Consider the following 144179-nt stretch of genomic DNA (forward strand, 5'->3'; position numbering starts at 1 on the left):
AGCTTCTCTCCTGCTGCGTCTTCCTCTTCATCAGGTGGGTTTCGAAGGATACACTAGACCCGTAACTGAAAGCAAGAGGAATTTGTGGGCTGCATTTTACATTGGAGGAGGCTTTGAACTGAGACGCACTTCATCATTTCATCATTGTGACGTAATTGACCTTTCATAAAACCTCGGGTCACAATCATGAGACTGTGTTATCAATATGGTAATGATTGGTCAATGCACAAAATTGCTTATGCACAAAAATGTAAAGAATATTTTTGTATTGTATCAGAATTTTGATTCTGATGAACTATAATGTGATGAACTATAATGTTCATCAGAATCAAAATTCTATCCTATGAAATTAAATCAAACTTTAATTGTTAGCCTTCAATTTCAACTTTCTTCCTTTAAATTCTGACAAGACAGAAGTTGTTGTTTTTGGACCAGAACCTCTTAAATAAAAAAACTGCTCAGTTAATCACTTGATCTGGATGGCATTAAATTGGCGTCCAACATAAAGTGAAGAATATCTGAGTTACTTTTGACCAGGATTTGCAATTTAAATGTTATATTAAACAAGTTTCTAGGACTTTCATTTTTCATCTCTGGAATATTGCCAAGATTAGAAAAATCTTGTCCAGAAGTGACATTGAAAAACAAGTCACTTCTGTTTTTCAGTCACTTTCAGAAGTGAACTTCAAAGCTGGACTACTGTAATTCTTTACTATCATGAGGTCCACAGAATAAAGCTATAGGCCTCCAGATGATCCAAAATGCTGCTGCAAGAATTCTGATGAAAATTCAAAATAGAAAACATACATTTCCTATTTTAACTTCTCAAATTTAAATATTCTATGATGATTTTGAAGCAGAAAAAACCTGAGCTTTAATCGTGGAAGTCACAAATTTAGCTCTCTTTATTTTGTTCTTAGAAACTTATCCCCTAAATTTAACTCAGTTTTGATGAAAATTTATCATGAAACAGGATATTTGATATCCTGTTTCATGTAGAAGATGTTCACAGTTATGGTTTAATGCTATTCTGGAGCCTCTGATAAACAGTATAAAAATTCTGGAAATCTCATTACTGGGTAACAATAGCCATTAAACAGATGGAGAAGGAGCTTCTCAAATAATTTTCCCTTATCGGTGAAGATGTCAGTGATGGCCTGCAGATGATTTTGTCATAAGTTATTTATTCAACTACATATACGCATTAGAGTTGATAATATTGACTATAGAGCTGGATTTGTTTGTAGTGCAATGCAAGATGAAATGCCAGGGTTTTGCATTTAATAAGTAACATACCTGTAGTTGACACTAATTTTGCTTTGAATAAACAACTTTTTGCTGATACTTTTGATGATCATTTTCATTTTTCAGAGTTGCTCAAAGTGATGAAAGGCATCTTGTTCAAATTCCTGCACTTCAATTTAATGAGCTATTTGATATTAATATTGATATATATTTGTGGAGTTAAATAACTGATTGTGCATTGACCCATCATTCACACTGTTGGAACCCCAGCTTCAAAATAGAATAAAATAAATATTTAAAATTGATTTGCTTGTAGTAATTATTGGTCATCATAAGTATAACAAGAATCAGGAAGTTACTTTTTTTCAAATCCAACACTTGATTGTGCTAAACTAACACTAATGAAGTAGTTATTTTTTGTTTTCCATTATCTCAGTGCTAATTTTACTTCTCTGGCAGAGAGTTAAATATTTTACTATTTTGAAAGTGTTGGTTTACCTCTGAGGAGTGTGTGAAACTACATAAATCCTGAAACGTGTTAAAAACAACTGGAAGTAGAGATAAAGACTGGACTTTATGCCGTGAAGCTTTCCTGAGTGGCTTTCTACTCCAGCTTGCAAGGATAAAATTTAAAACAAAGCAGAAGAACTATTTATTTAGCATTGGGGGAATCACACCGATTATGCCAGTTTTGTTTCGAACTGGATTGTTTTTCGGATCCAGTTCTAATCTCCTGAAACCGGCCACTTCTCCGTTCCGCGCATGCTCTGTTCGCTCCCTGCCTGTATAGAGGGCAGTGGAAATAAAGAGAGAGTTAACGGGGATCCAAGAAGTGGCATGTTACAGCACCGCAGTTTTTTCCTGGCTCTTCTTCTTCACGATGTTCTTTGGGATTTTAATAAGATGCGTGTGTGTTTCCCGATAAGCATCTTTCTCCTCGCCGTCAACTTATACTGTCAGCTGCTGCGAGCTCAGGGTGAGTCTGCCCCTGATTTCGATCTGAAACTTCCCGAACTTCATCCACTGGTTCTGTTTAGTCTTTTCTGGGTCTGCTTAGAGAAACATGACTGCTTCACTGCTTCGGACTGGTTTGTTAGTCCAGTGGTAGCTATATTTACTTTCCTAAAGCCAACCAAAACTCCGTTTGTGACCTTACCGTTTAATGCCGCTATGGGCCTTGGTGAGCTGTGCAGTTATAGTTGGAATTTACTGTAAATCTTTTTTGATTTAAGTTTGAGGTTAAAGACGCTGAAGTTGGCATCTGATTCACAGCTTCGGATTCTGCGCTTCCGTATTTATCTATCTTTAAAGAATATTTGGACTCTTGTCTCTCGTGGATTAATACACGTTATGATCTGGGGATCTAAAATTAGGGTGATATTAACGGAGACTTCCGTCTGCTTTTCAGGAGGTCATCATAAAAGTTGTATTGTAATAAGCCAAACTTGAACAGAAATATTCTCCAGCACAGATATTCTTAAATATACATATTACTTTGTAGAGCCTTTATTCAGTTTGTGATTCAACAAAAATCTTAATTTACATATAGAGTATTTGCTTGACTTTATCTAAAACACATTCTAACTCCTGATGATCTTTGAAAAAAAGCTTTCCTTCAAAAACTCTAAAAAACACAAAAACCTTTATTCTCATTTTGAAAGGTTTGTCTAATTTAAGCATTAACATGCGTCAAAATTATAAATGTAGCCCTTTTGTGTTTTCACAAATAGAATGAAGGCTGGAGGAATCACAAACGGTGTCTTAAAGAGCTTGTAATCAGTGGATAATTCACCAAAGATTTTAATGTTCTCAGTATTACTGCGTTTTCCAGAGCTGATTAAATGTTAAGATTTGTGGAAAACGGTGAAATAGCTCTTTAAGTGACGTAGGGTTACGTTCCACTGCGTACGCACCGCCCACCACATTGTCTGGTACTTAGACTGGATAATTGGCAAAACAACTTTCGGGAAAAGCGTGTAACCGTGTTTGTAACTTTTTATAGTTTGTAACTAGGAGTGAAAGTAAAGGGGCCTCTCTGCTCTCTTTCAGCGCTACTGACAGTGTTTTTGTAGAGCTCAGACCGTTATTAGGTCAGCATTCCGCTCCAGAGAAGCAACACTGAATTTGAAGGGATAAAGGAGCAAACAATTCCAATAGAAGTCTGTGTTGCAGTGTGTGAATGCTTGGAGGTTAGATTAGATGCGGAGTCTCAGTATAAGCAGTCCGGAAACGCGATTAAATTGAAAAATGGGCATTAAGTTACCATCCGACCCGCAGCATTAGTAAAGGGCCATTCCGTAACTTCTTAAAGAACCACAACTGCATTTGAGCGTTTCTGAATCAAAATCTAAATAAAATTCTCAGCAATTTTTCTAGTGCATTTTATGTAAAAACAATACATTTAATCTGTAGAAATCTAAGAGTTGTTCAGTCATACCAAGAAACACATCTCAGAGGCAGTCATAAGTTAAACCTAAGAACAGATAAAAAAAAAAAGGCTTATGTCCAGAATTAAAGTTGTAGATTGAAATATTTGACACACAATCTTTGACAAATGATATGTCTGTTAGAGATTGTAAAAGATGTCAGTCAATTGACTTGCAACAATCTTTTATTTTGATAAAAATGGTCATGTTTATTGTTACTGTAGAATAACTGTCATCACTAAAACAGTGACAGAGAATATTTTGTCTTGAAATTAACAAACATTAAGTTTGCATTCTTTTCAAACACTGAAGTTAAATCCTGAAATTAAAATATTATTCATAACATTCTCATGGAATCTTTATGTTATTGAGCATGTGCTCACTACATATGGGCCACGAGATATTTAATACTATAATAATCCTATTTGTAAAAAGTTTCTCTATGTGAATGTTCAGTAGCAGGTGTGAGCAGATCTGGAGGAGATGGGAGCCCTGAGACCCACCGCAAGGACAGCAGAAAGCTTTAAAAATGTAATCAGATTGCAGCTAACCTTTTAAAACATTGGTATTACTTGATACTGGTCATTTTCTTACTTGGAAGCACACTTTCACTATTTGGCTGTTTGTAAATTATTTCTCCTAATTTTCAGACAGCTTGTTGAACCAAGCACTGAACCCCTGGTGTGGTTTGGGTAAGTTTCTTTCAAATGATCAGCAGAAATTCTCAGAAGCTCAACATATTGTAGGAAAAAGAACGCTGGTTTTTCAAAATTTTATTTTATTTTTTTTTAAGGAAAAGAACTGGAGCCCAGAAATTAAGTGAAATCTAGGTTTTGAAGTCAGAAAGCAAAGAGAATAGCTTTTCTGTGTGCTAATGAATTCATTAGGCATGCTATCTAAGTAAACCAAACAGATGTGCCTACCAAGAGGGCAGTAAAACAACAGCTGATGATTTGGTTTTCACTTGTTTGTTGGCAGAGTCAGCCTGGAGTTGCTCGGTTGTTCTCTATTGTTGGATTTTTGAGCCATTTTTGTTTGTCCAGGCGTCTCTTCAGGAGACGTCCAGCTGCTGACAGCTTCCTTTGTGTTCCACCGCCTCTCTCACTGACGTTCTATCCAGCGGGCCTGTGCAGTGTTAAAAACTGCTCTAACACTGGTCGGGCGGTCTTTGAAGTTCAGTGCACATGGGCGCAGGATGTGGATTTGCTCTGATTAAGTATCACTTTGTTCAGCCTGTGTTTTTTTCTCCCTCACACATCTGTCCCAGACATGAAAGAAGCAAAACTCTTAGATCTTCATTTGTGCTGCATATTGTCTCTAAGAGCCTTTTTATTACTCATAAAGAAGCAAAAAAATATATTTTCTCTAGATTATTAAACATCCTCCATAAGAAAATATGAGCACTTTTTTTCTTTAGAAAGTGGAAGCACATTATCCCATTTTCCCTCCATTTTATGCTGAAATTCCACACATTTAGCCTATGGAGGACTTGTGTAGAGCGTTTTGTTTTTAGTTTCTTTCATGGCGCAGTCGGCTTCTTGAGGCTAGCAGGGAGAGAATGCATCTGGAACCTATTTGGCTGTGCAGAGCAGAAGGGGATGAGGAGGGAGAGAGCAGCAGCTCTTAGCTCTCCATGTCCACTGTGAGCAGACGGGCCCAGAGTCCCACAAACCTAATTATAGTGTGGTGAGCACACGATTAAAGTGTGGAATACACAGCTGAGGGTTTGGGCTACAGCTGGGTGGAGCAAATCTTGAACTCACTAGCAGTCAAATTCCAAAATTTTGTTTTCTTAAATATTTCACAATAACAGCGTAATATTTTGATCTTCACATTGTCTTTCACAAGTAGAACCAAAAATATGATGTATCTAAATTTCATATGAGTAGAAGTAATTTGTTTCATCCTGAAAGGCTGACTTTCATTGTACCGTTGGCACTTTGACCGATGGGCTGTTACTTAGAGATCAGCCACATTCAATCAGAAGTCTCCTCATAGCACAGCCTCACATTAGGAAGGAAACATTTCCAAGGGAACTGGAACGCAGCACTTGGTTAAAAGTTTAGTTATCATCTATGACTGTCTCAAGATATTTGTAAGCTTGACCTCTCTAAATGCTTGACCTTTGATTAAAGTGACTTTGTGCCTCCTAAAATCGATTGTCTCTTTTGTTTAGTTTGAGGAAAGAGTCCTCGCTCCATTGAACAAAATCATCAGTAACGTGCACATGCTACTTTTATTTCCCTTAAGCAGGCCGACAATAACATAATCACCTGCTTACCTTAATGATAAATCAGCGATCACACACATCATCCCATAAAGAGGCTGTTCTGCACCCACTGTCAGGCTTCCTGATCCTATGAACAACTTTTCTGCACAGGTTCATTAACACCTTCAGATCAGGATAACTGGAAGGGTTTTCCAAAAGGCTTTCATTTCAGTGCTGACCACTGCTGAGTGACTGAAACTGAGAGGGAAGTTTTAGGCCAACACTGTTCTGACAAGAGGAGCCTCTTGGGCAGTGATATTTTGCAGTCAGTGTTCCTGTTTTCTCCTGTGTGTCCCTGTCTCCAGCCATTGAGAAAAAAACAACCATGATTTTCATAAGACATCTCACCAAAAACAATAAGCTTCAAATGTCACGTCTCTCTGTTTTAACACAAGCCTCAACAGCTGGAAGCACTGATAAACCCAACACACAAGCCTCAACACAATCTGGACATCACTGTATATGTCCATGATACACATTGTAAGGATACACTGTCCATTATTGTTTGAAGTGAAATGAAGCATTGTTTCCTACAGCCAATTTTAGACTCAAACACTTTAGTTCAAAGTTCCAGGTTGCCATAAATTACACAAAATTAATATTATGACAAACTTTAGTCTCAAAGACACATCTAAACTGTTCTTCCAGTAAATATTCTAAGACTTTGTTACCTTAAATGTAAAATAAATAGAATTGGCGTAAAACTCTGTTGGCTTATTGTTACTGACTGACTCAACATGAATGAATCGATGCATGTGCTGTTACACGTAGGCCTGTCACGATAACAAATTTGGCTGTGCGATTAATTGTCTCAAAAATTATTGCGATAAACGATAATATTGTTTGAAGACCTTTTTACACTGATTTAATGGAAATGACGTAATAATGCATGCGATTTCCTGCCAAAGATAGATACACTTTATTTTCAAAAGAACACTTAACACGAGAACTGATAAACAAACTAAACAAAACAACCAAAAACAAAAATAAAATGGATTCTCAGTCTCCATCCATCCATCCATCCATCCATCCATCCATCCATCTTCTTCTGCTTATCCGGGGTCGGGTCGCGGGGGTAGCAGCTTCAGAAGGGAGGCCCAGACTTCCCTCTTCCCGGCCACTTCTTCCAGCTCTTCCGGAGGAATCCCGAGGCGTTCGCAGGCCAGCCGAGAGACATAGTCCCTCCAGCGTGTCCTGGGTCTTCCCCGGGGCCTCCTCCCGGTGGGACGTGCCCGGAACACCTCACCAGGGAGGCGTCCAGGAGGCATCCTAACCAGATGCCCGAGCCACCTCAACTGACTCCTCTCAATGTGAAGGAGCAGCGGCTCTACACTGAGTCCCTCCCGGATGACTGAGCTTCTCACCCTATCTCTAAGGGAGAGCCGAGCCACCCTATGGAGGAAACCCATTTCGGCCACTTTTATCCGCGATCTCGTTCTTTCGGTCATGACCCAAAGCTCATGACCATAGATGAGGGTGGGAACATAGATCGACCGGTAAATCGAGAGCTTCGCTTTTGGGCTCAGCTCTCTCTTCACCACGACAGACCGGTACAGCGCCCGCTTGACGGCAGACGCTGCGCCAATCCGCCTGTCGATCTCCCGCTCCCTTCTTCCCCCATTCGTGAACAAGATCCCGAGATACTTGAACTCCTCCACTTGGGGCAGGACACCCCCCCTGACCCAGAGAAGGCACTCTACCCTTTTCCAGCTCAAGACCATGGCCTCGGATTTGGAGGCACTGATCCTCATCCCGGCCGCTTCACACTCGGCTGTGAACCGCTCCAGTGAGAGCTGCAGATCACGACCCGATGAAGCCAAAAGGACCACATCATCTGCAAAAAGCAGAGATGAGATCCCAAGGCCACCAAATCGGATCCCCTCAACACCTTGGCTGCGCCTAGAAATTCTGTCCATGAAAGTGATGAACAGAATCGGTGACAAAGGGCAGCCCTGGTGGAGTCCAACTCTCACCGGAAACGAGCCCGACTTACTGCCAGCAATGCGGACCAGACTCTGACACCGGTCATACAGGGACCTGACAGCCCGTATCAAAGGGCCCTGTACCCCATACTCCCGGAGAACCCCCCACAGGGCTCCCTCGGGGTCGAACGCCTTCTCCAAGTCCACAAAACACATGTAGACTGGTTGGGTGAACTCCCATGCACCCTCCAGGACCCTGCCGAGGGTGTAGAGCTGGTCCAGTGTTCCACGACCAGGACGAAAACCACACTGTTTTTCCTGAATCTGAGGTTTGACTATCCGACGGACCCTCCTCTCCAGGACCCCTGAATAGACCTTGCCAGGGAGACTTAAGAGTGTGACCCCCCTATAATTGGAGCACACCCTCCGGTCCCCCTTTTTGAACAGTGGAACCACCACCCCAGTCTGCCAATCCAGGGGAACAGCCCCCGATGTCCATGCGATATTGCAGAGTCGCGTCAGCCAACACAACCCTACAACATCCAGAGCCTTAAGTAACTCCTGGCGGATCTCATCCACCCCCGGAGCCTTGCCACCGAGGAGCTTTTTAACCACCTCGGCGACCTCATCCCCAGAGATTGGAGAGCCCAACCCAGAGTTCCCAGGCTCAGCTTTCTCAATGGAAGGCATGTTGGTGGGATTGAGGAGGTCTTCGAAGTATTCTGCCCACCGGCCCACAATGTCCCGAGTAGAGGTCAGCAGCACACCATCCCCACTATAAACAGTGTTGGTGCCATACTGCTTCCCCCCCCTGAGACGCTGGATGGTGGACCAGAATCGCCTTGAAGCCGTACGGAAGTCTTTCTCCATGGCCTCTCCAAACTCCTCCCACGCCCGAGTTTTTGCCTCAGCAACCACCCGAGCCACATGCCGCTTCGCCTGCCGGTACCCATCAGCTGCTTCCCGAGTCCCACAGGCCAAAAAGGCCCAATAGGACTCCTTCTTCAGCCTGACGGAAACCCTCACCGAAGGTGTCCACCAACGGGTTTGAGGGTTGCAGCCGCGACAGGCACCGACAACCTTGCGGCCACAGCTCCGATCGGCCGCCTCAACAATGGAGGCACGGAACACGGTCCACTCAGACTCCATGTCCCCCACCTCCCCCGGGACGTGTTCGAAGTTTTGTCGGAGATGGGAGTTAAAGCCCCGTCTCACAGGGGATTCCGCCAGACGTTCCCAGCAGACCCTCACAACACATTTGGGCCTGCTAGGTCTAACCGGCTTTTTCCCCCACCACTGGAGCCAACTCACCACCAGGTAGTGGTCAGTGGACATATCCGCACCTCTCTTCACCCGAGTGTCCAAGTCATACGGCCGCAGTTCCGATGAAATGATGACAAAGTCGATCATCGAACTGCGGCCTAGGGTGTCCTGGTGCCAAGTGCACATATGGACACTCTTATGCTTGAACATTGTGTTCGTTATGGACAATCCATGACAAGCACAGACGTCCAACAACAGAACACCGCTTGAGTTCAGATCGGGGGGGCCGTTCCTCCCATCCACGCCCCTCCATGTCTCACTGTCATTGCCCACGTGAGCGTTGAAGTCCCCCAGCAGAACAAGGGAGTCCCCAGTAGGAGCACTCTCCCGTACCCCCTCTAAGGACTCCAAGAAGGGTGGGTAATCTGAACTGTCATTCAGCCCGTAAGCACAAACAACAGTCAGGACCCCCACCCGCCTCCCACCCGTAGGCAGAGGGAGGCTACCCTCTCGTTCACCGGGGTAAACCCCAACGTACAAGCGCCGAGATGGTTTAGCAACAAGTATGCCCACTCCTGCCCGACGCCTCTCACCTTGGGCAACTCCAGAGTGGAAGTATGTATAGCCCCTCTCAAGGAGACTGGTTCCAGAACCAGAGCCATGCGTCGAGGTGAGACTGACTATTTCTAGCCGGAACCTCTTGACCTCACACACTAGCTCTGGCTCCTTCCCCACTAGAGAGGTGACATTCCACGTCCCAAGAGCCAGCTTCAGCCAAGGATCGGACCGCCAGGGTCCCCTCCCTCGGCCGCCACCCATCACACAATGCACCCGACCCCTTTGGCCCCTCTCACGAGTGGTGGGCCCATGGGAGGGGGGGCCCATGTTTCCTCTTCAGGCTAAGCCCGGCCGGGCTCCATGGGAAAAAGCCCAGCCACCAGGCGCTCGCCATCGTGCCCCCCCCTCCAGGGCTGGCTCCAGAGTGGGGCCCCGGTGACCCGCGTCCGGGTGAGGGAACACAAAGTCCAACGTTATTTCTCATCTTTGGGGTCTTCGGGCTGCGCTTTGTCTGGTCCCTCACCTAGGACCTGTCTGCCTTGGGTGACCCTACCAGGGGATTCTCAGTCTCCATTTACAAAAAATATACTTGAATAAAAACTAAACAACATAAAGCCAAAGTGGAAATAAATACTGCATTCAACCAAAAGAGTGCAGATTATGAAGTCTGCATACTATGAAGTCTCTATAAGATCTTTGCGCTTGTATACTTTGCTTGGTCCTTCTCAAACATGCTGGTTATTATTACAAACATTTCTACTTTGGCCTCATCTGTTCTAGAAAGCTTCCACTCTGATCCAGCTCTGCACATCTACGGTGTGCAGCTGTTCTGTAAGAACCTCTCTCTGTAAGAACAGAGAGAGGTTTGCTTCTGGCAGTGCTTTCAAACAAGTCAGATTTCATTAGACTTCTTGTTGTGACAAGAGCTTTAATATTAAACATGCAAAAGTGAGGTTTGTGGGGGGGGGGTTGTTAGTTGTTGGAGCATTTCCAGAGAATGAACAGTTTGCTGGGATGTGCATTAATGGGAAAAATGACCACTTAAAATCTTTCCACCATGAATAATCATTCTCTCTGCAGAATTGAGAACTTCATTTTTTTGCTAATGGTAACATAACCCTTCCTGAATTGATAGAAAGTAGCTTCTCAATCACATCTGCAAAACAGCAAACTGCCAAAAATCCTCAGTGATAATCAGTTAACTTATCTAATAAGCTACACTAAGCTGCTTTCTGTCTTAAATTCTGTGGAAGCAGTCTTCCTGTAGAGTGTTCCTTACAAACCTTCTCCATCTTCTCTGTTTTTCAGTTCAGATTTGATTATTTATATAGTTCAGGTTCAAAACAATTGTTTACTCGTTTACATTTGTCATTTACATTACAAGACAAAGAAATCCAACTAGAATCTAATCTATTATTAGATTCAGTTCAATCTAATAATATAGGCACTCAGCAGATTCAAATTCAGCTGCATAAATTCCAGTCTGATCATAGTTTTATGGCACTTCACTTAATTTCGGTTTGTTATGTCAATTAGTAAATTTTGTGGCTGATTGTATTGAGTTGTTAACTTACTGAATATACATGATGTGAAGCTGGGAGAGGAAACCTCCAGCTGAACCTGACTCAGAATGAGAGGCTTTCTGCCATGACAACATCTAAAAAACCTCAGCAGTACTGGTCCAGGAGTTCCCAGAGAATAGTTAATAGAAGCAGTAGCTCTTTTAGCAGCTTCATCTAGAACAGAAATACAACTTAGTCCCTTAATGCCTAACACTTTTTGAGAAATATAATCAAAAATGACATTTCCAGAATGAAGTGAAAATATCTACAAGATTTATTTGGATTGTTTTGATGTCAAAATAAAGGTAAGACTGTAGAATATACTCTAGAAGGATTAAATACCTACTGTCATGTTACTTAATGAGATGAAACAGCACACAGCAGAAAATTAAGAAATAATTTCCACCCAAAAAAGTAGCTTGTGATGTGAATGTCCCTTTAAAAGCATGCAGTTGCTATCCAAAACATCTAGCAAGCAACAGTTACAGGATCTGGCAACCTACTGTAGTAAGATTCATGCAAAAAAAAGTGAAGAGATAAGCATATAGTTTTAGTTGAAGAAGTCTATGGACCACCCTGAGCATCCTCACTGTGAAAACAGTTAAAATTTACAATTGGTTAGAACACATTGCAACTTTATTTACATATTTACATTACCATGCCACTCCCTCAAGCAGGTCTTTTAAGTGAGGCGCAGAGGGACCCGACACTTCCTGAAGTAACTGGTTATCTGATATCAGCTTCCTGGCAACTCCTGGTCACTTCATGTGTCCATCCACTTGAGAAATAGCAGGTTGAAGTGGCCCTGGCAGCCAGTCACCATCTCTGTGTACATGGGCCTCTCATAGTCTGCTGCGTTTGTCTTTCTCCCATTATCCTCATCTTCCTCAGGGTTGCTGAAGTATGGTGGCTACGACATGGCTTCAAAACAAACCTATGTTATCAAACTGGGGAAGGGATATTACACACACTCACAAGACTAGTGAAAATTATGATGCATTGCTGTTGTCAATGAGAGAACGAACTGCATGTGGACTAAAAAAGAGCTGGAACAGCGAGAGTGGTAACTATGAAGTTGTGGTATTAGAAGTGGGCCAGCTGGCCTGGCTGGCATGCTGTAGCTTATTGTCTTCTTCCTCTTTGTTGTTTTTTGTACTACAGAATATGGATAGATGTGTGTGGGGCTTTTTCTTTTCTTTTGGTCAGCATGTCTTCAGATCTAATAAGGCCTGGGTGAGGTACGGATGAAGGCGGCCCTGCTTGGGATGTAGTAAAGCACAGGTCTTCAGCCCTGGACCCACCATCCTGCATGTTCTACTTGTTCCCCCTCCAGCCCAGCTGATTCAAATTCTACCATTGCATCCTGCATGCCTCCAATGGCTGCAGAAGCCTGTTAATCACCCAGTCATTTAAACCAGATATCCAGCAGCAGGAAAAAAACATGCAGGATAGCGGGTCCAGAGGACCAGGGTTAGAGACCCTAACCCTGGCATTATCAGCCCAGCTAGCATGCAGTGTGTCCTGATCTTCCTCTAGGTCTCACCTGAGTGGGAGGTTCCTGAACAACCTCACCAGGGAGGTTCAGGAAGCGTCCCAGCTAGACGCTCAGCCACCTCAACAGGCTCCTCTTCATGTGGGGCAGCAGAGCTCCAACACTTTAGTTTTTTATGTTATTATTTGGTAATAAGGTTGCATTAGTGAAATATCTCAGTTTCAGTTCAGTCCTCAAAAATAAGAATTTATCACATGACAGCCAAAATTTCCCAGTAGGACATAACAGCAAAAACTGAAAAAAATAACCAAAAACTTTAAAAACTTCATAGAAAGATGTGTTTCATTGTTTGCTGTTTGTGTTACTAAATATAAAACATCCTGTCAGTTCATGCTGATCGGGTCTGTTGGGCAGGAATCCCAGTCACATCTGATTATGAGCTCAACCCAATTCCTCTAACTACTGTGCTCTTTTCAAGGACCAGACCTAGCAGTGTCTGAAGGAAACTGCCTATAAAACCTGAATTTCTTACATGACATTTTACAAAGCTGATCTTTATACCAAATGTCACTTGATCAGTACCCAGGAAATGAACTCTGACCTCTTTGCATTAAACTCTACCCCCAGTGTTTGCAGTTGTTGAGAAGAATGCCAGGGTCTGGTAACAGCCTCTGTGCTCTTTGTACATATCACAGTTTTTATTTAATCAACATGTCATTCCTTACCTCTCTCTTAACATCAGCACTGCAGACTAAGGGTAATCTGAGTGTAATTTCTAAGGTAGACTAAGAGCTAAAGATTGATCTGCTCACATGCAATCTATACTGTTGCAGAAAAATGGCTTTGTATCTCAGTGGGTTAATCAGATATTGTTTATAAAACCTTGATGAGCTCATGCTCTTTTTAAAGTAAGTCTATAGAAGTGGTAGCCTGGTAATAACTAGGTATGCTGGATGCTGTGGTGGCGCCACGTAACGAGGCCTTAGTCCTGGATGTGGCTGTCACAGATTTGAGTCCCGGCCTGGTGACCTTTGTCGCATGTCTTTTCTCTCTCTCATTACCCACTTTCATCTCTGACCACTTTAAAATAAAGGCCACTAGAGCCAAAAAAACCTTTAAAAAAACAACTAGGGATCAACTTTTTTCACCTTCGAAACTGATACAGATATCTGAGAGGGGTTTTCAGCCCGAAGTAAGTCAAGATGTAAATAATCCATTTATTTTAAGGTGTTACAGATTTTATTTGAAGATATGCAGCGCGGGGCGCACTACCTCGTCACCAACTTTTGGCACTCAGCCACAGGCTCAGGCCAGGCCAGTGACACACTGTGTTATGCAACTCACCCCAAGAAACTGGAAAATATTCCTCCAGACATAAATTCCCGCAACCATAGAAGTAATCTTGGCATTGTTTTCTTTCCAACGACACCTTTATGGTGGATGATGTTGTCATCACTGAAGTATCTTTTTTTGTAACTCCCGTTACCAGTGTGGATTGAGTGATGTGTTGGAGATGTTTTTGAGCCATGTGCTTACTTCAAACTCGCAACTTATTGTCCAAGACCAAAATAAAGCATGTGAAAAGTCGATAAAGCCCAGTATAATAATCAGCTCTAGGTTTTCCCTTGAAATGGCTCAGCTAGACCGGCATTAGCCGATTTACTGTAGCTGGTGTTGGTTTTGAAATAAAGTAAAATTTAACATTTTATGACATTTAAATTAATTTCAAACTCTGATTATGACTAGTATAAGTGCACAATAGGCTGCATATCTCACATGATTTAACATAAATAATAATAATAAAAACTTAATTATGAAGGTGTGGGGCTTTCATTTTGTGTGGTGGTGTGCCACCAGCAATAACACTTGCTCAGAGCACAAAGCATTAAATTAGATTGAATGGATCGGCCCTTATGGATCAGGCACATCTTCACCAGTAGCTGATCTAGAATTTTTTTTCAATATCGGGACGGATACAGACATTAATATCCGATCAGAATATCTTTAGTAAAAAAACAGTCCCTCATCATCCATCTCTGGACGATGCTTTGCTTCATTCAGAGATTCTGGGCTCTCTGCTGTTGAGAAACAGTTGCTTCCTGGAGGTGTGGCCTGTGTTGAGGTTTCAAATTTTACACAATGGCTAACGTTTGTCATTGACCTTTAACACTTTATTTTGTCAGCATTGGTAAATGTTATAAAAATACATAAACCCAGTAAAAATAACATCTATTTTAATGGGCTACATCATCAACAAATAGGTGTATGGACAATAGCAAATATTCTTTACCATGTCTTTTATGCTTTTGTAATCAAAAGTATATTCCTCAATAAGAAAATCTAATTTAAGAAAAATGTTAGTAAAATTAGGAAGTTTCCTTCAGGGTATATGATGTTACCTGTTATTGCAGGCCTATGACCAATGAGTTGTCTATGCTCCATCTGTGTGTATCTATGGATGTATGCATAAACCGCAGGTGTGTGTGTGAAATAAGTCGTGGATGTTTACATTGTGGTCAGTGAATGATGATCTAGTCCAGCAATATGTAATGGTAAAAGCAGAATCAGCCAGAACCCAAAACGCAGCCACAACAAGAGGATGGTTAACCAAAAAGTTTTATTACTAAAGTGAATGGTGTAGAAGGGTGTGGTCACACTAGTGGGTCAGGGACGAGGAATCCACAGGGGTCAGGAGTCCAGCCGGGGAAGGGGAGGGTGAAAGGACAAGGGGAGATCTGTGTGGGTGTCGGGGGACAAACAGACGACGGGGACAAAATCCACCAACCAGAAGCTGAGTCTTGAAACGGTCCGGGGTCATGCACGGGAGGGTCTCAGGCAAGGAAAATCCAGAATCCAGAAGGCAGGAGGCAGGGTCAGAGACAGGCAGGGTTCAGCAACAGGACTTTCAACGGCAGAAGGATTAGGCAAAACTCTGTGGTCAAAAACAGGCAGGATCAGAAACCAGAAATCTCTTAGGAACATGGGACAACAAGGCTTGAAAGCTGTGACAGTGGCAACAGACGATCTCGCACTGAGCTGGTGACGAGCAGCTGTTTAAGTAGGGCCCAGCTCAGTGCAGGTGAGGGCAATGAGCAATCAGCACAGCCAAGGCAGAGCTGAAGGGCTGGAATCATGACACATTAAACTGTTTCACCAGCATTGACACTGACTTTGACATCTTAAAACGGTACCTATAAAGTATTTGTAACTATCTTAAAATACTATTTTTTTCCACCTTAGCAGAGGGCAAAGCTTAGTTATGGGGCAAAGTTTTGAGCTCAAGTTAACCATGAATTCCTCATTAGAACATAATGTCCTCCAGTCAAATGTGATGCCATCTTTGCAGAAACTTTGCAGAAAATAGGGTCATTACTAGGGCAATAATCCCAAACACTGGCAAATCTATAACTTAAAGGCTGGAATAGAGAATAAAGGTTTTTCAATGGTCAAGTCAAAGTCTACAGCTCATTTTGATGTATATTCTAGGTTGGACATTGAGGAAGCTGTGCAGAGATAAATGTTTTCAAACCTCAAGAAACTAAAGCAGTATTGTAAAGAAAAGTGGGTCCTTGAGGTAAGACTACCGCAGTTCTGTTCTGTTGGACCTCAGTGTTGTTCATGGCATTTTACTGAAATGACTGGAGAGTTGGGTCAGACTCTCTGGTTCAGTAATCAGTTGGCTTGAATCTTACATAAAAAACAGGGATTTCTTTGTTTCAATAGGAAACTTCTCATCAGAGTGGACAGAAGTCCCATGTGGAGTACCCCAAAGGTCAATCCTAGGACCCCTCTAATCCAAAATCTATTTGCACCCACTAGCTCAGGTTATAACAGGAAATAAGATTAACTATGCAGATGATACACAGCGCTACATTATAATGTCATCAGGTGACTCTGAAACCATCCAAACAAAATGAAGTTATTATCTTTGGACTTAAGGAGGAACTATCTAGAGTCAATGCACAGCTTCAGTTATTAGAGCTAGAAACTAGCGATCAGGCCTAAAACCTGGGTGTAGTGATGAACTCTGACCTGAACCTTCATAGCCACAGTTACAAAGTCAGCCTTCTATCGCCTGAAGAACATCTCCATGAATAGAGGACTAATGTCTCAGCAAGATCTAGAGAAACTAGCGTTTATCTTTAGTCGCATTGATTACTGCAACATTGTATTCACAGCTCTGCCTAAAAAATCAATCCTCCAGCTGCAGCTGATCCAGAATGCTGCTGCTGGAGTTCCGACTACAACCAGGAAGATAAAACACATCACCCCAGATTTAAAGTCCTTCCACTGAGAGAATAGACTTTAAAATACTGTTATTAGTTTATACATCGCTGAACAGCTTAGCACCACAATACATTAAAAACCTGTTGTCGTATCAACCTTCCAGACCTCTCGGGTCTTCTGGTTCTGGGGATGCAGAGCAGATGTGGACGAGCAGCATTCAGCTTCTATGCGCCACAAATCTGGAACAAATTTCCAGAAAACTGCAAGACAGCTGAAACACTGAGTTCCTTTAAATATAGACTAAGACCCAACTGTTTAGAGTTGCTTTTGAAGCATAATCAATGAAACATTAATCAACAATCTGATGTGTAACGATGGCAGAACATGTAATGTTTTAATTGTTGACTGTGTGTTCTATGACTTTGTATTTTTGTGTTTTTATGATGTGAAGCACTTTGAAATGCTTTGTTGCTAAAAGGTTCTATACAAATAAAATTTTATTGACTGGCTATAAAAGTGATAAAGACGTAATTCCTTCAGGTTATTACATTTTGTAAAGTGGTTCTACAAAATGTTACATAAATGTGACACTTGGGATTTAAGATATAGTCTTTGAATGGAATAAAGGACAGTCTTCTTGACACTCTTGTGCTTTTGACAATGTTCTTCAAGATTGGGGTCCAATACGTAAAAGGACTTTCATTTAAAATGACATACTTACTAGTATGACTGCGTGTCTATACCAAAGCAATAACATAAAGGCTCTTGCCATACTGTCTGTCCTTTCAGCCACTCGTCGTGTAGCAGTTTGGCTGAAAAGAGTGTGTTTGTTCCAAGCCAAAATGGGGCCATCCCTCATTAGCAGCAAGTTGGGTTCAAAGAATGAGTGGATAGGCTGCTTTGTCCCTTCTCCTCGATCAGAAAGGTTCAAGAAACTCCTGAGTTGATTAGTCAAACACTTCCAACTTTCGCTCTCAAAACCCATCTCCCAAGCATAGACTTTAATGCACTGACCAAATCGTTCTATGGTTTTCATCGGCCTGTCAAGTGGACTTTATTTTTTTATGTCTCATAATAGCTGCCAGCAGTGATCAGCTTGTTGCTGCTGTCTGGTGGGACCGGGGCTACGGGACAGCTATCCATATAAGGATGGGAATACAGGAAGTTTTCACATTCACCTTTTTGTGTCCATGACAACACCTTCAAAGAAAAAGCAGTAGTAGTAGTAGCCTTACCCTTCTGTCTTCAGCCAAGGCATGTTTGTAACAACAGGTCTTTTTGTGTATACTCAGTTTGATGCTTGTATAGAGAATCTCTGATGGCTGCTGCGTCGGCCAGTTTCAATTTCTGACTTTTGAATTTTGGGTATTGTAGCTTCAGAATCATGACATGATATGAGTTTTCAATAACAAGAACATTATAGAAAAATTAAATATTTTCTGTAGACATCCACTAATACGTCACCTGAAATGGCAGATTTACAGCTGTTCATTTGATGTGAAAGTAAATCCCCCATATCTTAGCAATGTAACAACACTTTCCTGTGGATGCTTTTACTGAATGAAGAAAAACTTTTAATTAAGCATTTTCAGTAAAGCAATGTGTTTAAGAGGACATAAAACGTTATAGAAAAAATCTATAAATGTATGCATTTCACTGAGTCTGTGAGTAAGTGACAGAGTTAAATGTCTGTGTATCACAGAAAACCTGAACAGAATACAGAATATTGTTTCTCTTTTATTATTTTGGGCTTTCTCCCCTTGTCATGAGACATGCTGGATTTGGAAATGTTGGTAGTCTTTTAGAAGTCTTAAATTTAGGTGAAATTTTCTAAGGAATGTATTTGGAGACCATTGTTTAGGGAATGCTAGGAGCACTAACCACTGATTGGTAATTTAAGTTGCTAATGGCAGTTGGGTTGTCAGAATAGGGGGTCGTGTTAACGGACTACTTCCTGTCTTTGACCATTTTTTAAAAAACAATTGTGACTGAAAAATTTTAAAGCTATTTGTCATTCTGGTGGATTACAATACAAACACCTGGCTACTTGGTGCAGAAGCGCAGATATTTTCATCTTTACACACAGAGAACAGTTCAGAGGTAACTAAATCAATCAGTACCATCTAATTTAAGTATTACGACTGATCTGAACCAATGCATCTCGTGGAGAAACTTATCTGTATTCATCTGCTTGATGTATGATGGCATGATATGGATTCTCCCCTTCTGGGGCAGGGGAGGGTCCAGGGGTGAATTTGTTTGGACACTACTGCATCAAGGCTGAATTCATTGTAATGATAAGCCTGGGCTGACAGGGCAAGGGGAGAAGATTGAGTATGATTTGGGGGCGGGGTTGAACTTGCTGGGTCAGGCTTGGAACCCGTTGATAACTGCTTGCTGTTCTATTATCTTATTGGATTTTTGTCTGTTGACAATAAATATATATTTTTGAAGAGTAATTTGATGTTGTGGGATTATTCTTGAAGGTATGTCTTTTATAGTTTTGGAACTTTGAGTTTCAATCTTTAATGAAGCTATTTAATGGGCTCCATTCATCCTATCCGCTTTATCCAGGGTCGGGTTGTGGGGGTAGCAGCTTCAGCTTTAATGGGCTTATAGAGGAAATCGGAGCAGGGTTCTAATAATATGTTAGATTCAATCTTTAAGGTGGGCCATTGACACATTCCACATAATACCTTGTTGATATTACTGGTTGAACACAGAAAAACCTTCACAAAGGTTAAATATGATCTAATGCAGAACAATACTGTGACCAATATTATTACTTTTAATAACAGCATTTAACATGCTGAACACAACTCTATTCCTGCAAAGGAATAAGAAAGAGAGAGAAATATGCTTAAATGTCACCCAATGAAATATATAATTTTTAAATATCTGAAAGTCTAGACAAAATAAATCTTGCGAGCAAACCAGGGTACCATTGCAGGACTTTCTACCAGAGGCCAGTTAAACATATTCTATCTTTAACATATATTTAACATTTCAGAGATAATTGCCTTCACCAATTCTAGTATTCTAATGGTGACATTTCTGCTTACTTTGTGTGTGTTTCCCTACAGATCCCTCCTGCTGCCAATATGCTGCTGAGTTATCACCCTGTAAAGAAGCTTGTGACCAGGTATGAACAGGCCTTCATGCACACAGAACAGTGTTTCTTATTTCCGGTCCTCAGGACCACTGCCCCGCATGCTTTAAGAGTTTCCCTTCTAACAGGCTTCTCCAGTACTTAATGGCATGCAGAGAGGTTATGCAATTATTTGAATCAGGTGTTTTGGAACAGAGACACACCCAAGACATGCAGGGCAGTGGTCCCTGAGGACCAGAACTGAGAAACACTGATATCAGCATGGGTATGTACACCCTGGCCCACTACTTAGTTCATTGGCCCATCACATTACCACCAGCATGTACTGTATTTTAATGGCATTTTATAAAACAGACTGGGATAAAATGCCATTTTAAAATGCCATTTTTAAAACACTGCACTGCAAAGTTGCAATTCTATAACTTTGCAGTGTAGAACTGCAAAGTTAAAGGTAAATGATACATACTTTTTGCAATCTCTGTGCTAAAATTAAAAATCAAGTCCTAAAATACAGCCTAGTGAATGTAGTAGCCAAAGCATGTTGAGTTTAATAAGACTATGGAGAGATCAAGTCAGAGACGAGGTTGTGAAGAACGTTTTGAGCAAGATTAACTTGCTCAAAACTTTAGAAGCTTGAACATCTTACAGAACACTGTTCATCCCATCATCTGGAAGATGGATGAAGCTAAATACAGGACAATTCTAGAAGATGTTGGCGGGACAAAATTTTTGAGACTACGTAAAAAGTTAACCTTCTGATTGGACAATGCTAGATTGGTTTAGTTGGAAGCATTTTCCTACCAAAGTCAAATCAAAGCCAACACAGGAGTATGTGACTTAGAGGGGGAGTAGAGACACTTTATACATAAGTACTCACACGGAACTACTTTTAAGATGTAAAAATTGATGTTCACAGACCCTCCTAATCCAATCTGACTGAAGCTGAGCTATTGTACAATGAGACTAGTCCATTGCCTTTCAATCAATCAATTTTATTTATAAAGTACTCTTCATACTAAAAGCTGCTCAAAGTGCTTTTCTTTCATATCTGTTGTAGCAAGAAGGAAGAGTGAATGGTGCTAAAGTCAACAGAGAAACAGGAAAAAATAAGATATTAAAGCACTATAATAAATGGGTGAAATATCTTAAATAATACCTTACATCATCATGACAGAGTGATCAGGGTTTATTTTGGGGTGTTTTTATTAATTATGATGCAAAATAGTTTAACAATTCTTTTAATACACTGCTATTAGAACTAAAAACTATTATAACTGTTTTAGGAAATCACTCAAATAAGCAATGGTTACTAGATAATCAAAATTGCACTCATGTTTTGAACAATTTTTAAATTCAAATTCTTTTTTCCTTATGATGGTGACTTGTTTTTATTGTTATTATAAATGTTTACTGTAAATTACACTGCTTTTACTCACACATCAAAATCTGTCATAAACCATAGGTCAGGTATGTAGTTATGCTACCTGAGGACTACAAATTAAATGTAACCCCTGTAGAATACTGGAGATAACCTCTGGCTAAATCTGGCATGTGCTGAAGACTGAAGCTGATTTGTTTATGGATTAACAATCATTCCAGGGTGTCAGGTTAGGACAGATGATATATATGTTTAGGTGAGTTAGTGAAATGAGAGAATGTCCGAGTCCAGAATTGAGCTTTACTTGACCTTAATTAAATCTTGAGATGCCTCCATACACACAAATAAGGTCATGTGTGGAGCTATGGGTGTGTGGTTTTCTGTAAGATAAACAAATACAAATTATAAGTACTTCCCTGTAAATACTTTCACAAATAAAACCAAAATGTCCGCAAATGAAATAAACGCACTTAAAGATTATTATAAACTAGCAACTGATTAATATTTGACTATGAGAATGTAAATAATATTTACACATAAATAATAATCAACCCTGCTAATAATAGCAGCACACAATAACATGCAAGGGAAATAAGGCATTTCAACTGGAAATGGTAACTGCGAATAACAGCTGTATCTAATCATAGACATGAATACGTAGACGCCTCATTGAGCGCTGAGTCCTACATTACGTTGCCGCCATCTTGTATGTTGCAGTAGTCACATAGTGGTAGTAGTAGTCTTGGAACTTTAAATGTACATTAAATTATGGAACCATGTAAATATGTACTTTAATAAAACACTGTAAAAGTGTGTGTCTGTTCATCAGTGTCAATATAAAAACTATTTATCAGAATCATTTCTATCAAATAAAAACATTGTGCTCTTTATTCAGAAATTCCCCAAAACAATTAAATAATCACAGCAAAAGTTAAAAACTGTGTCTTTAGTGCTTTCTTTGATTATCAAATATATTAGTGTGTGTGTGTGGGGGGTGGGGGGGGGGGGGGGGGGGGGGGGGGTGAGTGAGAGAGAGAATGTGTCAATGACAGGTATTAACTTAAAATACTTTGTACAACGGCACTTTGTGAAGTTTGGTCCATTTACTTGTATTAGCTTACTGGCACATAAGCCACATTCAATATGTAGAAAAATGTTCTACTGATTAAGTTATTGATTAAACCATGAGTCTAAAACTAGCCTAAATTGAGGCCTACCAATACAATCATGATCTGTCCAATATTTAAACATGCGCTAAAGTTAAAGCTAGCATTAAAACTAGCATAATTAAATTAAATCACAATTAAACTAATATTTCCAACAATGGCTTAATGCTAAATGGCTAGCTTTTAGCTCTCCACAATATGAATAAACTATACCAAAGGCATTGGATTTAGGCATTTATGAAACCGAACTAAACCACCAAGAGTATTACTTACATTCAATGGACACACACAGTAGAAATAGGTAATAAACGAAGTCTGCGTTGATATCCACACTATTCAATGGACCTTACCAAGCTCCGCCACAACCGACCTAGAAAATCCCACATGGCCGCAACTCTCACAAACAGAGCCTCGCGGCGCGTTGTTTTTATGTAAACATGGCGTCTTCCACTTCGACTGATTCTCTGCAGTGTATTTCTTACTCGATTAGTGCATCATTTCTACCGGATTTTCACAATATATCAGATACTACAATGGACAGAGGAACTTTCTTGGATGAGATCAAGGTGTTTGAGCCACGCGATGCCTCCAACATTGTGCACGTCACAGCAAAATGCTTTCGCTTGATGAGGAAAACGGCAGATCCACACACCCTCTACATCTGTGGACAAGATCACTGATCCCTATTGTTCTTGCAAGCCTGGGTAAGTCGGGTATTCATCGTTTTGTAGGTTACTTTTGAAATCAGTGGGTGATTCCTGTGGTTTGTTGGCAAATGTTTGAGTGTGCCTAGGCCTGATACACTGTACTTGGTGCTAGAGTGGCTAACACGAGTAACAGTTTAGTCCAAAGCCTTTTCTGCCAAAATAAAATCTTTAGTGTATGTCAGATACAGTACACATTGCATATTGATCTGTTTAGCTAACGTAAGACTGTGTAGCAGACAGGCTTCAAAGTGTAGAAGTTGTATCAGTACTGCCGTTATGCTGTACTTAGCTAACGGGAAGCATGTGTTTGTGAGACAGCCACACACGTGGTAGCCACGCTATCACGTAGAATGGGCATCAGCCAATGAAATGCGGCCCCTGTGGTAAGGTCCATACTCAGATCTATGAACAAAATATGATTGAGGAGCCACCCCGTGGTGTAAATAAAATACTACATATAAAACACTTTGATAAAGGAAACCCAAACTAGAGGGCTGAAGAAAAATAAATTAACAGTCTTTTGTACATGGCATATTTACATGATGCTAACTAAGATTTATGAAAAATAAATACATATAAATCTCACCTATTTAGAGTTGCTTTTGAAAACTAGGAAATAAAACATTGACCAACATATTTGATATGCATGAGTTTGGTGATGGCACTCATCAAAATGTAATGTTTGTTCAATAGTTGACTGTATCTTGTTCTCTTTTTAACTTTGTAGTTTTGTGGTTTTGTTATTTAAAGACCATTGAACTGCCTTCCTGCTGAAGTGTTCCTTACAAATAAACTTGATTGATAAATATACGTTCAGTGTTAATAATTAGTATTTGTTGTGCTCCCTTTATGGGTAGTGTTAGTTCTTTAAATGGTAGAGCCACCACAAGCATACAGTAAAGGTTGAGAGGAGAGATTTCAGGTCCAAACTTTCTTTAATAGAGCTGAGAGTGGTCTACAAGAAATACAGAAGACAAAAAAAATGAAAGCTATTATTTTTACTCGCTATAAACAGTTATTTCTAATTTGTCCAGCAGATGGCAGCAAGAGACCACAAATAAACCACAAAACATATTATCATAATCTTAACTCTTTAAATTGACATATACAGTATATATTTAAGTTGCACAGATATACAAATCCTGCTAAAATACTGACATTAAATACGAAGTTATGACTTCTTCTTATCATCAGTCTCTGGAATGGCTGGGAGACGCACAAGTCGTGCCATTGGTCTGATGTAACTGTTCGAACAGTTCCATCTGGTCCTGGTAGAAGTTTTACCACCGTTCCAACAGGCCATAGTGCTCTGGGTAGTTGTTTGTCAAGTATCATTACCACTGTTCCGAGTTGAAGGTTTTCTGTCTTAGTTGACCATTTCTGACGCAAGGTGGGTAAGTAACTTCTTATAAAATTATGCCAAAACTGTTCTGCAATCATCTGACTGCGCTTCCAATGTTTCCTAGCAGTGTTAACAGATCTGATTCAGGATAGATTACCTGTGGTAATGAAGCATCTCGCCGCCCCATCAGTAGGTAATTTGGAGTTACGGGATCCAAGTCTGCAATATCTGACAACACATAACCCAGTGTAGTACCCCCTCAACCTCAATGAGCAATGTTCTTAGAACTTCTTTGGTGACAGTCTGAGCTCCAAGGGATACTCTTAGTGCTGACTTGATTGATCGTACTTCATGCTCCCAAACTCCCCCGAAATGGGGCTCACCAGGTGAGTTGAAGCTGAACCTTATCTGTTGTTTGGAGAGGTGGTCTTGAATTGTAGGACACATCTTCTGAAAGGCTTCATTTTGCTCTCGCTCACATCCTTTGAAATTTGTCCCACAATCAGAGAGTAATTCTGATGGTTTTCCTCGCCTTGATACAAAACGCCTGAGAGCCATTAGAATGAATCAGAGATCATGTTTGTGAGGACATCAATGTTAACTGCTCATGTTGTGAGACACTTAAAAAGAATACCCCATCTCTTTTTGTTTCTCCTGCCAATGTTCACAAGGAATGGGCACTGGTGTTGCATGCCATTTTTGACAGAGTGGACATCTCGTTGAAGCCGTTTGACTGCTTCCCTTCCTTTACTGACCCAGTAGTGTCTGCGTAGTTCCGAAAACACACTTTCCTGCCCTGGGTGATGGAGCTTATCATCAAACTGTTTAATGATAAGTTTAGTGACAGGATGGGTGCCATCTAACAAAATGGGATGCTTTTCTTCTGTGACCAGGTAGTCACTATGTTGGAGACGTCTACCAACTCTGATTAGTTTAATCTCTGTCTCATACTCTGGAGCCAGTTTAACAAGTCTGCTTGAGGGTGGCACAGTTCGTCCTGCTTGCAGCAGCTGATAATCATCTGGATAACAGTCCAGTTGAGTCTGCTGTAAAATTGTCAACTCTGCATCCTTGTAGTCATCCACTGAGAGGTGATGTTGGGAAGGAGCCGCCCCGTGAGCAGATATTGCAGTGTGTTCAATGAGTTCTTGAAAGGAACATACTTTGTCTGCCAAAGATATGGAATTTGCAATCTGCATTGTGGCTCCACAGAAGGCTACGACCTTTAGTTCACACTCATCCACATCCCTCAATTTAAGAGGACTAGGCCAGCGGTCTGGTGAAAGCAAGAGGAAAGCTGGGCCCTGACTCCACCTGTTCGAGTTGATAAGGGACTCCAGAGATTTTCCTCGAGTGATGTCATCAACCGGGTTATTTAGTGATTCTACATATTGCCAGGTCATAGAACCGGTGAGTTCTTGGATCTCAGCCTCTGTGGTTTCGACGAAAACTTTAAATCTATATGAGTCTGATTGGATCTATTTTAGTACAGTTGTGGAGTCACACCAAAGTACGACTTGTTGTACTGATATGGTCAACTCAGTGATTAGTAGTTTTGCCAATTGTGCACCAGTCAGAGCAGCACACAGTTCCATTCTTGGAATTCTCTGTTGACATTTGGGAGCCACTCTGGATCTTGCCATCACAAAAGCTGTGATGGCAAGCTTTCTCTGTACGAAGGTATGCGACAGAGCCGTAAGCTTGTTCAGATGCATCGCAAAATATGTGGAGAGCCTTGTTGCAGTTCTGCATATCTGTTTCAGAGCTATTGTAGTACCGTGGGATGGTTAGTCGGTGGAGGTGTTCCAGCTCTCCTTCCCATTTGTACCATGCCTTAAGGAGGTCTTCAGGCAAATGAGGGTCATCCCACTCTCTACGCTTGTCCCATAAGTGCCAAACATTAATCTTCGCTCTTGTGGTAAAAGGTGTAATGAAACCAAGTGGATCATACTGTTTTGCCAGAACTTTGTAAATGTAGCGCATTGTTTGCTTTTTCTTTGGCACTGAACTATATCTGTAACCCAGCTCATCTTTCTCACAATCCCAGCGTAGGCCGAGTGCCGTTTCTTGCTGTTCTAGATTGTTCTGGGCCAACCATTGCTCGTTGTTGCCACTTCTGGCTTCATCTGGAAGATGAGCTAACACTTCAGGGACACTTCTTGCCCGTTGTCTGAGTTCAAACCCTCCAGAGAGAAGTAGTGACTGAAGCCTGTCAACTAACCCCTTTGCCTTTTCCTTAGAACTCAGACTATACAAGCAGTTGTCAATGTAGAAGTTGTTCTCCACAACTCTCCTTACTTCTTCATCAGGTGTTGTATTCTCCTTTGTATGTAATCTCCAATACATGCATGGAGAATACATTGCCTGTATTCTCAATGCAATTACTCCGAATCCATACTTCTCTCTGATCCTTAGTGAGGTTACTGAAGTTTGTGCATTGATTCAGAAGATGTTGGTTGTTATTGCAATATGGGCAGTATAACTTAGATTTCTGACTGGCTGGGGATGACTCTGTGGAAATAGAACATGTCTGTGGAGGGACAGCAGCTGTGGTCCTAGGTCCTGTGCTGAGTAAAACAGTAGAGGATTTGGGTGTCATTGAAACTTACTTGTATTCATTTACACGCTCCCAGTCTCTTGAAGAAACAGCTTTGAATGGTCTCTAACGACTACTTCATAAACTTTCTGCTCATCTAACACTAAACATGTGCTCTTACTACAACAACGGCTATTGGCAGCTTGAAATTACAATGAACCAATCACAGCAAACATTACTCAGATGGCTTCCTGAGCTCTTAAAGTGATACACACACAGTTATATTAGTCAATTTTCAACACTATTAATAAAACATATTTCTAAATGTATTGCGTCAAATTGCCACTGGTTGGCAATCTGATCGCAAATGCATAATGCAATGGACAAAGCTTGTACCTTTTAAAAGTAATTTCAGAGAGTCTCTTTTTGAGGCCTGAAGGAGTTGCTGAGTAGGTGAAGTAGGGGCTCAATCTGGGTCGGATGTGTCACAAGTCTGCAGGTATGACTACAATTCCTTTTTACAGCAATCAGTTCAATACACTGCTCACTGACTGACAGTGCCAAAGTTTGATTATTTTTAGAAACATTTGAAAATCTCCTTATTGCTAATAAATTGATGGGTTGTGAGATTAGCCAACCTCACTTATCGATGGTCGATGTTTGGAAGCAAAGTTTGCTCACCTTCAAGAGATGTACTCAGTTAGGTCCAACCATTATGGATCTCTTACGTTCGATCATTGAAGTGGAAATCTGCTTTCATACAGTCAAGATGGTGATAGAACAGCCAGATGAAGACTGTGTGACATTACTCTGAGTCTTTTCTGAAATAAAAGAATATGTCTAGTTTTGGCTTTGATTGGCTGTGAGTGTGCGATCCTACCATATTCACGTCTACAGCAGTGAGGAACAGACCTTAATGGAAATGCTCCAAACTGGGGTGGCACCCAACTGGTAAGAGTAAAGTTGACAATGGAGAAGCAGCTTAAGATAGTCAATCCTGTCATCTCCTCACTCAGAGTGGCTCAGCAGCTGACTGAATCACTCTTAAGCTAATGTTTAGGCCAGGATAGGAGCACTCTTGAGAGGACTCTGAGAATCTTTGACAATACGGACCCTGGTGTTTTACTCTGCTGGTTACAACCACAATCATAGTTTTAGCCAAGTTTCCCTTTTTCCCCAGTTTTCAGAAAAGATAAATCACATGGAAAGTTTTCTTAGACAGTTTTATATTATTCAAACAGACATGGTATGTAGACATTCTTGGATTTGATAGGTTTTTAAATTTTTTTTTTTTTTTTACTTTTATCCCACAGCTTGCGACCATCAAAAGTGAGTCACGCCTAAAGCATCTCCTCCAGAGGTTACCCAATTACTGTCCTGAGTCTCTGGTAAGAAAGTTTTCTTTTTATGGATGCCTCTAACATTGGAAAAACATTTCTGTTTTGACCAACATTTTGAGCCACAGTAGTTCTCAATGCTCAAGAGACTGTTGAATCCTCTTGTAATTATTCCCAGTAAACCTAAGTAATAGGACATTTTAAGTTATTTATATTTGCTAAGTATTGATTCTGTTTGACGGTGAAAATGCAAGGAAAAGACACAGTAAATGTTAGTCTTTGGAAAATACTTTCCAGAAGAAAGACCTGGAATGTCTCATAGAGGATAGCACAATTAGTTTTACTGAGAAAAATTACTGTCCACACACCTAAAGGATTTCAGCTTTGACTCATTCAAGATGGAATGTATTCATCTGCATTCACTGGCCCCTGTGTCATTTTAATTCATGTATTGTTTGTTAAATCATGGGTTTTCTGATTCATCATGATGGAAATTTCTCTTCAGCGGCCAGCAGACACTGACAGAGTGTTGATCATGACATGATTGTTTCACACACTGCACTGCTCTAAAGCTTGCTGTGTGGAGGGATAGTTCAGTCCCTCCACATAGCAAGAGCAGACAGACAAACTTGTGTTTAGTATGATTAGTCTTGTTTTTCTACTCTGTTTAAATTTATGGAATTGAAAAATGGGGAAAAAATTGACAGCTTCTTACTTTGAGTTTTCTCTGCAACAGAATATTGTTTTCAAGAGAAACTATTTGAATCGAAAGATCATTAGGTTTAGTCTGTCAACCTCCACCCCATCCAAAATTGCTCTTCAAAACACGACAATTATGTTCATGTTACTGAGATGCAAAGACTGGATTTAAGATTTTAGCTGGAAAAAAGCCTCTTCCATTTTAAACAAAAATTCTAAAATTCACATTTCTGATTAAAAATAGGACAGATTTCCAATTAAAATGTGCTAGTACGGCCGTGTTGTGGGCATTTATGCTAAATTTTGTGCATTGTAATTTCTACCAATTTACTTTTTTTCTTTGGGCAGTTAGAATATATTTAATTAGTTTAGAACCAAAATTTGTAATTAATTTTTATATTTGGAATTGCTTAGATTATGTTGGTAATTGTTAGACCCTCCCATTAATTTGAGTAATTAAGAACACACCGGGTGCTTGGTGGAGGTCTATTATTTCAATCTGGAGAGACTCAGATGGAAAAAACAGCGATTAAAAAGGTTTATTGACATGCATGAATTTAAAGTTCTTTGGCGCTCGGGACATTGAGCTGTGAATTGCAATAAGCTCGGATGAGCATTCCCAATGTAGGTTAGGAATGTCATCCCCCGGGACCCGACACTGGTGGTGGAGGTCGGTAAAGGATGAGAGCCTGAAGAGTGGAGGTGGAGAAGGGGTGGAGGAGGGTTGAGCGCAGCTGGAAAGCAGAAGATGCCATGGATGGAGGTCCTTATCAACTGGGCCTTGGTCGGTGATTGGACGTGACGTGGCTTGGTCAGCATTGATAGGTCAGCGGCGATGAGCGGGATGCGCCGATTGGATGATGCAGGTGGGGCTAAAGAGTCTTCCAGTTTGAATTTGCGCCTAGGCTTCATTTCAATCTGGAGAGACTCAGACGGAAAAAACAGCTATTAAAAAGGTTTATTGACATGCATGAATTTAAAGTTCTTTGGCGCTCGGGCCCCGGCTGAGGACATCGAGCTGTGAATTGCAATAAGCTCGGATGAGCATTCCCGATGTAGGTTAGGAATGTCATCCCCCGAAAAGGAGGCTGAGGCCGGGGCAGAGGCTGGGGAATTAGTATCAGGGTCAGAGAGTAATGTGGCGAAGCTATGCTAACTCAGGGCTTACAGACTAGGACTTAAAGAGATTGTAGTAGGTGATGTTACTGTGATAGGGGTAAATTATGAAGCTGATGGATAACGGTCAGCTGGGGATGCCGCTAGGTGTGTATTGGCGAGATGCTGGTAGATGAAAGACACTGGGATGGTGCGAGGCATGAAATGACGGGATGTGGGTAGATGAAGGCCACTTGGGACGCGGTGAGGCATGAAATGGTTTGGTGCTGGTAGATGAAGGCCAGCTGGGGAAGTGATGCGGTGTTAAATAGTGGCATGCTGGTAGATGAAGGCCAGCTGGGGGCACCGCTGTGCGTAAAATCAATGCTGGTAGATGAAGGCCAGCTGGGGATGCTGCTATGCATGAAATGACTGGATGCTGGTGGATGAAGGCCAGCTGGGGATACTGCTATGCATGAAATGACTGGATGCTGGTAGATGAAAGCCAGCTGGGGAAGCGGCGCGGCGTTAAATAGCGGCATGCTGGTAGATGAAGGCCAGCTGGGGAAGCGGCGCGGCGTTAAAAAGCGGCATGCTGGTAGATGAAGGCCAGCAGGGGACGCCGGATGCATGATATGGCGGGTTGCTGGTAGATGAAGGCCAGCTGGGGGCGCCGCTGTGCGTAAAATCAATGCTGGTAGATGAAGGCCAGCTGGGGATGCTGCTATGCACGAAATGACTGGATGCTGGTAGATGAAGGCCAGCTGGGGACGCCGCTATGCATGAAATGACTGGATGCTGGTGGATGTGGGCCAGTTTGGGGGCGCCGCTATGAATGAAATGGCAGGATGCTGGTAGATGAAGGCCAGCTTAGGGGCGCCGCTTTGAGTGAAATGGCGAAATGCTGGTAGATGAAGGCCGACTGGTAATGTGGTGATGCTATGAAATAGTATGCCTATTAGAAATAATATCCCCCAAAAATGAAAGCTGAGGCTGGGGCCGAAGCTGGGAGTTAGAGACTGGGAAAGTGAGAAAAGGCCGGGAAGCTACGCCAGCTAGGGGCTTACGGGCTGGGACTTTACGGAGTCTATACAGGGTGACATTACTGATGGTAGGGGAAAATGATATGAAGCCAGTGGATGAAGGTCAGCTGGAGACATAGTTGGGCGTGGAATGGCCGGATGCTTGTAGAGTAGACCGGCTGAAATGATGTTTTAGCTGTAGGAAAGAGGCCAGCTGCATGTTACTGAGATAGCAAGAATAGGATGGGAGAGGGAATAGATTAGAACATGAGAAGATAGCTGCCTGCTACTGGAGGTGAGATGCTAGAACTAGGATTAGATCCGCAGGGTGACGTTAGAGGATGCAAGTGAGATATGGGGACATTCTGGAATGAAACTTAAAATAGGGGAATGAAGGACAACGGGGAAAGATGAGCATAACATTTGCTGGATGAGTGTATGCACTTTGCATGAGGTTGACCAACCACCACCAGTCAATTGCGCAGTGCTCATCAGGCACTGAGGGAAGCTATGAAGACGGAGACAAGATACGTAAAATTATATGAAGAGAATGCTGAAGATGACTATGAAGCTGTTGGCGTAAGGTCGAGAGAATACCTTGAATACTGGTTAAACGTGATCTAAAGAGTTGAATGATGTCGTATATAAATTATAGCCTCAAGGTTGCGAAAATGCAGGGGCTTGGAACGATGGATGAGCATGAAGATGAAACTAAGACTGGAAATGAGGATGAGAAACTGAGGAACTATAGGGAATAAAATTACGTTGCGAGACGTGGATGAGGGTTTGAAATAAATTATTTTGTCTAGTAGCTGGACTGGACTGAACAAAGGCTGGGAGAGACAGCTTATCAGCGAGAGTGTTAGAATGGCAGGATGCTGGTAGATGAAGGCCAGCTGGGGAAGCGAGAGTGTTCGAATGGCGGGATGTTAGTAGATGAAGGCCAGATCTGCAATGAGCAGAGGTGATTAGATTGATTAGTGGCAATTAAATTGATTAATGGCAAATGATGGCAAGGAAAATGGTGGAAATTCGGCTTTGTGGGTCAAACATGATAGCTTATGGCGGAGAGCGGTGATGTGGGGACTCTTGCAGAAATGACCCCTCAGGAAACAGGTTACAGAAGTGGAACGCGTTTCGTAGAATGCTGAGGACTTGAGCTGCTGAAATGGAGGTTGGAGCTGAACCGGCTGCGTGGAGATTCCCCCTCAAAAGGGCCATACACGACAGGCTGGATAGAATGGGAAAATTAGAGAGGAGGTGCCATTCTATACTCCCAGCGATAAGGAGGTGCTGGCTTCACCCCCATGGGGGTTGAGAATATGGGCGATAGTGAACTTTTTTTTTTTTTTCTTAAACAAATGATATGTAAAGCTTTTGCACTTGTGAAACGTACCATGCGAACTGACTTGACTTGGACCTAAGCAATGATGTTGGAGGTTCTGTTCCTCCGGGTGGGGCCGTGGCTTCAGAACAGCTTGCGAGTGCTGGTAGTTCATTGCTAACGGACAGCAAGGATGGCTTGTAGGTGCCTTATGATGATTGGCTAGGAAGAGGGACTGGAACGAATGCGCGAGAGTGAAACCTGGGAAAGCTAGAGGATAGGCTGGATTTCTAGACTTAGAAATGACAGGATGGCCTGGGAATAGCATGCGAATTCGGACAATTTTTTGGTGAGAGATGAAGCTTAGAAGCGCCAGCAGGGACATGAGCTTGAAATGTCGGCATACGAGGCAGTTTACTGTTGGCAGGCCACGGTTAAGCAAGTTATCAGGGGGCATGGACTTATTTTGGGGGGCAAAATGAATCTACGTAGCTGAACGTAGGTAACAGCTCGGGAGCCGTGGGCTACTTGTTAACGGGCTTAAGATGCTGTAATATTAGCTGAGCATCATTTAGCTGTCATTACCTGCATCTGACAGCATTACTCAACTCTGTCGGTTACTTTGGGGGAAAACTTAGAGTTCTGCGTTTCTGGTATGATTATAATGCACATACGCAGCTCTGCACAGCAGCAGCTCACTTACAGGCCTGTAGATTTTAAATGGTGATGGAAGTTGTGGTCACTTCATGTATAGTGTCAAAGAATTGATAAAGACTTTGTGAAAGTGTCATCTGGAATTTCTATTAGGCAATGTTTTACAGACAATGTACAGCAAAAGGTGGACATTGTAAACTGTTAAGTGGACTGACATCACCAGTCCAGTTTTCAGCAGCCTGAACTAGAGGGTCACTCTGGTGTTAATGCTTGGAGCATGTGGTGCAGCACATTGTTGTAAGCAACCAGGAAAACCCGGAGTGGAGTTTTAGCCCTATATGAATTTTCGCATCAATCAAGTGGAATAGTTTATTTTCCAAAGCAATAGAAACAACATTGGGGGAAGTAATATTTATTGCAAATGTAGAGGAATCCATCCATTTTCTTCCGCTTTATCCTGGGTCGGGTCGCGGGGGTAGCAGCTTCAGAAGGGAGGCCAGACTTCCCTCTCCCCAGCCACTTGTTCCAGCTCTTCCGGGGGTTTCCCAAGGCGTTCCCAGGGCAGCAGAGAGACATAGTCCCTCCAGTGTGGGACTATGACCCTCCGGCTTCCCCAGGCCTCCTCCCGGTGGGATGTGCCTGGAACACCTCACCAGGGAGGCATCCAGGAGGCATCCTGACCAGATGCCAGAGCCACCTCAACTGGCTCCTCTCGATGTGAAGGAGCAGCGGTTCTACTCTGAGTCGCTCGCAGATGACTGAGCTTCTCACCCTATCTCTAAGGGAGAGCCCAAACACCCTACGGGGAAAACCAATTTCGGCCGCTTGTATCCTCGAACTCGTGCTGTCGGTCATGACCCAAAGCTTATGACCATAGATGAGGGTGGGAACGTAAATCGACCGGTAACTCGAGAGCTTTGCTTTTTGACTCAGCTCTCTCTTCACCACGACAGACCGGTACAGCGCCCACTTCACAGCAGACGCTGCGCCAATCTGCCTGTCGATCTCCTGCTCCCTTCTTCCCTCATTCGTGAACAAGATCCTGAGATATTTGAACTCCTCTACTTGAGGCAGGACACCCCCGCCGACCCGGAGAAGGCACTCTACCCTTTTCCGGCTCAAGACCATGGTCTCGGATGGTCTTGAGACCATCCGAGACACAGAGGCACTGATGACTGATAGTCATCAGTGCCTCTGTGTCATCCCGGCCGCTTCACACTCGGCTGCGATCCACTCCAGCGAGAGCTGCAGATCATGACCTGATGAAGCCAATAGGACAATATCATCCGCAAAAAGCAGAGATGTGATCCTAAGGCCACCAAAACGGATCCCCTCAACACCTTGGCTGCGCCTAGAAATTCTGTCCATGAAAGTGATGAACAGAATCGGTGACAAAGGGCAGCCCTGGTGGAGTCTAACTCTCACTGGAAACGAGCCCGACTTACTGCCGGCAATGCAGACCAGGCTCTGACACCGGTCATACAGGGACCTGACAGCCCTGATCAAAAGGCCCGGTACCCCATACTCCCGGAGAACTCCCCACAGGGCTCCCCGAGGGACACAGACAAACGCCTTCTCCAAGTCCACAAAACACATGTAGATCGGTTGGGCGAACTCCCATGTACCCTTCAGGACCCTACTGAGGGTGTAGAGCTGGTCCAGTGTTCCACAACTAGGACGAAAACCACGCTGCTCCGCACCTCTCTTCACCCGAGTGTCCAAGACATACGGCCGCAGATCCGATGAAACGATGACAAAGTTGATCATTGAACTGCGGCCTAGGGTGTCCTGGTGCCAAGTGCACATATGGACACCCTTATGCCTGAATATGGTGTTCGTTATGAACAATCCGTAACGAGCACAGAAGTCCAGCAACAGAACACCACTCAAGTTCAGATCGGGGGGGCCGTTCCTCCCAACCACGCCCCTCCAGGTATCATTGTCATTGCCCATGTGAGCGTTGAAGTACCCCAGCAGAACAAGGGAGTCCCCAGGAGGGGCATTGTCCAGCACCCCCTCTAAGGACTCCAAGAAGGGTGGGTAATCTGAACTGTTGTTTGGCCCGTAAGCACAAACAACAGTCAGGACCCGTCCCCCCACCCATAGGCGGAGGGAGGCTACCCTCTCATTCACCAGGGTAAACCCCAAAGTACAGGGGCCGAGAAGGGGAGCAACAAGTATGCCCACTCCTGCTCGACGCCTTTCACCGTGGGCAACTCCAGAGTGGAAGTATGTCCAGCCCCTCTCAAGGAGACTGGTTCCAGAACCAGAGCCATGCGTCGAGGTGAGGCCGACTATTTCTAGCCGGAACCTCTCAACCGCACACACTAGCTCCGGCTCCTTCCCCACCAGAGAGGTGACATTCCACGTCCGAAGAGCTAGCTTCTGCAACCTAGGATTGGACATACAGGGTCCCCTCCCTCGGCCGCCACCCATCACACACTGCACCCAATCCCATGGGCCCACCACCCTCTCACGGGTGGTGGGCCCATGGGAGAGGGGATCCATGTTTCCTTTTCGGGCTGAGCCCGGCCGGGCTCCATGGGAAAAAGCCCTGCCACCAGGCGCTCGCCATCGTGTCCCCCCTCCAGGCCTGGCTCCAGAGTGGGGCCCCAGTGACCCGCGTCCGGGTGAAGGAACACCAAATCCAAAGTTGCCATTCGTCATCGGGGTCTTCGGGCTGTGCTTTGTCTGGTCCCTCACCTAGGACCTGTCTACCTTGGATGACCCTACCAGGGGCATGAAGCCCCAGACAGCATAGCTCCTAGGATCATTGGGGCACTCAAACCCCTCCACCACCATAAGGTGGCAGCCCAAGGAGAGGTAGGGGAATCCAAACTAATATTTTTCAAATGTTGCACATACTGATTGCAACACGTATGGATTAAGGATATTTTTGTTCCAAGCTCCAAATGTCAGAATCTTTTCTTTGCAGCTTAGAATCGACGGCAGTGCATTGACTTCATCCAGGACTGCTCACCTACAGCCACAGATCAATTAGCAAGAGCAATTAGAAAGAAAGAAAAACTAACATTCACTTTGTTTCTACAGAATGAGCTATGGATGTGCATCAATTCTACACTCCCAGGTAAGGCAAGACTGCTTACAGACACTGACAGGAATAACAAAAAGATTAGTTATAATTGTGTGAGATTGCTAATGATGTGTTTCATAAAGCATTTTGTCCCAAATGTATGTTTATTAAGAGAATTATAAATCAGGTAAAAACAGACCTAAATATGAATTGGTTCCTGAAGGGAACTGCACAGGTAGTCAAACCTCCAAGTTGGCACCTCAAAACATCCATTGTCAGAATGTGTGCTGGGTCTCCCAGCACTGTCTAAAGAGTTATTGGGTGAATTCAACACACATGCAGACAAAGAAATAACCCATTCTACAGTTCTTTTCCAGCTCTCCTGTCCATCTGCTGGCCTGTAGAGCACAACCAGAGTCCTACCTAATAACTAATCTCAACTGGGATTGCCATCAAATCCCAGAGTTAGTATATCCATTGATACCATGTGATTTTAAGAAATGATAGCAGGTTTGTCCTCAGTACATGTAAAAGGTCTGAAAGGGTCTGGAGAAGCCACTACCTGTAACAGACGTCTACAGATTAGAATGCATTGTAACTGGGTTTTACCTCACTGACCACAATGTCCGGCCAGACAGTTCATGGAGAATGAAAATCTAGAGCTGGCTTCTGTCCGCCATGCTTACTAAACACAACAAGGCACCTCTGAGCCAGGATGTTTCAGATCATCCAGCACCACCTACTCACACTGCAGTCATGTATTGGACAGACATGCACAATCTGTTAGGTTCCCTTTTTTCATCACCAGTCTGTTTGATTAGTCTTATGTACTTTTCCCCCTCATCTGTCGACACCTTGGCTGAAATCGAGATTTAGGAAATCAGTACGCTACTATATACAGTAGAATGCACCCAGAGTCTGCACGGCTCACAGACTACACACACCTGAGTATGTGTAGTCTGTAGTATGAGTGGGAGCTACACAATGTGTTTTAAAAATACTAGAATCTGTTTCTTATTGGCTTTGATAAGGTGATATACCTTATATAACCAGGACAACCAAAAAACCTGTGGTAGAATCAACAGGCTTTAAGTCAGGATTAGGTTTCCCTCATCAGCCAAGACATGGGAGTCTGACAGCATAAGCAGTGTGATTAATAGATTCCCTGATTGATACAGCTTCATCAAAGCCGAGCACCAGCAAACCTCACTGACCCCAAAAGGATGAGCATGCTGGATAAAGAATGAATGGATGGATAAAGATGTTTTGATCTTTGTCAAAATACCATTTGAACGTTGCAATTACCATCCCAACCATGTTTGTTTTGATACTTATTTACCATCTGTAAAACTTTGACTTTATGAATCATTACATGTAGGTAACCTCAGTCTGCTTGCATTACACTGAATTGTAGCTGGTAGGGCTGTATCCAGGCCCAAGAATCGCTGAGCAAAAAAACAGGCTAGATATCAAAAGCCTGAATTTTTCTGCCCCCTCATGGGGGGGGGTAAATCATCCACAGTCCTAATGGCCTCCAGATTGGAAAGCCTTTATTCTTTCCTTCTGTACCTGTGGAACACTTGGCCTCCAGGCAGTCTCAGGAATGTGCAAAAGCTTTCCTCATTCTGAGATTTGATCGATTCTCTTACACTGCACAGGAACAGCAGTTTCTGTTCAGACTCCTCAATGTGCCAGCTTCACTTAATGACATCCCTCACATCTCCACCACAGCTCTCACAAAAATCTCTTTCATAATTTGGCTTTCATTAAAAAAACAAAAAGCAGAACAGATACAAAACTTATTAATAACTCTTATTGATAAATGGCTTCAGTCTTTGTTGAAGAATTTTGCATAGTTGGTTGATGCAATGCTGACTGATTTGCTTCCAGGTGTTTCCAAGAAGTCCGATGGTTGGGTTGGGCTTGGTTGTTGTGAGCTGGCCATCGCAGGAGAGTGTCGTAGAGAATGCAAACAGGTCAGATCCTTAGGGTGAAAGTGTTTCTCATCATATGATGTGTTTTTCTGTTGACTTTATTTAACCGTCTCTTTGACTCTAAATGTAATTCAGCATAAAATTGTCTAAAGAGATTCATTTGTGTTCTTCTTCTAGGCCTCATCTAAAAATGACATAACAAAAGTATGCAAAAAGGTCACCGAGGTAAAGACAAGCCTTCTGCAACCCACACATTTCCAGACTCTTATTCAGATCTCTGAAAGAGACAAGCATCAGTGTAGTTGGTTGAAATCTATCAGTAAGAATCTGAGGAAAAATCTTTTTTACTTAATGAGAGTAGATATAGAAGAAGCAGATAAAAGTTACCCAAATCAATCTTTGAAAAGTTATTACTTCCTGTTTAAATTATTAATTAACTATGATTGAGCACATATTTTTAGGAATCATTATCACTTATTGCATACACTTTCCTATTAACAAGTACAGGAAAACATATAAACCAACACATCATAACCCAATCTTCCTGAAATCCAGGGACATTTCAGGAACAGCTGACATTGACATAAGAGTCTGAATGGGACATTGGAAAACCAACGAAGAAGAAGACTCAGAACAGTGGCAAACCTTCCCAAAAGTATCTGGTGTATTAATGTTACTCTAAAAAATACACGGACTCATCCATTAGGGCGTAAAAGAACCCTAAACAACATTCAAAGTACTTAAAATCTTGATTGGGATCAAGGTTATATTATTCAACATGGTAAATGTGATTAAGAAGAAAAATCCATCAGAGATTTACAAACTTAAAACCGTTGACCAAAGAAAACACAAAGACACAAAGATGTTACCAGAAACATCTTTTTCTAGGCTACACCTTAAAACATTGAGACTAATATTAACTGAAACAGCATTCATTTTCATCTCTATTGCAAACTTCCATTGCTTTATACAGCTGCAGTGTAAGATGTTTTTGTTTTTTGATTTAGTCAAAGTGCTGTAAAGAACAGATCCCTGAGTTATACTTGTCAAATACAAATCATTCAGATCCTACAAGTCTTTAGAAACCAGCTTACTCCTAGGAGCAGAACAAAGTTGTGGCAAAATTATTTTCTATTTTCTCCAGCAACAACTCCTGAACAAATTTCACAGAAGCTTAAGAGGTGCACAAACATTTGGTTCCTTAGAATCAGGACTGAAAACATTATTGATGTTTCAGCTATTGATCAAAGTCTTTTGTACTTTTTCAACATTACATTAACATATTTGTTTAAAAAAATAAAAACCTTCATCGTTCAAATTTGGTGCATTGACTGATCCGATTAGATTTTTGACTTTTCCACCAGCTGGACACCAGTCAGAATCAGTCAAACTTTAAATTGACTGACTCGTCTCAGCTGACAACTTCTTAGTGCATATGTGAATGATTATTTTTTGAGTTATCTGAATGTCAGCGGCAATTATCTTGCTATGTTTTTCCCTTCTCTCTTTTTAGAACTCTCTCTACAGCTGCATCACCAAAAATGAAAGTAAGTTTGTAGTCTCATGCACTAAATAATGACCAAATAAAGAGTGAAAAACACGAATTCTAAGAACATAATCTTTTCCTAACACACACACACCCCAGTAGAACATTTGTTAAGTTGATGGGTTTATCTGTATTCCTGTTTCTAGTATTCTGGGACCTGGTTCTTAAATCACCAGAGAATACTTCACAGTCTATGATAGAATGATGAAGTTGGGATTACAGAAAATGCTTTTATCCATTATCTCAGACAATCCCTTGGGTTTATCTTTCAGTGGGCTCGGCATGTTGTGGTTTTGTGGGCCGTCACACCAACTGCAGGGACTTCTGCGATGCCATATTCAGGACGGACTCGACGCCAACAGAATCCCAGATCAAGACCGTCAAAGACTTCTGCAAGAGTCACAGCCCTAAGCTCGTCGAATGCGTTAACAACTTCACCGAGTCCTACCCTGCTCGCAGCCCCATTGACAGTATGTCTGTCTTCATCCAACAGACCTGAAGAGCTGGATAGCTTCATATTCTCTCATCATAGAACCAAGTTCAGTGTTACCTGTTGTGTCGCTTAAAGTGTAATATAGTAAAATAATTATCCGCTCGTCACCGCCATTGACGCTTTGCCTGAACGCCTGTTTTGGACCTGCAGTGAATTATGGGATATGGTGGGCCATGAAGGATACACCGGACCCATCCTTCAAATCTGGGGAAACGAAGGACGCATTTGAAAGCTGCATTTGGATGAGTCTTCAAACAGACAGGCCTCGTTGCCGCATTATGATTTAAGCAGCCTACAAATTCAGCCTTCGAATGATGCAGCCCCTGAATTCGGACAAGGCTATTGTGTGATCATGACTCCTCTGTTTCTCACACAGAGTCACACTGAGTGGAGATGGCAAAAAGGCTTTACAGCTATATCTTAAATTCTGTTCTTGTAACCGTTTTTTAAAATAAAACTGAAATTGACAGCAAAAACTGCAAATGGAAATTCAGCCACAAACTCCTGATGTAGTGCATATCTGTCATGTGTATGCAGCCATGTCAGTCACGCAGATACTGCAGCACCACTGAGTCTCTGCCATGATCTCCTCCAGGTTTGTACTGCTGCGACCGCGCTGAAGCCCCAAACTGCCAGACGGCCTGCCGCCATCTCCTCCGCACCATGAATACAGACCAAGAGATCATGGAGGGCCTTATTAAGGAGTGTGGCACCCAGCCCCTCCCTCAGGATCCAATGTGGCAGTGTTTCCTGAGCAGAGCTCACCCTCCTTCCCCACCCGAGGAGGAGACCCCCCATCCAGCCAAGATGGACTGTGCCAAACTGCACTGCTGCTCAAAGGCAAACACATCGGTCTGCAGGTGAGGTGCCATGGAAACCAGAACACCATGCTTTCTGCTGGCTGGTTGTAACAGACTCTGTGCTCTGCTATGACAGGGAAAAGTGCCACCAGATCAGCACCCACTGGGGCAGCCAGACATGGCAAGACTTTGATCAGCTGTGTGAGTACAACCCAATGGAGATGGAGCTCATCAACTGCCTGGCAGATGTCAGAGAGCCATGCCAGCTGGGCTGCAAGGACCTGACTTACTGCACCAACTTCAACAGCAGGTCATACACCTTCCCACTGCCAAGCTCACGAAACCTTACACAGCTGATGCATTACCATGGCATCACACCTTACACACATCAATATTGCACAGAAAGATTTCTTTGTTCTTTTGGATCAGTCTCATTATCTCAGTACTGGCTGTTTTGTTTGTTTTAGTTAATATTTATGTTTATAAAAAGTAGGAATAGAGGTGATGTTATTTCTTCTTTTTTTCCATTTTCAATGTTTTCTTTCTAGTTGTTCTGCTAAACAAACACACATTTTAAAATAATGTATTTGAGAAATTACAAGGCAGGAACAAATTGCCAGAGCAGAAACAAAAAAAGACGATCAAAAAACCACAAATTTCTGATAATCATTATTCAAATATTTTTCTAATGTGCTAGCTGAAGTGGTGAAGAAACTCTAATCCCTTTAAATAGTACTTTCAGAGGTTTGCCTTTGATTTCAGCTTGTTTCCACACTGATCACACAGTACATGTGTGTAAAACAGCGCCTCCCTCAGCACAATCTGTGTACTGCATGACGCACAGTCCAGCATGCTCTGTTTCTCCAAGCTAACGGCTAATATTGTGTCAGGCCACATGTAAACATACACACGCACGCACCCACCCCCCCCACACACACACCCCCACCCCCGCACGCACGCACATCTTAATAGACTGAAGTACAAACAGTAGACTTAGAGACTTAGATTTATTTTTATTGTCATATCAATAAAGAAACATAAGTAAAATTGGCAATGAAATGTCCTCGCTTTTGGCCACACACAAAAACACAAGTGTGCCTATAATTAAATAATATACAAATAATAATTACTATTTTCAAACAGTCTCAGACAGTCTTCATGATGGGATTGTTGAGCAATCTGATAGACAGTGCGAAACAACTATTTCTGAGCCTGGCTGTTCCTCAGCGGATGCTACAGACTCTCCTGCCAGACGGCAACCAGATGAACAGACCATGGAGAGGATGGGTGGAATCAGAGAGGATCTGGTTTGCTCTGGCTACGCAGCGACTGTGTGCAATGTTCTGGATAGGGAGGAGTGGAGTTCCAATGAAACTTTCCGCTGTCTTCACCTGTCTTCGCAGAGATTTCCAGTCTGAGGCCTTGTGGCTTCCAGACCAGATGGAGATACTGCTGGTCAGCAGACTCTCAATGGTTCCTCTGTAGAAGGTGGAGAGGATGGGAGGGGGGAGCGAAGCTCTTCTCATTCATCTCAGAAAGTGCAGGTGCTGCTGTGTCGTTGATGAGGAGTGGTGTGTGGTTGGGTCGAGACCTGAAGTCGACAATGATCTCTTTTGTCTTGTCGACATTCAGGAGCAGATGTTCTACCTCTTTTCTGTAATTCATTTCATTGTTGTCCTGAATGAGTCCTATAATTGTTGTGTCATCTGCATATTTTAAGATGTGGTTGGTGTTAAACCTGGGACGACAGTCATGGGTCATCAGGGTAAACAGCAGGGGACTCAGGATACAGCTCTGTGGGGAGCCAGTGTTTAAAGAAATTACAATGGAGGAGTTATTACCCACACAGACAAGACTAAGTTCTGTCCGTGAGGAAGCCTAGCAGCCAGTTGCACAGTGGAGTATTGAAGCCCAGGAGGACCAGTTTGTATACCAAATCCTGGGGGATGATCGTATTGAATGCTGAGTTGAAGTCCAAAAACAGCATCCGTATGTGGGTGTTTCTTTTCTCTAGGTGTACCAGGCTCAGATGAAGAGCAGTGGAGATGGCATCCTCAGTCGAGCGATTAGGTTTGTATGCAAACTGGAAAGGGTCAAATGATGGAGGCAATATAGAGCTTATATCACCCTTAATCACTCTCTCGAAGCACTTCATGATGATAGATGTTAATGTAACGGGTCGAAAGTCATTAAGACATGCGATAGTTGGTTTCTTGGGCACTGGAATAATAATAGCTGACTTAAAACATGAGGGGACAATGGCCTGATACAGTGATGTATTGAAGAGGTCTGTGAGCACATGGGCTAGCTGGTCTGCACACTCTTTGATCAATAATGAGACTGAGAGGAAAGGAGACAGAAAAAGAGCAAGGCAGTACATACTGACTCAGGGACCAGAGAGTACTAACATCCTGATTTGTTTATCATGCAAGTCACTCGTTACGGCACTGTGTATACAGATCACAGTACACTTCTGAAGAGGATGAATCTTTATTTTATTATTCTGAGTCACAAAATGTGGAAGTTCCATCCAAGTGGCATGCTTCCACTGGCCTAACCTGAACTGAGAAATGAACAAATCAGTCAGTGAAGTGATTCACTTTAGTTCATTCATTGAAGTGAACAAATTATACATACATGAACGACACACTAGACCCAGAAGTCATATCGTGTGCATAAGGAAGAAGTCGGATTCAAGTGGTGTGTCTTGGCCTTTTGGGACTTCAAGGTGTTCATGTGGCCGGAAAATAAGCTAAAATCATCACATCTGACACTTGGGACAAGATGTTTGTTTTTCCAAATATAGAGCTATGCTTTATGGTCACACATTAACTTGGTCCCAGTTGTCCAAATGTCATTTATCCAGAAGTTTCATGTTTTAGATGCAGTTTTGCAGTTCTGCCATATTTTTTCTTAAAACTTTTAAAATAAATTTAACAGACATTGTCACTTACTCTAAAAAGGTGTGTTTGTGGGTGGGTGTGTGTATCTATAGGCCCACAGAGCTGTTCCGTAGCTGTAACATGCAGTCAGACCAAGGTGCCATGAACGACATCAAGCTGTGGTCCAATGGGACGATCAAGATGCCCTTCATGAACATCCCAGTCCTGGACATCAGGAAGTGTCTGCCAGACATGTGGAAGGCAGTGGCCTGCTCTTTGCAGATCAAACCCTGCCACAGCAAATCCAGGGGGAGCGTCATATGCAAGTAGGTCTACTGGTCACTACAATATCAAAATCCAGGAGAAAATCTCAAATGTCATTTATCTTGGAGCAGTTGTTACAAAGTTGTTACAAGACTTTGTAAAAACTAGTTAAAACTGGTGACTATTTAACAGGGATAAAACATGAAAAATGACCCAGAATCTTGATTAACTTGAAGAGGCAATATTGTTCCTATAGCAGAGGAGCAAAAGAGCAACTGGAACAAACTTTTAACTTATCTTCCCTTAGTCTTAATAGGGAATGTGAGATTTCTGGCAAATAAAAGGCATAGGACATATGGAGAATCCATGATTCTTTCATGGTAAGTTTAAGACCTGGCTGCACAGACAAAGTGGCTGCAGGACTAGAAGGACACAGAGAGGCAGAAACACTATGGCTGAAATCTCACAGCTGTCAGGTATTAACTTCCACTGTGCTGCAATATCATGAGGGCTTCTGCCCTCTGCACCAAACAAAAATACCTCAGTATTTTTCTCCATTTGTGCTTACTTGATTTCAGTCTTTCTAGTGCACAATAAATAAGTTTTGCTTTGAAAATGAATTGCTATCATTGACAGGGGAGTGTTTTACAAACGTAAAACATTATTTTAAGATGGAATCCTTTATCAATTCAGCTCAATTAAGTCTACTTATATAGCATTGTTTCACAACAGGTCGTCTCAGAAAGGTTTAACCACATCTACATTCTTAGCTATGAAACGTTACATTTAGTCAAAATTCAAATTAGTTCTAAAGCTTTTCTGACTAAGGCTCCGTTTGCACAGAGCTGGTTTTCAGTGATACTGAACATTTACATTTATGTCTCCAGGAGAGGTGCACAATAAATCAGATTGGTGATCGGTTGATACTTAAACGTGAAGCCGATCTTATCCACCAATCTTATTTTCCTAAATATCAATCACTGATGTCTATTGCTCTGCTGTCAGAGAGGTTTGACTGACAGACATGCCCACCAGGTCATGTCTGCACTGTTACCAACTCAGCCTTTCTTAATATATTTAGGTACATTTCAGACAAAAAAGTCAGTATCAGCCAAAATCATAATTGGCAGATCAGGCTTTTTAAAGATCATGATTGGCAATTGGACAGAAAACTGCAACGGGTGCACCCCTAGTCTTCAGCGATCAGAGACTGTGACACATGCAGCAAAATTTCTTTTAAGTGATGTTTGATATACTTAGCATTTTTATAACAGCTCAAGGTGACATAGTTGGTTGTATAAAATGGCACCATGTGCTTGGAAAATACATAATACTCCCACTTAAACAATTTGAATGTAATCTTGTATTTTCTTTTGACTTTCCTTCTGCTCTCAGGTCAGACTGTGTGGACATTCTGACCAAGTGTGGGGATAAGAAACGCTTTCATGAAGGACAAACCCCAGAGAGGCTCTGTGAGGTGCTGTCTCCCATCGATGACCCTGAGCGCTGCATCCCCCTCCACAGATATCTCAGTAAGTTGCTGTTTATGATATTTTATCTTCCATTGTTTGGAATGAGCTATTCTTTGCTCTAGTTTTATTAAAGGAGCCTCCTTCAGTCAGGAACATTCTGACAAGCGTTAGCCACTTTGCCAATCTTTGCTTTCCAGCCAGTTACTGAGAAAGTACCAGCAAAATTTGATTCAATAAATTAATTGAAAATTTAATTGTCAGACTGACTGCAATTGTTCTTTAAGAAAAAATGTTATTTGGTATTTTTTCTGTGGTGTGATAGTGGCACAGCACAGTCTGTCAGTCGTCACTATAATAAAATCCTGTCATGGAAATAAAGAAGATCCCATCAGTCCAAATATGGTCATGAGTAAACTAAGCACCACCTTTAAAGACAGTAAGTTAAATCATCTACTTTCTGCATAAAACTATTTTATAAAATTAAATTAGACCATTTTTATTTTTTAAACAACCTCTTGGAATTAGGTAGTACAGTCAAAAGATGTACACCAATATCCACACATAAACCTTATTTTATGTCTCTGTTTTAGTCTCTTGTCACGTCTTGAAAGTTCAGTGTATGTTGATGTTTAGTAGTTTCTTTGAATAATTAGACATAACCGTTTTGAGTTATTAATTTTTTTGCATTGATGAAATACTGGTTAAATACATGAGTAACTACACCAGCATCATGATCTATATTTAGTTGTGTTGTTTTGGTTATTGCTGTTAATTTCTGTAAGTTCTGCCTGATCTCTTGTTAATGTTTCCTTTGAATTGTTAATAGCATAAATAAAAAAGATTGCTTTTGACTTTCTGAGTTCTTTTATGACTTTATTTCTTAATGTAATGCATAAACATCTGTCATGTTCCTTTCTACTCTTAATTATCATTTTAGGGCATAATTATCTTTATCAAAATGCAGATAAAAAATTCCTTTTAATGTTTTAATTGTTCACAAAAAAAAGCATGACGAAATTTAAAAACAGCAACTCTTGAAGAAGCATAGAACTGTGTTATAGATAGACAGACAGACAGACAGATATGCTTTTATATGCTGGATGAAATCTGTCAACACAAATTGACTCAGGTCTTCAATCCCTCCAGAACCAAGTTCACTGAGCAAAACCATAGTGGAGGAGATCATCCATCCATGCAACCCTAATCCATGTCAAAGCAACCACTTATGCCAGGTTAACAGAAAGGGCTGTCTTGATGAAATCAACTGCCAACCATATCTCTGTGTGCCAGGTAGGGGGCGCTGCTGTTGCAGTGTTTGCTAGCTGTTAGGTGTTCTACCTTGGTGTCTGAGATCTTGGTGTGTTTCAGGTTGTAAAATGGGAGAGGCTTCTGAATTTCTGGTGCAGCAGGACGCTCTCATCCAAGTTCCAACTCATGATGGAGCTCCCAGTTGCTACGAGATGTGCAGCTGTGGCACCAGTGGGCGTCTGGAGAACTGCGTGGAGATACCCTGTGTGGAAACAGACAAGGGCTGCGTTGTAGAGGGGCAACGAAAGAGTAAGTCTTATGTCTTCTAAAAGACATAAGAGGTATAAGACTTATGGTTTTAAATATAAGTTCTATTCAGTCAGCAGTAAATAGAACACTGAATAAAAACTAGATTCTGGGTATCCAGCTCCAGTCCTCCAGGGCCGATGTCCCTCCAGGTGTAGATGTGTCTGCTCCAACACAGCTAATTCAAAAGGCCCAACTTCCTCCTCAGCAGGTCAAGGTTCTGCAGAGGATCTGCTAACAACAACATGCAGGACACAGACTAGAGGAATGGTTTTGTTTATGAGTACATGTACATCGGTTATGTACATAACGTTAGTTATGAGACGTTATGTACTCATAACAATTAGCATTTGGCATTTTCTCTTTGCTAAATGCTAGAATAATGGGAGATGGATGGATAACCCCCTGGTAGCAAGATAGTTCATGACAAAGCAGGAGAGACCTCCTCCCACCTGACCACCCCCAGCCCCCAAGGCACCAGACAGCTGCCTTATCTGGAACTCAGGAGGACCAGAGGACAGTCCACCAACCTGAACCAGCAGCAGCAGTCCGTGACCCACCCCCACTGCAGTTCTGGCAGCTGCAGTACCCCCATTCCAGACCCAGTGTAGGACAACACCAAATGTGAAAATATTATTTTATTAAAATGTTTTGTTTTCTGTTTTGTCAGAAGGTTGTTTTTCTTATTCTTTTCATTTTTACTTAGTTTAGTTAAATGTTACTACATTAGAGTTTCTTGACAAAAGTATTTTAACTGGAAGTTGAACAATTTTATGACTTAATTTGTACATTTTGGAGAGACGTCGTGTTTATGGTGTACATGTTTCCATCAAAGCTTTTTTATTTAGATAGGCTTCTAATTCTCCAATGCGTGATGGAAATTTTGTGATGGAATATCAGCTTGCTTTTAGCCAGCTGATATGTCTTCTTTTTTGTGAAGCACTTTGGTGACCATTATAGATGATGTGTAAAGGGCTACAGCAATAAATTGTTGATTGATTGAATTATTATGGCACTGTGTAAATTCCCACTCTTATCTATTTTTCTATAACACCATACATCACAAGTCAGGTATTCATAAACAATAATTGACTGAGAGCTATTTCACTATACCATGATAGTCAGATGGTGCCACAACTTGGTTATTGTGATTATAATGACTACCTTTGTTAATAATCGAATTTGCCACTTAATAGTTATCCAAAGCTATTACTGAACAACACCTAGGCTAGAACTTCAAGACTGATGCTGATTAGTGCCAATATATGGATCCTACTAGTGCAGTATTGAATTAAGTTTCATCATGCAGCCATAGCTGCTGAAAAACATTTATTCTGTGTAACTCTGTAGTATGACTTTGAGCCTCTTGTCATTTGGTAACATTACTGTAATGACTCTGTCTCCAGTACGGTACCCTGGTTTTATATGCAAAGTCAGAGGACCAAAATCTTTAAACTATCTTTTTGTGAAATAATGAAGCTTTCAATAAGTTGTTCCTTTGTCTTTTGTTGCTTACTCCACCTTCAGACCACGGGACGAGCTTTAGGACTGATTGCAACACGTGTTCCTGCTTTGCTGGAGAAACAATCTGCTCTACCAGGAAATGTCCCACAGAAAGTGTCCATTGGACTTCTACTGGTTGGCGTCTTTTATGATTTCACTTGGGTTGGGGAATATTCGACGAGGTTGTCAAATAGATAAACTGTCACTTGGCCATATTTCATTGGCTCACGTGTTTATGTGTCCTGATCTGTGAGTTTTAACTCTCTCTCTCCCTCTTTGTCTCTCAGATCTTCCCTGTAACTGCCCATATCGTTTCATCCCAGTGTGTGCCTCCAACGGGCGGACCTATCCCAGTGGATGTGTGGCTCGTTGTATGGGATTCAAAGACCACCAATATGTCTTTGGCCCCTGCCATTCCATTAAACCTTGCTCTGACATAACCTGCCAGAGGAACCAGAGGTGGGTTCAGTAAACGACCAGAACGGATGCTTAAACTCCTTAACACACAGGAAAGCACTTCTATTTTCAAACCTTTTCTGTCCCTCAGCCCTCCCTGGACAGACATCCTGGTTGTTATTTCAGGTGGCTTGATTTTGTCTAAGCAGACCAACTGACCCCATTTCATTCACAAATCTTCTGATGTCCCCGGTCTCCTCTCTTTAGCCTCCTCACCCTAAAAACAAATGCTCTACGGCTTTCAAAGCTTCCTTGCCTCTACAGATTTGTGGATCTCAGATACCACAGATGAAAAAGGCCAAAAAATTTGATTATGTTAGAATGAGACCACCCACTTATTTTTCCCTGGAGTCATTTGAGGGTTTATTTCATGTAAGCTGAAGTGCCATAAATTCTAGATAAAACCATGTATTGTATAAATAATCACAGGTCCTTTAACAGATTATTGTCACCACAACACAATATAACACCACCCATTCATGAACTTGGGTACATTTCTTCCACTTAACAAGGACAAATGGTGTGTGATTTTCCTGTCCCTGGTACCACTGCAGCTAATTTAATGGTGAGGCCTCAGTACTCTAGAGCCAGGTCCAGAGTTCTGGGTCTACCTGGATGCCTCTCTCTAGTGACAAGTGGCTTGAGAACCTCCAGCCAGTAGTGATAGCCAAATTGAAAAGTCATCAGAAATTCATTAAAAAAATTCAAGTTCTCATTGCCTTGAGGTTTTTGTATAACCGCGTCATTGCTGGCTTCCCAGCAATGGCTTCCCAGCAATGGGTGGGAAGCAATCCCAGCCCATTGCTTCACCCAAAGGTTCATTACTCGGTGGTTCATTAATTTCTCACTAGTGACATCCATCCATCCATCCATCTTCTTCCGCTTATCCGGGGCCGGGTCGCGGGGGTAACAGCTTCAGAAGGGAGGCCCAGACTTCCCTCTCCCCGGCCACTTCTTCCATCTCTTCTGGGGGAATCCCGAGGCGTTCCCAGGCCAGCCGAGAGACATAGCCCCTCCACCGTATCCTGGGTCTTCCCCGGGGCCTCCTCCCGGTGGGACGTACCCGGAACACCTCACCAGGGAGGCGTCCAGGAGGCATCCTGACCAGATGCCCGAGCTACCTCAACTGGCTCCTCTCGATGTGAAGGAGCAGCGGCTCTACTCTGAGTCCCTACCGGATGACTGAGCTTCTCACCCTATCTCTAAGGGAGAGCCCAGCCACCCTACGGAGAAGACCCATTTCGGCCGCTTGTATCCGCGATCTCGTTCTTTCGGTCATGACCCAAAGCTCATGACCATAGATGAGGGTGGGAACGTAGATCGACCGGTAAATCGAGAGCTTCGCTTTTTGGCTCAGCTCTCTCCTCACCACGACGGACCGGTACAGCGCCCGCTTGACGGCAGACACTGCGCCATTCCGCCTGTCGATCTCCCACTCCCTTCTTCCCCCATTCGTGAACAAGATCCTGAGATACTTGAACTCCTCCACTTGGGGCAGGACACCCCGCCTGACCCGTAGAAGGCACTCTACCCTTTTCTGGCTCAAGACCATGGCCTTGGATTTGGAGGCACTGATCCTCATCCCGGCCGCTTCACACTCGGCTGCTAACCGCTCCAGCGAGAATTTATAGAATAGAATAGAAGTACTTTATTCATCCCAGCAGGGAAATTACTTCGCAGTTACAGCATAGAGACAAGACACAATAACACTGAGTAGTAGTTGTAGATAAAATAAAAATTAAAAATAAGATATAAAATGCTATAAATTGTAAAAATATAAAATGCTGTTAATATAAAAAGCAACTTAAGAGCAGTCCTTGCAAGATTAAAAAAATGCAGATATGTATATGTAAATATATGTACAGCAAGTGTGCCACAGTGCAGTTGTGCAAAATTGGACTGATTAGTGCAGAACAATGATTTAGCTTTTATTGTACAGTGAGATGGCATGTGGCAGGAAGGATTTCCTGTATCTGTCCCTACGACAGCGGAGCTGGAGCAGTCTATGTGAGAAGGTGCTCTGCTGTCTGTCCACTATGTGGTGGAGAGGGTGCTGTTTATTGTCCATAATAGACAGAACCTTCTTCAGTGTCCTCCTCTCCACCACAGTTTCCAGGGACTCCAGCCTTAGTCCCAGTACAGAGCCAGCTTTCCTGATGATTTTGTCTAGTCTATTAGAGTCGCTGGCTCTGATGCTGCTTCCCCAACACACAGCAGCAAAGAAGATGGCACCGGCAACAACACTGTGATAAAAGGTCTCCAACATCTTGCTGCACACATTGAAGGATCTCAGCTTCCTTAAAAAATAGAGTCTGCTCATCCCCTTCTTGCACACAGCGTCAGTGTTAGATGCCCAGTCCAGTCTGTTGCCGATTACAACTCCCAGGTATTTGTAATCCTCCACCTCCTCCACCACTTCCCCTTTGATCTTCAGTGGCCGTGAAGGTGTCTTCTTCCTTCTGAAGTCAATCACCATCTCTCTGGTCTTACTAATGTTGAGCCTCAGGTGATTCTGCTCAGACCACTCCACAAATCTGTCCACCAGTGTCCTGTACTCTCCCTCCCCTCCATCCCCTATACACCCGACAACCGCTTAGTCATCAGAAAACTTCTGTAGGTGACATGACTCAGAGTTGTACTGGAAATCAGTGGTGTACAAGGTGAAGAGAAAGGGAGAAAGCACAGTTCCCTGTGGAGCTCCTACGTCACTGACCACCACACCAGACAGGACACTGCCCAGACGGAAAAACTGTGGCCTGCCTGTCAAGTAGTCAGTAACCCAGGAGATCACTGAGTCGTTGACACCCATCCTCCGCAGCTTCTCACCCAGTAGCAGAGGCTGGATGGTGTTGAAGGCACTGGAGAAATCAAAGAATGTGATTCTCACAGTGTCTCCTCCACCATCCAGGTGCGAAAGTGCTCGTTGCAGCAGGAAGATGACGGCATCGTCAACTCCTAAGTGGGGCTGGTAGGCAAATTGCAGGGGGTCTAAAAACATCCTCACCCGAGGCCTCAGCTGGGCCAGGACCAGTCTCTCCATGACCTTCATCACATGAGATGTGAGAGCAACTGGTCTGTAGTCCTCTGGATCGGATGGCCTTGACTTCTTGGGAACAGGAACCACATGTGATGTCTTCCACCGCAGCGGGACTCTCTCCAGCCTCAAGCTCAGGTTGTACATGTGTGCCAGTACGGTGCACAGCTGGCTGGAGCAGGTCTTCAGGATCCGTGGTGTAATGCCATCAGGTCCTGCAGCCTTCCCCTGGTGTAATTGCTCCAACTGTCTCTTAACCTGGCCTGTAGTCACCGTTAGCTGGGCGCGTAAACAATGCCGCTACTCCGTTCGGCGAGGTTCTCCGTAACAAAGAGTAGAAAAAGTAGCAGAAGAACGCGGAGAACAGCGACAAAACCACATCCAGCCATTGTGGAAATCTTTACTGATGGTCTATGGATTCTTTAAGCACGGATCCTTAATCGGTTACAGCAAATATACACAGATTAACACACACGACGGGAGCTGCGTCTGCAAGCAGCCAGCTGTGCCGGTGCCAAAAAAAACCTCAGATGATCAGATCACGACCTGATGAAGCCAAAAAGGACCACATCGTCTGCAAAAAGCAGACCCCAATGATGAACGGCATCATTGGACTTCGTGTTCCCTCACCCAGACCTGGGTCACCGGGGCCCCACTCTGGAGCCAGGCCTGGAGGGGGGGCACAATGGCGAGTGCCTGGTGGCCGGGCTTTTACCCATGGAGCCCGGCCGGGCTCAGCCCGAAGAGGAAACATGGGTCCCCCCTCCCATGGGCCCACCACCCGTGAGAGGGGCCAAAGGGATCGGGTGCATTGTGTGATGGGTGACCCCCGAGGGAGGGGACCCTGGCGGTCTGATCCAGATGCAGAAGCTGGCTCTTGGGACGTGGAATGTCACCTCTCTAGTGGGGAAGGAGCCGGAGCTAGTGTGTGAGGTCGAGAGGTTCCAGCTAGAAATAGTCAGTCTCACCTCGACGCATGGCTCTGGTTCTGGAACCAGTCTCCTTGAGAGGGGCTATACATACTTCCACTCTGGAGTTGCCCAAGGTGAGAGGCATCGGGCAGGAGTGGGCATACTTGTTGCTCCCCTTCTCAGCGCTTGTACGTTGGGGTTTACCCCGGTGAACGAGAGGGTAGCCTACCTCCGCCTACGGGTGGGGGGACGGGTCCTGACTGTTGTTTGTGCTTACGGGCCGAACGACAATTCAGATTACCCACCCTTCTTGGAGTCCTTAGAGGGAGTACTGGAGAGTGCTCCTACTGGGGACTCCCTTGTTCTGCTGGGGGACTTCAACGCTCACGTGGGCAATGACAGTGAGACATGGAGGGGCGTGGTTGGGAGGAACGGCCCCCCCGATCTGAACTCAAGTGGTGTTCTGTTGTTGGATGTCTGTGCTCGTCATGGACTGTCCATAACGAACACAATGTTCAAGCATAAGAGTGTCCATATGTGCACTTGGCACCAGGACACCCTAGGCCGCAGTTCAATGATCGACTTTGTCATCGTTTCATCGGATCTGCGGCCATACGTCTTGGACACTCGGGTGAAGAGAAGTGCGGAGCTGTCCACTGACCACTACCTGGTGGTGAGTTGGCTCCGGTGGTGTGGGAGGAAGCCGGTCAGACCTAGCAGGCCCAAACGTGTTGTGAGGGTCTGCTGGGAACGTCTGGCGGAATCCCCTGTGAGACGGGGCTTTAACTCCCATCTCCGGCAAAACTTCGAACACGTCCCAGGGGAGGTGGGGAACATGGAGTCTGAGTGGACCGTGTTCCGTGCCTCCATTGTTGAGGCGGCTGATCGGAGCTGTGGCCGCAAGGTTGTCGGTGCCTGTCGCGGCTGCAACCCTCAAACCCGTTGGTGGACACCTTCGGTGAGGGTTTCCGTCAGGCTGAAGAAGGAGTCCTATCGGGCCTTTTTGGCCTGTGGGACTCTGGAAGCAGCTGATGGGTACCAGCAGGCGAAGCAGCATGTGGCTCGGGTGGTTGCTGAGGCAAAAACTCGGGCGTGGGATGAGTTTGGAGAGGCCGAGGTCGCCGAGGTGGTTAAAAAGCCCCTCGGTGGCAAGGCCCCGGGGGTGGATGAGATCCGCGCGGAGTTCCTTAAGGCTCTGGATGTTGTAGGGTTGTGTTGGCTGACGCAACTCTGCAATATCGCATGGACATCGGGGGCTGTTCCCCTGGATTGGCAGACTGGGGTGGTGGTCCACTGTTCAAAAAGGGGGACCGGAGGTTGTTCTCCAATTATAGGGGGGTCACACTCTTAAGTCTCCCTGGCAAAGTCTATTCAGGGGTCCTGGAGAGGAGGGTCCGTCGGATAGTCGAACCTCGGATTCAGGAAGAGCAGTGTGGTTTTCGTCCTGGTCGTGGAACACTGGACCAGCTCTACACCCTTGGCAGGGTCCTGGAGGGTGCATGGGAGTTTGCAAAACCAGTCTACATGTGTTTTGTGGACTTGGAGAAGGCGTTCGACCGTGTCCCTTGGGGAGCCCTGTGGGGGGTTCTACGGGAGTATGGGGTACCGGGCCCTTTGATACGGGCTGTCAGGTCCCTGTATGACCAGTGTCAGAGTCTGGTCCGCATTGCCGGCAGTAAGTCGGGCTCGTTTCCGGTGAGAGTTGGACTCCGCCAGGGCTGCCCTTTGTCACCGATTCTGTACATCACTTTCATGGACAGAATTTCTAGACGCAGCCAAGGTGTTGAGGGGATCCGATTTGGTGACCTTAGGATCTCATCTCTGCTTTTTGCAGACGATGTGGTCCTTTTGGCTTCATCAGTTCGTGATCTGCACTAGTGACATCTGCTGTTGAAACTGTGGCAGCCTTGTCACTCAGGTAGACATACTTAAAAAAAATTGTAAATGCAATATTGTCACAAAGTTTTTGTCAAACTCATGTTTAGTAACAGGAGAGTCAATTAAATCCTATTTAACTCATCTTTTTTAGTTATTAAAATTTTTTGTAGTCAACCCTGTAGTGGAATAGTGGAAATTTCAAGAAGGTGAGAATTTTGGAGGGGAAGGGTTAATTATTTTTATTTAAGAATGTTGTGAGTGATCATCTCAAAGTATTCCCAGATGTCAAATTTTTTCTTCTTCCTGGCTCCATTTCAATCAAGTTTATTTGTGTAGCACATTTCAGCAACAATGCAGTTTCAGAGTGCTTTACATAATAAAAACACACAAATAAAAAGTAATAAAATACACCATGATCAACAATTGAGAAAACCGGTAACAAACATTACATTTTGATGAGTGCCATCATCAAAATTGTTAATATACATAATGACATGTTCGGATTTAATCTTCTGACCCACATGCAGAATCAACAAGTTCAATTAAGTATAGGTTTTATTTCTTTCAAACAACAAGCAACAATTTACAGGTTTCCTTGATGTATCAGGGAGCAGCAGTGTCATGCAATCCGTGGCGTCTGGAATGAGAGTTGGGTTATTGGTGGCCTGTAATGAGTTGATCAGATGCAGTGTAAAAAAGGCTTACTTTTGAATGGACTTGGTGAAGAGTGGAAGAAAGGTGCCCAGGGGTCCTGTGTGGAGATGAGGGGGAACGGTGGAGCAGGCAGGCAGGTAGGTACTTGCTGGAGAGTTTCACAGGAGGAGAAAACGGTTGAACTGATTCTTCTAGAGAGATCCAGTGACAAAAACCTAAAGGAAGCAAAAACAAGAACTATGAACTTCAGGTAGGTTCTCAAGAGACTGATCAAAAGCTAAAAATAACCGACAACAAGAGGTGGCCAGAGTGACTACCAGTAGACATTAATCATCCAGCGCTGAGTGAAGGCTCTGCTGCTCCTTTATCCCCAGCACTCTGATGAGGCTGATGAGCTCCACCTGTGAAGGCTGCCCAGTCTCTCCACCAAGATCCTCGCTGGAAGAGATGTGTTACTCGCACTCGCACACACGCACACAGGAACCCTGACACATAAACTATAAAACGTTCCTTATATTTTGGCCACTGCTGAAAACAAATACTCCTCTGATGCGCAATCAAATACAGTAACCCATGCCATGAAGCATGACATTTATGACTCATCACTCTTTTATTTTGAAAACCGACACACAAAATGAAGCAGTCACGTGACCCATGCAATGTGATTCATCATTTGTCAAGACAACACTCCCTTTTTACTACACGCCTCTAAGCCTGGCTTCAGATGAAGCTGCGCGTTCTATTGTTTATATGAATGTTTTTAGTATTCGTCTCTACAGTGATAGCAATAACAGAAGAGGCCTTGCATTTATTTTTTAAGTATACAAAGGGAAATGATGATAGTTTTGGATTCCTTCTTTGTTATCAGAAAGCAGTGCTGATTGCTATGAGTTGAATTTGACAAGAAAATGTTAATACAAAATATTCTCAGACACTGAAAGAGAATTTTTTCTTGTATCCAAAGGACCCTGTGGAGTGAAAATGGAAAGGACATTTTAAAGTTAGCAGAAAAAAATCAACTGATTTGGTTATTAATTAAGTTGATACAAAATAATTTTGTTAAAGATACAGTTTTAGGAAAAACATGCAATCTTATTTCAAAACTTGATTAAAAAATCAGAACATATCTATTATGAACTAAGATGTAAACCTTAGAACTAAACTTATGTTTTATTTGCTTTATCATGGCTGAAGATGAAAACATTGGATTTGTGTGTTTTGGTCAGGTGCATCCCGAGGCGGCGTGTTTGTCTGAGCGACTCTTCGGATTGTCCGCAGTACGAGTGTGTTAGTCGGCCAGCAGTCTGCGACAGAAACAGCATGGAGCCGGCTTGTGACATTGAGGGCCGGGTGCATCGCAGCCTGTGCCATCTGCAGCAATCCGGAAAGATGCTGGCCTACATGGGGCACTGCCAGGTAGGAGACACAGGACTGAGGAAGACTCCTGTAGGAATCCTACAGGAAACAGCTGGATCATTTACTTTAACAGGCCCTGTAATAGCACAAAGTCCTGATCATCTGTAGAAATGTTATTTTCTTTCACCTTCACACTAATGACCATAAGGGATATGTTAACTTCAGTTGTTATGAAAATGTTGTATATATCAGAAATTTAAAAAAAATAAATTTAACGTGACATCATAGCTATCTGATGCTTTCAAATTGGCCTCCGTCTCTTTAAACCCTTAACGCTCGCCCCCTAAATCACCAAAAACTGCTGAAAAGGTATATCCAAAATAAATCAGCTGCTGTTCTTGAACAATTTGGAGTACATGCAAAAGCTTGGTCTCTTTATGAAGATGACAAGCTAAATTGTCTATTTTTGCAGTCAAAAATACTTTTAACTGTAAGTAGTTTGTAGCTATTATGTTTGTAACACAAAAAAAATTTGAAAAATGTTGCTTCATCCAGATTTTTCATTTTTATTTCTTGTAAAAGCGCATTGAGTACCGCTATGGACTGGAAAATACAATAAATCTGTAGAATAAAGTATTCTGCTTGTGGATTTCAAGACTGATCAAAATAGCACAAAAAAGAAATGTCATTTTGGACATGTTTATTCATGAGGATGTACAGGTGTTGTCCAAGTGTGCCATTTGGAATCTCCAAATGTCACACTTGGACAACATCTGCTATATAAACTTCTAATGACTGTAGAGATACAGTGCTTCAACATTCAGTCATCAATGAGGGCTCTAATGAAAGATAATGACCAGCGGAATCCTCAGATAGACACATTATTATTGATAGTGGAAATTACTTATAATTATATAAATAGAATTGCATATCTGGCTGGGGGGCCTGGGAGAGGGGGCCCTCAATGTCTCTCCCCCCCCCCCCCCCCCCCCCCTTCTTCTTTGCCCCTGCCCCCCCTTTTTCTAATGATACGCTAGTCCCCCCGCCAATCCGCCCCCCACCTTCTCTCCTTCTTCTTTGAAATGCCCCCGCCCCCGTTCTTCCCACTCCACCATTCCCTCGGCCCCCCATTTTCGCTTTTCCATACGCTCTACTCACCTCACTCTGTCTATAGCAGCGGACGACTAAAAGTTTCTGGTATTCTCAAATCCAAAACTATGTCAGCTCTTACGGCCATAGTCATCCACTCCCATGAGTTGTGAAGTTCTGTTGGATTAATACATCCAGTTTTGACACGTTCTGACAACATGTCTCTCCTTTGGTGAGAAAAAGTCCTGTAAACACCGTTACACATGAGGGCGCACAGAGCCTGACTTTTACACAGCACAGGCGCACAGATTACTCATGATTACGCATGCAGCTGGTGGATTCATGTCAAAACAAACCCCAAAATGCCTTATATGCTTATGACAGGTCATGTGTTGGCTACACATCAGTGGCTTTAGATTTAGTCTCCGAGTTAATCAGTCAGAAATATTCCAGAAAGAATACAAGCATGTCAAAACGAGCTCAAGTTGCTCTCTGGATATTATTGGCTCGGAAAAAGCCATTTCTTAACATTATTAGTCGAATGCGGTGTCAATCAAAAACTGGGGAGGGCTCTAGGCTGCCCAATAAAAGCATCATAATGGACACCAGCAGAGTTGAAACGCTTAAATCTCAGCCCCGGAAAATACAATGGAAAAACAGCACCTGAGCGTTCCGGTGCGGGTTAAGGGGTTAAGAACCTCTTATCCTTTCCAACCCTCCCCCTTCAGTTAGCCATCACAACAATGCTTCTTTCTCCATGCCGAACATTGATCCTAGGTCAGCTCAGGGGACTGACAGCTCCATCAGTATTTACTAATTGCTGCTGCTAGTCTGGAGGAGCTTAGTAGGGAAAGAGTTTTCTGTGCAGCTCCAAGGGGGACCTTTTGGTAAGTTAGCGGAGCTTCGGGTAAATAAACTGTGCCTTGTATTACCAGGTGTTTAGACACCCTGAATGGTTGCCAGTGGAGATCCAAGAAATTTACCAGACATGCAACATTCTGAATATAATAAAAACCTTACTGATGTAACAAATTGCACAGCTGCTGCTATGATTGGTTTTTTAGAGCTTAGAAAATCTAACCCAAACTCTGTCCTCAGGAGGCCTGCAAGAAGAAAAAAGAAGTCTGTGGTCACAACAGTGAGACATACAACACGGTGTGTGAGGCCTTCTCTGACCGTGTGGCTGTTGACTACGAAGGCCCCTGTCGTGCCGTAGGGGCCCTGTCCGATTTGGCTCTAGATTCTGTGTGTAGTGAGGTGTCCTGTTCACCGATATCAAGCCCAGGCTGCCACCCCATAATCCCACCTGGTGAGCATAGCAACACCAAGCAGTAGCTAGAAAAGTCCACAAGGGTCAGTGTGGCCCCTGATGTTTGACTTGTTTTCCAGGAGCCTGTTGTCCTATATGTGCCAGCATGCTGCAGATCCTCTGGAGCCAGAAGCAGATTAGCACTTTCTCAAAGGTATGAGGGGCTTCCAGCTGAGCTGTAGGGTCCATCTGTTATCATATCAGCATAGATATTCAATCTGCTAACTCCACAAACTCAATCATCTGGATGCTCCTGACCTTATTTGCCTAAGTGAATCATAAGCAAATAAGATTAAACCTTAATTTAAGATTAAGGTACCTTAAATTACCTGTGACTGATATAAACAGCATATAATTTTTTTTTTCTTCAAGAAGAAAATCTACATTTTTGTGACTTTTTTTTAAAACCTATGGAATAGAGTATAAGTTGCCTTTATTATCTTTCTATGGGGAAACTCAGTTGTATCAACAGCAAAGTGTCAGGCAAGTCAAATCATGTATATTTACACACAAAAAACAACAAAAACATCAAATCTAAAAAATAACAAACTATAGAATACAAATTTGCTCCATGAGAAAATACTGTGCAGTTATTAAAATAGCACATTCCAATCAAAGAAATGTACAACTGAGAAGAATAATGTTTAAAAAAATGCACACTATGTGCCTGTGTATTACTGCATAATAAATAGGACAAAGTCTATTGTAAAATATCTAAAGGTTGAAATTGTACATTTTCCTTTCTGGTTAAATAAAGATTAAATAGTTTTTTCACAACAAGTATGTTTCTTTTATTAAAAATTTTTCTTTATTTTTATTCACTGAAAGAACAGTAAAGAACAAAACGAGTTTGCATTGTGTGCCTGCAAAGGTTGGAGGTTGTCATTTCTTAATGTATCCACTTGGGGGTGCCATAACTCCAAAATGTGTCAAACCCATTGGCACGGCCAATTGTCATTCTTGTTTGGCTTCAATATTTTGTGTCATGCCTGTGATAAAAATGAAAAACAGCTAAAAAATGTCATCAGTTTTATATGTTATTAGCCAAAGCATAATTTTTTTAGGAGTCAATGTAGCCTCGTCTCCAGACGAGTTTAGCAGGCTTGGCTTGTTTTCAGGCGGGCAGGGTAAACAAGGTGTTACTTTAATATACATACATAAACAAACCTGTATGTAACAAATAAAATAACCATGTTAATTAGTACAAAATAAACAATAAGGATGTAAACAGTGACATGTATAAAATGTTGAGTAATTATGTTCAAATTTGCATAAACATGCAAAAATCTAAGAATCTAATGTTTCTAATCGCTGAAGTTTGTTTCTTTAAATGCAAAATCAATCTACGTAGCAATAATAATGTTACTCAAGTAAACAACAATAGTACTGTACAGTGCAGTAAAACTACTAATATACTGTAAGTACCCTTTTTCCTCAAAAAGTTACTCAAGTGAATGTGGGCCTAAGCAAAATTTGGTTTTGGAGCCCTCTAGTTCTGCTAACAATGTGGACTGGCAGCAATCAGCAGCCCGATCTTTAGATCATTCACACACCTGCTATAAACTTATTGCATTTCTGGCAGTGCTGTTTACATTATATACATGTATAATATTATACATTTATTGGCCAGTTGATTTATCGACCAGTTGATTTCTGGGCTCCGATTTCCTTAATTTTGGGGGATTGTGATTGGTCGATACTTACATACTTACAGGTGTCCAGGAGGCATCCTAACCAGATGCCTGAGCAACCTCAACTGACTCCTCTCAACGTGAAGGAGCAGTGGCTCTACTCTGGATAGGGATAGGGTGAGAACCAAGGTTCTCACCCTATCCCTAAGGGAGAGCCCAGACACCCTAAGGAGAAAATCCATTTCGGCCCCTTGTATCCGCGATCTTGTTTTTTCAGTCATGACCCATAGCTCATGACCATACATGAGGGTAGGAACGTAGATCAACCGGTAACTCAAGAGCTTTGCTTTTTGACTCAGCTCTCTCTTCACCACGACAGACCGGTACAGCGCCCGCTTCACTGCAGATGCTGAACCAATCCACCTGTCGCTATCCCGTTCCCTTCTTCCCTCATTTGTGAACAAGATCCCGAGATACTTAAACTCCTCCACTCCTCCAGGGTTTAGGGTCTATTCAGGGGTGTATTCTATTGTGACCACCTTGTAATTGGAGCACACCCACCAGTCCCCCTTTTTGAACAGGGGGACACCACCCCAGTCTGCCAATCCAGGGGAACAGCCCCCGATGTCCATGCAATATTGCAGAGTCGCGTCAGCCAACACAACCCTCCAACATCGAGAGCCTTAAGGAACCCAGGACGAATCTCCCCAGAGATTGGAGAGCCCGACCCAGAGTCCACAGGCTCAGCTTCTTCAATGGAAGGCATGTTGGTGGGATTGAGGAGGTCTTCGAAGTACTCTGCCCACCTGCCCACAACGTCCCTAGTCGAGGTCAGCAGCACACCATCCCCACTATAAACAGTGTTGATGCTGCACTGCACCAGCACTCCTTCGATGCAGGATGGTGGACCAGAATCTCCTCGACGCCGTGCGGAAGTCTTTCTCCATGGCCTCTCCAAACTCCTCCCATGCCCAAGTTTTTGCCTCAGCAACAATAGAAATTATTACTAAAAGTGAAAAAAAAGGGCCACTGAGGGGAGCCCTTAGTGGCCCTGGGGCTCTAAGCGGCTGCTTAGTTTGCTTATGCCTTGGGTCGACCCTGCCTGTAGCACCCACTTTTGAACATAGATAAAATCAGTAGTCTGTACATGTTAACAATCTTAACGTGATATATTGGCATTAGCTAGACATCATTTAGCTAACATTACCTGCATTGAACAGCATTACTCAACTCACTCAGTTAGTTTGGGGGAAAAAACAGTGCAAAGTTTTTTGCGTTTTGCTGGTTTGCTGCCAAAATTCTAACACACACCTGTGAAACTCGCCGGGCCTGAGTCAATATTTGTTATTCTCTTCTTCCTGGAATGATTTCTCATTCCAGTGTTTTTGAGAGTTACAATTAGTTTATGATTAATAATACGTTCCAAACTTCATCACAATTTAATGTGGCATAAATCAGGCACAACAGTGTTGTGAAAAAATACCTATTACTTTGTTAAAGTAATGCTTTATTAATTTTTGACTAAATTAGAATTGAAAAACCTTTTGGATAATTGATTGTTAATCTATTCATCAGTCACAGCTGTAAAAATGCTGGGAAAATTCAATAGGAATGTGTCTTAAATGAGCATAAATTTTTATTTATTATTTTGCTGTTTTAAACAATCTACAGCTGAATGCACGATCAGGAAAAACAGTTTGGAATAAAGGAGTCCTAAAATATCTCTAGCTACTTCTAACTCAGCTAGAAGGGAAACTCTGGTAAAATGGACTAAACACACCAAATGAGTCTTCATCAGTGAGTGCCCTTATAAAAGATGTGTAGACCATTGGCCCTAATCAGTGATCAAATTTAAATTCAGTTTAAATTGTTGAATCACTGCTAGTCTCAGCTGCAGCATGCTGTAAGCCTGCTGCGCTTGGAACAGTTTGAAACATTAATGCCAGTACAATGAAATGCACAATAAACATAAAACTTAAGTTGTTTAAGCTATTTTATCTCAGCCCGGACGCCTCTTACTTGAAGAGAGTTCCAGCAAACAAGGTTCAGCTTAGCTGGTCGACTGGCTACGTCTGTGTAGAGAAGCAGACCTCAGCCTTAATACAGCGCCGTGCACATGCTGGCCACTTATCATTTCATTTACTCTCAAAACATGAAAAGCTATTTTTCTCATATCAGTTTCTCATATTAATAATTTCTTATAACGATTTCAGATTTTGTTTTGCTTGCTCTGATTGCAGACTAAAGAGTTTAAATCATGAAAGACTTATGAAAATATATTTTTTAAACATTCCTGGTCTTGTTTAGCTGAATGAGTAGTAAGTGTTTTTTTTTCTTCTTTTTTTTCTCTGAACAAGGCTTTTAGTGAATAAATATGGAGCAAGAACGCACTTTACAGACAGCTCTTCTGAGCTGACATTTTCAAAGAGAGGAAAGGGTTTGGTGGCAGTTTGAGTGTTTGATGGTGTGTTTTGTGCAGCTGAACAGGAACCAGCCGGTGGCCGTCTACGACGTCCTGCAGATCCTCCGGTTTCACATCTCCGTGCCGCAGTGTGACGTCTTTGGCTACCTGAGCATTGACAACAGGCTGGTGGTTCTTGTTGCCCCAGTGGACCACCAACCAACACTTCTGCAGGTGATACACAAATAAAGTTTTGTTCAAAATGATGACAGTGTGTTTAAAAAAAATAATTCCCATTTTCTCCTCCAAGGAGTACCCAGCACATCATACTCTAGGTCACATGACCCCATGTACGCTTTTATGAGGTTTTTTTGTGTGTGTGAGGGGTCTGGGGTGTGGGCGTGCGTGGGGGTGGGTGGGTGTGTGTGTGTGTGTGTGTGGTTTTGGAAACTGACCGTCTGATGGGACAACCACCCCACTTCCTGCTGAGACCCCTGGTGGATTAACAAGGTTTTTCATTCTGCTGAAAACTGGATTCCATCTGGACATGGCAGCATCACACAGTGAATCTTTTCTTTTTCCTTGGGATTACCCACCAGTCTTCCCATACCTACCAGTGGGATCTACCTTTTAACTGGTTCGGTCATGATCCAGCGTAATCACACCCTGCCTGTGCACAACATAGACAAGCGGCCGCATCTCATTCGCGGGTTTTCCTCAAGCAGGAAAAGATTGAACACTCTGTGTGGAAACAAAACATGAATGTCTTTGACAGTTGAGTGGAACCAGAGTTTTTTTGTTGCTTTGCCTAACGGTGCTTTTTCAGTGTCTAATTTGTTTTATTTACAATAACTCAAACACCTTGCCAACACAATCTGGTTTACTGTTAATTATTCTCCTCATCAAAAATATTCATGATCACTGATTCCTGCTGGAGGGATGAGAACTTATCTGTCTTCTTTGTCTCTTTACCTTTTCTCCATTTCTTTGCCATTCTTTCCTCGTCATGACTAAGTGGTTTTCATGGCTGTTAAAGTCAAGTTTGAAGATTTTCAAACCACAGCAAATTTTTACTAAATCACAAAATATACCTGTGATCCTAGGTTAAAGTTATATTCAGAATCGTCCCCAACAAGTCTACTTCCTTTGTCTTTTGAGTTCAATCTTTATCTGAATATGATTGAATTCTTTCTCATGTTCTCACAGCCAAATACCTCTCCTGCCTTTCTACTTGGAACAAAGAATTGTTCTACAGAAAGTGTTTGAATCCTAAGAGAAAAAAAAACTAATCTCTGTGTTTCGAGATTAGTGAAACAATAATAAATTTATGTCTAGTGGCATTTGCTGAGAAGCACTAATAGCATATTGCTGTTTTCAGCTGCAACTCTCTATTTTTATTCAGATTTTTGGTCTTTTGCTTTGTAAATATGTGCTCTGCAATTATTAGAAAAGACTGACTGCACCACTGCTAACATTTAAATTCTGCATAATCTGCTTTTCATAACAGTGGAAAACTAACAGGCCTCTATTAATGTGAGTTAAAGTTGATGATGCCAAGCTAAAAAAAGAAAAAGGCCGGCTGGGGTCTTTAAAAATCATTTATAGGCACAGCTAGTTGTTGTGCCTATAAACAATCCATTTATTTCAGTATCAATACATTTGACTTATGAAGAGAATGTCCAATGTAGGAAAAATACAATGAACAAATAGAAAGCTATGAATGTTTCTATAAGTGCCCTTAGCATTTTCTGAGTGACACACAAACATACATCTGAAGAATTATTTTGGGTATTAACAACAACAATGTGAGCTTAACAATAACAGTTACACACTCATCCAACACACTTATCCCAGTGAGATGAGCACCTACAGTATCTCCAGCTGTCAACGGGCGAGAGGCGGGGACACCCTGGACGGGTCACCAGTCCATCACAGTGTAGATATACAGTGAACCCTCGTTTTTCGCGGGGGTTGCGTTCCAAAAAGAACCCGTGATAGGCGAAATGAAGTAGTTACCTTTATTTTTTACAATTATTATACAGCATAATTAAATACTCTACATTGAAACCAAAGAACAAAAACTGTTTTCGGGCCTAAGAATTTTTTTAACAAATAGAACGTTTTCTTACAAATAACTACAGTAAAATAATCATTGTAATCATGCATTGTGTTCTGCGTCCTGATTGGCTAAACAGTCTCTGCACTTCTTCTCTACCTGTGTGCCAATAATGTTACAGTATTTAAATATACGTAATACAACTTGGCAAACTTTGGCAAATATTTTTCTCCAGAAGAAATAAGAGCGACAACAACTACCGATAACTATGTTCTTCTCTCGAAAAAACACACCTGCACCACAGGCTTCAGAAGAAAAAAGAAAAAAGAGAGAGGAGTCAGGCCGCAGCGTCACAGTCAGAAGAACAGTGAAATATGCGAGTCACAATTTCTCCTACTGTACTTTGTATTGATGATTGCAATGATTATTTTACTGTAGTTATTTGTAAGAAAACGTTCTATTTGTTCTATAATCTGTGGTAGAAAGGCATCCTATGTCTTTGTTCAAAGTCAAATAAATTCTTGCAGTTGTAAAATATACATAACAGTGGGATACAACACTGTATTAGTGGATATTAATGTTCAATTTCATAATAGAAATTGTTTGTTTGGTCTTGTTCCATCCAGCTGAGCAACATCTGTTTCTAGGAGCAGTTGTGCTGTTTGTCCCTGTTGGCTGGACCAATCAGGATCCAGTGTTAGCTGCTAGCTCGATGTTAGCTCTCCTAAAAATGGAGTAAAACTTTCAAATTTCTGTCAGACTTTCAATTATGCAACGGCATCAAAGATTAAATGTTTTTGTGCTTTCCAGGAATCTTAGTTTTATTTTTTTGTTGTTTTTTTCTCTGAATCATGTCATAATTGTTTATGTTGAGTTAAGCATGAAATTATTAACACCCCCAGCAGATCCAGGTTTTGAAAGTTTTCCTTTCAGTTTAGAAGAAAACTAATCCATGTGTAAATCTGTGCCTCATACCAGGCCTGTGTTCTGAGAAAAGACCCAGAATATCTGAAGCCTGATACATTTATCACCTTCACAATGTCAGCAAAAATGGTGTCCAGTACTATGAATGCTGGGAGGATGCAGTTTGAGCAGTAGGATTTCACAAACACAAAGGCTCAGGAGAAACCTAGGAAGAAATGTAAGCATTTAAAGTTGATGCCCATGAACAGTCTCTACAGTTAGACAATCCTCTGCAGCTCGGCTTTTAGTTTTGCCTGTTGCCAAGCAACAGCCTCATTTGCTAGTTTTAATTATTTGATAAACATTCCTAGACGGACGTCCTTTGTACATTTCAAATTTTGTTTGAATGCTGTTCATTTTACAGGAAAACTTTGGACAAAATGCTCCAGATGATTAAAGCTTTTAGTCATTCAGAAGCACAACTCATTGGCAGAGCACAGGAAATGGTTTCACCTGCTCTGAGTGACTTCTCTTAGCCCCATCCTGATGTATATGGATGGTGTATAATGACAGCTTGATTCTAATGCCAAGGACTGTCTGCGGACTCAGTGTGGGTTGTTTCTGAGAGAAGGAAGCTGACTGCTTCGAACCTGGCATCTAATGGAGTCGTTATAAAAACAAGCATAAACACTCAAAAGTAATTCCAAATCTTTCTGTAATATAAAACAGAAACTTGCAGCTTATAAAAATTGAAGAAAATATTAATTATCCAAAAACAATCTCTAAATATAGTAAGCGAGTGTGCAGAAGACAGGGCATTATTCCATTAAATTGAAATTCATAAATACTTTATTAAATAAATAAATAAATTCATTTACAAACCTGCTGGGAGAAAGAATGAAATGTTTGCAGGGAAATAAATATTTTTAGAGGATGTTTTTACGGCTCCTCTCCACCATCCTGCTCAACCCATAAAGCTTTCTTATTTTTGTGGCAGCATTTAAAAAGCATTTTTGCAAAAATAAAATAATAATAATAAACAACCTTACTTTTTCTGAAAAGTTTATTTTTATTATTGTGAAAAGATTTTTTACACAAACCTACTTTGAACCATTATTTACTTACTCCCTGTGCTTTTAAAGACAAGTGAAATTAAAAATACATTAATAGTTAAAGAATCGTGCAGTGTTGACTCCCACAGAAAGCAACAAAACTCTTGTGTTTTTCAGGTTGAGGCCTGCAGTAAGGAGGCCGAGAAGATCGATTCTCTCATCAACTACGCTAGCCCCACTCTGGTGTCCCACGTTCCATTGTCTGCCTTCCTCAGCTCTGAGATCAGGACTTCGTCCATCCACTCTGGGGGCTCTCTGCTGGCACCTGTACCCATGCTCCTCTGCTTCTGCCTGGTTCTCATTATCATGGCGGCTCCTAGACTCCTGTAGCTTTAAGTGTTGATTCTTCCTCCTGTTTTTTTCCCCAAAGTGCCCTGTTTCTGAGACTGTTTGGGTTGCCATGGAAAAGGACAAGGAGACCATTCTGACAATCATTCCTATTGACTGCTGCGTCTTAAACAATCAAGCTGGGGAAAAAATTCTTATTATAGACCATCTATAAAGTATTATTAATTGATGAGTTACTCACTGGGTTTCCCCCTCAGTGGAGGGTCTGTGCGTGCGAGGGTGTGTGCGGGCGTGTGTGTCCGTGTGCTTGACCTCTAAGAAATACCTAGCTTTATATCAACAGTGTTATGTCAGGAACAGACTCTTTGAAAGGTGTTAAGGTTGATGGCACACTCTTTGCGTGCATGTGTGTGCGAGTGTGTCTGGTCGCGGATCCATAGAGGAAAAGTGACCTCATCATGTGTGTGATGAAGCCTCAATGTTGACCACATGTACAGCGCCCATGCATGTTACGTCTGTGTGGACCTAGTGTTTGAACCTCAGCAGTGTTATGGACCGGTTCAGGTCCAGCAAACGGATCCAGCCTTTAAAATCAGACCCCATTTCTGATCAAACAAAAGTGCCCTAAAATTATGGAATGCTTAAAGTGCCACAAAATATAGGGAGCATATACACACAAATACAAAATATGCAAGTAGCAATAAATAGTATCAATAGATGTAGATACAGAAAGATGTGTTAAAAAAAACTTTATTTAATGTCAACTATTAGTTTTGTTAAGAAACATGTTATAATTTTATTTTAATGTACTTTGAATATTCTTTACATATATTTTTTAATTGTTTTTATTTTAGCTTCCAATTTTACATTTTAGGTTTTCACAATCTCTCCTGATCTACCTCCTTTTAGTTTACTGTCTTATCTTTCTTTTCTGATCTCAAATAAACCTTTCTGTTCAGATCAACAAAAGTGCTGCAGAAAAATGGAAAGAACAGTAGAAAACAAATGAGAAAAACAAAGACCAATGACATTTAAAAAAAGACGTATGAGCTCAAGATGTAGAAAAATAAAAAGACAAAAATTTAACTAAACATTTTTTTAGCTCATTTGAAAAATGAGCTAAAATTAAAATTATTTGAAACAGCAAAAGAGATTTATTCATTCCTGTGAAAATGGTAAGAAAAACTGTACTGACAGACAAAAGAAATGTCATTGCTTTGTCATTTTTCCAGAGGATTTCTTGGCACTCAGAATGATTTTGTAAATGATTTAATTTTCAAGGAGCCGAAGCATTAAGCGTGGCATGATGAGTGGAGTTATGTATTGCAGGCCTTTGCTGAAGTGTCTGCTTGTAAAACATCAGAGCTCAACAGACACAGGAAGCCTGGTAGTTGTAATAAACAGCATCACTCTGCTTGTATGAAGCATGTCAGCCATATTGCTTGGGGAATTTATTGGTTAGCTTGTAAGTAATACTTTGTGTTGCTCTTCTAGAGCTCTCCTCGTATTAAGTCATTGAAATACCTGTTCCCGGGGCTAATAAATTCGCATTCAAGTTGCACCATTCTTCATCGCTGTGTATCTATGCTTGTTTTATACAGTAGTAAAAAATATAAATATTTTCACAGTCTTCAATTTTCTCTTATGTCTTCCTCTTGCTCTTATAGGTATTTTCTTCTTTAATTGTTTTTACTTTTATTTACACATTAATTTATTTACAGAGTGTATTTCCTCATATTTTATCTTTTTTTGTGGCACTGCTGTTGTTCCATACTAATCTAAACTGATGAAGAATGCAGGCCCGAATCTGCTGCAGACTTTACAACATTTTTCAGGTCACCTGATAAAGAGAGAGTTGGTGATTATTCCATGGTGACTTTGAGCTTTTAGCGAACGCCTCATCTGATGTGGGGCTCATAAAGTTTAAAAACAAAACTGCAGTCTGAATGTGTGAAGCTACATCAGTGAATTCTGATTGTAACTAAGGAATGTTTTATAGTTGATGAGCACCATCTCAAACAAAAGCCTCTCCTTGTGTTCTATCACCAGGTGAATGGTCCATGACCATATAAAGGCTGGAATTCCTGTCCCTTTGTTGGTGCTATATCTCTGAAGAGAACGGACTGTCTCTTTAGACATTAAGAATGAGAAGCCATTAAAATAACAAAAGGACAATCAGCTAGTTCTACCTGGAGCACATGTGGGCTAGAGAAGTTTTGTTTTTCACAGGTTGCCTTGCATGTAGTCTTACATGAAGTATTATTGAAGATGCAATAAATCTGTATTTGTTTAGAAATGTCTGTATTTGCAATAGACTTGATAATGATTTGTAATGATGCCTCATGTTTGTAAAACCAGCTGGTATTATTATTATTATTATTATTATTATTATTATTATTATTAATATCGCATGATGAAAGTATCTTAATTCCAGGTGTGTACTCCAGTGTACGTTGTCTTGTTCCCGTGTTTGTCCGCCTGCTCAGCATAATGTGTTCCTATCTCTATCAGTATTATTGTGTTGGGCAGCTCTGTAGCAGGGAACCCCGGCCATGCTTCCTCCATCTGTTATTGTTTTCATTTTTATTATTACTATATAAAGTTCTAAAATCTGAATCTTGACTCTGTTCTTTGGATGATTTTGGATTCAATGATAGTTAGCATAGTTATTTGATTGTGCTATAATAAACATAATGCTACCTCTTTAAGTCTTTACATGCATTATATTTATTGCTTCATCCATACTTGTATATAGTTATATATAAACGTTATTTTCATATTAACTACGCTTTAGAATATATTGTTTTGTATAAATATCCTCATTCCTCCACCTCTTCCATTACCTCTGTCTAGCTCTAGTTTTAGCCAAGTTTCTTGAATATAAGTAACCTGAGGTATTATAGTAATTTTGAAATGGAATAATTAAAACCTTGCCCAATCGAGATGACACTTCTAACATTCCTCTGAAATATTCTTATGTCCAGGCAGAACTTCTGAGTATGTGTTACTCAGAAGTTCTGCTTTCAATAGCTTTCAAAAGGTAGCTGTTGAAAGCTACCTTTCAACAGCTTCCTATCCAGCTCTTTAACACCAACATGCTTTTATGCAGCCCTCACTGTAATTTTGATCTGTTTGCTTTTCTTTACTGTCTGAGCCGACAATGAATCACTTCTACCATAAATAGCACAAAATCTTTTTTTACTATCAATGAGATATTAACAATTTTAGAGCATCCATCACAAGCTTTTGGTCTCACATTTTATATTCCTGTTAGATTCAGCGTTCCTCATTGAATTGTTTTTTGTTTTTTTTTTGCAGCTTCAGCATAAGTAATCCCTTGAGCAAGCATCACTCTTTGGATTGCCTGTTCTCTTTTACTTACTTCACACCCACAATAAGCAGCAGTGTGTTCTCCACAGTTACAGCCTTTGATCTTTAGCTGCCCTTTCACATTTCACATATTCATGCTCACCAGCACACCTTCCACATCGTTGCTTTCCTTTGCAAATTGCTGCTAGATGTCAAAATATCTGACATTTGAAGCATCTCAAATGTTTAACATCATAACTCATATATCCAGTGAAAACTTTACTCCATACACATTCTCCCTGGAATTTGATAATGGCCAAAAGACTATCACATCTTTCTCCATTACTTGTTTTTAACCATTTGATTTCTTTCATTTCACCTCCACTTACATTTTTTTAAATTTCTTCAACACCTTTGACTCCCCTACTCATTTTTTGATTTTCAACTGGATACTTCTGAACTTTCTTTCCATCTATCTTGTTGATCCTAGTAGCTTTTCTTTGTTGATGTCTATCTCTGCAGTGAGAGAAACGAGCACCGTTTCTTAGCACTTCAGACTTCACCTATTAATTTATTTATCTTTTTTGGTGAACTGAATTGGATTCCACTCACCAAAAGAATCTTGCTCTTGACTTAACTTGATAATGATACTCCTCTTTTTGTTTTAAAGTCACAACTTCATCTTCCTCATCATTTTCACAGCAACACAAATCATCTCATTTAATAGTTTCACTAATTTTAGAAAGGACTTCAGCTTGGCAAACAGAGCACAGTCCATGTTTGCAGAAATAAGCCACATCAACCACTGCTTGTATTTGATGACAAAGTCTGCTTCCTTTCACTCCTCTTTCGTCATTTCTGTTCAGAGTTGCAGATTAAATCTGTTGGAACGTCACTGTTTGTTTCTAAACAGGAACTGGGGTAAAACAGTTGCTATCAGTGTAAGTTAAGATTTTGCAGGGATCTTGATTCTAAAAGCATGCTTATGAGCCAATCAAGTATCCATCAGAGTGAGTTTATCTCAGTCAAAAGCACCCATACTCTGCCACTGCTTGTGTGATTGTGATGCACTTATTGTAATAATGCTCTGCAGACCTTAATGTTCTCAGTTAATTAAGAAAATATATCAGGCATTAAAAGCATGAATATTAATTAAAAATACATAATTAATTTACAACCAACCACACTGTAACCAACATAGTTTATAATGCATCCCAGTAACAAATAATTACCATTTATTCTGTAATCCAGAATAGAGTCATAATTACAAAAAAGTAAAAATCGTTGCTGTTTTTTTTTTCTCAGCTCTGAGTCTAGACTCCCATTTAAAAGTGTCTGTTTGGGGCGCTGCGAGGGCAGTGTGGCAGAGCGCATGACCCCTCATACAGAGGCCCCCAGTCACAGGTTTGAGTCCCAGCCAGTTGACCTTTTCCACATCTTTCCTTCCTCTCTCACAACCTTTTCTTTTTTTTTTTTTTCTCCGAAGAGTTTTTGCGGCGCTAGTGGCTCGTATTTTTTTCCACAGTAGGCAGACAGGAAGGAGGGTGAGGAGAGGGGGGAAGACATGCAGCAAAGGTCGTCGGGACCGGGAGTCGAACCCGCGACGTCCGCGTCGAGGACTAAGACCTCCAAAGGTGGGGCGTGCTAACCCCCTGCGCCACCACAGCACGCCCCCTCGCAAACTTTTCTGATGTGAAAGAGGACCACCCTCAAATAAAGGCCACGAGAGCCGATAAAACCTTTAAAATCAAAGTGTCTGTTCTTGGCATGACTCAGAATGGCACCACATATTGAGGCTGCTGTGCCCAGTTTGATTCCTAGCCTGGGACCATGTACTGCATGTCTTCTCGTTCTCTCTCCCTCTCTTCCTGTCAAGCTACTGGTAAATAAATACCACTACTGCCATAGAAAACCTTCAAGGGATCCTACAATCCAAATGTCGCAGCAGAAATCGAGACTCATCAGACCAGGAAATGTTTTTCCAATCTTCTACTGTCCAATTTTGGTGACCCTGTGTGAATTGTAGCCTCAGTTTCCTGTTCTTAGCTGACAGGAGTGGCGCCCGGTGTGGTCTTCTGCTGTTTCAAGGTTCGACATGTTGTGCATTCAGAGATGCTCTTCTGCATACCTTGGTTGTAATGAGTGGTTACTTGAGAAACTGTTGCCGTTCTATCAGCTCAAACCATGTTGCCCATATTAGAATCTGCCACTGACACTGCCCCTTTAATATGTGTGAAACCTTAGGTCTATATATTGTTGTAATATATCCTTAGTGGTTATATTCAGCTTGGTAGTTATTTATTAGTCAATGGCATATTTATTGTAATGTTGATGGTGTGTGTGATACATTTATGAATCATTTATATTGATGTCAAACTTTTAACACTAAAATTCTAATCAGAAGGTTGAAAACAACTTGTTTCAGATTGAGGCAGCCTTGCTTTCACAACCTTGACTTCTTCTCCACTGCTGTTCCTAGAAATGTGCATTCTGGATGTGGATAGACATACAGAAATGACCAGAGAAAGTCCTCTTTAGGAGTCAAAGTATCTGGCTGTTTAAAGGTCAATAGCTGTTAGAGTTCACATATTTTTTATGCAATATGATGCAAGTGTTTTGTTTTTCCTTTTCTCTAACAGGTGATAGCTGAGTTGTGTGCAAGCTAAAAATCACAGTGGCTATATTTGCCTAAGGTAAGTTAGTTTTTGTTTTAAGTGAATAATCAGTGCTGTACAAATGATTTATATCGCCTCTAAATCTCTACCTTTCATTCAAGGCAGTCAAATGTTCTTATATATAAAATTATCCATATTTCTCTAGATTTTCTGAAAGTTCTTTAAAAATTTTTTGGGAAAATAATCAGGACATTTCACAAGATGTGAAGATGTGAAAGATGTGTCTATAGTCACAGAGTTTGTAAGGCAAGTTTTAACTGCTTTTAGGACATTATATTTTTTTAGGTAATTTTTTTTTCTCTGCCTTAACCAAATAATTAATGACAAGAAAGATTTGTGACAAGTTGTTTGAAGGTCTCCATATCTCATATTGTGAATAACTGATAAATTGGCTCAAACAGAAAATGTAAAGAGAGGGCAACCAGCAGCGAAGAAGAAAGAGAATTTGAAATGTGAAGTTTGGTGGGTATATATATGTGTATACATATTTTTGTTGTATAGAGATGGCAAGGCAGTTTAATATTTAAACATCATTGATTTTGATCTTTCTTTGTACACCGAGTCTCCACTTGGTAGATGAATGTGAAGTTACACATTTTATGTGTTTTTACATTGATTTGAAAGATGCACTGTTGCAGTTCTTTGTGAGAATGGAACTATGTCTAAGAAAAAAGCAGAGAAGTAGAATAACAGGCAGAGCTCCTCCAGCATACAGATATAATGGAGTAACAGAGGGTCCCTGGATGAAACAGTCTGTTCCCTGACCTTAACTCTGGATTCTGATTCTTTGTACATGTCTAGATGGAACAAGGAGAGAAAAACATTTAGAAATTTAGCACCAAGACTGATCCTGATGCTACCTGTCATTATGGCTGAGTACCATTTTTGAAAGCAACCCAGTTCTCTCCTAGTATTTCTCAGCTATGCTCCTCTCTGCATGTTTAAAGGAATGAAATATTTCTCAGCAACAGACAAATAGACCTGTTGAGTTACAAGAAGGTATAAAACCTGCAGAACTCATGGTACAGACCAAGTGTATATTGATTTTTACCAGTTTTAATTTTGTTTGATTTGTAATGAATGTCCAGCTCAAATAGCAGTGCAGATGATCCTGATAACAGGGGGGTCATTCAACACCTTGGAGGTAAAGTTGTTGAAACAAGAAATGCCAAACTGGGGTGTGCTGTGGTGGCGCAGGGGGTTAACACGCCCCACGTTTGGAGGCCTTAGTCCTCGACGCGGACGTCGCGGGTTCGATTCCCGGTCCCGACGACCTTTGCCGCATGTCTTCCCCCCTCTCCTCACCCTCCTTCCTGTCTGCCTACTGTGTAAAAAATACGAGCCACTAGCGCCGCAAAAAAAAAAAAATTCTTCGGAGAAAAAAAAAAAAAAAAAAAAAAAAGAAATGCCAAACTGTTTCAAATGCTTAATCGGTGTGTGTGTGCGCATGTGTTTGTTTGATGCAAAAGATTATCCTTGCCTGAAAGCAGTCAGTATCCAGCTTCATTAACTGTTTTGTTTGCAGTCATATTGCTGATTAATTCATTGGCTTCTGTTTTTATGTAGACTTTTCTACATCAGGAGACTGTGTCAATGTTTGCCATTTTGGTGAAAGGGGTTTCTAGCATGTACCGACTGTTTTAAGTCACCCTAGGGTCATGGTCATCAAGATCTAAGCTTTGACTTTCCCCATCTTCCATGACTTAATACTCACCAGTTATCGGATTTTATTGTTTGTTTTGGGTTATTGTCATGCTGCAGGGTGCAGTTCTATGTCAGCTTTTGGTTTTTTTTTCATTCTTTCTCCAAAACTGTAAAATAGACTGCAGGAGTGAACTCTCCTGTTGCTCGTGCAGTAAAGTTTCCCAAACCATGGGTTCACTACTGGTAAGACGTTCTTTTCCAGGAATGCAGTCCGAGATTCTAGAATTCAGGTTGAGGTGCTACCAAACAAAAAGAAAAATATTTATTAGAATGGCTATCAGTCACATCTGTATCTCCAATAATTTGAGGTGTTTCTCAATTTTTTTATCATTAAAAGATTCGGAAATCAATTTTAAATAATATTCAGATATAGTTTTTTCTATTAGGAGGTCAAGGCAAAGCAATCTTAGTCCTATAGCACATTTTCAGGAACAAGTCAATTCAATGTGCTTCACATGATTAAAAGGAAAATAAAACAATAAACAAGCTAAAACATTACAAGTAGCAAAGCCAGGGAAATAAATGAAAGGTTAAAAGAACAGACCTTTTGATGTTCCAGTTATTTATTGGAAGGAGCTCTGAACAAATGTTAATTTATTCTTGATTTAAAGCATTTCTGATGTTTTTTTTAAAAAGAATTTCTAGATTAGGGGAGCATAAAAACTGAATGGATGCTGCTTTCCATATTTGGTTCTGGGGAAACAGAGATATAGAACCAGAATACCTGATTGATCTGGGAGGTTGCTAAATTAGTGATATAATAGTTGTCAATTGATCTATTTAAATGTACAGAAATTGGTAAGATTTTGTGTTAGTAAAAATAGGGTTGTCCTTGTAAATATTTTCTCAAGCAAATGCTGTGGCAGCCAGTGACTGTGTCAGTTATTTATGTGTTGACTTGTAGAGACACTGACATAGTTCTCTTTTCCTGGCTTGAAAATGCGTGTGTGACAATCCTGTGTCCTCAGGACAAGTCTGGATGTTTTCAGTTTCAACATTGATTGTGTGGAAATAAATTATAAAGATTTTATCCCAAAACTTACCTTTTGATTTTAGGTTTTTGAAACGTTTCTTTTAGATTACACACACGCCCACACAACCTCCTCTCATCCAACACACAGTTATTACTGTAGCATTTTAGAGTAATAAGACAAACAATGTATTAGAGCTGTTTGTCTTGTAAAGTTACTCAGAATATAATTTACTATGAATTGACACTTTATGGATGATTTTGAAATGAGTCATATAACTCACATTTTTGGATTAAAATGTTGCCATTACAGTGAACTGCAAGTGTTTGTTTACAGGGGTGGTACGCTTCTAATTCAATGGGACGGGGTATTAGTCCCTCAACCAATCAGCCTATGCCTTCACTGGAACAGGCGCTGTGAAGGCGGGACTAGACGCTCTGTCAGCCAATAGGCGCTAACCATCCTCTGAGCTTAGAGAAGTTAGCAGACGGGTGCCAGTCTGGTCTGTAGCCACGATGGATGCAATAGCATGCCTTCTGATGGTCCTTCTGTCCTGGACAAGGTTACATGATATTGACGGTAAGAGTCATGAAGATTTTGGAGTTGTTCGTTCCGCTTTGAAGTGTACTTGTGGGTTTCGCTCTCTGCCCGGAGAGCTTCGCTAGTAAAGCTCTTTGTTGAAGAAGCCCGTAAAACGCGGAGTGTATGCAACTAAGATGGCGCAGGGTCTGTGGCCAGCCCGCTGCCGCCTGTCTCAGGAATGTTTATTGTCTGGCTGATGGGGGGGGGAACAAGCAGGGAGCTTTAATCAAACCCGGAGTTAAAAGCCGTGTTGCTGTTCGCGCTGTGGCTAAACTGGCCGGTGTCTGGACTCAGTTCGCCCACAAAGAGCGTTCGGGTCCGCTGTTCAGGGGAGTTGTCGGCAGTTTAGCTAACACAAAGTTGTCTGGATTTCTCATGTGATGTTTGATTCTGTGAGGTAGAAGTTGCTTATTGACTTTGTGGTCGGATCGTTGCTTCGGGTAGACATTTCAGCTCCAGATATTGCTCTCGAGACATGAATACCTGCGTGTGTGTATATAATTCAGTGCGAAGCGATTGTTTCTAACTTACCGCAGTTACTCATTTCACATCTCTTCATTTCACCCTGCGGCGTTGTTGTGGATATTGCAGAAAGATTTGAGTGCTCTTTGATATCCAACGAGCTATTAAATAATTATTACTGTTTACACATGAACCAGTTGTTACTGTTTAATACCCACCAGAGGGCTGATTTTCAGCAGGTTTCCTTGTTCAGTTCGGCTCTGAGCTTATTAACCACTGAGTTGAAGTTAGCTTCTAATTGGACTAAAGCAGGTGCTTCCAACTCGTCTTCATTTTGAGCCATATCAAGGTATTTAATGTTCTCAAAGGACCGGCTATTACAGAATGTATTGATAAAACCCATTAACAAACTTAAAATGTTAATAAATACCGGTAATAGTGCTTGTTAAAATGAAATAATACGGAACTTTTTTCACATTGGTGTAATTTGGTACTAAGCAGATAAAAACTGTTTTGACTTGGTTGATTAATAATGTTTAAGCATGATACTGTTTTCTTGAAAGTTCTTATATGTTACCCTGCATCTTTAGGTAAAATGCATAAGACTATTTGAAATAGGCCTTTTATGTTTTTACAGGATAGAGTAATGTTTCACAGATCATGTTTTTGTTTGCAGAATATACTAGGTTTTGATCTAAACCAGAATAAACAGTTGTTGTGTCCTAAAAAAAACAATGAAACAGGCCAAGATCTGCCTGTCAGATGTTTACATCAGCACTCTGGAGATATGTTGGTTTAATTTCACTGTAAGTATTGATCGTAGGATCCCAACCAGTGATCTCCTCCCAGTAGAACCTGTTGGTAATCCCAGTGAACACACACATTTCTGTAAGCGTGGATCTCTGTGGACAATGGAGAGCAGAGCCCGGTTTGCTCTAATTTAGCTGGAAGAGTATGGAGACTGTGAAGGGTCTGGCGTTATCTGGGTTATAGATGAGCAACATTTAATTTCCTTGGAGATAAAATAAGTGTCTGCATCTCAATCTGGTCACATTCCAGTGGGTGGTTTACACAATGCTGAGGAGTTTTCCCTTCTCCAGACCCAACGTGCCTCACATGAACATGTATACTAAGAGACAGTATAAATTTTCTCTAACTAATTTGGAGACTAACATGTTTCCTTTGTGTAGAGAGAAAAAGAGACGGGGCGGGCGAGGAAGTGTCAGCATGAATGGAGGAGGGAGGTTTTCCATCAGCAAGCAGAACAATCTCAGTCGAAGCAGCTGCTGGCTGGCTCTTAAATTAAGAACCAAATTGTTGGTTCAATTTAGGGAGGGAGGGAAGGAATTCCTCGTCTTTGTCCAGCATCAGGACTGTCACGGCAGGTTGGTGCGTGGCAGCATGGAGCTCGGCCATCTCTACCTGACTAGAGCCCAGTGTGCTGTCTCTGACGAGAACAGAGCCAGGAGATGCTGCCCTTATTTGAAGCATCAGATCTCTGCTGGCCCTGCCGTCACGTTCTGCTCAGCACCACACCCTGCAGCAGCACCAGCACTCACACACACACACAGCATCGGTGGGCTACGTGGGATTCTCCTCATGCTAACACAGACTGCTTCTAGAGCTACCAGAGAGGAACTGCTCCTGTAGATGTCCAGAGAATGACTCACGTCTGGCTGACTTCCTCTGTTTGCACCATGTCATTACTTCATTCCTCTGCACAGTCAGCTCACTGCTGAGCTGCTGTCCTGGACCAGACGATTAATCGAAAGAATAATTAATCGAGTAATCGGATAAACATTTTTTGATGAAATAAAATATCGGTAAATCTAGCATAACAGCAGTGTTACTATCAACATCAGTCTAATTTTTCATATTTGAGCATCCCTAACAATCACTTTTCTGTAGTTTAGAAAATTAACAATAATAGCTCACTTTCTTAGTTAACCTGAAGAACATTTATACAGAAATCTGAAATTATATTCAATTTAATAATCATGAGGCAGGCCTACAAATACGCTTATAAAAAATGTCAATGCTCCAGCTTTTAGTTTATGTATTCATCTTCAGTCAATTTAATAAATGAACTCTCACCTTGCCCAGCCATTTATAGCTCTTGTGTCCATATTAAAAACCGGAACATTTTACGCTAAATAATAAAACATAATTTAATGAAGCGTTGAGGCAGATAAATTTTCCTCGAGGAATTTTAATAATCGAGGTACTCGAATCATTCGAGGAATTGCAACAGCCCTAAATACAAGCACGCTCTCTAAAAGATCAATAAACTAATTTCTACAGAACATTTAACACTGGAACTTGGAAGATATTTTAAATATTCAAAATACATAAGCAAACTATAAATAAATAAAATAGATTATGAAGTCTCTGTAAACAAACTTACCCTATAAAATATACTGGCTAAACTGCCAGGTAGGACTTTAAATGGGAAAAAAGTGCAAACTTACTGTGTGCTGGGTGTCAAATGTTTGCAGGATCCTTTGAAATTCTGGTTTATTAATTAGATTAAAGGGCATCATCTGTTCAGTGATTAAGCAACTTGTCTTGGTGCACACTGTTTCATTGTTTGTATTTAGTTGTTGATTAAACACCTCAGTGATTGTGGACTGTCAGTAAGATGGTGACAGCCCATTGTTTGAAGTTTTGTTCACCAAGCTGGTAAACATCCATCGGATGATTACAGTTTAGGTACAGATACATGTTTGTTGTGTTGCCGTGTTCAGTTGCTACAGTTTTACGACACAGGTTCATTCAGACTGTCACGTTCGGCTTTTAAACCTGCGTTTCTCTGGCTCACTCCTCCTGACCGGGCTTAATGCTGCACTCTGTACCGGACCATGAGCCTGGCAGGTAACTGATGCCAGAGTTCACTCATCCTTATGGACTCGGCACACGAGACCAGTGCCACTCCCTCTCCACTCATCTGCAATGGAACTTGTGTGGAGAGGTGACAGTTTCTTGTCCTTGAGCTTTTGCATGTAGATGCGCTTACCTGGGCACATCTGTTGAAGAATGTTAACTTTTGTTCACTTTTCCCGTGTTTACCCCTAGTGAATTTCTGCTACTGTTTGCCACTCGTCTTATGTTGAAATGGGTTTCAGTTTCCTTAGAGGTCTGAGTTTAGGATTTAAACAAACATGGAAAGAGTCCAGGATTATTCCATTTCTGTTCCTTATCTCATTCTTTTAGTCTTTTTGGGATTCTTTTTCCAACTGAGCTCAAAACAAAGTGCTTTGGACTGGTTGTTGCTATGGTTACAGGCAGTTTTCAGATGTGATGCGTCTTCTGCGTTAGAAGAAGAAAACTAAAAGTGATTTGATGTGGTGATCAGTAATGTGATGCAATAGCTCTTCTGTGATCATGGGACATTTCATCTGTCTCAGTGGGGATTGTAGTCATGGTGCAGTTACAAAGTTGTAGGTTTGATTCCAGCTTGCTCATGTCACCTGTTGACTACCTGTTCATCTCTACATGTGACCTCATCTGACTGCATAATGTGAAAGTAGATGAATATTTTTCTCATGTTATCTGGGATGTTTTAGTTTCTTCTGCTGGGAGACAACATTGCATGTGTTATGTGATTCTACCAAATGCTTGTGTTGTGTAGCATTTTCCTTGTGTGTGTGTGTACGTGTGTGTCAGCACACTCAGTGTCTCAGAGTGGAGGAATGTCAGGCATGTGGGCGACCCTGGCTGCCTGTTGTCTAGGTGCAGGAACCACAACTAATTAGAAGGGTTTTCTAGATGCTAGTAGCTGCTGGATCCAAAGGGACAAATGCAATAATGAGGCCCAGGAGTAAATGAATGTTTGAGCTCCACAGAGACGGGCTCTCTTTGTAAAAGTTCAGGTAAGCCTGCTCCTACAGAAGCAGATATTGTTCTCATACTGGACACCTTCCATCAGATCAGATTATCCTTAGACTGGTTTTACCTTGACTTAATGCAGACTGAAGATAATTATTATTATGCTTTTTGTAGAAACCATATGCCCATTTGCTAGGTGTGGTTTACCTTGTTGCTGGGGTAACACCTAGCAACAACAGAGTTGCTAGGTGTGTTTCAGATCTCCTCCTCAGCTGATCATTTAGTGTTAATCTGGACATAACTGGGTTTTAACCTATCAGTTAATGTTCAATAGAATACATGGATCGTATGTGTTTCTGGTTGTCCAAACCTTCTTGGAAGGAAATGACAGCATGGCCGCCAGTGTTCCCTTTGACAAACACCAACTTAAGTCAGCTTCAATGTTGACAGCAAAGTGTGAAGCAGCTACTTCAGGGCCTTTAGTCAACCTGAACAAGAGGCTGACTGTGGAGGTCATGCTGGGTGTAACAGAGACAACTTGGCTGAGGACAGAGGAGGACACAGTGGGACAGTGGGATGGCGCTGCAGGACCCAGACAGCCTGGGTGAACTACGACTCATCTTCCTCAAACATTCCCACTTCTGCTGCTCACATCCCACATTCCCTTCTCAATTCTGCCAACTTCTCTCTCTATGTGTAATTATGTGTGTGTGTGGGGGGGGGGGGGGGGTGTTCTTTAATTTCATTTGTCACTGACATGGATATTTGCACAGCATTTTAGAAATAATCTTTGAACATCCCAACAACCAGTCCTGTATCAGTTGGTGTGATGAAACCAACAAGATGCTGCTGACGATTGGCTCTGATTGGTCAGTTCTTAATGGAAGTTCTTCTATAGCGTTCCATTTGAGGACTGACCTGGTAACAGAAACCAGATCTGGCTAACCTGGAGACTCTAGGACAACATGAGGTGGATGTTTTAAAGAGGCTGCCTGGAATTTGTTTGACCTTATTTGTTGAATCTTTTTTCCCTTATAAAGTACTAAGTTATGCACGTCTGTGTTGTGTGTGGGCTGGAGCAGCTGTCTATCCTTTAGGTCAGACTTCTGTATATTTATAAGAGCAGACAGATGCTCTACCTTGTCCTCCCCGGGCTGGTCCGTCCATCTGTCCATCTCTTTGTCCATTGGTCTCAGCTGTTTCTCTTGACAGGCTGGATTTGTGGTATTAAATAGTTTTCATAATGATTGGTTGGAACAATTGAAGCTCTCTGCAGGTACAGGAACTCCATATCCTCGTTTATTAGTGAGCTATTAAAGTTAGAGAGTAAAGGCTCACCGTAGAACGTCTGGGCTTTTTAAAACCAGACCCACTGTTGTCCTGTCTGGCTCCTCATCTGCACTCTGCTCTGAATAAAGCAGTGTGTGTGGGGGGGTGTGCGTGTGAGTATGTGTGTTATAAGGAACATCTGGTATGTGTTGCTCATCTTTCACTCCAGTTTGGACATAGAAAACAATTGAGCAGAGCAGATAGCAACCTTACCGCTCCTCTAGTTGTTTCGGTGGGAGTGAGGGGTGGATGGGGTCATGCGTGTCTGTGGCTGAGGGCCCCCATTCTCAGCATAAATCGATCACATCTAGTACAGACAAAGGTCTGACCAGAATGGGCAGATGGGGGTTGGATGGGGGGTCATGGCCTATGGAAATTTTCTGAGGTTATAAAAGGCAGGCTGGTGCAGAGAAATGTATTCTTTCTTTTGCACACACAGATACTCTCATTTGAACACAATGATCACGTGTGTGTGTGTGCGCGTGTGGATGGGGGGCAGGGCACCATGTGCATGTCAAACTTTTAAATATGTTTCTCATTTATTTGCCTACATTTAGGCATCAGAATTAATAAAATTATCACGTTGGATTCATGACAAGATAATAGATTCAAATTAAAGCTGCAAGCAGCCTCGGGCGGCCCTCGCAGCAAGCGCCGCTCCGGCCTATTGGCCACCGCGGGGGTTCCGGCCACCGCAGAAGCTCTCGCACGATTTCCAGAGCCGCAGCCAACTCCCCACCGCAGAAACTCTGCCGCAGTTTCCAGCACCGCCGCCCGCTAGCCGTTGCAGAAGCTGTCGCGCATTTTCCACGCCCGTCCACCGGGCGACACGCGTGAATGCGTTCGGCGGCGCTCCCCGACGACTGTCAAAAAATCTGGTGCAGATCAGTCGATGCGTCGAGGAGATACGGCCCATGTATTAACTTAGGGGGCGCAGTGGAGTCAAATTACATTTCAAACCCGTTGGGCTCTTTAGAGGTGAACAAAGGTCATACATATCCAGTTTGGCGCCAATCGGATGATCTATGCGTGAATAAGAGCCAAACGTATGCATATGGCGAGGGACTGATATTCGCCATTTGGCCACGCCCACACGGTTCAGCCAGCAGCGAGCATTGACAGAGTTTATCATCCGAATCATCTTGATTAGGTCAAGAGAGCCATAAACGGAGCTTTCCAAGTAAAAAAACGGCACTTCCTGTTCTGAGGGGGCGGGGCTTAGATGACGTCATAATATGATGACATAGGGTCGTCAAGGATCCCACCAGGGTCACTCGTGCAAAGTTTGGTGCAGAAGCTATCGACCGTTCACAGTAAAATACAAGACTTCCTGTTGTCAGGGGGCGTGGCCTACGTGACGTCATCATTTGACCATTGGATATTATTGGACACAAGATAATGATCAATAACTCAAACTTTGGTGTCTCTGTGAGTTTTTGTGTTAGAATTACAAATTATTTAATTTTTTCCTTTTCAATTCAACATTGAACTGTCATTCCGTAGGGCAATGCTGCCCTCTGGTGTCGAATTACTGAAATTACTGAAATAGTTTCATTATTTCAGTAATTCGACACCAGAGGGCAGCATTGCCCTACACATGACAAAGGATACCCTTTGTATTACACAGTCGATCACAGGGGATCTTTGAGCCTTGCTAACCCCCCTTCCACCTGTTCAAATGTCACCAATTTGATAACTTTAAATCAGACATGCCTTATGATCAGACTGACCGACTTTGAAGCCGATCAATCGAAATCCCAAGGAGGAGTTCGATCAAATACGAAGGCTCTAAATGTCAAAATCGAGGTCAAATGAACTTCAATCTAAAATGGCCGACTTCCTGTTGGGTTTAGAGCATGGCTCCAAGAGACTTTTTTGTACGTCCTGACAAGATACACATATGTACCAAGTTTCGTAATTCTAGGATAAAGCATGGCCTGGGGCTGTTCATTTAAAATACTCTAGGGGTCGCTATAGAAAAATTAGGCCACGCCCACCAAATATCGCTATGGATTCCTGTTCGGGGATGGATAAGGATCCATCCTTGTGAGTTTGGAGCAGCTCACCCCGAAACTGTGGAATTCAGAGCCAAACGAAATTCGACGGCGTTCACAACGCCGCCACGCCCACCTGCTTCATCGCAGCCGGTCGGGGTTGGAATCCACAACACACCAACATGTCTTCTGTCTCTGGACACAGTTTCATGTTGATTAGGTCAAAGGGCTAAGATAGCGACCGTTCACAGTAAAACATTACACTTCCTGCTCTCAGGGGGCGTGGCCTACGTAAAAAAAAAATTTCACTGCAGGGTATTATAGGACACCCGATGCCGATCAATCACTGAAAGTTTGGTCCCTCTATGTTTTTTTGTATAGGAAATATAAGAGGTTTTTGTTTCATGGCGTGTAGGTGAACTTTGACCCCTGGAAACCCCCCTTCAACATGCTCCAAAACTCACCAATTTGATAACTTTAAATCAGACATGCCTTATGATCAGACTGACCGAGTTTGAAGCCGATCAATCGAAATCCCTAGGAGGAGTTCGATCAAATACGAAGGCTGTAAACGGCCAAATCAGGGTCCGAAATGGACCTTCAATCCAACATGGCCGACTTCCTGCGATACTTGCACTATGACATTACTTGTAAATTCTGAGCGTCTTAGTGAGCTCTACAACTGTACCGAATTTCAAGTCTCTACGATGAAGTAAGTGAATAGCAATGGGTCTTTTGAAAATTGCTAGTTGCCGCCGTTGAGCAATTTTTTTTGCGATTTTTGCGGCGACCTTAAAATTCAAAATTTTTAAACCGCCTAGTCGCTTCCGCCAAGTTTGGTGAGTTTTTGAATATGATAAAGCCCCCAAAAAGGCGCACGAAGAGGGGGGCAGAATCGTAAGAAGAATTAAAGCTGCAAGCAGCCTCGGGCGGCCCTCGCAGCAAGCGCCGCTCCGGCCTATTGGCCACCGCGGGGGTTCCGGCCAGCGCAGAAGCTCTCGCACGTTTTCCAGAGCCGCAGCCCGCTCCCCACCGCAGAAGCTCTGCCGCAGTTTCCAGCATCGCCGCCCGCTAGCCGCCGCAGAAGCTGTCGCGCGTTTTCCCCGCCTGTCCACCGGGCGACAGGCGTGAATGCGTTCGGCGGCGCTCCCCGACGACTGTCGAAAAATCTGGCGCAGATCGGTCGATGCGTCGAGGAGATACAACCCATGTATTAACTTAGGGGGCGCAGTGGAGCCAAATTACATTTCAAACCCGTTGGGCTCTTTAGAGGTGAACAAAGGTCATACATATCCAGTTTGGCGCCAATCGGATGATCCATGCCTGAATAAGAGCCAAACGTATGCATATGGCGAGGGACTGATATTCGCCATTTGGCCACGCCCACACGGTTCAGCCAGCAGCGAGCATTGACAGAGTTTATCATCCGAATCATCTTGATTAGGTCAAGAGAGCCATAAACGGAGCTTTCCAAGTAAAAAAACGGCACTTCCTGTTCTGAGGGGGCGGGGCTTAGATGACGTCATAATATGATGACATAGGGTCGTCAAGGATCCCACCAGGGTCACTCGTGCAAAGTTTGGTGCAGAAGCTATCGACCGTTCACAGTAAAATACAAGACTTCCTGTTGTCAGAGGGCGTGGCCTACGTGATGTCATCATTTGACCATTGGATATTATTCTACACCCGAGGATGATCAATAACTCAAACTTTGGTGTCTCTGTCAGTTTTTGTGTTAGAATTACAAATTATTTAATTTTTTCCTCTATAATTCAACATTGAACTGTCATTCCGTAGGGCAATGCTGCCCTCTGGTGTCGAATTACTGAAATTACAGAAATAGTTTCATTATTTCAGTAATTCGACACCAGAGGGCAGCATTGCCCTACACATGACAAAGCCCTTTGTATTACACAGTCGATCACAGGGGAACTTTGAGCCTTGCTAACCCCCCTTCAACATGCTCCAAAACTCACCAATTTGATAACTTTAAATCAGACATGCCTTATGATCAGACTGACCAAGTTTGAAGTCGATCAATCGAAATCCCTAGGAGGAGTTTGATCAAATACGAAAGCTGTAAACGTCAAAATCGAGGTCAAATGAACTTCAATCTAAAATGGCCGACTTCCTGTTGGGTTTAGAGCATGGCTCCAAGAGACTTTTTTGTACGTCCTGACAAGATACACATGTGTACCAAGTTTCGTAATTCTAAGCTAAAGCATGGCTTGGGGCTGAGTTTTTGAAATATTCTAGGGGGCGATATAGAGAAATTAGGCCACGCCCTCCAAATTTTGTTATGAATTCCTGTTGGCGGGTCAATAAGGATCCATCCTAGTGAGTTTGGAGCAGCTCACCCCGAAACTGTGGAATTCAGAGCCAAACGAAATTTGACGGCGTTCGCAACGCCGCCACGCCCACCTGCTTCATCGCAGCCGGTCGGGGTTGGAGTCCACAACACACCAACATGTCTTCTGTCTCTGGACACAGTTTCATGTTGATTAGGTCAAAGGGCTAAGATAGCGACCGTTCACAGTAAAACATGACACTTCCTGTTCTCAGGGGGCGTGGCCTACGTAAAAAAATAATTTCACCACAGGGTATTTTAGGACACCCGATGACGATCAATCCCAGAAAGTTTGGTCCCTCTATGTGTTTTTGTATAGGAAATATAAGAGTTTCGTGTTTCATGGCGAGTAGGTGAACTTTGACCCCTGGTAACCCCCCTTCAGCAAGCTCATACAGTCACCAATTTGATAACTTTAAATCAGACATGCCTTATGATCAGACTGACCAAGTTTGAAGCCGATCAATCGAAATCCCTAGGAGGAGTTCGATCAAATGCAAAGGCTGTAAACGTCAAACTCGAGGTCCAAAATGGACCTTCAATACAAAATGGCCGACTTCCTGTTGGGTTTAGAGCATGGCTCCAAGAGACTTTTTTGTACGTCCTGACAAGATACACATGTGTACCAAGTTTCGTAATTCTAGGATAAAGCATGGCATGGGGCTGTTCATTTAAAATACTCTAGGGGTCGCTATAGAGAAATTAGGCCACGCCCACCAAATTTTGTTATGAATTCCTGTCGGTGGGTGGATAAGGATCCATCCTAGTGAGTTAGGAGGAGCTGGGCCCGAAATTGTGGAATTCAGAGCCAAACGAAATTCGACGGCGTTCGCAACGCCGCCACGCCCACCTGCTTCATCGCAGCCGGTCGGGGTTGGATTACTCAACACACCAACATGTCTTCTGTCTCTGGACACAGTTTCATGTTGATTAGGTCAAAGGGCTAAGATAGCGACCGTTCACAGTAAAACATGACACTTCCTGTTCTCAGGGGGCGTGGCCTACTTAAAAAAATAATTTCACCACAGGGTATTTTAGGACACCCGATGACAATCAATCAATGAAAGTTTGGTCCCTCTCTGTGTTTTTGTATAGGAAATATAAGAGTTTCGTGTTTCATGGCGAGTAGGTGAACTTTGACCCCTGCTAACCCCCCTTCAACATGCTCCAAAACTCACCAATTTGATAACTTTAAATCAGACATGCCTTATGATCAGACTGACCGAGTTTGAAGCCGATCAATCAAAATCCCTAGGAGGAGTTCGATCAAATACGAAGGCTGTAAACGTCAAAATCGAGGTAAAAAATGGACTTTCAATACAAAATGGCCGACTTCCTGTGATAGTTGGCTTATAACATTAAATGTAAGTTCTGAGTCTTTTGGTGAGCTCTACAAGTGTACCAAATTTCATGTCTCTACGATGAAGTACGTTCATACCATTGTGTCAACAGAAAATTGCTAGTTGCCGCCGTTGAGCAATTTTTTTTGCGATTTTTGTGACAACCTTAAAATTCAAAATTTTGAATTTTTCTAGTCGCGACCGCCAAGTTTGGTGAGTTTTTGAATATGATAAAGCCCCCAAAAAGGCAATTCATTTGGGTGGAAGAATAATAAGAATAATAATAATAATAATAATAATAAACAGTACAGATACAATAGGCCTTCGCAGCGCTTTGCTGCTCGGGCCTAATTAAAGCTGCAAGCAGCCTCGGGCGGCCCTCGCAGCAAGCGCCGCTCCGGCCTATTGGCCACCGCGGGGGTTCCGGCCACCGCAGAAGCTCTCGCGCGTTTTCCAGAGCCACAGCCCGCTCCCCACCGCGGAAGCTCAGCCGCAGTTTCCAGCACCGCCGCCCGCTAGCCGCCGCAGGAGCTGTCGCGCATTTCCCCCGCCCGTCCACCGGGCGACACGCGTGAATGCGTTCGGCGGCGTTCCCCGACGACTGTCAAAAAATCTGGTGCAGATCGGTCGATGCGTCGAGGAGATACAGCCGATGTATTAACTTAGGGGGCGCAGTGGAGCCAAATTACATCTCAATCCCGTTGGGCTCTTTAGAGGTGAACAAAGGTCATACATATCCAGTTTGGAGTGAATCGGATGATCCATGCTTGAATTAGAGCCAAACGTATGAATATGGCGAGGGACTGATATTCGCCATTTGGCCACGCCCACACGGTTCAGCCAGCAGCGAGCAATGACAGAGCTCATCATCCGAATCATCTTGATTAGGTCAAGAGAGCCATAAACGGAGCTTTCCAAGGAAAAAAACGGCACTTCCGGTTCCGAGGGGGCGGGGCTTAGATGACGTCATAATGTGATGACGTAGGATCGACGGGCAAGCCTCCAGGATCACTCAGGCCAAGTTTGATGCAGCTCGGTCAAAATATGTGGAATGTAGAGGCAAACGTATACGAACGGCGTTGCCGCCATTGAAAACTCTTGGCACTTTAAAGCAAGCGAGACCAACTTCCTATCTGTCATCCAACACAGAATCACCTTGATTAGGTCAAGAGAGCCATAAACAGAGCTTTCCAAGGAAAAAAACGGCACTTCCGGTTCCGAGGGGGCGGGGCTTAGATGACGTCATATTGTGATGACGTAGGATTGACGGGCAAGCCTCCAGGATCACTCAGGCCAAGTTTGATGCAGCTCGGTCAAAATATGTGGAATGTAGAGGCAAACGTATACGAACGGCGTTGCCGCCATTGAAAACTCTTGGCACTTTAAAGCAAGCGAGACCAACTTCCTATCTGTCATCCAACACAGAATCACCTTGATTAGGTCAAGAGAGCCATAGATGAAAGTTTCCAAGGAAAAAAATAGCACTTCCTGTTCTGAGGGGGCGGGGCTTAGATGACGTCATAATCTGATGACATAGAATTTTCAGGTATCACACCAGCATCACTCAAGCCAAGTTTGGTGCAGCTCGGTCGAAACATGTGGAATCTAGAAGCAAACGTATGGCATCGGCGTTACAGGTCACTTCGCCACGCCGCCACGCCCAGCTGCTATCTCAAAGCCGGTCAGGGTTGGAATCCTCAACACACCAACATGTCTTCTGTGTCTGGACACAGTTTCATGTTGATTAGGTCAAAGGGCTAAGAGAGCGACCGTTCACAGTAAAACATGACACTTCCTGTTCTCAGGGGGCGTGGCTTAAGTGATTTCATCATTTCACCACAGGGTATTTTAGGACATCCGATGCCGATCAATCACTGAAAGTTTGGTCCCTCTATGTGTTTTTTTATAGGAAATATAAGAGTTTCGTGTTTCATGGCGAGTAGGTGAACTTTGACCCCTGCTAACCCCCCTTCAACATACTCCAAAACTCACCAATTTGATAACTTTAAATCAAACATGCCTTATGATCAGACTGACCGAGTTTGAAGTCGATCAATCGAAATCCCTAGGAGGAGTTCGATCAAATACGAAGGCTGTAAACGTCAAAATCGAGGAAAAAAATGGACGTTCAATACAAAATGGCCGACTTCCTGTGATAGTTGGCTAATAACATTAAATGTAAGTTCTGAGTCTTTTGGTGAGCTCTACAAGTGTACCAAATTTCATGTCTCTACGATGAAGTACGTTCATACCATTGTGTCAACAGAAAATTGCTAGTTGCCGCCGTTGAGCAATTTTTTTTGCGATTTTTGCGACAACCTTAAAATTCAAAATTTTGAATTTTTCTAGTCGCGACCGCCAAGTTTGGTGAGTTTTTGAATATGATAAAGCCCCCAAAAAGGCAATTCATTTGGGTGGAAGAATAATAAGAATAATTAAAGCTGCAAGCAGCCTCGGGCGGCCCTCGCAGCAAGCGCCGCTCCGGCCTATTGGCCACCGCGGGGGTTCCGGCCACCGCAGAAGCTCTCGCGCGTTTTCCAGAGCCGCAGCCCGCTCCCCACCGCGGAAGCTCTGCCGCAGTTTCCAGCACCGCCGCCCGCCAGCCGCCGCAGAAGCTGTCGCGCATTTCCCCCGCCCGTCCACCGGGCGATACGCGTTAATGCGTTCGGCAGCGCTTCACGACGACTGTCAAAAAATCTGGTGCAGATCGGTCGATGCGTCGAGGAGATACAGCCGATGTATGAACTTAGGGGGCGCAGTGGAGTCAAATTACATTTCAAACCCGTTGGGCTCTTTAGAGGTGAACAAAGGTCATGCATATCCACTTTGGCGCCAATCGGATGATCTATGTGTGAATTAGAGCCAAACGTATGCATATGGCGAGGGACTGATATTCGCCATTTGGCCACGCCCACACGGTTGAGCCAGCAGCGAGCATTGACAGAGCTCATCATCCGAATCATCTTGATTAGGTCAAGAGAGCCATAAATGGAACTTTCCAAGGAAAAAAACGGCACTTCCTGTTCCGAGGGGGCGGGGCTTAGATGACGTCATAATATGATGACATAGGGTCGTCAAGGATCCCACCAGGGTCACTCGTGCAAAGTTTGGTGCAGAAGCTATCGACCGTTCACAGTAAAATACAAGACTTCCTGTTGTCAGAGGGCGTGGCCTACGTGATGTCATCATTTGACCATTGGATATTATTCTACACCCGAGGATGATCAATAACTCAAACTTTGGTGTCTCTGTCAGTTTTTGTGTTAGAATTACAAATTATTTAATTTTTTCCTCTTTAATTCAACACTGAACTGTCATTCCGTAGGGCAATGCTGCCCTATGGTGTCGATTTACTGAAATTACTGAAATAGTTTCATTATTTCAGTAATTCGACACCAGAGGGCAGCATTGCCCTACACATGACAAAGCCCTTTGTATTACACAGTCAATCACAGGGGATCTTTGAGCCTTGCTAACCCCCCTTCCACCTGTTCAAATGTCACCAATTTGATAACTTTAAATCAGACATGCCTTATGATCAGACTGACCGACTTTGAAGCCGATCAATCGAAATCCCAAGGAGGAGTTCGATCAAATACGAAGGCTCTAAATGTCAAAATCGAGGTCAAATGAACTTCAATCTAAAATGGCCGACTTCCTGTTGGGTTTAGAGCATGGCTCCAAGAGACTTTTTTGTACGTCCTGACAAGATACACATATGTACCAAGTTTCGTAATTCTAGGATAAAGCATGGCCTGGGGCTGTTCATTTAAAATACTCTAGGGGTCGCTATAGAAAAATTAGGCCACGCCCACCAAATATCGCTATGGATTCCTGTTCGGGGATGGATAAGGATCCATCCTAGTGAGTTTGGAGCAGCTCACCCCGAAACTGTGGAATTCAGAGCCAAACGAAATTCGATGGCGTTCGCAACGCCGCCACGCCCACCTGCTTCATCGCAGCAGGTCGGGGTTGGAATCCACAACACACCAACATGTCTTCTGTCTCTGGACACAGTTTCATGTTGATTAGGTCAAAGGGCTAAGATAGCGACCGTTCACAGTAAAACATGACACTTCCTGTTCTCAGGGGGCGTGGCCTAAGTGATGTCATCATTTGACCATAGGGTAGTGTAGGGCACCCGATGACGATCAATCACTGAAAGTTTGGTCCCTCTATGTGTTTTTGTATAGGAAATATAAGAGTTTCGTGTTTCATGGCGAGTAGGTGAACTTTGACCCCTGCTAACCCCCCTTCAACATGCTCCAAAACTCACCAATTTGATAACTTTAAATCAAACATGCCTTATGATCAGACTGACCGAGTTTGAAGCCGATCAATCGAAATCCCTAGGAGGAGTTCGATCAAATACGAAGGCTGTAAACGTCAAAATCGAGGAAAAAAATGGACGTTCAATACAAAATGGCCGACTTTCTGTGATAGTTGGCTTATAACATTAAATGTAAGTTCTGAGTCTTTTGGTGAGCTCTACAAGTGTACCAAATTTCATGTCTCTACGATGAAGTACGTTCATACCATTGTGTCAACAGAAAATTGCTAGTTGCTGCCGTTCAGCAATTTTTTTTGCGATTTTTGCGACAACCTTAAAATTCAAAATTTTTAAATTTTCTAGTTGCGACCGCCAAGTTTGGTGAGTTTTTGAATATGATAAAGCCCCCAAAAAGGCACACGAAGAGGTGGGAAGAATCGTAATAATAATAATAAACAGTACAGATACAATAGGCCTTCGCAGCGCTTTGCTGCTCGGGCCTAATAATAATAAACAGCACAGATACAATAGGCCTTCGCAGCGCTTTGCTGCTCGGGCCTAATTAAGAACTGCAGTTTCATATATTTAATATGAATGTAACACTGGACGTTTAACAGCAATTAGAGCCTCTGGAACTAACGGTATGCAAGTAAATTGCCTCTTTGAGGCCTTTTTTTTTATCAAACTCATGTAAAGATTTGAATTGATGAATTCAAATCTTTTCAAGATGCTTGTGAGACGTGCAAATTGATTAATTTGATCATCTGTTGAGGCAGCTAGAAAGTAAATTATTTTAATTAGGACTGTTGTAAACAATTATTTTAGTAATCAAGTAATCAAATAAAAAAATTTATAAAGTTAGATATTGGTACATACTGTCACATTGGCGGTATTAATATCGGATATCAACATAGGCCCAATTTTTTATATTTGTGCATCCCTAATAATTACTTCTCTGTAGTTTAGAAAATTAACTTGTAACAATTATAGCTCAATTTTTAAGTTAACCTGGATGCAAATTATTCAAAAATCATAAATTATATTAAATTTAATAATAAAGCACACACAAAGTGTCACAAAGAGACTTCTAATAATTCTGCTTTTGATTTATGTCTTACTCTTCTGTCAGTTTAATAGATGAACTTTCACTTTGCCGAGACATTTATAGTTTTGTGTCCATATGAGCGACATATCTTTGGTAACTTCGTCACACACAGAAACACATCTGCCAGCTATGTACCGCCACTCATATGTTGCGACCGGGATGGTAGGAAATTTATTTTTCTAAGTTTTTCACAGAACTCCTATTGGTCCTGTGAGAAATCAATGAAAATCCTTTTATTCACTTATTCATCAACAACTCATAGGCGGAAGTGAGAATGTGGCACAATGCAAATGATCATCCGTCTGGAATATGGTGGCTAAAACGTAGGCCTGTCACGATAGCAAATTTTGCTGAGCGATTAATTGTCTCAAAAATTATTGCGATAAACGATAATATTGTTTGAAGACCTTTTTACACTGATTTAATGGAAATGACATAATAATCCATGCGATTTCTTGCCAAAGATAGATACACTTTATTTTCAAAAGAACACTAAACACTGGAACTGATAAACAAAATAAACAAAACAACCAAAAACGAAAATAAAATGGTCTCCATTAACAAAAAACGCACTTGAAAAAAAAAACTAAACAACATAAAGCCAAAGTGGAAATAAATACTGCATTCAATCAAAAGAGTGCAGATTATGAAGTCTGTGTACTATATTGCCCTTCAGTAATAATTAGATTTAATAGAGAAGATGGGCACATCGACTACCTGATGCAATAGTTCACACTACATGATTTTTGCTCCTATTTTTCCCCTTACAACAATCTTAGAACGTTGGTCTTTCTAAGATTGTGTGGTGTGTTACGGTAGATCGTCCTCCGATCTAAATCAGGGTTTTTCCCCGACTGGGCGCTTTAACGCAGCCTGTTGAATGTGACAGGTAGCCAATCAGAAAGCGCGGATTCCCTCCGCACTTTCTGAGGGGAAATTACGTCGGGGAATCCCAAACAGCTGACACGGCGCAACCCGAAGTCCAGCGGACATTGGAGATGATATGTGGAAACAACATTAATGTTTATTCAACATGCAAAGAATATAGAAATGACAAGAGGAGGAGTTGGAGCGAAATTGCTACAGCAGTTGATAAACCCGGTAACTTTCAGCTGTTCTTCGTTAACGTGACGTAAATAGGTTCTAATGATTTTCATTCAGTCAGGACTTTACGCTGACACTAGCCACATGCATTGCAGGTAGATTGTAGTAAAGCATTGATTAATGCCTGGTTTTAAAATTAGTTCACTGGACTTGTAGCCATTATTCTGTGCCCATTGTTGGACACCACACGGCAGGAACGAATCCGATCGAACCGTTATACCTAGGATTTCTGTCGGCTAATGTGTGGTCTGTCAGGTTTTGAAAATGGGCCGACAATCGGCCGACAGCTCTAAGATTGTGTAGTGTGCGCTGGGCTTTACACTGAGGAAATGAGGAAGGGAGGAGTCAGTGGAGAGCACCGGAGTTGAGCCTTTTTTTCCATTCAGTGTCATTAACAGAAAGAGAAAAAGGCCGGAAGAGACGATAATGCCGATAATTAAAATGATGTCGATAGTACATTAATCGATTTATCGTTTATCGCGACAGGCCTACTAAAACGTAAAATATAATTTAAGCTTTGAGGCAGATAATTTGCCTTGAGGAATTTTAATAATCACAGTATTGTAATCATTTGAGGAATTACTACAGCCTTACAAATTGTACCACCCAATGTTCTTTTATAAATAAAGTGGCACAGGTAAATACAATCCTTTTTACATGTTGAGACATGATTCTTGACATCCTTGTTCATCTAGAAGGGACAGAGCAGACTGGAGGAAGCTGAGATAGTTCATGGTTTGCAGCAAGATACTGCAGTTCAGTCTGTTGTTGAAAGCATCATCTGTATCTGTATTTTGACCAACTAAGTTGCATGAGGGACAGTTGTCTGAGCAAGTAGCATTGGGTCACACAATAGGCTGTCATGACAAAGCTCAGCGTTCAGACAGACAGGAAGTGACTGATTCAGAAAGCCCAGACCATACACACACACGCACACGCCCACACACAGACAGCACAGCACACAAACATCCATCGTAGCTGTTTGAAAGATTGCTCTGATGTGATGTGGTTAAGCCATGGCTCTGTATTGCTCTGATTATACAACATCTCCAGACTCAGTGGAATGTAACCAACAGCTAGTTCTACATTCCACATGATATAGAATGTGTTCTGCAGTGAAATCTCAAATAACACAAGTGCAGTATTAGAATAGCATGGAGTTTAGCATGTTTGTAACTCATTTCAGAAAGTGGCTCATATTTTGTATGAATGTATCCTACATAGAGTGAAATATGTCAGTCATTTAAGTCTTGTTATTTTGGTGAATGTAGACTCTGAAAACCCAAAGTTTTTCTCTCCAGATGGCTATTGCTGTTTCCTCTTCATATGACCAGTGGTCAGGCATCACATGATGTGAAGAACACAGTCACAGGATATAAACACTGTGGCATAATTTCAGCTTTCATTTCCTCATTAACTTGAGGCAGAGCATTTCTGAGTCCATTCATCTCTGCTTTTAGATAAAGGAACAACAGTGTGTTCTGAACACACACACACACACACAGCAGCTTCAAGGACTTGACGTTACACTCTGCTCCTCATAGCTGAACTAATAACAATCCCATTAGAGGACTGGTGCACTTGGGACTCATTCAGCAGAGAGTATTGGAAGATGTCTGGACCAGCTTCTTCTGACTCTTCACTGAGATGTTAGAAAATGTTCTAGAGACAAGATGAGAGTTTCATCAGAGGCTTTTTGCTCTGAAAATGTTAGATTAGCAGTTTGAACACTTACGCCAGACTGCTGTTCTTAGATTTTAGTTCAGCATTCAACACTGTCATCCCATCACAACTCATTACCAAACTCACAGACCTCGGCATCAGTTCACTCATGTGTAACTGGTTGCTCGACTTCCTGACCAGTCGACCTCAACATGTCCGGCTGGACAACCACTTCTCATCCACCATCATCATAAACACCAGAGTGCCACAAGGCTGTGTGATGAGTCCCTTCCTCTACTCCCTCTTCACCTACGACTGCAGACCTGTCCATGGCTCTAACGCCATCATCAAGTTTGCAGACGACACCACAGTCATCGGCCTCATCAGAGATAATGACGAGGCCGCTTACAGGGAGGAGGTAGACCGTCTGGCTGAGTGGTGCGACAAAAACAACCTGCAGCTGAACACTGAGAAGACCAAGGAGCTTATCGTGGACTTCAGGAGGAACGCTGACCCACATCCACCCATCCACATTAAAGGGACAGTGGTGGAGCGTGTGGACACCTTTAAGTTCCTGGGAGTCCACATCTCCGAGGACCTGACCTGGACGACCAGCTGCTCCAAACTCATTAAGAAGGCGCATCAGTGCCTCTTCTTCATGAGGACCCTGAGGAAGAACCACCTGTCCTCAGAGATCCTCACGAACTTCTACCGCTGCACCATTGAGAGCATCCTCACCAACTGTATTACAGCTTGGTACGGGAACTGCTCTGTCTCCGACCGGCAGGTGCTGCAGAGGGTGGTGAAAACTGCCCAGTATATCGCCGGGGCACCGCTCCCTGCCATCAAGGACATCTACAGGAAGCGTTGTTTGAAAAGGGCCGGGAAAATCACAAAGGACTCCACTCACCCAGCACACACACTCTTTTCCCTCCTGCCCTCTGGGAGGCGTTACAGAAGCCTACGGACCAGAACCACCAGGCACCGGAACAGCTTCTTTCCCACAGCTGTCACGCTTTTGAACACCTCCTGACATAAAACATAAACTATAAGGACTGTACTCCCCTATCCTCTCATACCACAATAACACATGGACTATCCTCACACACACACACATCGCGGACTGTTTTCTTCACACACACATACAACCTGTAAATTTTATCTGCCATTATTTATCTTGTATTATATTATATACATATATAATCCATTCCCTAACATTCTTGTATATTCTGTATAATCTGTATAATCTGTGCATACAGCTCCCATATTTATATTTATACACAATATCTATATCTCTTGCTATAACCCCTTATAGTCCACACATACATAGTCTTGTACATCTGTAAATAAATATTTATATCTCGTAGAGCACTTCTGGATAGATGCAAACTACATCTCGTTGCTTGTACTTGTGACAGTGCAATGACAATAAAGTTGAATTCTATTCTATTCTATTCTAGACCAGGACGCTGCTTCTGCAAGCCTTTGCTACTGCCCTGTAATATGTGGCGATTCACCCTAACCTTAAGAGCCAGAGGTGGAAACCCCTGGCGGAGACCTCAACCTACACCTTAGTCCTAAACCTAATCCCTAACCCATAAACGGCATCTCTTCTTATGGGGTCTCCAGGTTTGGTCCCCACAATGTGGTATATTTTTTAGGAAAATGGCCTTTACACTATATCATAAACAAGGCCTCATGCACACACAGAGACACACATTTACATTGAGTCATAACCAGAAGACTTTAGCGGATGAAGCAGCAGCTAAGCAGTTGATGTGTTAAGTGTGCAAACAGCTGAATGAAATCAATCTAATCTCCGTCCTTTTGCTCATTTCTGCCACACCTTCTATTTCATTTGCTCTCAGCTTCATCTGATTGGGCTGCCTCCACATAATGTGGTGTGAAGTGTCCTCCAGGGGACATGTGCAGCTTTGTGTTTATTACCAGGAGTCATGAAGCATCTCCATTCCCCCACTACAGCTAATGTGTTTGTGGCCAACCTGAAGCAGGCAGTATGCAGCAACCATTTAGCTGATTATGATGAGTGGGCTGGAGCGAGTGAAGGGGAAGCAAGATAAATGTATGTGGCAGTACTTGGGAGTGCAGGGAGCCTAGAAGATGACTGAAATGAAAAGTCGGGATGCAGTCTGTTCTAATCTAATCTAATCTAATCTAATCTAATCTAATCCATGGACTCTCAGCAGAGGCCAGGAAGCAGAGAGAAATGGTCAAACACAGTGAGTTGACATGGATCAAATCAATATCCATTTCATTCCTTCACCATAACACATAAAGCAGCCTAGGCCAGGGAAACAGGGGGATTTACAGTTTAGATCCTGCTGAAGAGTTTGTGGCCATTACTGTCAACGGAAAGCTCTGCTTAAGTGTTTTTACATCTCATCTGAATCCTTTATACATGAATTACCAGCAATATGTCTGCACTAAGAAGAGAAAAGAAATCAGGACTTCTATATTGGATTTATTTTATTAGCAGAAGGCTGTATAGCAGCCATTTGAGCAGCACAGCTGGCTGAGCTAGCAGGGACAAACCTCTCTGTCCTCACAGCGCTGCTCTGACATAACTGTCACATGATCAACCTCCTCCAATCCAAACAAACGGCAACAAGTTGGAAATAAATATCAGTTTTTAATGTCGGCCCACTTTTATTTATCGGACCAATACCGATATGTCAACACTGATGTATGTGCCAATATTTTGTGTATCTCTACCAACAACAGCACTAGGTGAGTTTGAGCTAGGGGTGGGCATTTATCATATCGTTTTATTTTTTATACTGAAAAATTTCTTGTCATGATAAGAATTTTGATTTATCGTTGTCACAATAAATTTCAGTTAATGTTTAAAACACTGACCAAAATGCTAATTTTATTATTTTCTCCCCAAATTTCTATTTTTTTTTTTTTTTACAAGATCATCAATAAAAATAAGTTTATTTGCAAATATGATGAAATAAAGTCTCTGTGTTCAAATTAGTGATATAAGTCACACTTCTTTAAATGTGCAGTGTCCTAAAGGAACCCATTTTAAATGGGAATGTTTTTCCAAGACCATCATTTATCTTTGTGAATGCTGTGCCTGCAGTTCGCTAAAATGGAAGTGGTAGTTTTTAAAAAAAAAAAAAACAACATAATTTTAGTCGTTATCAGAGTAGTCCTACAAAATATAGTGATAAAATTGAAAGTCCATTAGTCTGAGCTACCTGGCAGAAAGGTGGGCTAATATACTGGAACCACTGCATACATCCTGTCGACAGAAACCAGCAGTTCTGTAGCAAATGTCAGAAATGGCACCGGCAGACCATGTCTGACATGATGCTCTAATGCACTACCTTAAGAAAAGCTATCAGTTTTTCATCAAAACAGACTTGGTTTAACTGACTAAGGAGTGGGCGGTGAGTGTAGCAGATGGAAACTCACACACTCTAGTATGTGAGCTCTCCTACACTGTGTTTCATACTGGAAGCATGTCTGGGCCGGTCCAGGCCCCTGTCTGGAGACGCAGACCAGAATGCATTTTATCCCCATCTCCAAGCCAGCTAATGCATCACTGGATGGTCTGAAGAGTTTCTGACTTCAGGATTGTATGGTTTTCTGAGACTCACTGAAATATTCTGACACTGTCTGGAAGTCGATCAGTGATTGATCAGATGTAAGGCAAATATGAGAAGAGGCATGAATCAGAGCTTTCCAGGTGGCAGGGATTCGTCCTGGAGCCAGTGGGTTGCTCTGTCGTGTCCTTGAGCATCAAGAACACTTTTAGGGTTCACCCGCATTGCCTGCTGGTGGGGGTCAGAGAAAACTGCTATGCTCCTCAAACTGTGGTATGAGGACCGCTGCTGGGATGTGTGCTGCGTTCAGTGGTTCTCAAAAAAATGTCACTGTTGACTATTTACCAGGCAAATATGAGCAACTGGATGATTAGAAGCCAAGCTGTGCTGTAAAGCAAACTAGGAATATGAATTGTTCCAGGGCATTGATCATGGGGAGGGACTTCATATTCTAACAGAAGAGCACATGAACTGTGTTATAACTGAAGCCATCAGCCATGTTGGATTTGAGGGTCTGAGCTGGTGAGAAATGGCCAGTTTTCCAAATTGAAATTTCTATTTTCCTTTTTCAGACATGTAACTAGAAAAATGTGACTAAAGAGAAGAAATTGGTAACAAAATCAAATTAAACCTTCAGCTCAACCTTTAATGCAAATAAGATGACATTTAGTTTGTTCCTGTTTGACACTGAACTAGTAGTAGGCTTGATTCACACTGCAGCTTTAAGTGACCCAAGTGACCCATTTTTACCATAATGCGACCTGTATCTGATCTTTTTACAACAGTCTAAACAATACAGCTCGGATTTTTAGAAATGCAACCCAGACCACTTTGATATGTGGTTTTAAGTCTGATATGTATCTGACCTTTTCAAAGTTGACCAATGTCTGTACAGCCATTCATCCGACCTGAACATTGTTAACACTTGACAAACATCACTGAAGGTGTGAAGAAAAACAACAACCATGATGGACGATAATGAGGATGAAGTTGTTAATGTGCTGGCTCTGGTTGGATAACAACTATAAGAAGTTGGAGCTTGTGATAAGCTCCAACTGGTCGATCTTATCTTGTGATAAGCTCCACCATTAGCATCAATGTTTATTTCCACAAACACTAGCACGTTCCTACATTTTTTGTTTAGCAAAGAATGTTTGAGATTTTTAAAAAAACGACACAATATAAAATGCCCTGTTATAAAGTAGTTCTGTTTGGAGCTTGGCGTGCGTGTGTGTGTGGGTGTGTTCGTGTTAATGTGGAGGATAAGTCAGTAAAGTCAGTAGCCTGAATGTAAAGTGTGACAAGGTCCGACTTGTTAAGCTGGGAAATGAAGGGAACTGGTTAGAAGTATTTTCCAGATCTTGAAGAAAAATGAACAGAGTATTAAAATTTTTTTTACAGTCTCCTCCTTCCCTCCAACTGTATTTAATCACTATTAGATAAATAAATCAGAGTTATGGTTTTCTTCATATTCTAGCTGCCCTGCTCCCTCAGCTGTTCCCAGTCATGACTGGATGGATATGTTCCCTCTCCTCAGGTTTCCTTTAGTTTGTGTGGCTGAAAAAGAGAAGAGCTTTGTAGAATATGTTTCCTGTGCCATGCTGCACAGACTTTAGGTGTAACCTTGCTCTTGGATCCCTCTGCAGCCCTCCAGTGTTACTGTGACCGCTGCAGCGCCAACTCCAGCTGCACCACAGATGGCGTCTGCTTTGTGGCCATTAAGAAGTCGGGGAGCCAGCAGATCTCAGAACAGCGTCAGTGCATACATGACAGCGAACTGATCCCTCGAGACAGACCCTTTGTATGCGCCCCAAACTCCAGAACGGACACCGGCATCTTCCCCATGTGCTGCTCGTCTGACTACTGCAACAAGGAGCCGAATTTCACAGTCTTTCGTAGGTATCCACACCAACACCTCACACAACAGCTGCTAACGTACAGCTTCTAGACTTTTCAACAAAAATAATCCAGCCGATGTGACCAAACTCATCTGGGAATAAACAGATGTGTTTGAATAAAGGGCTGAGTTAAAATGACTGAATGTCTGGTTGCCTTGGATTTAGGCCTGTTGTAGTGAAACCAGCTTTGGGGAGATAAAGAGCTCAGACTGTGACCTCTTTAAAGATGGAACATTTTTCACCTGAGACTCTTCAAACAGAGCTGGGCCAAGGACACACAATCACAGAAATGAAATTATAAAGGCAGACTTTTAACAGAATTCAAGTGGGTGAGTCCCAAAGAGTCCTGCATAGAAATCCTGACACTGATTCACTGATCTGTGTGTCACCTTTAATCTTGATGAACCCATCAACCCACCATGGAAGCCTGAAGGCCTAGCTTGCATTTCACCAAAGTGTGATCAGATCCATAATTTATTTTGGAAGTCCATGTCTGAAGTTCTCTGTTTGTCTGAGATCTGGTTAATAATAATATCCCACCTGTGAATGTGCCAGACCATGATATCTTTAGAACAGAGGGGTGTGTGTGTGTTTGTGTGGGGGAATAGACAGTGTCATTTAATAGAACAGCTATGTTCACTTACCATTGAGTGTATCGGCCTTAAGATTTCTCTCTCACCACAGATGTCAACAACACTTACTATGCTTAAAGAATGTGACACAAAGAAGAAAATCTCCTGTTAACAAGAGATTTCATCTTTACCTGGCTCACCAAAACTAATGCTAAGCACTTTAGTAATAGTTCATATGTTTTAGAAACATTACTCGATTACTCAACATATGTGTTGTAGTAATCAAGATCACTCAACTGAAACGGTGTTGTGGAAAACCTGAAATCAAATTTGGATACAGTTGGTGTTGGTGCTATCTTTATTGATTTCCAGAAAGCTTTCAACATCATGTATTGCTTAATAAATTGTCTTATTTGATCTATTCTTTTAGGTGGATTAAACTGCATTAATTTCATGTTTAACAAAGTGTATGAGGGTACAGAACAGCTATGGGGTGCCACAGGGGTCCGTGTTGCTTTTCAGCTTGTTGTTCATTAATGACTTACAGAATGATGGTCAGATGTACATATATGCAGATGATGCAGTCTTGTTGCTATTGCTAAAAAAGCAGCACACAAACAGCTGCAATGTGTGATGTTAACTGGATTCAGAGATCTCACTTGGATCTGAATATGTTCAGCTGTGTGGAAGTACTTCCAAAAAAAATCCAACTGCTGACAGGGATTCTAGTGACGTCAAAAAACTAGAGCAGAGTTTTGTTCTTCTGTGACGTCTCAGGAAGTCCTGCTGTGACTCCTCCCTTCTGGGAGCTGTGCATAAACAGCTTAAATGCTGTGAGTTTTTACCTGTCTTTTGCTCTTCAGTTTTTCTTGTTCCGCCATGTCTGGGCCCAAGACATGACATATTCCTCTGCTCTCTTCTTTGTGTGTTGTAGCAGAAGAAGAAAAGCCCCAGTCTTTGGGCCCCGTGGCCCTCGCTGCGGTGATTGCATGCCCAGTGTGTGTGCTGTGTCTGCTGCTCATTTTGGCATTCTACATCTGCCACAACCAAAGAGGTTTGGGTGCTGGCGGAGCCGGGGCCCTCCACCACCGTGTGCCCAATGAGGAGGACCCCTCCATGGATCACCCCTTCATCACTGTTGGAACAACACTCAAAGACCTCATCTATGACATGACCACATCCGGCTCTGGATCAGGTACTGCTCACTTATCTGCACTTACATTTTAGCTTTTAACTATTCGCTAAAATACTCATGTGTTTCCCCAAACGACTATGGGGAATCCTTGTATCATTGTATTTATTAGTTTGACCTCTTATTGGTCAAACTAATAAGATTGCACTTCCTTGAAAAAGAAGTGCAATTTTCCAAAATGGGTGTGGCCAAATAGCTCTCCCCCTCTGGCTGCTTTGAATGCAGATGTAAAACTAGGTACATACACTGCCTGGCCAAAAAAAAAGTCGCCACCTGGATTTAACTAAGCAAATAGGTACAAGCCTCCTATTGGATAAGTACTGCATAGGCGATTATTTTTCAGCTGGCAACAAGTTATTTAACCCCAGCTGATGCAATGAGTAACTCCTCATTTCTTAAACAACCATGGTAAAAGACACATCCTGTGGTCGTGGAAAAGACGTTAGTCTGTTTAAGAAGGGTCAAATCATTGGCATGCATCAAGCAGAGAAAACATCTAAGGAGATTGCAGAAACTACTAGAATTGGGTTAAGAACTGTCCAACGCATCATTAAAAACTGGAAGGATGGTGGGGAACCATCGTCTTCCAGGAAGAAATGTGGTCGGAAAAAAATCCTGAATGATCGTGATCGGCGATTACTTAAACGTTTGGTCAAATCAAATTGAAGAAAAACAACAGCAGAACTCAGGAGTATGTTTAATTGTGAACGCAAAAGCATTTCCACACGCACAATTCGAAGGGAACTCAAGGGGTTGGGATTGAACAGCTGTGTAGCCGTAAGAAAACCTCTAATCAGTAAGGCTAACCAGAAAAAAAGGCTTCAGTTTGCTAGGGAGCATAAAGATTGGACTCTGGAGGAATGGAAGAGGGTCATGTGGTCTGATGAGTCCAGATTTACCCTGTTCCAGAGTGATGGGCGCATCAGGGTAAGAAGAGAGGCAGGTGAAGTGATGCGCCCATCATGCCTAGTGCCTACTGTACAAGCCTGTGGGGGCAGTGCTATGATCTGGGGTTGCTGCAGTTGGTCAGGTCTAGGTTCAGCAACATTGTGTGCCCAAAGAATGAGGTCAGCTGACTACCTGAATATACTGAATGACCAGGTTATTCCATCAATGGATTTTGTCTTCCCAAATTGAATGGGCATATTCCAAGATGACAATGCCAGGATTCATCAGGCTCACATTGTGAAAGAGTGGTTCAGGGAGCATGAGACATCTTTTTCACACATGGATTGGCCACCACAGAGTCCAGACCTTAACCCCATTGAGAATCTTTGGGATGTACTGGAGAAGGCTTTGCGCAGTGGTCAGACTCTCCCATCATCAGTACAAGATCTTGGTGAAAGATTAATGCAACACTGGATGGAAATAAATCTTGTGACACTGCAGAAGCTTATTGAAACAATGCCACAGCGAATGCGGGCTGTAATCAAAGCTAAAGGCGGTCCAACAAAATATTAGAGAGTGTGACCATGTTTTGGTGGCGACTTTTTTTTTGGCCAGGCAGTGTATATTTCTATTGCCATGTTGGAATGTTGATCACAATTTTTTTTCAATTTGAGGAGCAGAAAGCTTTTTGCTTTTCATTTATTTTTATTTATTAATATGGCACCAGTTCACAACAAATATCCGTCTGCAAGGCGTCCAGTATAGGATAACTGCTGATGTCCTCACTGTTTGGAATTCTGTCCTCTTCCTGCCTCTCCTGAAGCCTCAGAGTGGGAAAGAACCACAGGCTTTATGTTGCAGCTAAACTGGGCCTTGTTGATGACCAGCTGTTCATTGTGTGTGATTATTATCTGCTGACTTAATGAGAAATCTGTCTGTAACAGAGCTCCAGAGTGCCATCAAGTTAGTCACAAACTTGACCTAGTTTCTTAATTATATGGCTGAAAAAAGCCTGACGTTGCAGTTATGCAACAAGTTCTTCTGAAATAAAAAACCCTCTGAACACAGAAAGCCTCCCTGAGGTTCAACAAGAATACATTAGGCCCATATAGCACTCTAAGCCAATCAGAGATAGTGCGATCACCCACCCATTATAGAAAAGATTTCACTGATATCAAGCTATTCGTTGGCTCATTTATAGCTGCTGACCAGCTATAAATGGTTCGCATGTTTCACTGGTATTTTGCCATTTTTCATGCAGTCGTTCAGGCTAGATGTCCTCCATGCTGTAGTGTTGTAGTAATCGAGACCAGTCTTGAGATCACTTTTTGATGGTCTCGACTTGGACTCGGCCGCATTTGGTCTCAGTCTTGTCTAGGACATTGAGGACTGTGGATTTTATTTCAAGACCACAAGTGTATCACCTAAGTGTCAGCATATTGTCTGGTTTATTTGTCAACATCCTTGTTTTCAGTGGATGCAAAACATAAGGATTCAAATCCAAGCAATAACGCGACTTACTAATTACATGTTTTTGTTACCACTGCCACCCATCACCTCCCGCTTTAACTCGCATGCGGCACTCCAAGACATGCTCAGAGTTTGTCTCCGAGCGGGAGAAGATGTCTGTCTAATCATTGGTAATACATTTCCCTATATAAATCATAAGAAAGTACCACATTTGAATTCAGCAGCGTTTCACTTTCAGAGACGGTTGGGACTAAGTCCAACTTTTGCTCATTTTTAGGCTGCCTAGTCCTTACAGATGGCAGATTAAAGAACTGAGATGCTAACGAGCTGGTCCGAGAGCATCTGAACCATCTTTCATTACTGACAAATCATTGAGTTGCATGCAAAACGTGAATGGCCTCCTTTGAGCATACGGAGACACAATCACTTGATGATACCGATTTATAAAACTCTACTACTGGCTCCAACCTACTTAAATTCTCTCCTACAATGATCTGTTACTTTCCATTCTTTACGCTCCAATAACATTTTTCTTTTGCATGTTCCATGTGTTTGCACAGAAAAAGGGAAGCAAGCATTTAGTGTAATAACTCCTACAGCACGGAATGAACTAAAAATTTCGGATCTTATTTCTTTTTCTAGCAGTTTTAAAAACATGCAACATGATTCAGTGTCATTGCTTTTAAACTGTTTTTAATTTGTTTTAAACTTGTGCGTATGTTTTAATTAGTTTTACTTTTGTGTATCCAGGTCATTGTGTGTTGCAGGTTTCTGCCCAGGCCCCTCTTGAAAATGAGATCTGGATCTCACTGGGGTTTTACCTGGTTAAATAAAGGAAATAATCTCAATAAAAAACAAGGTTTTACTTTCAGTCGTTTATGTTCATGTGGAAGAAGAATGTCATGTTTAACTTCAAGAGGTGAAGCTGTGAAGTACTTGGTAGTTTTCATTCATTTATAGATTTCTGCACATTTAGCATTGCTGTTGTGCATCCACAGCGTGCACATAGCAACAGCAAAGAGGATCAGTCTCAATGTAAGAAGACAAACACTTGGATGTTTTTCCTTTCTTTTCTGTATCTGGCAGCTCAGAAAAGATGCTGAGTCCAACAGGAACAGAGCCTTTCAGCTCTGTGAGCCTTTCATGTGTTTTGTGGGTTTTCCTTGCAGGCCTGCCTCTGCTGGTCCAGAGGACCATCGCCAGAACCATCATCCTGCAGGAGAGCATTGGGAAGGGACGTTTTGGCGAGGTGTGGAGGGGTAAGTGGCGTGGTGAGGAGGTGGCGGTGAAGATATTCTCCTCCAGAGAAGAGCGCTCCTGGTTCCGTGAGGCTGAGATCTACCAGACAGTCATGTTGCGCCACGAGAACATCCTGGGCTTTATCGCTGCCGATAACAAAGGTGAGCCGAGGCCTCAGCAGCCTCTGTGAGAAAACTATACCAGCAACTCAGTCAAAGGAATGTTTAGCAAGACATTGAGTGAAGATGAAAATGATTAAAGTTTAAGAACTTACACAATAAACAATGGAGACCCATATTCTCTACACATTAGTGTGGGATTATCAGCTCACCTTGATTTCTCCAATCAGAACAGCACCTTTCACAGCGAAGGGGGCTGGGAGGGTGTTCTAGTCTAGTCCATCCTGTGGATGATGGTTGTGTGTGTGTGGACAGATAACGGAACCTGGACTCAGCTGTGGCTGGTGTCAGACTACCATGAACACGGCTCCCTGTTTGACTACCTGAACCGCTACACGGTCACTGTGGAGGGCATGATCAAGCTGTCCCTGTCCACCGCAAGCGGCCTGGCCCACCTTCACATGGAGATTGTAGGGACACAAGGTGAGCCGCTACACACAGCTTCACAATAGCGTTCAAACATCAATTAATACGAACATATTTTCTTTTTAATTGATCTAATCTCTAAAATTGCTGTGGAAATTCAAGTTTATCTCACTGATTTACATCCTCCAGTTTCAGAACGCTCTGTTAAAATAATCTTTGACTAACTCTGTATCGTATTTAAAACCTAGATTGATTCTTGTGGTGACCACAACTTGTTAGCAACTGTTGACGTTCTAACTGTGTGCAGGAAAGCCAGCTATCGCTCATAGAGATCTAAAGTCCAAGAACATCCTGGTGAAGAAGAACGGGACCTGCTGCATCGCTGACCTGGGTCTGGCTGTTCGACACGACTCCGCCACCGACACCATCGACATCGCTCCAAACCACAGAGTGGGAACCAAAAGGTAAGTACCATATTTTCTGCACTATAAGGCGCACCTAAAAACCTTCAATTTTCTCAAAAGCCGAGAGTGCGCCTTATAATCCGGAGCGCCTTATAGTGTGGAAAATACGGTATTTTCATTCCATCAGTCTGTCTAAATAGTGCCAGATCACATCGTGAGCCTTTTCTGTCCCTCAGTGGTCTCTCCTCTACTTCGCTCGCTGTCTAGCTAGCTTTATAGCAGACCCATTGGATTGTGTGAGGGGACAATCTGCTTAGCTATATATGAAGACTGAGTTGGTAATGAAATACATACATGATGGTGAGAGAGAGAGGGGCATAGAGATAAAAGATGAGCTAAAGCAGGGGTCTGGAACGTATGGCTTGCGAGCCAGGTGTGGCTCTGTTGATGATTGCATCTGGCTCGCAGATAAAACATAAAATATTTAATTTGGATGGATTAAAACAAGTTTTTATCCACCCATCGATTTTCCACCGCTCATGTCCTGTTCAGGCTTGCTATTGGCTGCAGGAGCAGTCCATTATTTTAATTGGATAATAATAGCCTACGTTGGCTGTTGCTGGGTAAACAGGTAAATGCCCCCTTTTGAATCAGTCTGCTCGGGCATTAGCTCAAAGCTAACCCTTCGACGAAGAAGATGGCGAAAAGAAAAAAAGACAAGGAGTATCGTACATTTCAGGACAAATGGACCGAAGAATTGCCTTTGTGGAGAGAGCAGCTGCGGTGTGTCTAATTTGCAATGACCAAATTGCGTCGATGAAACGGTCGAATGTAAAGCGGCACTTCGACACATGCCATGCTACCTTTGCGTCAAAATACCCGGCGGGAGACAGCAGAAAGAAAGCGTGCCAAGAGCTACTGAGCAGCGTGCAAGCTAGCCAGCAGCAACTCCGCGTATGGACCCGACAAGGCGACTATAATTCTTTGCTGGAATTCCAGCTAGCTTTGCTGGATCTTTAGCAATAGTGAGGAACGGAAAACCATTCACAGATGGCGAGTATGCTAAAACGTTCATACTGGATGTAGCCAATGAACTTTTTGATGATCTTTCGAACAAAGACAAGATAATCAAACGGATAAAAGACATGCCTCTGTCGGCAAGAACTGTTCATGATGGCAAACCAAGTGGAGGAAACGCAGGTGAAGGACATAAATGCAGCACCGTTCTTTTCCCTGGCTTTGGATGAGTCAACAGATGCAAGCCATTTGTCACAGTTCAGTGTGATTGCAAGATATCCTGCTGGTGACACACTGCGCGAAGAAAGTCTTGCTGTTCTGCCAATAAAAGGGTCCACAAGAGGTGAGGATTTATTCAAGTCTTTTATGGAGTTCGCTCAAGAAAAAAATCTACCTATGGATAAACTTCTCTCAGTGTGTACTGATGGTGCTCCGTGTATGGTGGGGAAAAACAAAGGATTTGTGGCGCTTCTCCGTGAACATGAAAATAGACCCATCCTAAGTTTCCATTGCATTCTACACCAGGAGGCACTTTGTTCTCAGATGTGTGACGGGCAGCTTGGTGAAGTGATGTCGCTGGTCATTCGTGTGATCAACTTTATTGTTGCCCGAGCCTTAAATGATCGCCAGTTTAGAACACTGCTGGATGAAGTTGGAAATAACTATCACGGTCTGCTCTTGCACAGCAATGTGTGTTGGTTGTCAAGAGGGAAGGTGCTTTGCCGTTTTGCGGCTTGCCTGGACGAAATCCGGACTTTGCTTGCAATGAAAGGCATCGAGCATCCTGAGCTAGCCGAAACTGAGTGGCTCCTCAAGTTTTATTATCTCGTGGATATGACTGAACATCTGAACCAGCTCAACGTGAAAATGCAAGGCACTGGAAATACAGTCTTATCCCTTCAACAAGCCGTGTTTGCTTTTGAAAACAAGCTGGAGCTCTTTATCATGGATCTTGAAACAGGTTGTTTACTACATTTTGAAAAATTGAGACAATTTAAAGATGCATGCACAGCAAGTGAGCCCACTCAAAACTTTGATCTCCACCAGCTAGCTGGCTTCACATCCAGTCTCCTACAGTCGTTCAAAGCACGCTTTGGAGAATTTCGTGAGCACACTCGTCTTTTCAAGTTCATCACCCATCCAAACGAGTGTTCACTGAACACAGCCGACCTGTGTTACATTCCTGGTGTCTCCGTCAGAGATTTTGAAGCAGAAGTGGCTGACTTGAAGGCCTCAGACATGTGGGTGAATAAATTCAAGTCACTGAATGAAGATTTGGAAAGAATTGCACGACAGAAAGTGGAGTTGGCGAGCAAGCACATGTGGACAGAAATGAAAAAACTTCAACCCGAAGACCAGCTGATTATCAAAACTTGGAACGTGCTTCCTGTCACATACCACACACTGCAGCGTGTGAGTATTGCTGTATTGACCATGTTTGGATCTACGTATGCATGTGAGCAGTCATTCTCACATCTTAACAACATCAAGTCCAACCTACGATCACGTTTAACGGATGAAAGCCTTAACGCTTGCATGAAGCTTAACCTTACCAAGTACCAACCAGACTACAAAGCCATCAGCAAATTCATGCAGCACCAGAAGTCGCATTAATGGTGAGTATTATAACAACATTATTTAAAAGAATAAATTCAGAGGCTTATTATACTCACATTTAGTTGAATTCAGTCTTAAAATATATTATATGGCTCTCACTGAAATAAATTTCCAAATATTTTGCTTTCATGGCTCTCTGAGTCAAAAAGGTACCCGACCCCTGAGCTAAAGAGACAGACAGACAAACAACATAGACAACAGAAATGAAAATAGATATAGAAGTTGGTCTTCCAGCAGTTTCCCATGTATCTCTACCTCCCTCCCCCAGCTGCATCTACTCACCTGTGATTAGCTCTTGTGGTTTCTTCAGATTGCAGTTGTCTGTTATTGCGCAATAGCCAGCCCCGCCCTTTCCTCACAACTCTCCTGGGCTGACTACTGACCAGTTCTCTGTCTAACAGGTCCGGAAAATCTCTAAGACCTGGGTATTACCCTAAAGGAGATCTATGAGAGATGATCTGTTCAAACTGGTGGCGAAAGCGATTCGTCTAGCTCTAACTACCTCCAATCCAGAAGCTACGACCCTTTACAGTTAAGAAACAATCAGCTGAGTAGCCCTCGCAGCTGCATAATTCCAATAACCACTTCTGTTAACGGTAGCTCGCTTCCTATCATATAACTCGCTCTTGGAACCGGCTAGATTAGTTTTAGTGACTTGGATGTAAGTCCCAGGGTCATTATTTACACTCACCAAAGGAAATTATGAAGCCTCCTTCTTCCTGGAATCATGTGCATTAGTTTTACCTTAATTAAAAGAACTGAAAAATAGTCAAATGACTCGATTAATTCCAATGTCCACCAACCTCATTAGAATTTTATAGTATGAATTTATTAAGCATGCTTAAGCAGGGATATGCGACATACAAATCAATAATCAATTGTATATAATCCAAAAACAGTGTAATAAAATTTACATGTACAATCATACTACCCTGTCTCCTTTCCCTATCTTATGTCGCACGTTCTAAGATGGAATTTTTGGGAAGCAGATTCAACTCATACCCAGACGATGGTGGATCTTCTGACAACAGGAGTTTCTAACATCCTTGGTCGAGGCCTTTGCCTTGTGTGGAAAAATCCTCCTTAGAAAGGAAACAAAGCAGAACGGGTCCGAATCCTTTTGCAAAACCCAGTTCCTTGTCCCTTAGGGATCTTTGTCCTTCCTCCAAGTCTTGTTGCAGAGTTCGAAATTGTTGGGTTGAGACGAGACCGTCGATCGAATAAAGAACCAGAGCTGAGGCGGTGGGATCCAGTCCTTTCTTAGCGGTGTGAAGTCCGAGCTCCCTCGTGGTTCTGAAGTGCGGTCCGTAGTTCAATCTGCTCCTTCGTGTCGTCTCTCCTTCAACGCCGCCGGACTAGGAACAACTGGTTCCTCTTTCCAGCCTGTTTTTATACACTTCTCTACCATATGTGTGTATGTAGAGTGTTCGGTCTACGTGACTTCCTGAACATCTGCTGCAAATCCCCGATGGCCCCTCCTGTCTGCTGACTAGTGTGGAAAGTCCCGTTCTTTCCCAACCCTGTTGATCTTAGCCAACCTCACCGTACCACCCATCCTGTGCGCCCTGGCCATCTGTTCAGAACCGCTTGCGACATTTCCTGTTATCAGGACCTCACCCATAAATTCCTCTTCTTTCTCTAACTCACTTTCCCATCTGTTACAATCATTAAACACATTCAACCCGTATTAAACCCATTTGAACATTGACTTCAAATTATCACAAGTTTGATCCTCAGTTAATTAATCACATCTCTCCCTTATTATAATTCATCAACCATAATTATTCCACAGTTAAATCCTTACAGAAATCATTACAGATTATTTTTCAGAAAGTACATTTCAGAAGGTTATTATGTGATTATTTGTAGTCATTTTACTAATTACATTCGTTCATATTCAACTTAATTAACTTTTAATCAAACTACAAGATTACATATTTTCTCTCAGGCCTCTATGCACCTTTTCTGCGTGCACCCGGAAAGATCTCACACCCGATGCCAGTTTTCTTGACACAGTATTCCTCACTGTTTCCTCCGTTAATTTTCCTACGCTTCCCTTGTGTGCTCCAGAAGTTTCTTCATTAAATATTCATTCCATTACCATACTGAGCCGTATGAAACTGCTACATTTTGGTCCAGTCAACATTGCACACTATCTGACACCTAGAAGATGAGTAAAACAATAAAGAATAAAAAACTTTTTATTTGTTTTTTTCTTAGGAATGTTTTGTTGAACATGTAGACCTGTTGCAATAAGCAATAAATCAATTAATTGCATGATAAATTAAAACGAGCTCAATAATTTCCATTTGCATGATTTTTCATTTTAATCTTTTCTCTCTTTCTACCAAAAACTGGATGATAAAAGTGTACAATCTGGTGCTTTGCTCTCAACTGTCCTTTTTTATTAAAAGAAGGTTTAGTGGGGGGGCGCTGGTGAGCAAGATATGGCGTAGGATGTACTTTTCAGAGCTCCTGCAAAATCCGTTTTAATTGCATAAAAAAAAGAAAAAAACAGCATTAACCACGTTAATATCTGTTGAAAAACTGGAGAGAAAACCTTAGGGTCATAAACAGCTGGACAATCCAAACATAATCATCCTGAATGGCCAAAAAACTGCAAAAGTATAGATACGGAAGTGATGCTAATGCTACAAGGCCTGCTAGGACCACGAGACAGAGGGCAACAGGCGACGCTGACCCACCGACAACCACTGGGTCTGACGGCCCAAATATGAGTAACGAAGAAATGAAAGCGGACATCTTATTGTCACTGAGAGGAGAAATCGCTAAAGTGATAAGAGACGAACTTAAAGGCGCATTAGCGGAAGATTTCCAAGCTATAAGATCCGAACTGCAAGCGGTCCGTTCCGAAATTGCCAACAGCTCAAAGGCCATACAAGCTGAAGTGGATATTATAAAGACGGACGTTCTGGACTTAAAGGGCGGCCTATCAATGTGGTCAGACGAGGTTACTTCACTACAGTCTACTGTAACAAGTTTACAGAAGGAAATGTCAACGCTCAAAGATAAATGTGAAGATTTGGAGGGGAGAATGAGAAGGTTTAATATCCGCATAGCGGGCATTGAAGAACGCCCGGGCTCCAGTTCCCCACAAGCTGTGGCAAAAATCATCAAAGAAGTTCTGAAGATGGATCGAGACATAAAGGTGGACCGCTCACACCGTACACTCACCGGTGGAGGACCCAGGGATCGTGAGACACCAAGAGTCATCATCGCTAAATTACATCATAACGGGGACGTGGCGGAGATCCTGAGGAAAACCTGAGGCAGAGCTCCGCTTTTTCACAATGGTCATCATGTCGCCTTCTTCCCCGATTACACGGCCAGCTTGGCCAAAGCAAGAGCCACCTTCATGGATGTACGGAGGGCGCTGCGGGGTATCAAGGAGGTCTGCTACGGCCTCCTCTGTCCGGCCCGATTTCGGATTACATATCATATTGAAGAAAAGGAGTTCCTCGACCCCAAAACGGCTATGGAATACGTCCGGTCTTGTGCGCAATTCTGTTCCCCTGTGAAAATCTGTTCCCCCTGTGTCGGGAGCGCGCATTACAGCCGGAGAGGCGGATCTGACCATTTTCACGGCACTTCTGATCGATTTCTCGGTAAAAACAACTCAGTTAATCATGTCAAGCTTGTAACATTTAGTTTAATCGGCAGCTATTGTTTACAAAATTGTAAAAATAATTAAATAAACGAGGTCTTTTTACGCTGTTTTGTGTTATTTTAAACGCCAAGAGAATCGGTCTTTTTCCAACTTTTGTCACTTACGCCTGACAGAAATAAAAGTCAGTCACCAAAACACAGTTTTTCAACACGTAGTGTGTATTTATAATTTTTCATTGCTGATATAAGAGGATGGCTGAAAGCATGGCACAAAAATTAAGACTTCCTGAAAAGACGAGAGTGTAGACTTTCTGGTAAATCCCGTTCTAATGTAAAATATGACAGATTACTGTATTAAGGAAATTTCTAGTATACTACATGCTATCACACATAACAATTTTTGAGAATTTGGCAACAGTTGCCCTTTATTCCCAAACGTTATGGGGGGAGGAGAGTAGAGAATGGATATTTCAGCTGCCTGAAATAATCTGTTCCCCCTCCATAACATGGGAACAAATTAATTCAGCAACAAGTCTTTAACTGTGTTTATTCCTTTCATCATCAACAATAAATCAAGTAAGTTTGAAAACTTACTTGATTTCTCCTTGGGCTGCCACCTTATCGTGGTGGAGGGGTTTGAGTGTCCCAATGATCCTAGGAGCTATGCTGTCTGGGGCTTCATGCCCCTGGTAGGGTCACCCAAGGCAGACAGGTCCTTGGTGAGGGAACAGACAAAGCGCAGCCCGAAGACCCTAATGACGAAGGAAAACTTTGGACTTGGTGTTCCCTCGCCCGGACGCGGGTCACCGGGGCCCCACTCTGGAGCCAGGCCTGGAGGGGGGGCACGATGGCGAGCGTCTGGTGGCCGGGCTTTTACCCATGGAGCCCGGCCGGGCTCAGCCCGAAGAGGAAACATGGGCCCCCCCTCCCATGGGCCCACCACCCGTGGGAGGGGCCAACGGGGTCGGGTGCACTGTGCGATGGGTGGCGGCCAAGGGAGGGGACCCTGGCGGTCCGATCCTCGGTTGCAGAAACTGGCTCTTGGGACATGGAATGTCACCTCTCTGGTGGGGAAGGAGCCGGAGCTAGTGCGTGAGGTCGAGAGGTTCCGGCTAGAAATAGTCGGTCTCACCTCGACGCATGGCTCTGGTTCTGGAACCAGTCTCCTTGAGAGGGGCTGGACATACTTCCACTCTGGAGTTGCCCAGGGTGAGAGACGTCGGGCAGGAGTGGGCATACTTGTTGCTCCCCATCTCGGCGCCTGTACGTTGGGGTTTACCCCGGTGAACGAGAGGGTAGCATCCCTCCGCCTACGGGTGGGGGGACGGGTTCTGACTGTCGTTTGTGCTTACGGGCCGAATGGCAGTTCAGATTACCCACCCTTTTTGGAGTCCTTAGAGGGGGTACTGGAGAGTGCTCCTCCTGGGGACTCCCTTGTTCTGCTGGGGGACTTCAACGCTCACGTGGGCAACGACAGTGAGACCTGGAGGGGCGTGGTTGGGAGGAACGGCCCGCCCGACCTGAACTCGAGCGGTGTTCTGTTGCTGGACTTCTGTGCTCGCCATGGATTGTCCATAACGAACACCATGTTCAAGCATAAGGGTGTCCATATGTGCACTTGGCACCAGGACACCCTAGGCCGCAGTTCGATGATCGACTTTGTCATCGTTTCATCGGATCTGCGGCCGTATGTCTTGGACACTCGGGTGAAGAGAGGTGCGGAGCTGTCCACTGACCACTACCTGGTGGTGAGTTGGCTCCGGTGGTGGGGGAGAAAGCCGGTCAGACCTGGCAGGCCCAAACGTGTTGTGAGGGTCTGCTGGGAACGTCTGGCGGAATCCCCTGTGAGACGGAGCTTTAACTCCCATCTCCGGCAAAACTTTGAACACGTCCCGGGGGAGGTGGGGGACATGGAGTCTGAGTGGACCATGTTCCGTGCCTCCATTGTCGAGGCGGCCGATCGGAGCTGTGGCCGCAAGGTTGTCGGTGCCTGTCGCGGCGGCAACCCTCGAACCCATTGGTGGACACCTTCGGTGAGGGATGCCGTCAGGCTGAAGAAGGAGTCCTATCGGGCCTTTTTGGCCTGTGGGACTCCGGAAGCAGCTGATGGGTACCGACGGGCGAAGCGGCATGCGGCTCGGGTGGTCGCTGAGGCAAAAACTCGGGCGTGGGAGGAGTTTGGAGAGACCATGGAGAAAGACTTCCGTACGGCTTCGAGGCGATTCTGGTCCACCATCCGGCGTCTCGGGGGGGGAAGCGGTGCAGCACCAACACTGTTTATAGTGGGGATGGTGTGCTGCTGACCTCTACTCGGGACGTTGTGGGCCGGTGGGCAGAGTACTTCGAAGACCTCCTCAATCCCACCAACATGCCTTCCATTGAGGAAGCGGAGCCTGGGGACTCTGGGTTGGGCTCTCCAATCTCTGGGGGCGAGGTCGCCGAGGTGGTTAAAAAGCTCCTCGGTGGCAGGGCCCCGGGGGTGGATGAGATCCGCCCGGAGTTCCTTAAGGCTCTGGATGTTGTAGGGTTGTGTTGGTTGACGCGACTCTGCAATATTGCATGGACATCGGGGGCAGTTCCCCTGGATTGGCAGACTGGGGTGGTGGTCCCCCTGTTCAAAAAGGGGGACCGGAGGGTGTGCTCCAATTACAGAGGGGTCACACTCTTAAGCATCCCTGGCAAGGTCTATTCGGGGGTCCTGGAGAGGAGGGTCCGTCGGATAGACCCAGGACACGCTGGAGGGACTATGTCTCTCGGCTGGCCTGGGAACGCCTCGGGATTCCCCCGGAAGAGCTGGAAGAAGTGGCTGGGGAGAGGGAAGTCTGGGCCTCCCTTCTGAAGCTGCTACCCCCGCGACCCGACCTCGGATAAGCGGAAGAAGATGGATGGATGGATGGAAGTTTGAAAACATTTGCTCTGTATATGCCAGAGTTATGGGGGGAGGAGAGAAAATGGATATTTCAGCTGCCTAAAATAAACCGTTCCCCCTCCATAACATGGGAACAAATTAATTCACCAACAAGTCTTTAACTCTGTTTATTCCACTTATCATCAACAATAAATCCTGTGAACTTGGTAACATTTGCTCATTATTTGCCACAGTTATAAGGGGGGAACCATATATTTTAGTAACCTAAAATAGTCCGTTCCCCCTCCATAAAATGGGAACAAATTAATTTACCAACAAGTCTTTAACTCTGTTTATTCCTCTTATAATCAACAACAAATCATGTGAATTTGGTAGCATTTGCTCATTATTTGACAAAGTTATGAGGGGGGAACCATATATTTTAGTAACCTAAAATAATCCGTTCCCCCCCATAAAATGGGAACAAAATAATTCACCAACAAGTCTTTAACTGTGTTTATTCCTTTCATCATCAATAATAAATCATGTAAGTTTGGTAGCATTTGCTCATTATTTGACAAAGTTATAAGGGGGGAACCATTCTGGGAATCAACAATCAACACCACCACTGTACTTTAGTGGTAATAAATGTTTTTAAACTCTAAAAACAATCTATATCATACTTATCACATAGACAAAAACCACATGAAAACTGTCGAATGCTCACTTTCTAGGTGACCTACCCACAAGAGAAAAAGCCTTTGTTCTTGAATCCACTGGGGGAATCAAAACAAGACATCCAGAAATGTTTGCAAATCACAAGGTATGGTTAAAAATTTAAGTTTAACTCAAGTATGAAAATCAAATAAAGTTGTTCTTATTAATATATCTATATTTACAGAGCATTTATGAGGAAGAAGGGGTGCAATTTGTATGCCAAACCTAATACATTAACATGGACTCTGAAAACATTTATTTAAGGAAATTGTTTGTTTGCAAATTAATAAGTACAATCATTTTATTTTCTATATTTTCTTTCATAAATGACTGTGTTGGTGCTTAGCACATCCTGTGTAACAGTTTCATACACACCCACATATATACGGTCAAGATTGTACATGTATAATCGTGTGTGTGTGTGTGTTTTTATACTTTTGTTGTTAACAGAGGACCTAAAAGACTTGTGTCACTTCTGTGGAGAGATGGAAAGTGACACGGAGTTTGGCAAAGTACAGATGTTTTAGCCAAACACACAAATAATAGTAATCATGATAACAATTGTCATAAACACTCAAAATAAGAATATTAATGTTATCCTCACCACTGTTAAGGATAAGTCTCACAGCAATTTCCAACCTCATGCTGTCGACCGCCTCTCTGGAAACAGGAAAATCCACAACCTCTTTTGATAGGATTTTTTCTGCAAACTGAAATGAACAGCTTCATTTAATGGCTTTAAATTTAAGTAACAAAGAAAGTAATTCACTGTACATGTCTCAAAATATATATCAAAATCCTAAAGTCATACACTGTGTGACAATATGTATGCACCTTCAGTGAAAATACACCACATGATGTACTATCTTGTTGTTTTGGATGCTTGACTGTGTCACATGTCCAACGTGAGACATTGCACCCCTTCTTCCTCATAAATGCCCTGTAAATATAGATATATTAATAAGAACAACTTTATTTGATTTTCATACTTGAGTTAAACTTAAATTTTTAACCATACTTTGTGATTTGCAAACATTTCTGGATGTCTTGTTTTGATTCCCCCAGTGGATTCAAGAACAAAGACTTTTTCTCTTGTGGGTAGATCACCTAGAAAGTGGGCATTCGACAGTTTTCATGTGGTTTTTGTCTATGAGATAAGTATGATATAGATTGTTTTTAGAGTTTAAAAACATTTATTACCACTAAAGTACAGTGGTGGTGTTGATTGTTGATTCCCAGAATGGTTCCCCCCTCATAACTTTGTCAAATAAAGAGCAAATGTTACCAAATTCACAGGATTTATTGTTGATAATAAGAGGAATAAACAGAGTTAAAGACTTGTTGGTGAATTAATTTGTTCCCATGTTATGGAGGGGGAATGGTTTATTTCAGGCAGCTGAAATATCCATTCTCTACTCTCCTCCCCCCATAACGTTTGGGAATAAAGGGCAAATGTTGCCAAATTCTCAAAAATTGTTATGTGTGATAGCTTGTAGTATACTAGAAACTTCCTTAATACAGTAATCTGTCATATTTTACATTATAAAGGGATTTACCAGAAAGTCCACGCTCTCGTCTTTTCAGGAAGTCTTAATTTTTGTGCCATGCTTTCAGCCATCCTCTTATATCAGCAATGAAAAATTATAAATACACACTACGTGTTGAAAAACTGTGTTTTGGTGACTGACTTTTATTTCTGTCAGGCGTAAGTGACAAAAGTTGAAAAAAGACCGATTCTCTTGGCGTTTAAAATAACACAAAACAGCGTAAAAAGACCTCGTTTATTTAATTATTTTTACAATTTTGTAAACAATAGCTGCCGATTAAACTAAATGTTACAAGCTTGACATGATTAACTGAGTTGTTTTTACAGAGAAATCAATCAGAAGTGCCGTGAAAATGGTCAGATCCGCCTCTCCGGCTGTAATGCGCGCTCCCGACACAGGGGGAACAGATTTTCACAGGGGAACAGAATTGCGCACAAGACCGGAACAATATTACTCCAACAGAGTCAGCCGAATAAAGGTACCGTGAGCCTATTGAGACAATAATATTAGAAAATATCTCATTGTTATGGCTAACGTTCATATAGCTCTCTTTATAAGGTTTATGATGATAAATCTATAGATTTCAACGATACGAGCAAATACGCTGTTTTACTTTAGATTCCTTTTTTTAGGATTTGCAGGAGTTTGTGCAGTATATTTGAAGCTTACGTGGTTATATTATTTTCCCCATTATGACTTTGGCTTACTTCCCACCTTGTGTACATATCTAAGCGCACCTACTGCAAATATATTCAATCTTGGTTGTGCACTTTAGCGACTTATTTTAGCTGCTGGGGACTATGTCCCAAGTATTCAAACATTGTATTTACCTGTTCTATGTTTTTCTAGTTCTGATCCCTCTGTTCCCCGGGGACCCTGCGCAAATTCTTTTTGCAAACTTATTTTGTTTCTGTTATTATCATCATTTTGCCTCATTACTTGCTCATACTCATTTTGTGAGACTAGAAATGCTGGTCACAGTTGTCAAAAATTTGCTTTATCCCTCTCTGTTTGGTTCTGTGGACATTGTGTACATATTCCTTAGACCCCACACAGATAAGACAGTGTTATGCATAAAGGGTTTGTTGCCGTTTATGATATATTCTGAGATGTCTAAACATAGACCACATAGAGATAATGGGTGACCCACTTAAAATCGTAACTTATAATGTAATAGGGCTCCACAATCCAGCCAAAAGAAAGAAAATATTGAATCAATTAAAACAAATTAACTGTCACATTGCTTTTTTGCAAGAAACCCATCTATCTGATACAGAGCATGAAAAATTAAAAAAAATCTTGGGCAGATAAGGCTTTCTACTCATCCCACCAGTCGGGGAAAAAAAGGGTGTTGTCATACTTGTGCACCGGCAGATTAATTTCACACAAACGTTGCTACATAGAGACACAGAGTGAAGATATGTATTAGTTAATGGTACAATTGATGGCATAGAAGTATCGCTTGTAAATGTGTATGCACCCAACACGGATGCGCCTGATTTCATAAAGTCATTGTTTAAGGTAATATTACAGCACAGTACTGGGCTGTTGTTGCTGGGTGGGGACTTCAACTGTATTCTGTCACAAATATTGGACAGATTACCCACTCCAAACCCCCCCCCTCTCTAGAATGAGTAGGCTGCTTAAACATCAGATTATAGAGACGGGTATTGTAGACGTATGGAGAAACAGGTTTCCCAGAACTAAAGACTTCACTTTCTACTCAAACAGTCATGCATCCTACTCTAGGATCGACTATTTCTTTACCCCAAAGTCAGAACTGCATAGAATAGTAGATATTGAAATATTACCTATTACTATTTCTGACCATGCACCTGTCTTATTAAAATGGAATATAGGACATAGGCTAACATCTAAACAATGGAGGCTTAAAACGTCCCTGCTTAACGACAAAGTATTCATTGCATTTATTACAGAGGAGCTCAAGATATGCCTAGAAACTAATACATCTACAGAAACAACACCTCTGATATTATGGGACTGTGCCAAAGCATTCCTTCGGGGCCGTATAATATCCTTCACATCTACGAGAAAAAAACAGAAGAATGCTAAACAAAAAGATTTGGAGGACAAAATTAAAGAATTAGAGCTTAAACATAAAAGACACGCTTCAGCTAAAATCTTGAAGGAATTAAATGCAACCCGCAGACAACTAAACAGCCTATTGTCAGATAAAGTAGAGGGCAACTTGAGGTTCACTAACCAAAAATATTATGAATATGGCCAGAAGGCTAGTAGGTTATTGGCATTTAGATTGAGGAAACAACAGTCCTCCAACTCAAAATAAAATCCCAAGAGTCTATTGAGACAAGACCTGACAAAATAGCAGAGGCCTTTGCAAAATTTTACAAATTATTATATACAAACACCGATACCTGTAATAATGACCAAGAGCTCACAGATTTTTTTAAACAATATAAAATTGAACCACTTAACGGATGAGGCGGCATTGAACTTAGATCAACCGATTGAGGAATGGGAGATCAAGCAAATGATTAAATCACTTAAGAACAACAAAAGTCCAGGCCCAGATGGATTTACAAATGACTTTTATAAAACTTTTCTAGAACTTCTGGCCCCACTGCTATTAAAAGCATATCTCCATGCTTTAAAATCCAAAACTATGGCACCATCTTGGACAGAAGCCACTATAGTAGTAATCCACAAAGAGGGTAAGGATCCTACAGACTGCCAGTCCTATAGACCTATATCACTGTTGAATACAGATTCACGCATACTCACAGCAATCCTAGCAAGACGACTTAACAAATTCATCACCCAAATCATACATCCCGATCAGACAGGATTTATTGTAGGCAGGTACTATGCTGATAATCTAAGGCGCTTACTAAACCTAACAAGCATTCAAAAAGAGAGAGATTGAATCAGCAATCATATCCTTAGATGCCCAAAAGGCGTTTGACAGAGTGTCCTGGAAATACGTAATTCATACTTTGAAACGTTTTTTATTTGGCCCACATTTTGTTGACTGGGTGCAAACACTTTACTCCTTTCCACAGGCAGCAGTTAAAGTTAATGGCTATAGGTCTGCTAGATTGTCATTAGAACGTGGGTGCAGACAGGGGTGCCCACTCTCACCCCTTCTGTTCGCCATTAGTATTGAACCGTTAGCCCAAATCATTAGAGATGATGCTAATATTAAAGGGATAGAAATTAACAAGAAAGTACACAAAATTTCATTATATGCTGATGATGTGTTATTGTATTTGACGGAACCTAAATCAACAATCCCCCACGTGAAAGAGCTCATCTCTCAATATGGATTTTACTCAGGCTACAAAATCAACATAGAAAAGACGGAAGCTATGGATGTAAATGGCACAATTTCAGACTTCATAAAAGTACAGAGTGGCTTTAAGTGGCCCAAGAACGGTATCAAATATCTGGATATTCAAATACCTCCACTTCTATGTGACCTCTATGAGGCAAACTATAGCAAACTTCTACGAGTCATTAAAAATGACCTGGAGCGTTGGGATACACTCCCTATCTCTCTGATAGGTCGTGTTGAAAGTATCCGTATGAACGTTTTACCAAGACTACTCTATCTATTCCAGATGCTACCGGTGGAGAGTCCCAAATCTACCTTTGACACTTTAGATAAAATGATACCTAGATTCATTTGGCAAAAAAAGCGACCTAGAATCAGATTGAAAACCCTGCAGTTACCTAACCCCAAAGGGGGCCTCAAACTCCCAAACTTAAAATATTATTACTGGGCTGCACAACTTAAACCCTTATTAGTATGGCTACAGAATATTGCAGATACTCGTTGCCTGGAAATAGAGAAAAGCAGGTGCTCAATACCACTACAAATATTACCTTTCTTAGATGCTCCTGCAAAGGAAATGACAATCTGGACAAAAAACACCCTCAAAGTTTGGAACAAAATACAATCGGCTTTTAAATGATCAAAACAGATTTCACTTTTATCAAATATAGGATACATGAAGACATTTACACCGAACAATTTAGATTCTGGGTTCAAAAACTGGTGTAATTATGGACTATCTCATATCCACCAATTAATTAATAAGGGAAATTTCAAAACCTTTGAGCAGATAAAAAGTGAATTTGGCCTCCCTAAGACGGACTTCTAGAGATACTTACAAATTAGAACCTTTGTGACGACACACAACAATTGGACTAAACTTCTTGAATCTACACCTATAGAAAATTTCCTAATGGACATACAAAGGGGAAAGGAAAGTAATAGCGTAATTAGTAAAATATATGACCTGTTTCTGTCCATAAATGTGCACGATTCCACAAACATAAAGCATAAATGGGAGACTGAATTGCAGGAGTCAGTAGCAGGGGACACATGGGAAGAAATATGTACTGAAGCACAATTTATTTATTTATTTATTTTTTTTTCTCCGAAGAGTTTTTGCGGCGCTAGTGGCTCGTATTTTTTTTAGACAGTAGGCAGACAGGAAGGAGGGTGAGGAGAGGGGGAAGACATGCGGCAAAGGTCGTCGGGACCGGGAGTCGAACCCGCGACGTCCGCGTCGAGGACTAAGGCCTCCAAACGTGGGGCGTGCTAACCCCCTGCGCCACCACAGCACGCCCCTGAAGCACAATTAACAACAAATTCTAATACATGGAGAGAATTCAAATGGAAAGTACCGTATTTTCCGCACTATAAGGCACACCCAAAAACCTTCAATTTTTTCAAAAGCCGAGAGTGTGCCTTATAATCCGGTGCGCCTTATATATGGGCCAATATTGAGCCACAACAGGTCTCGCAACTACGGTAAGCAGCCGCCGACTTCATTTTCCCTCGTAGAAGAAGAAGCGCGCGGTGCACGCTGGGTTTTGTGTAAAGACCCCAAAATGGCTCCTATTAAGAGCCATTTTGGGGTTTAAGCTTGAGTTTAAGCTCAAGGCGATCAGTCACGCAGTAGAACACGGGAATAGAGCAGCAGCGAGAGAATTTAACATGAACGAATCAAAGCGCAGAAGTGGATATATATTGTGATTGCACTAACGTTTGATTTACCGTAACAGTATCAGACTGTTTTTTTACGTGTTTATTGAATCGAGGAAAAGTTCCCCTCCACTAGATGTTATACCTTGCTGTTGTTAAAAGATAAACTGTGTCATGAAAATACCACGTCACTTAATTTACCTCGGGGAAAATAATAAAACTGCTGTTTATTCATTTTGGGAATGAACGGAGATTTCAGAACGCTGGTTTGTAATCTATTAATAAAGTTTGACTGACCTATCTGACTGTTTTGTTGACATTCCCTTTAGCACAGTCCCATCTAATGGATGCATAACGTAACCCCAGCCTCTACTGTAGCGTCTATTCTATGCGCCTTATAAGGCGGTGCGCCTTATATATGAAAAAAGTTTTAAAATAGGCCATTCATTGAAGGTGCGCCTTATAATGCGGTGCGCTTTATAGTGTGGAAAATACGGTAATAGTCCTGTTTTTCAGAACGCCAGCAATAACCAGTAAAATGAATCCAACACAACCCAGTCCATGCTGGAGAAACTGCGGGACGCAGAATGCAAATCATACGCATATCTTTTGGGCTTGTCCTAAACTAAGTGTATTCTGGGAGGACATTTTTGAAGCTCTCGAGGTAATTTTCAGAAGAAATGTTCCAAAAAACCCCTTGGTGGCAATTTTGGGAGTAATACCCGATGGAATACAGGAAGGATGATAGATATCTTCTAAGAATCTTGCTCACAGCAGCATTGAAATGTATAACTATGAGATGGCTGAAGCCAGGACCTCCTACATATAACACATGGATACAAAAAGTTTGGGACATTCATTTGATGGAAGAAATCACATATTCCTTAAGGCTTCAAATAACAGTTGTTAATATAAGGTGGAGCTCTGTCATACCGTTATTATTTCAGTGACACAATTACAGGATTGCCCTTTTGCACTTGTGTGTTCTCTTGGGTCGGTCTAAAATACCATGGTGCTTAAGAATGTGTGGACCACCTTAACTCAGGGGGGATTTAATCGTATGTTTTGTATTTATTTTATTTTGCTGTTATCTGTCTGTTGATTTCATTCTGTTGTTTTGTAATCATTATTACATTTGTTAAGAATACCTACTGTCTCATCTGTTGCCAAGTTATAATGCAGATGATAAATGTCAGTAAGTGACAGAAGAATGTAACTGAACATGTGTTGTGCAGGGTGTGCTGCTCTCAGATGAAGTTAGCTAACATTCTAATTTATGCTTGATAGCAGAGCAGGTGAGGGTCTTTCTGTTTTCACCTCCCAACGGGACATTCATCTTTTCATGGTGGGCCGTTCTCAGGCTGCACTGTGCCCTCTGCCGTCTCACCCTCTGAAAAATGGCTGCAGCACTAGATGGAAATAAATCTTGTAACTTTGTAGAAGCTTATTGAACCATTTCCACAGCAAATGAGTGTCTTAATCGAAGCTAAAGGCAGTCCAACAGAACATTAGCATTTGTAATCTGTTTGCTTTTGGTGTTGACTTTTTTTTCTTCGTGTAGGCAGTGTATGCGTTTGATGAAACAAAAATTAAAATCTGCCTGTTTAATTGCTTTTACTGTTTTCTTTACTACTTCTTACTGTGCAGCACTTTGACTGGGAAAGGTGCTATATAAATAAAGTTTACTTAATTACTTACTTCCCTCCTTAATTTGACTCAGACTGACAGGAAAAACTATGCTGCAGTTACACATCAGCAACTGTTTAATAAATTGGAATGGAATAAAAGGTCAAAAAATTTTATCTGATAAAGTTTGCCTGATCATACTGAGAAGACATTAAAAAGCACCACCACTATCTCTGGACTTGATCTTTTTTATTCAAAAGAATTATTAAAAATAATAGAAAAGGGCCGGTCCGCGACTAGATAACTCTGACCTGATTATAACCTCTTCTCCCAAAACCAGAATGCTAGTCCCAAATTAGCTGCGTTACAGTCGTCTGTTTTATGAAATATCTCCTCAAAGGGAGAAACCACACAAAAATTAAAAGTGTGTGTGTTTATATTTATTTATATATATATATATATATATATATATATTTATACAGTACAGACCAAAAGTTTGGACACATCTTCTCATTGAATTCAATGAGAAAGTGTGTCCAAACTTTTGGTCTGTACTGTATGTATATATATATATATATATATATATATATATATATATATATATATATATATATATATATATATATATAGTCTTTAGATTCAGCTGACAAACATTTAGTGAACTAGTTTCAGTCATGTTGATGTTTCTGGTATTGAGCCAGTAGCGCGTGTATCCAGCCAGACGTGGAGGAAGCTGTTAGTTAACAGCAGCACTCTAATACTGTTTTAATGATTTAATGACAGAAAGAGCCGAATCACGGCTTCAAGCTGCAGAGTTGCAGTGTTCACATTATTAACGGTAGAATGCTCTCTAGCTTCTTTCCTGCTGGCTTCGCTTGATGATGTGCAAACATGGCCCTGTAAGAACAAGAGCAGTTCTGATGACTAGTGTGCTCTGTGCTGGAGTATTTACTTCACAGCAAATCCTTTCCAAACGCAGGCATTTGCTGTCTTGAAATGGTTTCCTTTCTTAGGCTGAGAATGAAAGATGTTTACTCCAAGTACGGAGTGTGTTTGTAACCAAACGTTACTGTACATTAAAGCAACCAGGAGCTTCAGCGGGTGTTTCATGGACATGGTTTCTGTTGCAGAGATGACATTTATTCAGTTCTAGTCCAATCTGGTTAAAATACATTCACTACTAGAATGTTAAAAGTGAGAAGCATCCAGTCAGAATGTACACAGGCTGAAATATGTCAGATATTTGGCTTTATGGGTTGCAGCATTATGGATGAATGAAGTACTGACACCAGTCACTATCTGGTGATTGTGTATGAAATGTATCCTGATTCCATGCTGAGGAATGTGTTGGGTAACGGTCCATGTTGCTCCCTGTCAGGTACATGGCTCCAGAGGTGCTGGATGACTCCATCAACATGAAGCACTTTGAGTCGTTCAAACGGGCCGATATCTACGCCATGGGCCTGGTGTTCTGGGAGATTGCCAGCCGCTGCTCTGTGGGAGGTGAGGACTGCACCAAAAATTCTGGTTACAGCGGACCCAAACGCTCAAAGTTTAGAAAGATTTGGATACAGGAATGAATATTGCTAATTATTTTGACTCCATGCTTTTTGTTGTCAGGCATTCATGAGGACTACCAGCTACCCTACTATGACCTGGTCCAGTCAGATCCATCAGTGGAGGAAATGAAAAAGGTGGTCTGCGAGCAGAAACTTCGACCAAATATTCCCAACCGCTGGCAGAGCTGTGAGGTAGGCTGGAGGGGGCTGAGTCTGAATCACTGCTTTCTGAACAGAACCAGCACCAGTGATGTGCTGGACTTCTGCTGGAACACAGCCTCGCACCACCACACTACCATGATTAACTGTCACATGACTTTCAGGTTTCTGTTGTGTTCATTTGAAATATGTTGTGATCAGTGATGTCAATCAGATCACTTTTTTCAGTAATGAGTAATCTAACGCATTACTATTTTAAATCCTAAACTGCAACAGAATTTAGTCATTCCATTTGCAGAGCGGTTACATTTCTCTCCTTTCTTCTTTGCTCCCTTATATCCAACAGCTATATTCAATTAATGGCTGAAAATATGTAACTGCGAGGAGAAGAGCTCCACAGTTCCATCTATCTCTGCGTTATCCGGCAGTAGAAGTGTGAAGATGTTGTGTGGGTGTTGTTATGCCTGTTGAGTCTAACGTGACTGGTGGATGGAGACTGTGTTAATGAGGACTGAAGGAAGCCCTCGGATGTAGTACTATGGTCTCAGTAGACAGTCTGACACACACACACACACACACACACTCTGACTCAGAGAAAGCAGCTGCTATTTATATCCCCAGCTCTGGTCTGATTGCTGGACCAGTTTTCAGCAGATCGTTGGGATCTCTGGGCTTACAGAGCTTATTTTTAACAAATGATCTGTTTGTTAGAGAGCAGATCAACCGTTTATTAAACTCTTTTTAAATTACTGCTTAAAATTCTAACAGGAGCTTGTTATTTCTGGTAAACAGAACAGGTCAGTGAAAGGTCACTGATGTATTTGTTGCACCAAAACATGGTAGCAAAATAAGCATTGATGATATTGATTGGCAATCATTCAAACCTGACCTTACAGTACAAATATGACAAACGTCAAAGCCTCCAACCACAGCTGTATTCTAAACCAAAGTAACAAATAAACAGCAAAATGGAAAACACTGGCTCATTATAATCATTTGTGTGTTTTCGCATTTCTCAACTTGAAAGGTGAGAAATGTAAGATTGTAGTGACTAATTAAGATTACTCAAAGCAAGCATCAGAGTGACATGGTGACTGTTGATACCAGACAGGTTTGTCTGAGTCCATCAGAAATGATCCAGTGCAGAAACATCATAACCAGGAGTTACCAGAGAGAATGTCTTGTCAGCAGCTGGGTGGACTTCAGGCTTCGTTCATGTGGCCAAGATTAAAAGGCAACAGGAACTCAAATATTCACTCCTTACAACCAAGATTTTAAGAACATAATCTCTGGGCACAAAGCACACTAAACTTGAGGCTGACCACACCACGTTCCACTCAGGTCAGCTAACAGGAAGCTAACAACAGGCTCAGGAAAACTGTACTCCACAAAATGTCTAGTAGACATGACAACCTTCCCCACCCAGCCTCTATGATTGATCCAGGCTGCTGATGATTGTGGGCAGATGTTTGAATGTTATTTGAAAGCACAGTGCAGCTGAGTAGAGATGCTGAATCCATGTGGTGCTAGCTGCTCCCAGCAGATGATGACCTCACTGTACCCCGACCGCTTTCACAATCTGCACATCTCAGACTGTTATGGATAAATGACTCTGTGTCCTTCCTCTGTCTCATTTATCTGCTTACATGCACACTGCTGCACGATTACATAACCATAACATGTAAGACTGGCGATAGTCACACATAAACAAAAGCTGGTTAAGCAGACCAACACTCCTTAGAGAGGTAGCAGAATGAGGAGAAGATAAAAGCAGAAGTCGCTACAATCTTTACTTCACTCCGTGTCACCCTAAGGTGAGCTGAATGGAGCCCAGCGCTGGATGCTGAATGTCACTCTGTATCTGTTCTATTCATATGACTTTAACATTTGATCATTTTTAGCATTAAAACCTGGTTTATACTTAACCAAATTTCATTTCTCAAGGTGATGACACTCAGGGGTTTTGGTTGAGTCTCAGAACTGGTAAACAGACCTGGATGCTGCACAGAAGAGAAAATGTGTGCACTACAACAATATTACATTTACCTGTATTTGGCCGCTGGCAGGTGCCAATTTCCACCTCTGGTAGAGCAGCTGATGGTGTGTTGTTGGAGTGTGTGTATGTGGAAGCCTTCAGGGTGTCGCTGCACCCTTAGCCTCCCTCTGGTCCCTGGAAGCAACCCGAGCAGGTTCAGTGTGTGTGAGGAGAGGGACAAGCTGCTGATGTGTGTCTCTACCTGTGTGCAGGCTCTGCGTGTCATGGCTAAGATCATGAGGGAGTGTTGGTACGCCAACGGTGCCGCCCGGCTCACCGCGCTACGGATCAAGAAGACACTGTCTCAGCTCAGCCAGCAGGAGGGAATCAAGATGTAGACCCAGCTCCCAAACACACACACTCACACACACATCTCTGACTGGGATCTATACCATTAGCATTACACCATCTGTGTCCTGATGAGCCCTCAGCCTGTCCTGAAGGGAAGCTGAGGACATTTTGTGTCTCATTCACCGCCTGAGGAGGCTGGTCTCCTGCTGGGCAGGTGCGTTGATGTCTAGTGGAGACATCTGATGGAGGAGGTCTGTGCCTGGGGGGATGGTAGAGATGTGTAAGGAAGCCTTCTATCACTGACGTTTCATTAGAGCATCCTCTTCAATCATCACCATAAACCTTTCTTTAAACAATCCAAACCTTTCCCCTCAGTAAGGCTGCAGCTCTGAAGATGTTAGGGAAAGAACTTGTGATTTTCTAAGTAGCATTGAATGTGCTTTTTATTGGGACACTGACCTTGTGTCATATCGTTGCTATAGCAACTCCCAAGAAGCCTAGAGTGTCATCAGCTTGTAAGGGATGTGACAGCTGCTCCACGGACTACTCTGTGTGGCCACTGAGATGCATTACAGGACAGGAAATGTCGCATTATTTTACTCAATGAGCCAGACAGCACCAGTGTCCAAACTGGCGGAGTTCCTCAAGGTGCCTGGGTCATGACTGGGTCATCATCTGGAGAAACAGATGATGACCCATGATGCATACCATGCCATGATGCATCATGCCATGATGCTTCCCATGATGCATGATATGCATCATGGGAAGAATGGAATGAACAGCAGCTGTTTGGGTCAGCTTGATTACACATGTTCCAGTCAAAGAGCCAGACATTGAAAATATCCAATCAACTCTGATCAATAGATTAGATTGTTTTATTTATTGCAGATAAACTACTGCAATAAATAGTAGTTTATTGCAGTAAACAAACTTATTTACTGCAAACAACATCCTGCAACATCCTAAGTGCAGGTTGTTGGCTACAGTGAACCCTCGCTATTTCGCGGTTCACCTTTCGCGGTCTCGCTGCTTCGTGGATTTGCATCGTGCATTGTGTTCTGCATTCTGATTGGCTAAACAGTCTCTCCGCTTCTTCTCAACCTGTGTGTCAACAACGTTGCGGTTTAATATGTACACGTACGTAAAACAGCTTGCCAGATTTAACATAATCGATGGTGGCATGTCGGTTTATAAGAATTATTTTGCCCAGAAGAAAAAAGAGCGACAACTACCGATAACTATGTTCTTCTCTCGAAGAAACACACCTGCACCGTGGGGTTTAGAAGAAAAAAAACGCTACAGAGTGGAGTCAGGATGGAGCGGCTCAGTCGGAAGAGCAGTGAAATGCACGTGAATCACTATTTGTTCTACTGTACTTTGTATTTTTTTTCATAATAATTTTTTCCCATTCTAATCCAATGACTCGGGTCGAGGTGGGGCGGTGCTGATCTCCGCAATTTGAAGCCTTCACTTCGTATTGATGATTAAAATGATTATTTTTCAGTATAGTAGTTATTTATTAAAAAAAAAAGAAAAACGTTTATACAGTACTTTTATTTGTTAAAAAATGCTTGGCCCTGTAAAAAAGGTTTTGTTCTTTGTTTTAAATGTATTATGGAGTAATTTCATTGTATAATAATTGTTAAAAAAATAAAGGTTCCTACTTCGCGGATTTCGCTTATCACGGGTTCTTTTTGGAACGTAACCCCCGCGAAAAACAAGGGATCACTGTACACTTAGAAGCCAACACCCTGAGCTTTGATACACTTCCTTTCATTTGAATGAAGAGTAAACAAAGGATGGATGTTAGGGGTGTGTTTGATACTATAATCTCTTTTAGTGTTAGATACAAACATCAGAGAACCTGTGAATGAGCAGAGACCTCTGACCTGCAGGACATTCTCACTGCAGCTTTAATTCATAAACTACCATCCGACACTTCAAAGCATAAACATGTACAGGAACTGATTTTACTTCAATCAGAAAAGCAACAATTATTGGTACTGTTGCTGAAATGATCTCAAATATTTTATGGTTACAAAACTGATATTTGTTAGTAATTCATCCTACTAGAATATAAACATCTGCTGATCTTAACTGTTGGATTTCAGATGGCCAGAATATGATTGTTTTGCTACTCAGCTCTTCACCAAGCAGGTGTTACTGGGTTAGCTAGCCAGCCCTCACCCCTGTGGTCCACTCTGAGCTGGTAGCTGTGAGCTCTCTGACTCTCTGACAGGCTGATGAATGCTTTCTCTATTTATTCTAACAGATTTGAATAGGGATGATGTTTGCAGCCCTACTGTACAGGTTTCCTACCTTGGATGGAGACCTAGGTGTCCCATCAGGGGCCCCATGGTCAGGTTGTGATGCTAAAGCTCTTCATCATGTCGTCACTCAGTCATACAAGTGAATTTAATTTATTGTGTCTGTTTTTGGATTTTCTTTCTGGTGGTAGGGGACTTTTTGTGCTAAACTGAACCGGACATGGTGACCTCATTCATCTTTGGTGAACATGCTGCAACATATGCAATATACAGTAGATAAATGTGTCTATTTTCTATACTCTGCTCTGCTAAAGCATAAACAGCAAGACCAACAACAATCAGCTGCCACCATGCCTTCCAAACCAGCCGGAACCGGAAAGTGCCAGTGCTTTAAAACCCAACTCCTCTCATGTCAGCTGCTGTGGCATGCTTGTTCTCTGTGTGCGTGTGTGTGTGCTTGTTGGATATGGTGAGCTTCTACTATGCACACCCAGATGTAGGGACGAGTAGCAAAAGGAAACACATACAGCACACCATCCCTGACAGCGTCCACACTTGGCCCGCCGACGTTCTGGTGCCATTTTATTAGAGACAGCTCCCCACCCTATCACCTCAGCAACCGCTCACCACCCAGCTCCTCCTCTGCTCTGCAGCGCCTCCAGCTGGCTGCACTTAGAAAAAATAACAGCCACACATGTCAGTGGCGCTCAGAGACTTGGAAGCATTACCGATGTTTCCCTATAAATGGATTCTGTTCAGAGTTTTGTTTCTTCAACCTGGAAATTTGCAACAAGAAAGCAGTGAGGTAGATTCAGTCAAAGCAACTTGATATTTACTAAGCCATAGGTTTTCCAGGTGTTTATTATTTCCATCTTGTTTTGTTGCATGGTGTTTTTCTACCAGAATGTACATTTATGATTCATAGAAAACAATCTTGTTACTTCAGCTGAGCAAGCCTTAAGGGACCAACGCAAAAGAGTCACTTTCTGCTCTTAGAATCTTTTTTTGTTGTTGTTTTTCAGAAAATAAATAAATAAATATATACATATATCTATCTATATATAACTGATTACTATAATAAAGGTAGTGATGTATGTAAAAGACAGAAGATGTATATGCAGCACCTGATTTAAGAGTTTGTCTGCCTGTTCCCACGCTGCCATCCAGATGAACAGATCCTGGCTTTAACATGGCTCCAAAGCAAGTCTCCAGTCTGAAACAGGAAGTCATCGATATTCAACTACTTCTATGTGCCAGATTGTAATTTTCATAACCAGACCACTCTCTTGATTGTTTATCAATAAGTGCACTTCAGGCCCACCCCAGGTGCAGTCCACCTGTATGGCAGTGTGGGTCTCCATCAGTCTGTTTCTCTCTGCATTATTGTTCTTTGATTCATAATGTATTAATGTGCTGCTATCTGCCTCTCCGAGTGGACTTTGTGCTCTGGTTCCATGTAAATGTCCTCGTTTTACCTGATCGGATCATTTTTGTGACATGTTGCTCGACCTACTTGGTCAGCTGGTCATTATCGTCTCAGCATTAACTGTACACACACACACACACACACCATGATGAATTCTTAGGTTGGCGGCACAACCTGCAGAGCAACCTGCTTTCTAAACCCTTGTAGCAAGTGATCTTAAGAGATCATTGCAGATGTTTGTAGAAATAGATAGAGCAGCACCTCTAGAGGATGTAACATATAATTGTTCAAGTAGAGGAACACTGTAGTAAGCCTGATTTCTGATGCTCTTTTTATTACTTATCAGCTGTGGTTCCATCATCTATATTAATTATGGAAGACAAGACAAAGATTGTTTTTTTTCCCACCAAACTGGTACTGGCAGCACTTCCTCTCATCCTGCCCTGTTCTGTTCTGATACAACCTCTGTGGTGTATCAGAACAATCCCCCCCCACACACACACACACAAAAACACACTCATTTGAGTCATCTCTATCAGCATATGACTCTTAATCACATGGAAAATGGTCAGGAGCAGATATGGCATATTTAGTTTTGAATATGCCATATCTTGTGGACTAAACAAAGAATAAAATGTTGCAGTATTAGAAAAGGTCAAATGGAGGTCATACACCCAGAGTGAAAGTGTACTGATAGAGTGTCACATCTACAGAAGTGGTTGAAGTACTTTTCCCAAATACTTGATGAAGTCCAAGCATTTATCTTTAGTTTATGTGGGTTCAGAGGTCAAAAATTGGAATTAAAGACTATGTCAGAGTATCCCTTTAAGAAGCCATGGCGTCCCCTGCTCTTAATCTGTGGCGACTGAGGCTTTACTTCATATTTATTCCATTTGTAAAGTCATTCTCTGGGAGATTAGCAACAACAACAAGCTCAACTCAACTGCACCTCTGGTATGCCTCTACTACAACAACATTCATTTTGTCTTAAAGTCACCAGCAGCCTTGTAACTTTTTTCCCCAAAACCCAAGATAACTTAAATGTAAAGAGAGAGGAAAAAGAGAAATGTTTTGCTTTTTACAGGAATCTCTCTGTCCTGTGTTCCTTATTGCCTTTCTATCTTGTCATTCCATGTTCTTCAATTGACTTTTAACATTTGCCAGCTACCAAAGGCCCCGCCTCACTGCAGCCCTGCCTTCAGGCTTTTCTTTTCTAAAATAATGTAATGGGAAGTGTTTGTAACCTGTGTGTCTAACCTGTTATAGATAACTCTTAACAACCAGAATCTGGAAAAAGAAAAAGAAGTTTGGACTCCACCCAAAACACACTTCTGTACCAATCATAATTACTACATCATGCATGCAGTATTTCAAAGGATTGCTATGACACAATATTTAGTAGTACATATACTTCAAGGGTCATGACATTTAACCTCTGCATGTCAATATTATATTTGATCAGTTGGATGGACTCTAAATATTTCATCCCAACACCAGATGGATATTTTTAGTAGCTGAGACTGCTAAAGCTCACAAGTTGTAAAGAAGCACTCTAAATCCTCTAGCATGATGTGATTGGAATCGTTTAAAGAGGGTAAAAGTTCACTTTGGTTTAGAAGATATTCTGACGAGCTATGATCTCCCAGACTGTCCAGACTTCTTTCTCTTCATTCTACCTGAGGTGAATCCTATCTACTGCAGGTCGGAGTAACTATTCCTAACGGAGGGTAACTACTCCTAACCTTTCCTCACAACTCTTCTTAACTGCCCTTTTAAGGTTTAGATTAGCTCAAAACTGAATTGGTGTGCTTGTCAGGGTTTACAGATAGGATTCTTTCCAGAGGAGCTGTAGCTGTGATTGTGTTTTTTCAAACTTGGTTTGAAAAAACACAATCAATTGGCCATTGCATCAGATTGTTGGAAACATAGTTGGCACGTCCGCAGTTACTGACTGATGTTACCGATGCTACCTCTGTTTTGATGCCAACTTTAAGCCTTTGGTCCCAGAGTGTGCTCACTGGAGACCCAGTAACTGGACAGGCTGAAGTCCTCTGTAAGACCCACAACATTACTGGGATGTTTCCTCCTTTTAATTAGCTAATGCCGTAGCCTTATTTTCTAGACACCCAGTCAGCTTTTCTTTGTAGCTCAGAATAAATGGTTAATAAGCATCCAGTTTACCTGTATGACCAGTACTCTGTTTCTCTCTGCATTATAATGCAGCAGATAATTTACTATTTGAAAATGTTTTTTTTGTTTTTTGTTTTTTTTTCTGTCAAGCAGATGCTTAATTAGATTCAGGTTGTTGAAAATAGTGCCACACAATATTTGAACATTTAGGTATTTAGTGTGGAAAAGAAAAATTGATCACTAGATGAAAGTCATTCAGTACAGTCCTTGATTTGTGTGGAATAGGCAGCAGCAGGAAATAATGGGATGACTGGAAGCAGTTGGCTAAATCAGATGCAATATAAGAGAGTAAAGCATCCGTCAGCACAAATATCGGGAAAATCATTATCCGAGTCGTTTAGTTATTTAAACCCCTTAAAGCAGATGCAGTCAGATCAGTCTGGTAACAAATCAAACATTCAGGCCACAGAAAGCCTTCTCCCTTCCCTACCGATGGAGGCTCTGAACATGAACTAACTTCAAACCACGCACTGACAACTTCTCTCAGTCAAGAACATATCAGCCACTCTCAAGTCAACAAGCACAACTTGCAAATCTCAGCCCAAAGACAGTGGCATTCACAACAGTCTGCCGCACGGGTCTTTTTTTTATGCAACCTCTGGGCGAGTCGGGTTCCTCCGGATCACACAGATCGAACAGCTATGCTAACACCGTCGACACACTGTGACTCAGGCCGAGTCAGGGCCGGCGATCATTTCATTCTGTCCTTGTGGTTGCTGTCAGAGAGCCGCGGGTCATTAGGTGGGGCTGCAGTTAGGCCGGCGTGGTGCCAGGCATAGCTGAAAGCTTTATCATGTTTTATTTGGTGCCTAAGTTTGATCAGTGTTTTACTTTTCACCTGGAAAGACAGGATTGCATGTAATTGTGTGTGATTGCATTGACAGCTTTATAAATGGCATCAAAAAGCTGACAAATATTGTGAAAAGCATACAGCAATTAACATATTGAAAAAGTCAATTAATCAAAAAGAATATACCTCTGATTGAAGACCAATGTGTTTTACCTCACTGTATATATGCTTGATTTGTTTATTCCAAGTTTGCAACTACTCTCTTTTTGTTTCTATGAAATGCTTAAAAATTTTCTTTTTAATGGTACTTTCTGTCAGATGGCATTGTATTGTGTGTGTATTGTGCCCCAGCAGTATACTCTTCCTCTTTTCCCACCACTCTGTATATGACCTGTTGTGTGCTGCGTGAGCTGTACAGTCAAAGTGCTTTTCAAATGTCTAAACCCCTGTCAGAGCTCTGGGTACAGTAGCCAGATTTCCTCTGTTGTTTTTTTTTTTTAAACCAAGAAAAAGAAAAAAAAAGCAGGAGAGAGTTGGAGTGGAAGAGGCTAGAAGTGATGGGATGGACTGATGAATCAGAAACCTCTCAAACTGTCAAAGCCTCCTCACCTTCAAACTGTTGGATTTTTAAGCGTATTATCTAGTCTTTTTTTTATAATAGCGTGTACAGATGAACGAGAGATCAACATAGGAACTAGAGGATTGATAAATATGTTTATTTCTAACATAGCTGGAGTAGAAAATGATGTGAATAAAGAAAGTTTCATTAGACCGTTTGTTTTTGGTTGCTTTATTTGCCAGGTCTGGTCAGTCTGGTCATTCACATACGTCGAAACCCAGCCTATTTATACGCGGACCAACAGCCACAACTTAACGTAATCAAATTAATTACCAAAAATAAGAAAATAATCAAACTAGAAAAATTAAGAAAAAACAGAAATGTTACAGGCCCAGCCTCTCCCTAGGGAGGGCGGTAGAGAGCAATCAGTAGTAACATGGAGAAGAAGAAGAGTAAGTGTGTTAGCTGTTAGAGGCTCTAGCGGTGGAGTGGTTATAGTTGTCTCGTTTTGCCAAGAAGAGAAATAAAGTTCCACAAGTTCTTCATCTGCCTCCTCCTTGTTTTGCCGCCAGCAGAGCAGAGCCTATGAGCTTGTTACCAGCAAACGAGCCGAAATAGACAAAAAGCCTGTTCTGGACTTATCAAGGTAACAGAAAGTCATTTAACTAAAGTCTATAACAATCTAGAAAAATAGACAAAAATAATTACAATGTGCCCAAAGCACATAACTTGTCTCATACACTGCAAAGAAATTTACACAACCCAATGTCAAATACATAAAGAAGCAGATATTGATCAAGTCAAACACAGTTGTTGTTTTTTTTTGTTATGTGAATATGCAAGCCCGGATTTTAGCACGGGCTTACCGGGGCTGCAGCCCGAGGCCCCTGCGCTTTGGGGGCCCCGAAAGATGCTTTGTAATTTTGTGAATGAATGTCTTAATTTTATCACTGGCTAAAAGGATTTTGGCGGTGTTGTTGAAAAAATGTCTGATCTGTGCTGGCAAACGTCCATCATGAATGCTTGATTATTATTGGTCCAAATTGGACGCTTTTACGCTTTGGGGCGGAGCATCAGGGAGTAATTTCTCACGATGGCGGACAACAGAATGAATGACAGCGGAGCGCAGGAACGAAAGAAAAAGAAGAGCGCGACCGAGAGGTGATGAAGAAAATATCCAAGCTAACAGGGTTTTTTAAAACTCATATCGGACATGGAACAGAACCATCGTCCCTCTTCGCTTCTCAAGACGTTAGCCTTGCTAACAGTGGTTCTATGGTCCGCCAGAACCTGGATCTCTGACTGATTCGGTGCCGCCCAGAGGCGGCGGAAGGGCGAACTTCTTCGCCCGGTACAGCGATGACCACGGATAATCCGTACAGTACTGAATCCTGAGCTTTGGGTAAAAACTGATGAGTTCGTGTGAGTTTACTGGGCTGAGCAAGAAGCAGGGAATATGGATGTTAATTTAAAAGCATCGGAACATCTTTGCAAACATCAGAAACGATTCTTCTCCAGATCGCGTTTTGAAAGCCAGCTCCAAGTGGTGAATACATCCAAACACAGGCTGAGTCCACCGCGGCTGTGTTTTGTATTTTAAACGATGCTAAAAGTCAGTGATGCTTTGAAACGGGTTTCCGTGAGTGGGAAAAAAGCAACAGAACGATTCAAAGAGTAAGAAAACGGCTAAAGGTCGCATTACTCGAGTAATGCGACTGCTCTGCTCGCTCGCGCTGAATGTGAAGTTAAAAAAGCGGAACCAACTTTAGCTTCCAGCTAGCAGCAGCGGGAGGAAATGTCCTATTCCTATGGAGAAGGACCGGCTGTACAAATTAGCCCTGCAATAAATCCAGTCATCACCGAATAAAAGTTTTGACCAAGTTTGGCTCTCAGAGGGGAAATAATCTGACTGTCTGAACTTGGTAAGGAAATAAACCTGATAATTACAGAGAAAGATACAGTTGATAAAAATTGAAAGAGGGATTGAGACAAATAAAGATACAAATGAAGATGAATAAATAAATAATGACAGTCTTTGATTAAATAATTTTCTCTTAAGCGTTACTCCAATAGCTAAAATTTTTATTTATACCATGTGAGCTTTTCTCCCCGAGAATGTGGATTGGTACTGGGCTGATTCTGAGCCTTCAGATGATTTTAACAGAAGTTCCACATAACTTAGAAGTTGATGTAAAAATGTTTGTTTGAGCCACAAAATGATTATGCTCAGCAGCAACCAACATATCCCCAACTACAGCATAGAGCAGTTCCTCGATGTAGCAGATGTAGCCTGACGTACAAGCATTTTACTAGACAATGTCAAACAATGAGAAGTTTTAATTATTGTTATCAAATGTTATCAAACGCGCCATTTTCAAGCCAAAAATACCTCAGAAATATAGCCAACCATGAGAATCGACTCATTTAAAGTTTAAACTCTTTGGCTAGAAATGTATTTAAAAGTTGCTGCTAATTAAGATGTTAGTGTTAAAGTAACTTCATCAGAACAGAGAGTACAAGGCTTGTGGAGTCCTACTAACCCAAGGGTCTCAAACTCCAGTCTTCAAGGGCTGCTGTCCTACAGTTTTTAGATGTGCCACAGGTACAAAACACTGGAATGAAATGGCTTAATTACCTCCTTGTGTAGATCAGTTCTCCAAGCCTTGCTAATGACTTAATTATTCTATTCAGGTGTGGTGCAGCAGAGGCACATCTAAAAGTTGCAGCACTGCGGCCCTTGTTGACTGGAGTTTGAGACCCGTGTACTAACCCCATCTCTTAAGACTGCAGGTGGGTTAAATTGACTTCCATATTTTCATGTTATGGAGGGTAGACACGTGTAGACATCATGCATGATGTGCTAGAAAGTGTTGCCCTATTGGAAGTAAAACTAAAGTACTTACATTAGAACAGCTCAACAACAAAATATTGAGCTTTAATTATGGCTAAGGACAAATTAAAATCTTGTCAAATTCTGGGGGACCATGTTAGTCCACATAGCTTACATTGGAAACTCTTCTTAGGGAAATATGCAGCATAATACTTACACCTGTAGTTACAAAAAGACTGGGAGTGGTTTTGAAGCAGTTGATAATAGACCACCATAATTTATTTAAAACATTGTACCCAAAGAGGCTCTTAATCCCAAAGCACCATTTCATGATTCACTATAGAAGAATAGTTGTAATGTTTGGACCTCTTGTCAAGCTGTGGTGCATGAGGTTTGAAGGTAAACGCTATCCTTTGAAAGGTCAAGCACAAGTAGTCTGTAACTTTGGGAACATTTCCAAAACACTGGGTTACAAGAATCAAACACATGCATGTGTGTTTGACTCAGGCACCGCTTCTCCTGGACAATTTTTAGATTTTCAGCTTGAAATTCCATTTGAAGAATGGATTAAATTTATACCAGGAAAAAGTCGAATACAATGACATGTTTTTGTCATCTGGCAAAATGGAGTACACAATTTAAAAACCTGGCACTTGGAGTCATATAAGTAACGGTCTGGTCTGGAAAAAGGTGAAAAGCACATGTACACTTGTATTCCAAGGAGCAGGGGTTTATCCAACTGTCACTAGTAACTACATAGATATCAAAGGCTCTATGAAGAGTGTCAAGGCTATGTTAAATTACATATGACAGAGAGCCAATGGTCAACAGTCCAATGGTGCTCCAGTGTTCCATTGAAGACACTGATATCTCCCTGCACACTGACCAGTCCAAGAAATTCGTGTCAGGAACCCTTTGTGCACGGGTTTCAAAAGAGCTGTGTGAGAGCAGGATGGAACCTGCTGTATGGAGGTCAGCAAAGGCATCAGATTTGTAGTCACCAAGGTGACTTGGTTCAAGATCTCCAATATCCATATTGGAGATCTTGAACCAAGTCACCTTGCAAACTTGGCAACCCTACGAAAAACCAAGCAGGAGACAAAAGATTTGGCATTAGGTGACAAAGAACCCTCTCTATCTTTGCAGTTATTAAAGTATAGCACACCTAACAGCGCCAGTATAAGAGATATTGGTCTGGATAAATGTTTCTGTCACTATTGGAGTCCAACTCAGATACATGTGTATAAGGCATTGACCAGAACATGTCCCTCAGTAGTTTGCGTTGATGCAGCTGGCTCAGTTGTCAGAATATTGGCATGACCAAATGGTACATCTGGCTACATCTTCTTATATCAAGGTGTTCTGAGGGGAGACAACTGCTCAGTCCCAGTGGAGAGTGGAGAGGACAAATTCTTCCACCCAAAAAAATGAAGAGGACTTCATACATAACTTCTTGCAATGAATTGCTTCATGCAGATCCATCTTCTGGGGCCAAAAGGTTGAAAGTGGGATAATTAAAAAATGGAAACATGAATCAGAATGTTAAAGTTGGGAAATTGTCACGCTCTGTGTCAAACACCTGTTCCTTTGATGCCTTTTGTCAGTGCTTATGCTGTGCTTTCAGTGACAGCTCTGCATTTCAAAATTTTGTCATAAATGACAGTGACAACACACTCTTGCAGTTGGTGAAATCCATAGCTACAGATGGTGTGACCCCAAAGACATACTTGCAGAGGGCAGATCTGCTTAGTTCAATATTTGCAAAAACACAGTTAAGGTCTGGCACCCACCAAATCGATGCCCAGTGCAATATTGCCACTGTTATTGGGAAGACAATGAGAAATGTATCAAGCGTTTATCTCAAAATTCTGCTCCTCACAGTACTGCCACCTAATGGAACAACCAGGGAAGTAACATTTGTTTTTCCTGACATTTCTATTTTGAAGAATTTTGGCATTGCTCAGATTGACTCTTCAGTAGAAAAAGGACTCTTCCTTCTACAGTCTACCTGCCTCCGACCTCTACAGAATGAATCAGAATGTCCAGCTGAATTCAAAACAGGAGCCAGCACCTCAGGAAATGTTATCTGCACAGGGACCGTTTCTCATAGCTACAGCATTGGAGAAATAGCATGGATTGACACTGACTTTGCAAATCCACCTGAATTTACCTTGAATGAATTTCCCTCCATTATGATTTTCCAAGGAAAAAAATTTACTTTGCGAGCAGACATTGCTTTGTAGGGAAGCTTGACCAAAGATGGCCTGGGACATTACACTGCATAGTGCCGGAGAGCTCCGTGTGTGTGGGAACTTTATGATGACTTGGCTAACATGATGAAGACATGTCTGAAAAGAAAGAAAATACTACCACACGCAGTGTTAGACACAGCAGATTGAGCTGTGAGTGAAAAAGAGTTGGGGAAGAAACTTTGGAAGTGTACTGAAGGGAAGAAATTCCACATTTGCTGTGATATTTTATTGTCTTGTTTGACTTGAAAATCAAAATAAGTCTGAAACTGTTTACTGTATTGTGGTGTGTTAATTTTGTTATATTATGGTTTGTCAGCCTTCAATCTCAGGAGATTTTGTTTTAAATTGTGTTGAGTGATATTTTTTAGACTGTTTATTTAAGAAAAAACTGAATTTCACTGAAAGAAAAAAAATCATTATTTTTTTATTGTTTGTCCTAAGAACAATTCTATTTGATAAAATAAACAAAGAACTAGAAAAGATGTCCAGTGAGGGGAGAATTTTAATTTTGTATTTTGATCTCTCATTTTCTGCCTCATAATTTATTTTCCTAATGTTAAGGGAAACTTTGTTTTGTTACTGTTTCATTGTTTCTAAACAGAAATGTTGATTGTGATAAAGTATTTTGTTGTCACGTATAATGTTTGCCAAAATTCTATCCTAGGTCTTTTGGATCTACGAAGCTTTAATATAAAAGAGTATTGCTATCGATATCAGTGATACTGGCCCTGCATGTAGTTGGTATCAGATCGATAACAAATTTCCTGGTATTGCCCATCTCTACCAGGCGATGTTAGCAATTTTTTAAAATATGGGCTTGTAACAAGGTGGCCTTTTGCGGTTGGATTTTACAATGAGGATGAAAAGTTGAGGCAGAGTCAGGTGGAAACAGCAGTGGTATATTCTTCACACAGCATCAATAAATCACTTCACAGTTGAAATTGCAGCTTAAACAGTCCCAGCTGTGATGGACCAAATCACTTTTGATTCACAGGGGGATCTCAATTCATCAATCTCCCTCTATTTACATAAAATACCTTTTACTGAATACAAACATTTCCACTTACTTTTTATAAATATTTTATGTTTTATCATTACACCATAATGAAACGTCACAAAACCCATAAACAATCTCCCCCCCACACACTTTTCAATGGCCTCTCCCGGAACCTATAAATGGTGTCTGGACCCCCAGGACAGTATTTGTCCAAACACCCTGGAGAGGACACAGAAAAGACAGGTGAGTCACTTCATATTAGCACTCCACACTTAACAGATTATGCACAAACATTTGCTCAGTTTTACCTACCAGTAGCTTATTGCTCTGAGTAACAATTATCCTCTCTTCACAGGCAACCACCTCACTTCTTGAGAGGTGGTTGCCTCTCAAGAAGTGAGAGGCAACAACCATATGTATGCTTTGCGTACATATGGTGCATTACAGTAATAGAATAGTAGGAGTGCCCCTGTAAGCAAAAGAAATTTTTATGAAGAGAGA

The 144179-nt window shown here is 42.1% G+C and overlaps 2 protein-coding genes and 1 long non-coding RNA gene across 5 annotated transcripts; 2 read left to right on the top strand and 1 right to left on the bottom strand.

Annotated features, from left to right (window-relative positions):
* Positions 1 to 1999: 1999 nt before the first annotated feature.
* On the top strand, positions 2000 to 70509 carry reck (reversion-inducing-cysteine-rich protein with kazal motifs). 2 transcript variants are annotated; one of them, XM_032551196.1, is made up of 21 exons: positions 2000 to 2221; positions 20048 to 20106; positions 28516 to 28590; positions 36385 to 36421; positions 38258 to 38343; positions 38479 to 38526; positions 39815 to 39848; positions 40120 to 40317; positions 40936 to 41200; positions 41277 to 41450; positions 44136 to 44348; positions 45682 to 45818; positions 46905 to 47048; positions 47127 to 47315; positions 48840 to 48950; positions 49103 to 49274; positions 56975 to 57164; positions 59292 to 59502; positions 59583 to 59656; positions 63613 to 63768; positions 67723 to 70509. In XM_032551196.1, exons 1-21 carry the CDS (start codon positions 2008 to 2010, stop codon positions 67933 to 67935), a joined length of 3000 nt encoding a protein of 999 aa, XP_032407087.1. In that variant the 5' UTR covers positions 2000 to 2007; the 3' UTR covers positions 67936 to 70509. The 2 variants fall into 2 exon arrangements, with proteins under 2 accessions (XP_032407087.1, XP_032407088.1); XM_032551197.1 differs by lacking the exons at positions 59292 to 59502; positions 59583 to 59656 and having other exon boundaries at positions 2016 to 2221.
* Positions 55632 to 56968, bottom strand: LOC116711729 (uncharacterized). The gene is made up of 2 exons (XR_004337317.1): positions 55800 to 56968; positions 55632 to 55731 (listed from the first exon to the last, which is right to left on the bottom strand). It is a non-coding gene; the product is annotated as an uncharacterized LOC116711729 (long non-coding RNA).
* A 6500-nt stretch (positions 70510 to 77009) lies between the features above and the next one.
* Positions 77010 to 131221, top strand: tgfbr1b (transforming growth factor, beta receptor 1 b). 2 transcript variants are annotated; one of them, XM_032551697.1, is made up of 9 exons: positions 77010 to 77131; positions 101791 to 102039; positions 103549 to 103809; positions 107334 to 107564; positions 107838 to 108005; positions 108256 to 108412; positions 127702 to 127826; positions 127944 to 128074; positions 130289 to 131221. In XM_032551697.1, exons 1-9 carry the CDS (start codon positions 77068 to 77070, stop codon positions 130412 to 130414), a joined length of 1512 nt encoding a protein of 503 aa, XP_032407588.1. In that variant the 5' UTR covers positions 77010 to 77067; the 3' UTR covers positions 130415 to 131221. The 2 variants fall into 2 exon arrangements, with proteins under 2 accessions (XP_032407588.1, XP_032407589.1); XM_032551698.1 differs by having other exon boundaries at positions 103552 to 103809.
* The last annotated feature ends 12958 nt before the right edge of the window (positions 131222 to 144179 follow it).

This window comes from Xiphophorus hellerii, chromosome 21, assembly GCF_003331165.1.
Source record: "Xiphophorus hellerii strain 12219 chromosome 21, Xiphophorus_hellerii-4.1, whole genome shotgun sequence".
Lineage (NCBI taxonomy): Eukaryota > Metazoa > Chordata > Actinopteri > Cyprinodontiformes > Poeciliidae > Xiphophorus > Xiphophorus hellerii.

Bases quoted from the DNA above. Each gene is read 5' to 3' on its own strand.
- reck (XM_032551196.1), top strand. From the start codon at position 2,008: ATGCTCTGTTCGCTCCCTGCCTGTATAGAGGGCAGTGGAAATAAAGAG. The intron at 20,107-28,515 runs GTATGAACAGGC...TTTATCCCACAG, and splicing joins GTAAAGAAGCTTGTGACCAG to CTTGCGACCATCAAAAGTGA. The intron at 48,951-49,102 runs GTTGGCGTCTTT...TTTGTCTCTCAG, and splicing joins TGTCCATTGGACTTCTACTG to ATCTTCCCTGTAACTGCCCA.
- tgfbr1b (XM_032551697.1), top strand. From the start codon at position 77,068: ATGGATGCAATAGCATGCCTTCTGATGGTCCTTCTGTCCTGGACAAGG. The intron at 108,006-108,255 runs GTGAGCCGCTAC...AACTGTGTGCAG, and splicing joins GGAGATTGTAGGGACACAAG to GAAAGCCAGCTATCGCTCAT. The intron at 127,827-127,943 runs GTGAGGACTGCA...TTTTGTTGTCAG, and splicing joins CAGCCGCTGCTCTGTGGGAG to GCATTCATGAGGACTACCAG.